The sequence below is a fragment of the Melanostigma gelatinosum genome, assembly GCF_949748355.1.
Source record: "Melanostigma gelatinosum genome assembly, chromosome: 16".
NCBI classification, from domain to species: domain Eukaryota; kingdom Metazoa; phylum Chordata; class Actinopteri; order Perciformes; family Zoarcidae; genus Melanostigma; species Melanostigma gelatinosum.
The window spans coordinates 14191048-14312943 of NC_136649.1; the positions used below are offsets into that span (position 1 = coordinate 14191048).

At 44.2% G+C, this 121896-nt stretch overlaps 5 protein-coding genes across 8 annotated transcripts; all 5 read left to right on the forward strand.

The window, feature by feature from the left end:
- Window positions 1-12: 12 nt before the first annotated feature.
- ythdf2 (YTH N6-methyladenosine RNA binding protein F2) lies at window positions 13-7415 on the forward strand. Its single transcript, XM_079286555.1, has 6 exons — window positions 13-183; window positions 410-434; window positions 1577-1656; window positions 2683-4359; window positions 5981-6046; window positions 6339-7415. The coding sequence occupies exons 1-6, from the start codon at window positions 157-159 to the stop codon at window positions 6360-6362; spliced, it is 1899 nt and encodes a 632-aa protein (XP_079142681.1). The 5' UTR covers window positions 13-156; the 3' UTR covers window positions 6363-7415.
- Window positions 7416-26302: 18887 nt separating this feature from the next.
- Window positions 26303-54324, forward strand: msrab (methionine sulfoxide reductase Ab; the record flags this gene model as incomplete). Its single annotated transcript, XM_079286556.1, has 6 exons — window positions 26303-26375; window positions 31740-31808; window positions 31974-32075; window positions 35222-35326; window positions 45409-45515; window positions 54151-54324. 6 exons carry the CDS (start codon window positions 26303-26305, stop codon window positions 54322-54324), a joined length of 630 nt encoding a protein of 209 aa, XP_079142682.1.
- Window positions 54325-76407: 22083 nt separating this feature from the next.
- On the forward strand, window positions 76408-78420 carry id3 (inhibitor of DNA binding 3). The gene is given in 4 exon segments (XM_079285972.1): window positions 76408-76683; window positions 76686-76808; window positions 77155-77225; window positions 77655-78420. Coding segments are annotated over 3 exon segments (351 nt in total). The 5' UTR covers window positions 76408-76509; the 3' UTR covers window positions 77209-77225; window positions 77655-78420.
- A 3904-nt stretch (window positions 78421-82324) lies between these two features.
- e2f2 (E2F transcription factor 2) lies at window positions 82325-94622 on the forward strand. 2 transcript variants are annotated; one of them, XM_079286540.1, is made up of 7 exons: window positions 82325-82773; window positions 89909-90008; window positions 90764-90983; window positions 91592-91753; window positions 91889-92003; window positions 92145-92343; window positions 92664-94622. In XM_079286540.1, exons 1-7 carry the CDS (start codon window positions 82498-82500, stop codon window positions 92936-92938), a joined length of 1347 nt encoding a protein of 448 aa, XP_079142666.1. In that variant the 5' UTR covers window positions 82325-82497; the 3' UTR covers window positions 92939-94622. The 2 variants fall into 2 exon arrangements, with proteins under 2 accessions (XP_079142666.1, XP_079142667.1); XM_079286541.1 differs by having other exon boundaries at window positions 92679-94622.
- A 4301-nt stretch (window positions 94623-98923) lies between these two features.
- asap3 (ArfGAP with SH3 domain, ankyrin repeat and PH domain 3) lies at window positions 98924-120145 on the forward strand. 3 transcript variants are annotated; one of them, XM_079286459.1, is made up of 26 exons: window positions 98924-99272; window positions 102181-102253; window positions 104498-104643; window positions 106295-106369; window positions 107258-107307; window positions 107801-107924; window positions 108990-109075; window positions 109411-109486; window positions 110512-110598; window positions 110770-110879; window positions 111542-111614; window positions 111730-111817; window positions 112132-112180; window positions 112933-113099; window positions 113244-113377; window positions 113537-113628; window positions 113745-113925; window positions 114862-114947; window positions 115050-115165; window positions 115251-115318; window positions 116044-116151; window positions 116343-116565; window positions 116770-117004; window positions 117239-117479; window positions 117616-117747; window positions 118036-120145. In XM_079286459.1, the coding sequence occupies exons 1-26, from the start codon at window positions 99147-99149 to the stop codon at window positions 118108-118110; spliced, it is 3021 nt and encodes a 1006-aa protein (XP_079142585.1). In that variant the 5' UTR covers window positions 98924-99146; the 3' UTR covers window positions 118111-120145. The 3 variants fall into 3 exon arrangements, with proteins under 3 accessions (XP_079142585.1, XP_079142587.1, XP_079142586.1); XM_079286461.1 differs by having other exon boundaries at window positions 117616-117743; XM_079286460.1 differs by having other exon boundaries at window positions 111545-111614.
- The last annotated feature ends 1751 nt before the right edge of the window (window positions 120146-121896 follow it).

The window sequence follows — 121896 nt, forward strand, 5'->3', positions numbered from 1 at the left end:
TGTCAAGCAAACTGCAGCCCGCCATTGTGTAGAAACCAGGCTCTATAGAGAGATAGGGGCGCTTGGGTGAAACTGTTCACTAGTTAGACGAATTCCGCACCCTGCCGCTTTTATTTAGGAGTAAATATAGCAATACAGGCTCCGGGGGGGAAAGACATGTCAGCCAGCAGCCTTCTTGAACAGGTAAAGATAGGTATTTTCTGAACATTTACGAGGGCCAAATTTCTCAGCATCGCGACGGCTAGCGAGGATAGCTTAGCTCCGAGGCAGCGGCTGTGGCTCAGTAGTGCAGTAGGCCTGACCACCTGCTAAAAGGAACTGACTGCTGAAAATATATATCTTCATCTATTTTTCCCCTTCCTCTCTTCTCATAAATCAAACCTTCATGAATCACCTGGACCCAATCCAGAGACCGAAAGGCCAAGCTAATAAAGGTAAGAACAAATATTGTCCCACATGATCGAGTCGGGGATTGAGTGAATGCGGATCTTTTTACGTGCGGTGAAAATCTTACGTTGCGCGGATGTGATGGCTTTCCGCCTAGCTACCTACAAACAGGCCTGTCTGTTTCAACTGTAAATATTTATTGCGTTAGATTTGCCGGTTAAATGTAACGCAGAACTACGTTGTGTTTCCTAACTCTTGTTGGCCCTAAACTAGCCGTTAACATCCCTGAAGTGAGATTGTAGCGTTCATACAGTTAGCATTAGCTATGCCTGGGCTAGCTAACATTAAATGGCAACATGATACACATCAGCATCCTTTTCCTGGTTGCACTTGCAACGCTTTTTATTGCACTGACAGGTGCGAGAGTGCACTCTTAACACGCAGACTCTCTTTACTTCGCTGTCTGCACACCGTTTTCGCAGCGTTAAGCTACAGGTGCCATCCTATCACGCTGGCTAATGTTAGCCAAGTCCGTCATGTTGAAAGGGACTCTTGGCGCTCGTTAACATGGAGACGCTGCGCACTCCATTCAGCTAACTACACAGATAGCGTGCTAACTGTTAGCTGAGTTGCTAAGTTAACCCAAAAATGACACGTCTTCCGACATGCTTTTTCCAGTGTCAAAATGGGCCTCGCGCGTCCCATTTATTAACCTGTTTGTGGTTTTAATTGTCCTTTTAGCATGTGCTAAAAAGCTCGCTAAGAGTCTCATGTCGCCCATCACCGTGACATCAACAGGAAACTTATGAAAACAAACCAGAGGACACTGGTCCACTTGCATTACAAATAGGTTAAATCGGCTCTGGTGTTTAGGTTTTTAATTTGTCCATTTTGGAGAGATATTTTGAGTGTTTTAAGTGATTTGTGCCCAAAAATGTAGCCTAATCAGTGACAAAGAGCATTCACTTCTTCTCTGGAGCTGATTTATATGACGTGCAACATTATTCTGTGTAATCGGAAGCCTATTACTACAGCATGTGATGTATTGGTGGCATTTCCTGTGTCACTCAATAATGGCAAGGAGTGGTTTGATTATGTAAAAAGTGGTGGTGATTCTGATATGAAAATACCAGATAAGACGTCTCACGACTCGTGTACTCTCTGTTTACATCTGTGTTGTTCTTTTCAGTGCAAAACGGAGCTGTGACCCAAAAGGATACTTTGAATGACGATGAGTTTGAGCCTTACCTGAATACTCAGGCCAGACAGGTAAGCTTTTGTTGACCAGTGTTTGCTAACAGGTGCTGCTTTTTCAGTTTAACCCCATTTTTTATGATCAAAAACGTGTGTACCCTCGAGTTACGAAGCGATTTGAAGAGGCATTCAGAGATTAAATCAGCAGGTTGTGACTTCAACCTGAACTTCCATGGTTGGCTTTTTATTGTACGAGTGTTACCGGTAATTTCAGTGTATCGAAGTAAAAAATGAAGCTTAAACCATGAAATAAGTTGCAAGAATCTCGGGTCAACGGTAATGATGGCCTTCTCCTGGGTCAATGTCTAAATGCCTTGATTGATTCCAATACTGGCCTCTTAGTTTGGGTCAGAACATCCCTAATATTGACTTGTTACATGCTACTGCTACATGCATTAATAAGATTATTAAACAGAAGCCTTGGAAGTTAAGAGAAGAGTTTTATCGGTGACTGGTTGGTAACAACTTCAACACATTTTTCTACCAGAAGATAAACACACACACACACACTGTTTATCAGTAGCCTTAAGGCATCTTTTTATGTGTGCGCGCACAGCTGTGCTTTTTTGCATTACCGACTCAGGATGAGCAGCAGGAACTGGCACTTTTTTGGATGATCAACTTTTGAGTGGCTTTGGAATTTATTTAGGTTGATGAATTTCCCCTGTGTAGTAACAGACGCTGTCTGGGGAGTGGGCTGTAGAGAAGAATGCGCCACCCTTTTGTTAAAGAGACTGACTTCTTTTCTTAATGCATAGTTCAGTGCTCTGCCTTTACACATCGAGCCTGAGGAGGGATACTAAGACAGCAATATTATTATTATTGTGTGATGAAGCCTTGGTTTGTAATAGTAAGAAAATGATAATTCAATACATTTCCTCATATTTTATTATGATCTGACTTTTTGGATCTATAAGAATGAGGTATAAACATATATTTTTTTTAAACGCTAATTTAAAAATGAATTAAGTTTGAGTATGTTGGTGCAACAAATTTCTTTTTGACCTGTCACTAAAACAAATTGTTTTTCCTTCTATGTAGAGCAATGCCTATACGGCCATGTCGGACTCGTACATGCCCAGCTACTACAGCCCCTCCATAGGATTTTCCTACTCCTTGAACGAGGCAGCATGGTCCACAGGTGGGGACCCTCCTATGCCTTACCTGGCCTCCTATGGACAGTTGAGCAATGGGGAGCCCCACTACATCCCGGACGCTATGTTTGGCCAGCCAGGCCCCCTGGGCAGCAATCCGTTCCTGGGCCAGCACGGTTTCAACTTCTTTCCCAGTGGCATCGACTTCTCTGCATGGGGCAATAATAGCTCTCAGGGACAGTCTGCGACACCGCAGAGCTCTGGCTACAGCAGCAGCTATGCCTACGCACCCAGCTCACTTGGGGGTGCCATGATCGATGGACAGTCCCCGTTTGCACCTGCTGCAAACGAGCCCCTGAACAAGGCACCTGGTATGAACAGCCTTGACCAGGGCATGGCGGGGCTTAAGATTGGTGGTGCCGCTCCTGGTGGTAATGGGGACATGGCTCCTAAGGTGGTTGGCTCTGGCTTACCTGGTGGGGGTCCTCTTGGCCCTGTATCATCTGTAGGACCTCCAAGCATGCCTCCTGTCTCGATTGCCCCTGCCAAGCCCGCCTCCTGGGCCGATATTGCCAGCAAGCCAGCCAAGCCTCAACCCAAGCTGAAAACCAAGGGTGGCATGGCCGGTGCCAATTTGCCTCCTCCGCCCATTAAACACAACATGGACATCGGCACTTGGGACAACAAGGGCAACATGCCTAAAGCTGCCACCCCTCAGCAGGTGCCCGCTATTCCCAGCAACGGGCAGCCGCCCAATCAGGCTTCCCCACAGCCCGGAGCTACTGCTGTAGGGAACCCACAAATGCCCCTCAGCAATGGACAGATGGTACCCCAGGTTTCCCAGATGGGGCAGCATCAGCTTCCACCTGGTGGACAACCAGGTATGGCTCAGATGCCCCAGCCTCCTCTCTCCCAGGGTCCTCCTAACCAACAACAGCAACCTTCTCAACCTACTCGTTGGGTCCCTCCACGGAACCGGGCTAATGGATTTGGGGATGGGAGTGGTACGGGCCAGTCACCTCCAACTTCGTCTGGTGTGGTTCCTGGAGTCCCCTCCGAGCCTCACCCGGTCTTAGAGAAGTTGCGCATGGTCAACAATTATAACCCCAAGGACTTTGACTGGAATCCCAAGCAGGGCAGGGTGTTTATCATCAAGAGCTACTCAGAGGATGACATCCACCGCTCCATCAAGTATAACATCTGGTGCAGCACGGAGCACGGCAACAAGAGGCTTGATGCGGCTTACCGTTCGTTGGGTGGCAAGGGGCCGCTCTTTCTTCTGTTCAGTGTCAACGGGAGTGGTCACTTCTGTGGCGTAGCAGAGATGCGCTCACCCGTGGACTACAACACGTCTGCTGGCGTGTGGTCACAGGACAAGTGGAAGGGTCGGTTTGATGTGCGCTGGATCTTTGTTAAGGACGTTCCCAACAGTCAGCTACGGCACATTCGACTGGAGAACAACGAAAACAAGCCGGTGACCAACTCTCGGGACACACAGGAGGTACCGCTGGACAAGGCCAGGCAGGTGCTTAAGATCATCGCTGGATATAAACACACCACGTCCATCTTCGATGACTTTTCTCACTACGAGAAGCGTCAGGAGGAGGAGGAGTGTGTGAAAAAGGTAACGACGATACTGTTGCATAATGTGAATGATAAAACTGATGAATGAAAAAGTGTGCTCTGCTTCACCTTGTGTTCAATTCGGTGCAGTATATGGTTTGTATGTGCGTGTGCATTTGTTTCTATCGCTCCGTGTGCATGTGCAACCTTTACTTTTGCAGTACAAAGGAATTCAGGAACAACTCAATGATTCACAGCTGGATTAAGATCTTTGTCAGAAGTCGGCGGTATTATACACATTAGGATATTTTGAGTTTTCGGTCTCTTCAGTTCTTCACTGTTTAATCGCTCTGCTTCAAAAAGGAATAAAACAGAAGAATGAACACCAGGAATCATTTTACCTGCTGAAGCTTGACGCAAATGTAATGAAATGCAAATATGCAGTAGATTACATGAGGACATATCTGCAAATGGAAATGAGTGTTTGTATTGTAGTTTGGTTGATTCGGTATCTGTTCCGAGCATCAACACACACTCGGTTGTGCACTCTCCTGATGATTCGTGAAATGTCTTTTCATGCCTTGTGTCTGAACACAGTCTGGTGTTGAGTGAAACCTGTTTGGCTTATTTTGTGTTGAACTGTTAATATTGACATGGGGAACAAAAAATTGACCAAATGTGTATTGCAGCTCATTTAATGACATAATACTTGTTTGCATTTCTTGGTTCCTGTTGAATACTCGGGCTTTGGTGTGATGCACATCTGTATTACACATTCTATCAGCCGTTTACCGGACAAAGGGACAAATTAAGGGCGACGTTTGCCAAGACATGTTTTACCTTCCTTAGTACAACAGTCTAATAACAGAATTTAAACCATTTTCAATTTGCTGTAGAAACGCCTGTTTATTCTGTAGATGTATGAACGTTAGGCGGGTTTAGTTGCATCTTTATATTTCCTCCTCTGTATCTTTGTATGCTTGAAATACATAATATGCGGCCTGTTAAGGCCGCACCACTGTGTTGCTTAAGGGTTGACGCTAAAAGGCATACATGAGATTTAGAATCAGAGTTTTTATAGTGTTTGAGTTCATTATGCAGATTCTGTTAAACACTTGGCTTGCTGCTTGCTTTCTCACAGTAGGCAAGAATGACATCTGTACATAATGTAGCAACTGAGTTATACAGCTGTTGAGTATTTCTGTTGTACATCTCTTTGTTCTTTTCAGGTATTCATTCCAGAAATGTGTCTGAAACTGAGGCTTATGTATGTAATGTAAAGACATCTTAATAAGCGAGGACCAGCAGTTCTCCCAAACCAGTGAATAATGTATTTTAGGAGTTTTATTATCGACACCCAAGTGACCGTGTTGTTGACGGCATAGTGGTGGACACAAGAGATGAGCTTTGGCAATATATGAAACTTGCAATAACTCTTCAGAGCACACATTGTTGTTTTAAGTCATACGTAACAAAGTTATATTTCAGATTTGGCATTTGTACCTAAATCAATGCCTGTGTGATGTCTGTAAGCGTAGTTGTAATCGATATTGTATTGAACTAGAGTTCCAGAGGATTCACAGACGTCAAGAGCTTTTATTTATTTTGTGACAAAGATGTAATGTATGTAAAGTGACTCGTCTGTTCCAGTTAAGCTCAGTTTCCACTCCTCTCTGTGACAGGTGGAGGTCCAAGGCAGCGAGCCATATCCCAGCAACCCAAGCAACAGGAGTCATTACAGGCTTCAGGTAACTTGTTCATCCGTCACTACATGCAGAAGCACTTTATGGATGCTGCTCCAAATATTCTCTGTGTTCATATCGAGTTTTTGGCGAGTTCATCAATGTTAAATCAAGCATCCATATCCTACATAACTATATCTGAACTGTTCTACGTAGTAGTTTCATTCATAATAAGTAAATGGAAGCGAGGAGGGGATGTGCGCATGTGGCTTCAAAGAATGAACCAGAAAAAAAGGGATGTGTGTCAACTGTAGTTTGAAAATGTTGTATTTGTGACTTTTCTTTCTTTGTGTTCTAGGAGCGCCAAGGACGAGTCAAGTAACAGCTGGTGCTTTGGTCAAAAGACTGCAATGGCCCCCCCTAAAGCCCTGTCCACCCCATTACATCATTACATCCAGATCTCTAAGAAATTCTAATAGGGGTGAAGAATTAACAGAGGACAAAAAAACTAAATGAAGACTTTCTTGATTTCTTTTGACTTTAAAGACTTACTTCGAACTTGTAGTAAAAAGAAAAGGAAACTATTATTCATAGGACTACAACTAAATGCATAGCATCCTTAGGTGAAATCTTTTTTTATTTTTTGCCCCACCCCATTCCACTACATATGCTTTTCCTTTGTATGCTGCTTTTTCCTTTTTTTAAATGAAAGGATCATCTCCTGTTTTTATGGTCCAAGAGCAAGTCTGTAATTCTCTAAAGCAACACACGCATCCAATAGAAATTGTAGTGTTTGCTTATAATAGTGTCCCAAAGTCAAGAATGGGCCGTTTGTCTCATTTTCTTTTTAACCCCCCCACCTCACACCCTCGTCTTCTGAGGATGCCCGCATCTTCTACCAGGACCCCCGCTGGAGTTTCCTCCTCAGTGGATTTTCATCGTCGACTGGTGTCTCCTGCGCTCACAACCTATTTTGTACACGCTTGCCCCGTCTTGTTTGAGAGGACTGCAGATTCAGAACGGCCCTGTATTTTGTTTTTCGCATGTGTTGGACGGAGTGTGTGTGTGGGGAAGGTCGGGTGTGGAGGATCTGGAGAGGGAGAGTAGGGGGAGTCAAGAGTTTGAAAGCAGATGAAATGTTAAGTTGAGCCTTGCTCAGTGTATAATTTGAGTCTATAAAAAAAAATTGGGCCCTCTGTTAACAGTCTTCAATGGACTTTGTTTAACCTCTTTTTCTTTCTCTTGGACAAGTTTATTCATCGTTGCTATGGCCTGCTTTCTTGTTTTGTCTCTCCTGCCTCCGTTTTCTAAAGACAGTGATGCGAGTGGCTTTGCCCCACTCTTTCTATTAATCAGTTCAAAAGTAATAAATGTGGTATATTCAGCAGAACTGGTGTGCATTCCCCTTGTTTGACTGTAAAGCAATTTTGTCATGCAGCGTGTCTGTGCATTATTTTCATCTGTTCTTTTCCCTGATGGGTATATGAATGAATGTTTTTGTTTTTTGTTTCTCTGCTAACCGTCCACTCCCCCATCCTGACTTTTGCCCTTTGCATTTCTTCCCTCTATTCTCCTAACCCACCTTGTCCTCCACACTTCCATTTCTGACTGCTCAGCCAACTTTACGTACTATGATATCACAATCAGCTTCCACCATTTTCAGAATGTCATTGTTGGCGAGTTAAAAAAAAAAAGAAGAAAAATACAAAAAAAATGCAAGGTCCTCTTTCAGAACTACTGGCTTTTATTTGTGGCATAATAAAGATGCTCCACAAAGTAGTGTGTGGGTGTTTCTGTAGTCGCATGGGTGGCCTGTTGTACCCGTCTACTTGTGATGTGCCCTTTTCCTTGCAGCAGGCCTTGAAGTAACACCTGTCTGGATGTCCCGAATGAGTAAAATCTCTCTTAACCGTGCTGCACTTCATTTGTTTTGTGGCAGTACACCACCTCTGTGAAATTTGACTTACTTTTGCAAGAGGGACTATAGTGTGTTTTACGGTAATATCCCGCTACGTGAAAATGTTTTACATGTCTTCCCGGTCATGTATACCTGCGTGTGTTGGCCGACTAATGACTTGGGAGAAATGATCTGCAATCCGCCATTTTCTGACGTCAGTGCGTTACGTTGTACTAACCGTAGCGGCCACAAGAGGGCGACGCAGCATCGGTTACTGCTGGTCGCTTCCCATCCAGACTGCAGCACGCGCTCCTCAGCCGGGGGTCGACATCGAGGCCTTCTGTACATGCGGCGAGTAGTACGGCTGTATGTTTTATCGTTTTGTTTTCAAACACCATAACCGCTACCTCTCAACAGTCGAAATAGTTTTAGTATCAACACTTTAAATTATGTGGTTTTACATTATTGGGTCTGTGTGGCCTTTAAGTGCTATCTATTAATTCACAGATTACATTTACTAAAATTAGGATTCACCTCATCCATGCAATCGTATCCCATAAATAAACGTGTAAACCAGCGAAATCATCCATCATTTTAGTTATTGACAAAAAATAAACTAGGTGACGGATTTACAATTTGCAAGGCTATCCTAGGCTGTACATTTATAAATGAATGCAAATCCATCCCGTGCTTTATTAATCGACAAGTCAAAGGTTTGGGGATTAAGCGCTATCCTAACGCATCTGTGAATCTCTATTATCAAAAAAGAATGACTTACATTCCCACGACATTGTTGGAAGGTTACACAGAGCATCGCACTCCGAACGTGTATTTGTTCTTTTTGTTGCTCTCTGCCTGGTGCAGCCCACTATACGGCACTGATGGAGTTGTGGGCCTGCAGTTAACCAGAGCCTGCACACCGATGACCGTAATATAATAATAGACTGTTTAAAAAAAAATGTTTACGGTATTCGGGTAGCCGCTCAACTTTAGCTGGTGATGGTATAGCGGGTAAGCATCACTCAGCTTTTCGAGGCTGAAGACGTGCAGGTCTCGGGAAGAGAAGGTGTGTGAGTGCGTGCGTGCGTTTCTTGCATTGTGCGGGTGTCGAGAGGGGGGTGGACGGCACGGTGCGTTGAGGCTGCGTGGCAAACACGCTGCCTCGAGGGGATCTCCTGTGTGACCCTTATCTGCGCGTCTCTGGGGACGCCCTTTAGCCCCTCCTGGGATGCAAATGAACGGCCATAAAAGAGAGGCAGATACAGCCACCGAGACGATGGAGGAGAAGAAAGGGAAGTGGGACCATGGGGAAAAGGTGGTGGAGGGGGGGGGGGGGGGGGGGTTCAAAGCGAGGAAGAGGAGGGAGCAGGTCAGCACTCATATCTCGGAGCGCACATCAAGCTAAAGAGGAGATGGAGAAACAAAATAAGTTGCCCTGTGGTGACAGGAGAAATTCCTCCCTGTTAGCATGACTGTGTATGCACGCGTGCGTGTCTGTGTGTGTAGTGAGGACTTGTTTCTTTATCGTGTGCAGTCAGGCTGTAATTCTGACATAAATATAAATTACATAAGCAACATAAAGTGCCTATATTCACTGGACATCCTATTTTATTCTTGACTAATTCAAGAGATATGTAAGTTGTTTAACATTTCAAACATTACACTCTGCGACCTTGCATTCCTGCAATTATATAAGGAAACAAAATGAAATATTTCTCTGTTGTATTTCGTCCTGTATAGGAAGTATTGTTCAGTCAGAGAGCTACACATATAGGTGCGTTGTGTCTGCGGGCTGATAGCACACTGCAAGGTCATGGTTCTGCTTTATTGTCCCCTCATTATCATAAGGCATCCATCTCTTTCTTCCATTAGTGACGCTTCACCATGTCGCCAACCCGACCTCTATTTACATGACTAAATTAGATTTCCTCTCTCTTTTCGCCCGTTTTGTTTTCGGAGAGACTGCCTCTAAAAGAAGAACACAGGGAAGATGAAAATAACGCAGAAGTATCGGACAACGGCTAGATTTTGAATAATAAAAAAATATGTCCCTTCAGAATATTTTACTTGTATTTTACATTTTACTACAAACAGCTATTACAAGTTCGCTGTATATTACAATGTTTTTTTTATGTTTTTTTTGTACTTTTTTGAATTTACTTTTCAACATGGACATAAACAGCCTCCCCAAATTGTAGGCAAACAATTCCACAGCTGTCACCAATTTATCAGCATTATTTTTGCAACAAAAAACGAGGCTATTGAGGAATCAGAATATGGCATGATGAGTGATTTTAGCACATAAGGGGGGGGGGGGGTCCTGCACTGTTGACATATTGAGTATTACCCCCTCATTTCTCCTAGTGGGCCAATTCTATTGAGCGTTTTGAAAATGCATAATGTGTAGACCGAAGGGGCCTGAAAAGAGTTGATGACCTCTGTCTCAACATATGTGGCACGCTTGCCCTCTGCGCACTCTCATTGTGTGAGACGACGGGCAATAAAGAAATGCCATCCGCCGGTATAACACAACATAAAGAAGCACACAGGCCTCATAGTGATGCAGCTATACATGCCTTTTGCGTTTATCTTAAAAATATATGCTATTTTTGAATAGCCTATCACCATAAACCCAAAATGCAGAATTAAAGCTCCAACGATAAGTTAAATACATCAAATGAAATCTGACCAAAAATCCACGATTTCTTTCTTTCTTTTTTGCATATTCCGCCTCCAACATCTGAAATGTAGGTCAACTCACATCTCTATCGCCTACAGCGATTTACAGCTTGAAGCATTTGATGCAGCGCTGTGATTATAGGAGCAGGAATGAAATCACATGAAGTGCTTTGGGCCTTTGTACTTTGAAAAGAGACACTAAACAGTACAAATAGTCCATGAAATGACTTCTTTATTTAGACTTTTTGCAGAATAAAAACACAAACAAAGGCACAATATTGAAACCGACAAACAAGAAACGAAATATATTTCATCATTTCAAATGAAGTGCAAAGCCGTATTTTCAGACTGTGGATGGTCATGGAAGTATTGTAAAATAAAGTAGCGTGCATGATAATGATAGAGGAGGTTACTGCCTTTTATGATAAAAAAGATAATTCTCCTACAACAGCCCATCATGCTATTATAGCGTTCTCACCCTGTTTTTCCATCTTCCTGTCAAACAGGGCAAGTGTACTCTCATGCGTAAAGAGACCTTTGAAGTGGCCCTCTGTCACCACATGGCAAATCCCCCCGGTGTGATCCCTCTGTCCATTTGGCCACAGGGCCGACACTGGTAGGCTGTTCTGTCATTATGGAAACCAGTATATTACTTTGATTGGTGCCCAGTGATTCTGCTGTATTTCTCTTTCTGCCTTTTTTTGTTTGTCTCTTCAGATTTCTCTGGCTTCGCATGAACCGATCTATTCGCGTGCCTTAGGTCACGGCTCTGTAACCTCTTTGCCTCCTTGCTTCTCCGTGACTGTTTAATGCCGCTGCTTGGTAATCTCGTAGCATTGTAGCGGACATCCATCTGTGTCGTGATCAGAGCCGCTCTGCTGTCCTGTAGCGGCCGTGTGCTGGTTCCTCAGGTGAGCGAAGACTGTGGCTTCTCTCTTGGCATTCACCGCGTGCCTTAATTGTATTGAAATGAAATCAAGGTCCACTGTGAACACAAAGAGCTCAAGCCCAAACTTCCCAAAAGGTTCTCAGTTCCTCATCATATCCTGTTCTCCCCTCTGTCACTTACCGCGCTTTCAGCAGCACCTTCCCTCCTTTGCATTCACCTTCTACATCAATTTTCGACGTGAACGCTATTTGCCGAACGCTGTCACTTTCTCAATCTTAAAAAGTACATCCTGACGTTGTACTTTGCCGGTCCATCCCTGTTTGACTTTCTTGTTCCTCTCGCCTCACCTGTGATCTCTCCTCCCTGTAGGGCTCAAAGGCGGCTATGCGGTCCTTTCGCACGTCAAAGTACATTGCATGCTAATCCCACACCAGCATGCTTTCTCCCTTAGCAATGAAAACAGGTTTTCCATACAGACAATACAGTAGAAAAAAAAAACCCACATATGATACAAACCAATGACATTGTGATTCCTCAGACTGAACAGCCCAGAGTGTGTAAATGCATGCATGCGCTTGTGGATGTGCAAGATTTCCAGCAACGAAATACAAAAAAAAAAATGTACATCTAGTGATCATCAAAGCAGCATTCGCAGCATTAAGGCATTTTCTGTATACACACAACATCATTTAAAAAAGCACCACAGAGAGAGAGAGAGAGAGAGAGAGAGTGCAACGCTACCTTTGTTGCACCATAAAGAGAGCAGCAGCCCAGCTACCTGATTGCTACCATTCCTGCAGACCATCTTCCCCTCAGAGCAAAACAAAGGATGACGATAGGTTCTCATGAGCACACACTGCGATGCGTCGCTATGCTTTATCCTCACCATTGCACTGCCTCCGCTGTTCCTGGTTCAGAGCTTGGTGCGGCTTAATAAGACCAAGCAGTTCTTCATTACAGTTGGTAAAGCTGTGTCGTTATCTCCCCCTTGCCCTCCCTCCCTCCCTCCTACTCTCCATCTCTTCTCTACTGTTCTCTCTCTCTCTCTCTCTCTCTCTCTATGTGCACTCTGCGCATGTAACTATGTGCGGACTGGAAAACAGGATCAAAATAACAACAGTCTTCATCCTCTGATTAATAACTATGCTATATAATAATTAAGCACAGAGTAAATATTGATTGATAGCCAAAAGCAAAAAAGGAGGAATTTAGCTTCTTTTCCACTACACAAGACTCTTACATCCAGACAAAAACTGCATGTTACATTCAAAATCCCTTTCTTTTTAAACTCTTGACCACTGTGCTCAATTCCTGCCTATATTTGCCTATAGAATTAAGACTATGTAGCACAGACAGAATCGGGTTTTCTCAGATCAAAGACATCCTTCCTCTCTAAAGACAAGGCAAAAAATAGCAGAGGAGCTGCAGAGTATTTCCTCCTTCGGGTCCTTGGTCCTGGTTTTGTTGTTATTGTTGCTGTAGTTGTAGCTGTGACTGCTGCACAGCTCCATCCTGTGAAGGTCCTTGGTGGATGGGAAGAGTAGGGGAGCAGGCACGCAGGGGTTGGTGGGATGGCGGACAAGGGGGCTGAAGGGATGGGAAGCAGGCAGGTGTCAACGCATGCAGTCAGGGGAAAGAGGAGAGAGGGTAGCGGGAAAAATAAAAACTCAGCTAAATTCTACCCAGTCACCACCATTCGAAAAATCCATTTGGATCTGCACAAGACAAAACCAAAAAGGAAGACAAAAAAAAGCCCAAGATGTAAAATATACATATATAAGCCATGAAGGTATATATGTATAAGGATCCAAGGGAGAAGGAGGAGAAGGACAGGAGATAAGGGATGGACGGACGAGGAGGAACAGGCAACTGGCTCACACACAGACACACTGCGCCGAGGCGAAAGCTCGGGCTTCAATTTATGCTTTCTGGTCGACACCACCCCCCACCTCGCACGCACATGCAGAGACACACACACACACACACACACACGGAGTGTCCCGCCCCTATCTGCCCCTGTCCCTGTCCTGTCCCACTGGATGCGTGGCCCAGCTGATCAGTGCAGAGGGATTAGCCAACGGGGCCAGCTGGCAGGGATTACACAGGCAAAGTGGGGGAGGTGAGTGTGGGGGGTGGTGGGAATGGGAGGGGGGGGGGGGGTAAGGGGTGAGGAGGGTAGGCCTAAAACTGGGGGGGATGGAAGGCCCTGTCTTGTCCTGCACACACACACACACACACACACACACAGATGTGCATGTAGACACACAAATTTGTTCGCATGTGTGACACATGCACATTTTATTCAGATGCACATATGTGTCATGCACCGGTTCCGCCATGTGAAATGCTTACAAATATGGCTTTGCAGTGAACGCACGAGCTGCAGTGGCGCAGACTGCAGGGGTAGCCGGGCAGTAATGCATGCGGCGCATCCTCTCGCTCGGCGAGCCGCGGCGACGCACAGTGTTGTTAAATGTATGTAAATGTGCAGGAGGCAGCAGCGGGGGGGCGGGAGGGGGGGGGGGGGTGGATGGAGGAGGGAGTCGAGATAGGGAGGGAGACCCACGGGAGAGCGGGGGCCAGGCTGACAATGCAAGGCTTTGACCCTTGACCCCTCTCCGCTCCATCATCCGCGGCCGTCAGCTGATCCCGGGAAATGGACAGCCGCAGAAACACCCCCCCCCTCCTCCTCCTCCTCTTCCCCTCTTATACACACTCAAACACACACATGCACACACACTCTCGTTCACAAACGGCGCCGAGTCCACTGGGGCCCAAATCACCTTTTTTTTATTTCTTCACCAATCCTTTTCTCTCTCTCTCGCTCCCTCTAGCCCTCCATTGCTCTTTCCCGTCTCATGCCTCACTTCACCACTACGCTCGTCCCTATATCCCCGCTCCTAACCTTTCTCATTATTTTGAAATGTGTCGACATCTCCAACTGTCATATCTATGCTGGAAGAGATCCATTCTGTGTGAGGGTATTTTTTTTTACGTGTTCATGCTTTGACTGTATTCAAGATTATTTTTCTGCTTTTATTGCCTGTCAGTCTTAGTTTTACCATTTCTTTGTAGAACTGTTTCAACCTACCGTATGCACAGTGCTTCCACATTCCATCTCCACTCCTCCATGTAGGAGTTTGGGCAATGACATTTGACAAATGAATATTTCAAATACATTTATGTGCTTGGAAATTAGTGCAGCAATGGTTTTATGAACATGAACACTCAAAGCATATTTTAGCAAACATACCAGCTGTTGAGGTGGTTACTATTTTTTTCAGTAATGTCAAATAGACTAGTATCGCTCTGTTCTTTTTGCGTGTTCTGTACAGACTGATTGTGATCATTTTGTTATGTTCAGTTTATCTGTAATAGTGCAGCGATGTTGGAAGTTTGAGTCGTGTGGTTCGGACGCTGCTGGTTTTCTGTCTTTACCAAAACCATGCAGGCTTAACAGCTGCATGTCTGCCCAGTAGCAATTTGACACACGTTTACTTCACACCCTTTGATCTCCATTTTAGTAAAAAAAAAAGTGTAAAATATCTATTTCAATATCATGCCGAATTACATACCTCGATGGGATAAAATGAAAGAATTTGATATATTATTTTTAGGGGAATATATATACGATCTCTCTCTCGTCTGTCACCGAATCTGCCAAAACTGCACAGGTAGAGCAGGATAATTCAGAGACACTTTCACTTAGTATTAGTTGCGTGAAGTGTTATTTTGTGAAAAGCTAAATGTCAAAAGTTTTTGCAGACTGTCAACAGCAGTTTGAGCTACAGTATATCAGACAGAGATGCGGCTTATTCCAAACACACACAAACACAAAATCATGCACACATACCAAGATGCCACAGATGCACACACACACACACACGCACGCACACACACACACACACACACACACACACACACACACACACACACACACACACACACACACACACACACACACACACACACACAGAGGCAGACGTAGAGTGATTTCTGTTAAATCAAAGAGACATTTTCTTCGGCCTCGCAGGCAAAAAACAGCGGCAGTGTTTTATAGTAAATATATAGAATCGGACATGGTTGATGTGTGACAAATATGACATTAGTTTACATCTGTTTACATGAAATGCACAATAACATTGCAGCAGCGCTCAGGGGTGGAACAATAAAGACAGCTTGGCCTTCCTTTTCTGAGGGATAGAGAGATGGATTTTAAGAGACAACGTGAGTGAAGGCAGTTTGAATGGAAAGACAGTTAATTCCCTTTTCCTTCATCTGTTTTTGAGGAATACACTTGTCCACTCTTTCAATTGCTTTTTTGTCTATTTCTTGGAGAAGACTGAACACTTATTATTTATGGGCATAAATTACATGGCATGAATTGTGTGCATTTTATCCTGTATATGTGTATATGTTCAGGTTTAGTTCGTCCTCGCACATGTCGGCATGAAAAGAGGAAGGAGAGTTGTTCCTGCGTTTTGATGTCCTGCTAGCCCGTTCTCCATTTTAAAAAGCGTGTACATGTGAGGATGAGAGGGGGCGAACGGGGATGCAACCCTCCTAGCAGACAGCTCGGGCGATCACAGAGAGGCGAGCAAAGATTCCTTTTCTTTTCATCGTACAGAGAAAAACAAGGGAAAGACGCAAGCAAGTTATACAAAGAGACAAGCCGGGAGAGACAGACAGGCAGAGAGACAGGACGAGACAAATAGACAGTGCTCGTCCCTAGTTCGGTAATCTGATGGAGAGATTAGCAAGCAGGCAGCATTTGGGTCGGATTATCGAGTCATTAGAAAAGACTGGTGCTCCAGAGCCTCTCTCATGTGTTAATGTGGCTTTACAGATCCTCAGTGCAGTCTGCGCAGGTTGTCTAGATTGTGTTGAAAGGACATACAGTGTAGTCTTTCAATATGTAAATAGGGCCACATAAACCTAATGCCCCATGCAGTGATTTGTTTTCGTGTAAACATCTATTATTTGGGTGGCTTATGAAATACACACATTTTTATGACCGGTGTATTTAAAAAAAATTATTATTATTTTTATTATTTTCAAATAAAACAAGGAAACTAATTCGTTTTTCCTTCTTTGTTTGAGGAACTTCCACATTACAATGCTGCAGAAGTGTTGATAGCAGAATTAATAAGTGTCACACACAGAGATGTCCCCGATATGTCAGTGAAACTAATCAGCATAAATCTACATTCTTATTTTTTGCATCAGTCAAATCTCAACTTTTCTGGGAGAGGTGCTTTTTTTGTTCTTAGAATTTGCCATTCGCAACATATCATCAGATTATTTTATATGTAAAATACTACTGAGCATTTCTATTGAAAGTTTTTTAGTTGTTTTTTTTTTTACCCCAAAAATAACATTACCAGAGTTCTCAGCAATGACACACACATTCTGGCCTTGCGGTAGGTGAACCTGAAGACAAATGGAGTCTCTGCATCAGCACTGTGTGTATAACGCTATAGCCAGATAAAATGTAACATTTAGCACCGTAGCTCAGTGGAGAATACAGAGATGCGTGGCATTCGCGCACGTGCATGTCATACAGCCGCGATGTTCAGTGATGGCGGGATTTAAACAGGATCAGGAGGAAGCCAGAGAGCTTACGAGTCTGTGCAGGGGAATACGTGTATTTACAGTATGGTGATGTGGATGTTGGGTATTTACTCTGTAAATATCAGTGGTGAAGCTCAACTGTGTGTGTGTGTGTGTGTGTGTGTGTGTGTGTGTGTGTGTGTGTGTGTGTGTGTGTGTGTGTGTGTGTGTGTGTGTGTGTGTGTGTGTGTGTGTGTGTGTGTGTGTGTGTCTAGTGGTGTCAGAGGTTGGGGCCAGCTCGGCAGTTCATTGACAGCTGATCAATGCTGCTATGCACAGTGACTGCAATATCAGTTTCAATTTCACTAAAAGCAATGGAGCTTCTGATGAGTGTGTGTCTCTGTGTATAGTTTGTAATATTTACAAAATGCCAAAAGAAAATATAGGTGTAGCTTATATGATCATGTGTCAGCAAAAAGACGTTGTTTTTTTAAAAATTCCTCACTGACCAAGCAGTTCTTGAATGAGCTTGTAACTTTACTTTCAGGTCGAATCTAAGCACCCACTCTCTCTCTCTCTCTCTCTCTCTCTCACACACACACACACACACACACACACACACACACTATCTGATCTGCGTTCCCAAAAACCTTCCCTTTGCTGCTGCCGCTGCATACACGTGCCCCGGTTCCCCACCCCCATCCCTTTTTCTCAAATAAATTGCGATGTGACCTACTTCCCATTTTGCACCATTTCTGTCATGTTCAGATATTATTGTTCAAACATGAGTGATTTGCTTTGGGGCAAACAGTATCAAAGAAAACACTGTGTATATAATATGGGGCATACTATACAGTAAACTGTAATGACTTAAATGTGCTTCAAAACATATTGAAACGTTCACATCAGAATTGACTATTTTTTTACCCCGAACATACGATTTGCTGTCGTAGCGTGGCAGCTTCTTTTAATATGTGGGCAACTCAGCTTTTGTTTTTTTTAATTGCCCTTGTATGATTTGTAATTAAAATACATGCTTCACGTATTTTCAGATGAACACATACAACAATACTTACGGCCCTCATAATAACAGGATATCTTTGTGATGGTCATAGACTGGGGAAATAAGGTAAATCAATGTTGCAGACTAGTTAAGCAGAAAGAGCAGTGGTGATTTTCAGAAACAAGCATGGCGAATTCATTGGACCACATTGCATTTATAACCAAGTTAGCTCTGCACTAGTTGGCATCCACTGTTCTGTTTGGACTTGAGGTGCATTTTTAAAAAGCTCCTCATGATGAAGGCGATGTTATGGCGCGGCACGCTGCATCCAAAATATCACATGTGGGCAGATTATACGCCGCTGTCAGTGGAGCGCTGCGGTGAATTTGTTTGATATTGCTGTTCATTTCTTTTTATTTTCATCATTTCATGTATGAAACAACTTTTTTGGGGGGTTCAAAAGATTTGATTTCAGAATTTAGCAGATACATTACATTTGCACATATTCATGCACAAAGTTCCATCCGATCAAAAAAGGCACACGGATCGTCCCAGTTCTCATATTTACTGTATGACATTCACATTGGAATAACAGTATGTGTGTATACTTACACTGATATGTGTGTGAGTGTGTGTCGGGCAGATCGAGGCTCCCTCCCGCCTTTTCACAACCATGCAGTGATGGCACCGGAGACCACACTGACCCTGATTTATTGGGATCAGAATCCACATGACAGCAATTAATTTACATCCATTAACGACATCGCTCGCTCTCTCTCTCTCTCTCGCTCTCTGTGGACATTTCGCACTCTTGCACAATCACGTTGAACATCCTTCGTTTCGCCCCTCACTCTCCGACTTTTTTCCTTTCTCAGCATGTTCTGTCGCTTTCCCGCCTTTAATCAGTCACCCTCGCTCTACCAGTCATCCCTGCATCTCGCTGTTCTTTTTGCTTCTGGGATTCCATATTCCTAATCCAGTTAGAATACCTTTGGCATCCCGTCCTACCTCTATGCATTATGGTCTGCTGCATGAACGATAATGTCATCAAGTTCATATTACCAGCATTTTTGTTTGTGTTCATGTGGTGTGTGTGTGTGTGTGTGTGTGTGTGTGTGTGTGTGTGTGTGTGTGTGTGTGTGTGTGTGTGTGTGTGTGTGTGTGTGTGTGTGTGTCTAGAAGGCATGAGGAACCTTCGGCTGGCTGGGATTTATACGAGTGAACCTTATAAATAATCATTATGTTACGGACTTTTTAATAAGCGAACAGACTATCTGTGTAATCGTAACAAATTAAATAATGCTCAACAAATTGGCTGACTATGATTGTGCGAGGAGTTTGACATTAACATCATAAGCTCAGCATCTTGTGATCATTTCAACGGATCCTCCATGCCGTTTTCTCATTAAAGCACGCAACTCATGCAGGTTCTTACGCTCAAGGGTCTCTCTCTCTCTCTCTCTCTCTCTCTCTCTCTCTCTCTCTCTCTCTCTCTCTCTCTCTCTCTCTCTCTCGCTCTCTCTCTCTCTCTCTCGCTCTCTCTCTCTCTCTCTCTCTCTCTGCCCCTTACGATAAGACACTTTATTGCTGGCCTACATCTCTTGTGCCTCTTTACCTCTCACTCTCTCCATTCTACCAGTTTCTGCGTTTTGCTGGCTTTTCAACTCAAGAAAGGAGACTTTCCTTGAGGGTGAATCTGCCATTTATTTCTGGAGACAAAAAAAAATGAAAAGGGGCTTCGGCACTCTGTCTTTTTCCCTCTTTGTCTTCATTCTCTATGCATCGTTGCTCTCCGCACCATTGTGGAGTCTCTTCATCCAACTCGTGCCTCCGTGCCTTTAGTCTGCCCTCAGGGTGAAACGAGCGGGAGAGCCGGCTACATGCACTCGGGGTGGTTGGGTGATTGGGACAGCGGAGTCGAGGTTGAGTTTGAAAAACTCGCATGAAAATGCACACATATACCATCACACCATTGCATGCACACCATTATGGCAAGTCCTCATACAGTATGAACACTTTGTAAGTATCGCCATGTGTTACAGCATGCTCACGTGCACACACATACGAGCAAGCGTTTCATTTTAGCATCGTGCCTGTGCCTGCCCAATTCCAAATGTATTCTAAAGAGAAAGACAATGCAGAAATCCTTTTCTCACATCTCTTCACCAACATAGCTTGGGGACAGGTTCTACCAGTATCTGTTTGAGGATTGGCTGAGGATGTGGTGCGGGAGTTGGCAGCAGGCAGAAAGACACTGCAAGGGGAGCGGGGGGTTCACAATAAAGGATTTTAAACCAAAGCCTCTTTGGTAAAGAGGAGGGAGGGAGGAACGAATGGGGCTGTGGGGGCGGTGGATAGATACAGGATGACACAAGGTCCAGATTAACCCTAATCTCAGGCCTGGTGGTTTAGGTGAGGCTGAGGGACTGAGGAAGCTGTCCCATGCCAGGTGGTCATGAGGAGGTTGAAACTGTGAGAGGGTGGGGGTCACTGGGAGGATGAGGACAGGACAGGGTGTCACTGGGCAAGACAGAGAGAGAGACAGAGGGAGAAAGAGATGCGAGACGAAAGGAGTATTTCGGTAACTCGGCTTTCAGCGTGCTTTATGCGGATAGAATTAAAACCCCAAATCCAAAGTGACCGACCAAAGAATCAGAAACAGGGACAATGTTCGGGAATCGGGGTGGGGGCATTGCACAGCTATAGCAGCACAGCCGGCACTGTGACGGTGGCTGCAGGGTGATTGGGTGGTTGGTGCATGGTGACAGTGGTGCATGGGATTAGAGGGACAGTCAGTAATCTGCTGTTTAGGCTGTATGTAGGGCAAGAGTGGCTTAGCCCAGCCGCTCTTAGCACGGCTGGAGCGGCAGAGCGAGAGGGAGAGGAAGTGGACTGGTGTTACATAGCTGCACTTCGCTCGCTCTAATCACCTCTTGTTTTCTTTGTGCTCGTCTGTATCGTTCCTCTCGCTCTACTTGTACCTGCATCGGGCAACCTGTGATATAAATGCAACAACTAATGTGCAAATGATGATTTTGAAGGACAAGAGAGAAGAGTCAGAGAGATTTTACATGGAAAACAATCACATTTAATCACATACGTAGGTAAACTATACCCAACAGTATATAAAGCTGTTAAAATACTCTTCCTCTGCCTGGTATTCATGTTTACAACGTCTTCAGAACTTCTGTAGAAAATGATTGGTATGAAAGCAAATAAATGCGTCTGATATTTGACTACATTAGACAAAACTGGGTAATACAAAAATTGTGTCATTTTCCCAACAACGTAACTGTATATTGAGCTGAAAAGCACGACTCAACCAAGTTTATTACATTTTATTGAAGGGACAAACATCAAACAGAGATCCAATATAGTACAGTCGGAAGAGTGCAGGCGAGGGTTCGTGAGAAAGAGTCCCAAACAATCCATGTCTGGCAGAGCTTCTATTAAACTTCAAATCTAGTCCTTAACAACCTCAGCGCGATAGTGTTTAACGCAGGAGCTCTCCAGATGTACAACATAAGCACCCCTTACACTGCAAACATTGTACAAGGAACAAAAATCACTGAACAAATGAAATCTAATTATTTGAACCACTGAAAGAGCAAATCCAATACTTACAGAAAACAATGTGCTGCTACACGGCTCTACAGAGAGACGATCAATTAGCAGACGATCTCTTCAGAAGTGGAAGTGCATCCCACCCGAGTATCTACTCGTCAAATGAGAGGAAGACACAGAAAGAAATGGCCACCGAAACAGGAGTGCCTACTGTTTGTGATCACTGCTGAACAGGAAATGGTTGAGAAACAGATGCACTTCTTTGGTTGAAAGAACACAATACATAATAAACTGTCATGGCTGAGAATATTTATATGAATAAATGCAATATTTTCTGTTTTGCTGCCACTATAAGCTTATGTGATTATAAGATAAGAAATAAATTGAGGCTTCTAGAGCTTAAAGGATTAATCGATTAACCTGATCGACAGAAAATAAATCTGCAACTATTTAAATAATCACTTGGTGTTGAAGAAAAAGGCGATTGAGAGAATATTTGATGATTTCTTTGGTCTTAGGGGGGACAATCAAGGTTATTGCTATTGATTTTGTACTTTGTGGAAAGAAAGTTAATTGAAATTAGAGAGAGAATGTTGTATTGCATGCCCCCTGGTATAACATACCCTGCACGTCATATACGTTCTCAGAACCACTACGCTTCTGTATTACAATTACAAAATCAGCCTACTATCACCTGAAGAATATATCAAGGATTAGAGGATTTATGTCTCAACAGGATTTGGAAAAACTTCTCCACGCATTTATCTTCAGCAGACTGGACTACTGTAACGGTGTGTTTACAGGTCTCTGTAAAAAGTCCGTCAGAAAGCTGCAGCTGATTCAGAACGCTGCAGCTCGAGTCCTCACTAAGACCAGGAGGGTGGACCACATCACTCCAGTTCTGATGTCTTTGCACTGGCTTCCTGTCCAACAAAGAATTGACTTTAAAATCCTGCTGTTGGTTTACAAAGCACTGAATGGTTTAGGGCCAAAATACATCTCTGATCTGCTGCTACCTTATGAACCATCCCGACCCCTCAGGTCGTCTGGGACCGGTCTACTTTCTGTTCCCAGAGTCAGAACTAAACATGGAGAAGCAGCGTTCAGTTTTTCTGCTCCACATATCTGGAACAAAGTCCCAGAAAGCTGCAGGTCTGCTGAGACCCTCAGCTCATTTAAATCAAGATTGAAGACCTTTCTGTTTGCTGCTGCCTTTAATTGAACCACGTTCAATTCATATATTAATCAATTTCCTGCATTTCTGCATTTTACTACTGTATTTTATTTCTTACACTGTTTCTTTAATTGTTTTTAAATCTCCTTTTCTTTTGCCTTGTGTTTTGATGCTTTTAATGGTTTTATGTGAAGCACTTTGAATTACCTTGTTGTTGAAATGTGCTACACAAATAAACTTGCCTTGCCTTGCCTTACAAATGTCACTGTGGTGTTGTTTAATATACAGTATGTATGTACTTTGAGAGCAACAACATGAGTGAAATTCGTCGTGTGCGTTCACACTTGGCCATTGAAGCTCATCCTGATGGCCTACACAGAATGTGCATTTCCTTCCCTTATGGAAAGCAACTGAGAGACACAACAACCATCTTGGAGCGGCACCGCCATGCAATCCCCTCTCAGCCTTCCATACCAAACAACCCCCCCCCCCATCTCCTCTCTCCATTTTTCAATGAGCCAAGTGATTTATGTCAAGTGAAGTCAAGCATGGGCCAGCATATGAATCAAAATTTGTCAAGTTGGCTTTTCCTACTCAGGTCTATGAATTGATACGGCTCAGTTTTGAATATGAATCCCCAGAGAGCGCCGCGTTGCTTTTAACTGACTGGAGCTTCAGCCGAGCAATCAAACCCTTTGTTTTTTTTCACACCATCCCACAATCCCACCTGCTTCGGCGAGACGATGGAGGGCCCTTTGAAAACAACGAGGCGGCATGATTTATTATTCTAATTAGGCGAAGTGAGACTTTAGCAAAGCCACAATTACACTAAATCGCCAAAACAGTTTTCTGGTTGGCTGGCTCCTGTTTTGTTCAGATGTTAATCAGAGGCAGCTATTGAGTCAAGGTGCAAACCGCATGTGAGTCACACTATTGCGCGGTAATATCTTCCACAAACAAACAAACGCCAGAGTCCTGTGTTGAATTGCAAACAATCATTTGGGCTTATTAAATGAAAGTGCATTTAACTGTCTAAAACCAACATGAACATACAGCTTTCCCTCAATCACACAGAGGGCTTAACGTGCCGCGATACCCGGTTAAAATCCACTGCGGTGGTTAATTCCGGGTCATTTCACAATCTCTTTGATACTCATTCACATCTGCACATCTCTTCGCTCTCACTCACTGACAATCAAACAGCTGCAAGCTGGCATACTCACTAAATCCTCTGGTACAGCACACAAACCACACACACACACACATATGCAATCACCCACCACACACACACACACACATACACCAGAGCCCATTAGAAAGCACGCAGACAATGGCGCCCACAAGCTCATATACTCACATGCCTACATGCGCACGAGCATCCAGAAGCAATCACTTATGCATGCGAGTGTACATTCACACACACACACACACACACACACACACACACACACACACACACACACACACACACACACTTCTACTCAAACTGCTACCGCACTCATGCAAAAAAAAAGTCTTTATTCAGCGCAGATATTCTTCTGAATTAAAAGTCCTTAATCACAGCACACCGCAGAGACATGGGGGAAATACTAAATGTATTGATTTGTTGAAGGAACTCGCATATGCATTCACAGATGCACGCACAGGGAGGAAATTATTACGCACACCGTGGTTCCCATCCATCCCTGTGTCTCTCATCACTTTTGTCCCCTCCTCCCCTTTCCCCTTCCTACATCCATCCCCAAAACACCCCAATCATCCTGCATCAACAGGCATGTGAACCCAGTGTTCGGTTCATCTCTCTCTCTCGCTCTCTGTGCCTGCAAGGCGTACACTATAAAACGCAGATCGGCAGAGATCTTTTCCAGACGTGGTTCGTGTGCGAGTAATTGCAGAATTGCGGCAGTGTATGGTTGATTGCGTGCAGCGTAATGTCTCAGGGAGACATCGATTATTGATTCAATGTATGTTTTAAATCTCCTTTACTTTTGCCTTTATGCTTTTAATGGTTTCATGTGAAGCACTTTGAATTACCTTGTTGTTGAAATGTGCTTTACAAATAAACTTGCCTTGCCTTTCTCTATTTTCATCTGTGTGCTGCCACTCTCCTAGCTTTCGGGTAATTACCTGGCATTTGCATTGCAAAGTCCCCTGTGCCGCCCTCAGCTCCTCTGCAGGTGATTGAGCGTCAGTTCCCCCAGCAGATAAGTGAGCGAGAAAGGGGAAGAGAGAGGAAGAGAGAGGGGGAAAGGGGGTATTGCAGCAGGGTGTGATTTTATTCTGGCTTGCAGGATATATAGGAACAATGCCCTGGATTCTTTGTTGCTGGTAAATTGGCTGGTTCAAAACATGCACAAGAAGTTCCCACACGGAAATAATTGCCCTCATGACTTTCACATCACTGGTCTGGTTCCATCTGTAACATAATGTGGAGCATCTCTTGCTGTTGATGACTGAGGCACATCATCAACATTCCGACTTGCTTGAAGACTTTGGACTTTTTTACACTTTTACAGCAAAGATGACATGAAGTGTTGTGATTTTTTTTTTGTTTTTACCTCAATGCGGTTGGTATGCCTTACTGTAATTGAACATATTGACTGACCAGGTAACTCAAAGGGAAACATATCATGTTATTAAAGTGATTATACGTTGTATGACTTTGGGATACGACCCAACCAACCTGAAAAGATAGTAAAGAGCAGAACATCTCTACAAACATAATAAATGTGCATTTTACGCTCTTTCATCATACAGGTGTAGCCACATATCATATCACAATAAATACTATCTTACGGTGCAGGTTTAAGTTACAAAAAAACAAATGCAGGCTACATTAAATGGTATATCGCCAAAATAATATTTTAAGATGTGCTTGAATAACTTATATGGTATAGTTTTAAACGGATAATACATCAAAGGGATGCTCTTAAAAAAACATGGTCAGTCGTGAGTGGCAGCTATCATATACAGACAGACTGAGCACTCTCTATTTCTTCACAATTTAACACATGCAGGGCTCTTAAGCCATTGTGTAGGCTGTTACCAGAGGACTCGTGCAGCGGTTACTCTTCAGGATTAACCCTACACACACATTCCTTGAAGTAAAATGAACCACAAAGCGAGACCCACCCATCCATCCATCCATCCATCCACACTCCAACCCCATCTACCAGGAGCACCTCCCACCGAACGAGAGCTCACAATTGGCGCGAGCTCATTTGCATGCGGAACGGCGTGGATATTTATTTCAATTTAATTTCGTTCCCGCACACAGTGCACTGTAGGCTTTTGTGCCAAAGTCATATTAACCCCTTGATTAGTTAATATGCAGCGCACGACGTTGCCCACGCACGATGAATATTCATATCAGTGGCGCTTTCGCCGCCGTCTCTCCACACCCCTCCCTCCCTCCCTCCCTCCCTCCCTCCCTCTCTCTCTCTCTACCCCGTCCCCCCGCCGTAAAACCGATGGCGGCATCCTGGAAGACATTTTCCCAGTTGTTCCCACAAACACAAACTGTTTGGTTCCTCGTCGTGTCTGTGTCGCTCGCGGCCGCTGACTCAATGGCAGATCAGACTCAGCTGCCGAGCAGAGACCGCGCTCTGAAAGGAAGGGAGGAGGAAATGGTCGTGGCAGGTAAATAACGCGCGGTGACAAGTTGTGTCCCAAGTGATGGAGTTGTCCCGAGCTGACAGCTGGTAAACTGTCCGCGTGTCATAAACGCAGCCGAGTGACCTCAGAAGACTTCACGTAAAAAAAGATAATGGCAGGGGGAATTGCCTCCTGTTTTATTCAGGAATATAATAATTGCATTAAGTGGTGTTAATATGTTCAGTTGTGATTATTCATTTAAGACGGAGGTATTTGAAAGAGGCTACTCATTACACTGAACATCGCACATAATGTCTGTGTGTGTGTGTGCGTGTGTGTGTGTATGTGTATGTGTAGGCCTATGTCAGTCATTCATATTGGGAATAACATTACGAAGTATGTTTTATTCAATTTTAATATTTGTATCTATGTTGAATGTGTGTGTAGCACAAAGGGGCTGTAACTCTCCGCCTGCACATATTTGGGTTTGCGGTCAATATGTTCTTTGTGCTGTACTGTCATTACCTGACGTTGGATTAAGTCGCGGATATACACTGTAGCTTTAGTGGCAGAGTGATAAACAAAGTTTACTTCCTTTATGAACAGCGATTTGTCCCATTAACTTATGGGTATGTGAACTTAATAGAGCTGCATACTTAACCTTTTCAAGTATGCCCGAAGCAGTTCTCAGCACTGTTAGAAATACACTGGTGCTCAATGTTTATATTAACAAAGATTGGATTGCCATTTCCTTGGTTTTCGGTGCATGTGGGCACGTGCACCTTTTTTTTGGAGTCCCATTTGAAATTTGCTCCGTACTTGCGATGTAGCACCGAGTCATTTCTGCTTTTCATCGTCCTAGTCAGGGTCAGCCGGGCCGTGGCGAAACCTGGCCCCTGTTTTCACCTACTCGGACTGAGGACGTCCCACAAAGTGCATTGTGGGAGCTGGGTGTGATTGCATAGGAGGAAGCAGTGCCGCAGCGTCCAGGGGCCCATCTGGGCATTATGCGCATGAAGGCTCCGCCCCGTCGTAAGTTCCTGCTCCGTCTGTCGAAGCAGCTCGGAGTCACCGCATGGCAGAAATCTGTTCCTCCCCTTACACCGTGGGGGGCAGCTTAGGTGGGCTTGTTCTCGCGTGTGTGTGTGTGTGTGTGTGTGTGTTGGAGTAAGCATGAGTAATTTAGGGATTGAAAGGACTGTCTCCACATATGCCCTGTGCGGTCCCAGCCTTGTGTGTGTGAGTGCACACATTTGTCCTCTCTCTACATGGAGATCACTCATTTTGAAAGTTGCCTCTACCCCTCCAGCCTCTTTAAAGAAGCTCCTTGTTCCTTGTTCAGACTTCCCGATGCCTTGCGCTCCCTCCCTCGCTGCACGCCGTATAATGTACTCTGTGACCTTGGCGAGAATGATCCAGTGGCAGATTGCTCCATGGTCAGGGCACAGTGGCTATTATTTTGAGTCAGTGCAGGATAGACTACCAATATTTCTTCCAAACAGGATGGGGGAGGTCAGTTGACCAAAATCAATCTCTGTAACGTGCTTCACTATAACTCTTCAAAGCAGGTTCATGGTGAAGATATATTTCTGGCATTATCTCTCTGTCGTTTTTCCCATCTCTGCTGTCTCGCGATGCCCTTGTTTTTTGGGCTTTTACAATAAGCTCAGAGGGGAAGAAAACTGTGTGGAAATTTGGAAAGCGTGCTACTTATGCATCCAATCAGTAGATAAATAGATAGAGATGTGCTCTGCTGGGACAGCGCTGTTGCTAAATGATAAGTACTGTTTCGTGCAAAAACATCCTGCGTTGTTACCCAACCTAAAATGTGGATTGTTTTGGGATTGTGCATGTTCACATGTCTGCATTGGTTTCCTTCAGCAGCTTCGTTTTCCTTACTGCAGTCAGTAAGGTAAATTGAAGACCCTGAATAGTGTATCCTGCATCTTGCCCATTGCATGCTGGGATTGACTCTGGCCCCCTGCGACACTGGAAAGTATAAGTGGTATAGAAAATGTTGCTCTGGTATCTCTGCAAACAGAGACTTAAAAGGTTGTTTTTAGTATGATTTCCCTTTTACTTTTTAAGCAGTTAAAAAGCGAGATTCATTTATTCATTCGCGCTGACCAGGTGGATGCCATCCTTGTCTTTCCTCGTCAGATCGATGTTTGAGTGCAGATATCCGTGCAGGCACCAACAGGATGTGCCTCCATCTTGCTTGCAGGGGATAATGGAGCCAGTGCTAGTCTTCTCCATAGCAACTGTTTCCGTTGCTAGGATACAGTATGTATGGAATGCATGGATGGCTTCAAAATTGTGCTCCTCAGAGACCGTTTTACCCCCCTGAACAGCTATCAGTGTATGTTAGCTCTTATTACAGTTGGGTTGTTTTTAGGCCACAGCTAAATCGTTTGTTTTACTCACCTTTTTACTGTTCTTAAAAAGCGACCACCTCTAACCAGCCTTGCCTCTTTCCTCCCCCCCCGCCCTCCTCCCCTCATTTGCCCCCACTCTGTCTCATACAGCAGAGGGTAGTTGGCACCAGTATAAAGCTTCAGCCTCCTCAGACAACTCGTGCCTGACTCTCTGCCAACCTGTGTGAAGCTAGAAAGAGGAATAGCGAGAGGGAGGGAAGAGGAAGAGAGAGAGAGAGGACAGGGAGAGAATGGATTTTTGGAAGGAAATAAACAGAGCAGCCTGGAAATCGACCTCTCCGTCACCAGTTTTGGCATCCAGCGATAGTACCTCTCCCGTGTCTCTGCATGAGGGGGCAGCAGCGCTTGGACTTCAGTTTTGCGGGTGAGAAACACAGAACCAGGGGTAGAGTCGAAGGGTAACAAAGACAAAGTACCAATCCGAAACAGTTCAAACTGGACGTGGTTATCCGCTAAGCAACCGATTGTTGTGCCCTTGACCGATGGTAACCATGATACAAGCAGAGCGGCCGGGTCCGATGTTTTGGTTCGGGTCCTGCCGCCTACAACCACCAAGCTAAAAGCATCAAAAGCTGACCAAAGTATTCCGCTTCAGCCCCGTGATACTGTATAGCCTGCACTGCGCTTTCCAGATATCCTCAAAAACAAAGGCGCACAAAAGAAATTACGCCCATATCTCATCCAAGTTGGGGGAAAAAAAATCCTTTTCATGAATCCTTCCCCCATATTCAGCCTGTTTTTCTTCTTCTGTGAACTCAGTCAGTCACCCTCCCTGCTTGTTTTTTTTGTCGTCCTCTGTTCTTGCTTTTGCTGGCGTAGTGAGGCAGCGTAGTGAGGGTATTCAGCCAGTTCTTTCTCTGTTAGGTGGGGTAATTCTGGCAGAATGGGGTGTGGGCGCTGGGCTGGCAGGGGGGAATGCTGGGCTAAGCAGAGTGAAAGGAGCCAGCCTGGCACCACCTGGACCTCTGCCAGCTGCTCCATGGGAGAAATACCCACAGCAGAGGTCGGCGTGCGGCTGATTGCGCGCTAGCGTGCGTGCAGGAGGGTGTGCGCGTGTTTGTAAGTGGAGAGTGAGGGATGATGGGAAGGTGTTGTGAGGGTGTGAAGCGAAGATGGAGAGCGGCTGAGATAGACGGGAGGGCGGGGGAGAGGGGGGGGGGGGTGGCAATCAGAGTTGGCTCCTCTGGTCAGTGCTGTGTCGGTGTGTTCTTGGCCGTCTTCATTTTCGTCTCTTTTTTTTTGTTTGTTTACTTGTTTGCTTGTTTGTTTTCTCTGTGTTCTCTCTTGGATGAAGTGCTTGGTCTTTTTATATAGCGCCCAAAGGCATGGTGGTCTGAGAGCCAAAAGAATCCTTCGCTGCCTCTCCGCTACCCTCATCTGTTGCTTCTCACTGGCTATTTACTCCTTTTATTGTCTTGGCAGGCTGATCTCTCGTCCTCCCACTCCTCCTCCTCTATCGCACACTTATCTCTCTCTCACACTCACATTTTCTCTCTCCGTCATTTGGCAACTTCAGTGCTTTTTGTCTCTGTGGCCAAAATATGCCGGACAAGAGGGTGAGAGTGAGCAGAGGATGAAGACTAAACAAATTCACAGAAGAAGGATGCAGATTTCTCCCCTGTCCACCTTAAAGTCACCCTTGTGGACTGAGAATATGTAGCCACTACACTCACTGACACAGATATACTTTGATTGCAGCCGACTGTGCCTGTGAACATGGCCTGGCAGCGTCAAACAACCTGCTGCTGAAAGACAGAACTGTCGCTCAACAGGAGGGCAGGAAGTGACTGCCTGAAGGCCTGACAGCCCGGGCCTCTGTGACATTTTAGAAGTCATTCATGCTTCTGCAGTCTGGTACTGCACAGGAAAACCAAAGAGTTTAGTCTAATATCCAAAAGTGTCCTTCAGGTGGCACACCAAGATAGGTGTTATCTGCTGAAGTGCTGTGCTGCTTCTTTTGCTTCCTGTATTTTTCAAAATGCTTGTTAATCTTTAAGGTCAAGGCGTTGCACTCTTTTCAATGCTTCTGTGCGATCATGGCTTCACAGTAATCAATAAACTGCAGGTATCTGGTCTTTGGCCTGTTTTAACAGTTGTAGATCATCCCGGGCCTCTCTAGGAAATGAACTATTCTGACAAATTAGAGGTTGTTGGTATTCAGGTCAATGTCACACATCGCATCTCTCATCGGCCAGAGAGCACTCGCACATCGAACTCGGCGCAAGCATCCATTGTAAGTATGTGCCTAAGCTCTCAGTGTACCCTGTGGCCTGTTTATCTGGAGACTAATATTAGTAGTTGCAGTACAAACCAGCCTTGCTTAGTGGAGATTTGCACGCTAAGTCAACTCAGTCTTCTTAAACCCTAATCCTCCTCACACATCTGTGGGCTACACACACACACACACGCTCACTTCCTTTTTAGCGCTTTAATTCCATGCACCACAGTTGGCAGTAGAGTGCCACCCCCCCCCCCCCCCCCCCTCTGCCATCTCTCAGCACTCCAGTTTGTTTTACTTATCGGGTATTTGTAACGTGGTGAAGATTAGGAGGGCAATGGGTCTACACGCGAGGCCATCCCCTGCTCGTGAGGTCAGGCAGGCACGTGGCCCTGAAGCGTCGTCATTGGTTTGCTGCTTTGTGGACACCAAGCCGAGCACTTAATACACTCACATTTGAAGGCATATAGTAGAGTAAGAGAGATATCAGGAAATCACTGTGTGATAGTGTTTAATTGTGGACATTGAGGAGAGGACAGCAGGGGTAGAATGGCGGTCAAAGCCGTGTAATCTCTTAACTGTCTTCCAGCACAGAAGCCTCTGCCTCTGATCCGCTGGCCTGGGTTAGCCTATAACGAAGTGCAGACCTATGAGGCCTCGCCGAGGCCGCCAGTGGGCCCCCGCACACACATGCTGTGATTTGTGCTGTCCAAATACGGTGTCGAGATTTGATTTGCACACGGTTTCACTTTACAGACAAACATGCAGCCAATGGGAATCCCACTGTGGAGCCTTTTCCAGAAGGCATGGAGACCATCATGCTTGGTAAGACTGCATAATCCCCAATTTGTGGAATCACAATGAACCCAATATGGAATCCTGTCACCAATTTGTAGTCATTGACACATTTTGATCAGATGTGTGGATGGTATGGTCGACAAGAAGCACCAATGCTGTTGCTGTGTGTTTGCATGCTGTCTCTATGTCCAGGTTTAGGCTGTTTCTGGGGAGCGGAGAGACTTTTCTACACCACACAGGTGGGCTTTGCTGGCGGCTTTACACCCAACCCCAATTACCACGAGGTCTGCTCAGGTGATCATGCGACTGTGCACATTTTCACATATGCACGCCCTTCAACACTTTGATATGTGTTACCTGACCGTGCTGCCTGTGGGAAGTGGGTTGGCAGGACATTTCCCTGTGAAATCAGTCAGGGTTCAAGAGACCAAAAATTGCAAAAGGAAAAAGATAGTCGCGTTTTAAGTACAGCGCTCTCATCCTCTCGCCGCCTTCCCCTTCATCTGCAGTCAACTACTCAGAATGCACTGCTCCAGATGGGCTGCACCCCCCCCCCCCCATCCCCAACCCCCCCCCCATGACCTACTTGTAAGGATTGTGCTCTGTACTATGCTGTACTGCGGCGTTTTTTTGCCAACAGAGGTTACTGTGTGTGAAGCACCATAAACGGGCTTCTTTTCCACGGCGAACACGATGTTGGAGAAACAAGCTTGAATTCGGTGAATTTGCCATCAAAAGCCTTTGAAAATATTTGGCTTTCTGTCTACGTCCAAATTAGTTTCTGTTCGTTTTCCATCATTGTGAGATTCAAATAGATTCATACAGGGCGATATATAATTCTGAGGAAGATGTCTAGCTCGCTCTTATTCTGCGTGACCGTCTTGTGTATCAGGAGTCGTGAACTGTTAGTTTGGGGCGCCTCCATTTCCGAGGGCGCATTATGACATGTAGGCATGGAGTCTAGCTGCAGGTGCAGCATGGGGGACATGGGGAGGAGGGGTGAGACGCTTTGGGCTTCCTATCTGTCTGTCTCTCTCAGTCTACCGTGGATGGAGATGGAGGCGGATGACAGAAAAAGAGAGAGACTGAGAGCTGCAGCAAGTGAGGAAACGGGTAAAATAAACTTTTCAGGGGAAAGAAAATGTGAGAAAGAAGCGGAAGAGAGAATGGCTGCCTGTCCATCGGCTGAGAGAGTGCAGGCGTCGCTCCAGTGGCCATGACGGAGGAGAACACTGCGACGGCATGAGCCCGAGGAGCTGTCAACACAGCCGGGGCAGGACAGACAGCCGGACGGAAAGAAGGGGCTGATGGAACTGTCAGCAGAGCCAGGGAAGGATGGAAGGACAGGCAGATGGATAGGTGGATGGTCTGACGGACACAAATGGGAGAGGTTGAGTTGCAGTCAACACAGACAGCTGAGAGACGGATTGAAGGAGATGTTATTACTAATCGGCATATTTTATCTCGACTAATTCACAGTTTTGTTTTTGCAATATAGAATCAAGAGTTGATTTTTTTTTTTTTACCTGTTGTGCTTGAGCTCGTCAGTGTGGCATATCCAACAATCATCATACCTCATGGACAAAATAGGTTGCTGAGGACTCTTCCATAAAAAAACAAAAACTATTGGTTAAGGTTAGGAAAACATGGTGGTCATGGTTACAAGAAACCAATGTTGCCTGTTGGTACGGGACTGCGGTGACGGGACTGCGGTGACGGGACTGCGGTTTGTCAATGTCACCTGCTTTGTTGACCCCACAGACAGACATAACAACACCATGCTACTTCTGTCTCTCCCACTTAGAGAGAACAGCAACTACTCTCACAACCACAAGAGCTTTGTAGGCAAAACTTAAACACAGGTCATTTTAAATGTTAAAACAAGCGGCAAGTGCTGTCCTTTTTTCTGGTAAATTACATTCTTTTGATGAAACCCGCTTCTACCGTATCCAACAACAGAGAATAATTAACCGAAAAAGGGCAACAGGATGTCATGGTGATTTGGGAGGCCATTCTGACCCAGAAGGCTGTTCACCCTGCTGAAGTGTCCTTCAGCAAAACATTGAAGCTTTAGTGGCATCACTTCTTCATGCCTTTCACCCCCTTCAGATGGGACAAGCGTGGAAAATCACAGTGCGTGTTATTTTCTTTTCCAGCAGGTCTTGACTGTCCTTCAGCTCGACTGCTATACAAACAAACTCAATGTTGGCTTTACCCACAGCAGAATGTACCTCGGTAGACAATTGGTCGACAGCTCACCTGGGCCTTTGGCTATATGTACGTGGCACATCACTTCCTCTTGCCTCTCCCTTGCTGCAGCTGAGGTCCACCCTACAGCCTCCTCTCTTTGTTTTTGCACATTCTACACCTCCACAGTCCATGTGCATCCATGTATTAACATCGCTGACTTCCACTCCCCTATTGTTCATATGTGTTCACCTTAGTTGTAATAAATTCCTTTTGGATCATTTGTGGATAACCTTCTCGCCACATTCTTTGAGCCAGTTTGTGACATAGGAAAAAAGGTGGACTTTTTTTTATATGTCGGCATTTTTCTTATTAAAAAAGATGAACGGCTCCAGCAAACACTGACTTATTCATTGTCAAATATACTCGTGACAGACTGCTAGCATCCACTAAAAAGTGTGCCGTCCTTGATTTTAGGTAACTGTTAAAAGAGGTGAAGTCTTCCATATTCATTTGGCATGAGATGATCCTTTGTTCATTTAGTGACAGAAAGTGGGTCTCAGGCCAGATGCATGAATTTGGCAGCCTTTCTCCTGTTGTCTGCAATGAACCTGATGCATCTATCTGTGTGGGCATGTCTTTGTGTGTGTGTGTGTGTTATACTCTATGTGTGTGTGTACGTGTCTGTAATGTGTGAGAGAGGGGAATGGCTATTGATACAATCCTAACGCTTCTGTATTTACATTCAGCAAAGGTGTATATATTGTCGTTGAGGTGTGTGAGTATACCTTTTCTGCTGTGTGTGTGTGTGTGTGTGTGTGTGTGTGTGTGTGTGCCCGCCCATACGCCTGCATGTGAGACCTAAAGCCTTCCCCAGTTAGAGAATGCCTGCAGGCAGCTTGTTGAAGCTTTGGGGTCCTGGCAGCTGCACACAGGAGCGAGTGTCTGTGTGCTTTTGGCTACTTTCACCATAAGCCTGAACCTATACTGTGCCTTCTCTCTCTCTTTCTCTTTCTCTCTCTCTCTCTCTTTCTCTCTATCTGCACCTCTCTTTATCTTTCTTATCTATTACTATCCCATTGTGCCATAAGTGCGGATTCAACCTACCCGGGCACATGCAATTTTTTTCCGGTTTGACAAGACATGCGGACAGTTTGGTGACAGTCAATTGTCATGTTCAACATTTTGAGGAGGAAGCGATGAGTGTACATTTCATTCAACTTGATTTTTAATGACGAAGGTTTTGTGTTTAGGTCTGACGGGTCACGCCGAGGTGGTGAGGGTGGTCTTCTCCCCTGAAGACGTTGGCCTCGAGGAGCTGCTCAAGCGCTTTTGGGAAAGCCATGATCCTACACAAGGTAGCAACATGCACGTGCACACAAACCCAAAAACTTCGCCCTCAAGTAAGACCCATCCCGAGGGTCGCAGGGTGTATTAGAGCAGAAGGATGATGCCCAGACGTGTGCCTGCGTGTGATGGGGGAGGTCTCATGGGTGTAAGTCAATGCCAGACGGTGTTAATGTGTCTGAGATCCAGCCATCCATGGAGAGGCACACCAGTGTGGGGCATGTTCAAGCCCTAACTGCAAAAAAAAACCCTGTCTGTGTGCATGGCATGTACTTTATCCAATGTAAACCAGCCGACTGATTATGATACGAAATTTGTTCCTTTCTAGTTTGAATATTGTGAATATTTGTCTCATGTGCATGCGTTTCTTGGGCAGCTTTAATCCCTCGACAGAAATCCTTAAGATGTCAATGAAAACTGGTGAATCTTTGCAAATAGTCATTTGAACCCTGGAGTCCTCACCTCTCGCCTCTTTAATGACACACGTCTCTCCCCCCCTCCCCACCCCCCCCCCCCCCCCAACCTCTCCTTCCAGCGGCGACAAGAACCCCATCCCCCATCACTTCATCTCTTCGAATGTCTTGCTCTCACTGGAGGAGGTGATGTAAGAACATTAATGCACCAGGAGGGCACAGGGATGGTGTGTGTGTGTGTGAGAGAGAGAGAGAGAAAGGACAGGCAAAGAGGTACTCATTCACTCATATTGAATGTAGGGAGGGGCATGACAAGTTGGGAAGAGATGGATGAAGGATTCATAATCCCGACCTTCAGCCTTAAAACGAGCTCATACAGGCACACACACACACACACACGCACACTCAGTGACGCTGCCCACATCGGTTCTGTCAGTTGTTTTGCATCCGTCATGGTTGTTTTCTCAGACACCGGCCATGTTTGTGCATCTACCACATAAAGCTGCATGCTTTCATATGTTCTCCGCATTCCACTTCACCTGATCAACCAGACAAAAAAGAGGCAGCAGCGGAAGGAAGTAACTGTTGGGGTTCAACCATGAACCACATCATCCCGATCAGAGGAGAGTCTCCTTTTCGCTGTCGCCAAAGGCGGAGACACGTCTTACTACTAAGGTACAGCAGGTCGAGGCAACACGCCACGGGGCAAAGGCAGCGAGTGAGGCCAGAAGAGGAGTCGTGCATTTCCCCTGACTCACTCCCTTGTCTCATGTTTTATTAATAGCATGCAGCTTACTGACTATGAACAATTTATTCATTTTGTGTTACAGTTAAGACCAGGCGACATAATAACCACAAGTATCGTGGTATACGAGTATACTTTTTCTTTTTCTAGGAGTGATACTCCTCGTGCGTGACTTAAATGTGAATCCCCTCCGTGTCCATCTTTTTCCGATTCTGGGTTCACGTGTCGCAGAAATTCCTCTGATTTGACAAATGTGGCGTGGAGTGGTGGAGAGGGGCCCGCTGGCTGTGCCTTCACGCATGCTTAAGCTCCAATTTATTCTGTCCACCTTCGAGTCTGGCTTAAAAGAGAATGGAGAAATTAAGGAAGTTCGCCCTTTTTGCTTTCAACTGCACAGATTCACGAGAGATCATCATATAAGGAGACGAGCCCAGGAACATTACGAATTCTGTTTTTTCCTAACACGATCAACACAGCCCATCCTGGTTCATATATACACTCTATGTTGGAGTGCTTGCGGAATTATCATGTTCAGTTGCATGCAATACTTCCTTTTAATGCGTGGGTGTGTAGCTGAAAGTGTGTATGCACATACGTGTGTGTGTATGTGTTTTGAGATCTGTGCCTCTCTGCTTTGCCTCAGTTCAAAAGGTTTTAGTCCCAACAACGTGATGTCGGGCTGCGTAAACTCCACCAATCCCAGCCTGGATAGCAACATTAGCAGCCAATCAGAAACTCCCAGCAGCCTTTGCTGTGTGCCCTCTTTCCATATTCAGCAACACTAGTCTCAATCTGCTGGCTTCCCTGGGAAGTTGCATAAAGACCCCGCCCCCCCCCCCCCCCCCCATTAAACACACTCCCACATTATAGGTTTCTTATGTCTGCAACTCTTTAGCAACATACCTTCACACGTGTGTGCACGGAAACACTCGAGCACAAATGAACTCCACAAACAGTCAAAGTCATACCTTTGTGTCAGAGAGCAACAGAGGCTCGAGGGACTCGAACACTTGATTTGATGTATTTAGAATGATCACTGGTGAGACGCAAACACATCTTGCTGTTCTTTCACACACCGCAGATCAATTGCGCGCACATTTCCATGCTCGAGCCATACTGTTCACTTCACATTGTGCACAAGTGCTCATTATGCCTACTCACAGACAGCTTTTCTCCATTTGTGCGTACATGCGGATAGGCAAACACACACACACACACACACACACCCTGTGAATGCATTGAAGAGAGTGCACATAGCTTCACATGTCATGTCAGTTGGTTTATTGGATACTTCCTTGTTACGGAACATGGGCCCTGTTTCGCTCCCTGTATCCCCCGTCCCGTTGTATCCCAGCGGAGGAAAGAAGCCATCTTATTTGGCCAGTACTTTACCCTGTCAACTCATCCCTCTTTGTTACTCTACTGCTACTCTCATAGTTGCATTACCATCCTTTTTTCCTCCTGAACCTATTCAAACATAAGGTCACTTCCGCTACTCTTCTCTTTTTCTGGGATTTCTTATGCCTCTTTTCTCTTCTGCCTTTCAGTTCTTTCCCCCATCCATTTTGCACATTTTTTCCCAGTTTCCCGCTCTCATCCTCTCTCATAACCCCCCCCAACCCCCCCAACCGCCCCTGTCTTTGCAGCGAGCAGAGTGAAGGGGCGCGTGAGCAAACGGCCTGGAGCCCGGCAGCACATCCGCAGAGCAGCGCAGTGAGTCGACCGCTCCCTGAGGCCATCCGCTCATCACACAAACACACTCGCATCCACTCACTCCACTTTTATCTCTTAGTCACTCTCCCCCCCCCCCCCCCACACTTTCCCCGTTCTCCCATCTCTTCCTCCGTTCCCCTCCCCGCCGCCCTTCTTCTTAACAGCCGAGGCTTTTCCCCTCTTCTTTGTTTCCTCCTCATCTCTTTTCCTCTCCTTTCCTTCCTCTTACCTCATTCCTTCCATCCTCTCTATTTTTTGAAGCCATGCAGTGTTGATGGAGTGGACTGCTGATGCTGCGATAGACTGAAAAACACCAACGCACAGCTAAGATGGCCGAGGCGTCTGTCCTCATTTGATGACGTCTTCACGTACATGCACACTCACCCGTGTAGACAGTGGAGTCACATGGTAACAAAGAGATATATTACATTTTGTTTTAAATAAACAAGTGCAGTTTAAAAACAAATCTATGATGGTGGCCATTTACAGCTACTTGCTTTTCCTTTTTTTTACTTTGGGAGCTGCATTGTCCAATCGCTGTATAGGATATATACTTTATATGTCTTAAGCTATAAAAATAGCTTATCACAAAGAGTACAATATGGCTTATCACGCAAACACACAGGCGTGGATAGGGTCAAACATAGACATAGATCAAGCTGTCTTCCATCTGCCAAGTCACGCTGGTGGCAGTTACTTTCTGACAATTAAAATGAGCATGAATATTCCCTTATATAATATCTTCACCCCAGCTGGCTGCGACACACGCCAATTCCCTCTTGGGGTACCCCCGTGTCCCCCTGTGTCACCACATCCCTCAATTTAGGGTTGCCCCAAAGCCAAAACCCTGCAGGAGGTGACCGTGACCCCTGACCTGTGGCCTTTGCCACCCCCACACTTCTCACCCAACCCCTAACCCTCTGCACTGGTTGGCTGAAAATGGCGTGCTCATTACCAGGTGTCAGTTATTACACCCTCACGCACGCTGACAGTCCTAATTTATGGAGATTGCGGCACGTGTGTGCACACTGTGGGGGTTGAGTTATGCGTGTCCATTTGAGTAGGCTGAAGACATACGTATTGGTTGTTCCTATTGTCTTGTTTCATAAGTCTGTTTGGTTTTGATAAACAAAATCTCTCCGCATTTGTTGTGCACTTGTTCACCTTTCATGGAAATAGAAATACTCCCACAGATAAGAGCGTAATTGAAATAATATGGGAGAAATAAAACTAAAAAGGAGGGGCGGGGATAGTGATAAGGAAGAAAGAGCAAAATGCAAAGATGGTTACAACTTGAAAAACATCAGATCCCAACCTGATCTGTAATTGTTGATTAGAGACGTAGACCTCAGCGTCAGTGTTCGGCATGATAATGACTACCACCAAATAACACAGACCGATGCACACGGAGCCTACATATTTGCGTTAACTTAAGTGTTTTGAGAATTGAGCAAAATCATATGAATTGTAATCTAAATATAATTCTTTGCTCTGAAATAAGATGTGCAGCATTTGCGAAATCAGTACCGTCTTACAAATATATTGCATGCAGGGAAGTGAAAATACATTTAAAATGTATTTGCAGCAATGCTCATTGGATAATATTTCAGTTTATTTCAATTTGAATATTTTTTAAATTTTATTTGATGAAGTGACAGAAAATTATGAGTATAGAGTACTTTTTTTTTTTTTGTGATATCACAGATTTAAATGAGGGGAATGTAACTTATTCTCTCATCTCTGGACTGATTTGAGTACAACAGTAGAACAAGTTCTACTTGTTCGATTTAGACGTAGCTAAAAATAAACAGCGCGGAGGGCCAGAGTCACAGTGCTCTGACAACATGCCCAGAACCACGAAGTGATCACGTTAGAGAGCACCGCTCCAGTCGAGAGAGGGAAAAAACAGAGGAAGAGATATAACAGATTTTTAAAAGGCATGACGAAAGTTACTCCAGTAATCTACATGATGTGCACATTAGAGCCATATATACACGCATAAACACGGTACCATTGCCAAGGCAAACACAGTTCCACTATTGGTTTCCCTCTGAATGTGTAGTGCCCCCATCTGACAGCCAGCAGAGCTTCACTTTATGTTTTGCTCTATATGTTTGCATGTGTCACATATTCAGTCCCCTTAGTGTGTCTGTGTGTGAATATATAGATATATATATATATATATTCTGTGTGTGTGTGTGTATTTGCACGTGCAGGCGAGTGTATATGTGTGTCCGCTGGGGATGCTCTCACCATCCCAACTCCGTACTGCCTCTGTCTCCAGCACGTCAGGAGCGGCTTACATAAGAACAGGGCAAAAATAGCAGCTGAGAGGGGAGAGGAGGAGGAGGAGGAGGAGGAGAGGAGGAAGAGAGGGCTCTGCTGGCAACGGGGCCGCGGGATACAGCACAGCTCTGAGTACTATCTCTCACACACACACACATACACAGGGAAGACTGCAGTTGTTCTCTTTTTATTTGCTGTGTACTTGCTGATTAGACTATCGGCGTGGAAACCCCCCCCCCCCCCCCCCCCCCCCCGAATAATCCTTGATGATGTTTCAGCTTGGGCACGGGGGGGCAGTGTCAGGATTCTCTCTCTAGACCTGAAGGGGCTGAACAAGTATAACATTGTGTGACAGTGTGGGGAGATACAGGTAGGGGGTAGCCATGAAGAAGGAAAAGAAGGAGAAGAAACATCAGATTGTTCATTAGTGCTCACTCTGCTGCAGTCTAATTAGCACGCACTGCCAAGTGCAATAATTCCGAAATGAACTTCAAATGTTTCTACTCCTTGCTCAGAAGGATGCAAAAAGTCACCAATTACGCAGAAACATTTCTTCATTGCGGACACTGACAACAGCTTGACTGATGAAATGTTTATTCTTTCGTCTCTCAAATTAAAAGGTTGTTCATTTTTTTTGCCTCCTTTGCAATCTTTTCTTGTTTTACATCTATTTGAGTCATCCTGAAATACAGAGGGAGTGAGAAAGCTGAAAGACTAGGGAAAGGAGGGACGGTACATAAGGAGGTGGAGAGGTGAGGCTAATCTCAGCTCGTACAATGGTTGAAGGATGAAGGATCGTTGTGTAAAAAGACACCAGGAGAATAAGCCGGGGTCAGGCCACCAGTTCTGTAGTTACACGCATTGTTACAGTAATGTCTACCGCTGTCATCTTCCCCTCCCGCCGTAACACTTCTTCACCAGCATCCCTTCAATCTGATTATCGTACCTTCTTACCAGCCCTCGACCACACGCATGCACACAAGATACATGAACTTGGGTTGAACCTGGTTTAAGAGAGAAGGGAATGGAAGGTGGAGGGAAACGAGTGAGGGGGGAATAAGGAAAGAGTCAAAGACAAAAGGTGAACGAGCACAATTTGCAGAAGGAAGGAGTGAAGGTGAAGTGGAGGAATCGCAGGCTTTTATCCTCAACAGCCAGCAGGGACAAGCGCTGCCATTTTCTTCTCTTTTTTTTTTTTTGCATGCAAGGGTAAACACTGGAAGAGATTTTACAGAGTTGCCAGAAATCTCAGTGGATTTAAACACAGCAAGCACAAAAAGTGTATGCATGTACGTTTGTGTGCACAGGTTTGTACTGAATGTCTGTTGGAAAGACCAGCTACTCCCTCTTAAACTTAAACCCACAACCCTCCCATTTTGTCAGATTTTGCCTTTTGTATTAAAGGGACTACTTTTAAATGTTCATATTTATGGGGGGGTATGTAGTATAATTGATAGTTTTGGCTTCGTGGGCGTAGGTCAGTGACCCTGAGAAGTGGTGTGTGTGTGTGTGTGTGTGTGTGCACGTGTGTGACCCAAAACCCTCCCCTTCTGTCAACCCCCCCCCCTTACCCTCTGCTTTCAGATGCAAGGCTCTCATGCATAATGCAGGAAGAACAGGGAGGCTCTCATTAATAATTACTGCCGTCTTTGATGGATGGAGAAAATAACGGAGGGGGCTGTTAAAAATGGAGAGAGCAAGAGAGAGACGTTGAAGGCAGGCGGGGGGGATTTCTTTGGGTGGTATTTGTTGCCGTTGTAGGTCTTTGAGGACTCTCTGCTTACGGGGATGAATTTGGACTTAGTACAGTCAAAACCGAGGCTGATATTTTGGACAGTGTTAATATTTTTGATTGGGGAGTAACTCCTCGTCCGATGGAGGAGGGATCTCTGAAGATGTGATGCATGGTAATTGTCTTTGTGTGGGAAGCAGCTACTACCACTCAAGGGTGTTTGACTCTTAACTTTTCTTTGATGTTCCATATCATTAACCGTTTCATTGTGATTAAAAGCCTTTTATCGTCTTCACTGTCTATATATCTACCTTTCCTGCCAGGTAAAAAGAAACAATTCTATTCTGTTCTGCTGTAAAATAGCGTCAATCAAATTACAGCAGTCAATTGTTTGTATCACACACATTTTTCCTCCGAAGATGAATGCACGTTTTATCCATACATCGTCTTGCACAGGTATACACAAGCATAGTTAGTGTGTCTGTGTGTGTTTTGAGATGGTCAAAACCTCGGGGTCAGCATAGAAGGTCATTGGGAGCAGCAAAGCTACGAGACCCCTGCCAGACAGCCAATCAGAGTAAAGGCTCTGGTGGAAAGCCAATGGCAGAGTGGCACGGTGGCCTTTGATGGAGGGGCCACCATTAGCTTCGTCACTGAACAACAGCGCTGGGGGCAAGATGGCCGACATCCAACACTGCAGAGATGGAGAGAAAGAGGGTGAGGGTAGAGATGGATGCAGAGGGAGACTAATGAGAGAGTGGGTTGATTTGTGAATGACACAATAAAGATAACATTGATGGAAATAATTGACTTTGGAAAATGTATGTTTACGAAATCGTAGACTATCGGGGGTGTTTTTAGCCACACAAGCGTCATGGCACTATGGATGACGTTGTTGGTCAGTCCACCACTTTGGTTCAGACTGTAATATCTCAAGAGCCATTGGATGGATCCTCGTGAAATTTCAGATGAGTTCATGATGAGTTGTAATCATTTTGGCAGTGCCAACTCCTCATCGAGCGGGCTCACCCAATCCATTTTGTTCAATACTTTCGTTAATGACCAAATACCTGCAAAACTATTGACGTTCCAACCAGCTTCCACTCTTTGATTACTTTTGATCAGTGCTAAATAGAAAAATGATTGTGTCATGGTGACTGGTGAAATTTGGTGTCTGGCCTCTTGCGAGAAAAAGGTGTTCGGTTGTAAACCGTTTAAAATCTGCAAAGAGGAAAATGTTCTCTTTTGGGTTTTTTTCTCTGAAGGGGAAAATTCATTGATGATTTTTTTTCGTGTTCAAACCTTTCCCACCATGCCGTCACGAATATTCACATCCCGTGCATTCCACCGGTCACACGATCATCGTTGTCATTTTTTGTTTTTGCTAAAATAGACCCATACTCAACTCACACAACCCACACTTGTTATTCCAAGTATTTTATACTTTGTAGAAAAGTTGTGGTTGCATGTCCTATGGGTGGCACCAAGGAAGCATATTGTAACGAGTGTTTACGATGACCTCCATTGCACTGGTTTTCATCATGTATGAGTGAACAGAGACTATATGTGTTTATCATGTGTGATACATGGCCTTCAATGCAAGTCCTAATGGTAATAATGGTCACCTTATAATACCAGGGCTCGTGGATGTCTCAAGCAAAGTGCGCTCATATGCTGGTAAACATAATCATAACAGGCCTAAGTGATGCCATCTCTTATAATATATGCTCAGGTTTTATAGTGTACCTTTCACAAAGACTTCATATATTTACTGACACGTATAATGTTCATAGCATAATGTAAGCGCATGGAAATGAATGGTTCTCTATTTACCTTGTCCACAAAGTATGTTTACCCCTCTTTTATCGGCTACTCGCCATCACAACTATACTTCCCCAGATGTTGCCTTCATGTTTGTTGTCTTTATAATCTGTATTTCTGTTTGTCAAATGGGGCACGATGCTGTGAGACCAAAATATGAAATATTTTAAATGTAAAATACGTTGTATTTTTGATAGAGAATATGTGAAAGAGAATAAGCTCTACACAGCACAAAGACTAATATGCACACATATCGTTTAACAGGGTAATCTCCACAAACACACTGTTTTATCACTTTCAGTGGAGCAAATTCTCTGAGGCGTTCGGTGTGTGTCGGAGAGCGGGCGACGTCCGCTTGTCTACACTGATTTGAATGAAGACCAGATGAATACTTACAGCCGTTATATTTGAACAGACTGTCACAGATAGATTGTGACACTCAAAGATGTAAGGTAACATTTAATCTAAAGAGAACAAAGTATGCTGTGTCAGGGAGATGCAAGCATCTTGTGGCCCCACAATATCAATAGAAAACAACATAGAGAGATATTAACAGGTGTCACTCACATTATGTGGTTCATGTAAAACATGTTAATGCTTATATGGGCAACAGACCTTGTCTCATGAGGAAATCCTTTGGGGTTGAGCACTAGAGATGTGGCGTGGGTGAACTGTGGCATGGCAGGGGCCACATCCGATTGGTTCATAGTGTTGTTTTTGTTCATCATCATGTCATCATGTCTCTGAGCTTCTTATAGTTAGGCTTGACATAATTCCCTTTCCTGTTAGAGCATTTCATCACACAAACACCCTAACCGCACATGGCAATTTAGGGAGTCCCTGTTTCACCCCACAGCTCTGTGAAGCATTTTAGCATCTTTCAGCCCAATGTTTTGGTTTTATTTTACAGGTGTCAACATATTGTGGTTCACGCTCACCGGTATTCAGAACCCTTTTCCAGTTGCAGCAGACAGCTGTTTTCAACTAGTTGCTAACTTCTGAGCCTTTGATATAAACCACTGATCTTTAGCAATCACTGACCAATAAGCAAAGTTTGAGAGGGGTCTGTTGTTCAAATGAACTAAGCCACTGTCGCTGCCTGCAGGCTGAAAGACAAAGCTGTAAAAAACGAAGAACACACACGCATGACACTCTCCCCAGCCCATAACAGGAGGCCAAAGATTGGACAAGGATTTAGAAAAGAATGATGCTCTTCAGTAAAGAGAAGAAACAGGCTGAGTGGGAGAGAGAGAGGGTAAGAGACAGACAGGAGTCCATGGATGCCAAAAAACGCTCAGGATTGTAGGCTCTGATTGTGGTTGTGGTACTTATGCTTATTTGTGGGGTGTCTGATTGTCCCTTTATGTTTGTGTGTTTACGCAGGAATGAGGCAGCAGCATGACCGTGGTACTCCGTATCGTTCAGCCATTTACACATCCAACCCCACTCAACAGGAGCTTGCATTGAAGAGCAAAGTAGCCTTCCAGCAGGTATAAGACCCACATATACACATCAGAAGGTTTACTCAAGCATGGTGTTGCATATAACCAAACCAAGTGGAGAGTAACTTTTAGCATCTGTTAAAAGAGTGTTAATATAATAATGAATAATGCAACATTTTTCGTAATATTCTCTTCAGTGTTGAGGAACCAGTTGGCAAACTCAGGTTCTGAAAAGTGAAGCCGATGCGCTTGTGCCTTTAAAGTGCATTCTTTCTGATAGCCATCAGGGAGCAACTCCTGGAGTCTGATTGTACAGAAGTCTATGAGAAGAAATGACCCTACTTCTCACTTTATTACCTCAGTAAGCATTGCAAGTAGCTAGTTACAAGGCTTGTTCAATACAGTGTGATGTTCATTTAGCAAATCATGATCCCTTTTAGAGTAAAATAGACTGTGAAGTAGGATATCCTTTAGGGCGTGGCTACTTTGTGATTGACAGGCCGCTGCCTCAACGTTGTCCAGTCTGTCCTTGTTTATACTACTTTAACCCTTTCACAGCATGTTTTCAGTTCATGGAAGTTAATTGTAACCGTTTTGTTGCTCGAAAATGTTTTGCGGCAATCAGTTGTACTCCTCTCCACACTCTCGTGTCACTTTTGGTTGCTAAACCCCCCCCCCCCCCCCCCCCCAAAAAACATGTTTGTGACGGCCAAAAACCAAAATGACGACAGACAATATGCCGAACTCAAAGGCTTCACAACTGCAGTCCAAAGTTTCCTTTGCCGTTAAGCAGGGCTAAGCTGTAGTTTGAAGTTTATTTGAATAAGGATAAAAGAGCAGTCTCTGGAGTGGTGACCTCTTAGAGTTTGATGCTGTTTAGTGAAGCAAAGCCACCTCTGTTAAGTTGATCTCCATCTCCATCCAATCGGTGACAGCCTCTTTCTTAAACTGCATGAGACAAAGAGGGTCGATAGGTCGTCCAAACTCATTTCCAAAGCTCGTCCTTTCAGCAGCACACGCGTCTCCCTTTTGTTCGTCCGTCCATCTGTCCGTCCGTCCGTCCATTAGTCCGTCTATCCGTTGATCCCTGCATCTCTTTCGTTTGTTCATCTCTCCCCTCTCTGAATGGAATCCATGGACGAGCTGGCGGGGGGGGGGGGCAATTTATGATCGTCATGGTTACTTAGGGATCCCGGGGTCAGCAGTCACGGGCCACGGGGCTGTTCGTGTTACCATGGCGACAACCTCCCAACCTTGGCCTTGGGCCGGGGTCAGAGTTGAAAGACGAGAGGCAGCTGAGACCAGGAAGGTGGTGAATGCAGGAAAGAAAAGGAAAAAGAGGGAGGCAATCAGATCAGAGAGACTGACAGGTTGAATATATCAGGTGTGTGAATTAAAGACAGACTTGTTAAATGTCAGACAGAATGTACAGTATCTATTTCAGTTCTTAAGTTGATCCTTGACCTTGGAAACAGCAGTTGACAAAATAGTCTCCGCTCGAGTCCATTTCGTACCCGTTCTGGAGCTTTCGGTCATATCAAATGATCTCACTGAATTTAATTAGCTCAAATTTCCAATTTTTTTTAAGCACAATTACAAAGTTCTCGTCCATTTTGTGTTAAAAGGTGAGTTTCGAAGTCATTGAATCACCTTGGAAATAAAATAATCTCCCCTCTAAAGATATTCAATTTGATAGTTAGTCATTAACATTATAATATGATATGTAATATTTGTTAATTATTGAATGCTACAATTATCATTTCATTAGCTTAGAATATTTTACTGAAATACAGTGTGCAATCCATATCTATCGATGTACATATACATGCGTTGAAAACATTTGAATCACAATACTGTCCTCTAATATTTATGGTTTCACTGACAATTGATGTCATGTATTCATTTAGTAGCCGAATCCTTTCTGAAAATAACAATGTAGGTCGTCCCTATAGCTGAACTCTGAATACGGAATAAACTGCCACGGGTTCAATGGCTTCATGTTGCCAAAAACGTCTTATCATTAGCATTATTTTCTTCTCACCTCCATGCCAGAGAAAGAATGACAACCTTAACCCAGTTTCCAGCAGACACTCAAAACACACACCCATTTACGAACATCCAAAGCCGAAACAGCACTCAGACTTCCCCCTCGTTCTCCCGTTCTCTCTCCCCACCAACGCTGCTGACGCCACCGATCTGTCAACCACTTCAGCGGCACCCCAGTTTCCTCTGAGGGCCACTGGGACACATATCTACTCAAAGCAGCTGACGCGCTCTGATCCAAAATGGCAGCTTCCTGCCCTGAAATGGTTGCCTTGCCGCATTGATGCTGAGTCTCAAGAACGCCCTGGCTTGAAAATGGCATCTCCACAGAGGAAGGTCTTGCTGTGTGTCCATCTGTGCGCGTGAGGTTGTGTGTGTGTGTTTTCATCCTCGGAGGCCAGTGCTCTCTTATCGGGAGAAGTGAGTGCATGTTCGGTAGAGTGACAAGAGAGCGTGGGTGGAGGCGATCCAAGACGATCGCAGATAAGACAGGCATCACAAAATCCAGATTCCACCCCACTGCCAGCCCATGACTCACACACACACTCACATGTACGTACAGACACACACGGAGACATACATTTGGTACATACCAGCAGAGCCCAATGAATAATTAACCCATCTGAAGAGTCTCTTCTGCAGGGCTTTCAGTTTCTTAACTTCAGCATTGGGGGTGGGGGTGTGGGAGAGTCAGGCAGAAAAGCTTGTTTAAGCGCGAGAGCCGAGAGGGGGAGGAGAGAGAGGGGAAAGGGAGGGGGGGGGGAGGAGAAAGGGGTTCTCTTTAATGAAATTTGAAATTTGCAGAACATCAAAGGCTTCTGTAGCCAAGCCGCTGTGGCAGCAGAGCAGAGAGGAGGAGTGCATCTCTTTCTCTCCCTCTGTCTCCCCCGTCTCTCTCTTCCTCTTTTCCCCCTTCTCTCTTTCTCTCCATCCTTCCTTCTCTGCTAAAATGTGTCTCCCCAGAGCTGGATGAGGAACGGTGGCGGGGGGGGGGGGGGAGTGGAGGGTGCGAGAGAAGGGATGTGAAGAGTTGATTAGGAGGAGAGTGCAGGGCGGTGGTGGGGGTCGGTTGGAGATGAGTTAGGGTTTGGAGAGAAAAATGGAGGAACAGGGGTTCTATCTCTCTCTCTATAGCGAGATATATATATATATTTATTTTTTTAAATATATATATACATATATGTGGGTGTGTGAGAGAGAGATGAGTGTGTGTGCATGTATGAACAATAGTTTTTATCCAGCTTGAATGTCGCGTGTGTGTGAGTGCACATGCATGTGTGCAGGGCCTTGGAGGGGTGAGTGTGCCCTCTGATAAGGCATCCTAACTTAATGAGCTTGAAAGGGGGAAGCAGGGGGGTGCACAGGGGTGATGCCTGGAAAAAAAAAAGATGGGGGCGGGGTCGTTTGGGGCTACAAATCTTGAGGAGAAGCCCAGAGGTTGTTAAAACGGGGCACAGCATCAGCAGGTTTTGTAATCGGGCTTCAAGTCACACAAGCGCACGTCCTTTCATTTTGAAAAGTCTTCAAACGTCAGATTTAACCGTTAATAGAAGGTTGTAAAATGTATATTGTTCACAAATGACTTTTTAATTGCCACAAAGTAAATGGCCATCCTTGAGTGAGATGCTGGTATTGCGATATGGAGTAAAGTGCAGCTGAAATGTTTAAAGGCGATCGCTTTTCACGAGAATGCAGTCTGCATTTTATTTTTTTTTACAGTCTTCAGATGTCGTACGACTTGTTGTCTGCCCTTGAAATAAAACAAAACAAAAAAAATAACGATGTAGGAGCACGCACCGCCTCGCTCAGAGACCGAAGTGCGCGCGTACTCTCACCCTCTCAAAATGGAGGAGCGTTGGCTTCCTCGCTCACAAAATGTAGGAGCGCTCACTAAAGATTAGAGCCCAGCTAAAATGGATGCCTGACCCGCGCTGAGAAAGATGAACAGAGCAGGGCGGGAAAAAATAAATCAACTCACAGAGGGAATACACATCCACACACTGCTGTACGTGGATGTTTTACATATATGGCATTTCACAGAACATCGCAGGAACATGAAGCACAATGTACTTCTCTGCGCTATCTTCCCTTTTTCATCGCCTCACTACGGTCCGTTTTCATTCCGTCAGCCTCTGGATAATCGATCTTGCCCTCCTCTACTTCCCTCATCTCTTCCTGCGTGTCTCTGCGCCATCTCTGTGTCTCGTCCTCTCCTCGTCTGTCCCGCTCCTTCGTCTTCTCTCCATCACTGTCTCTCCATCACTGTCGCTCCGTCTCTCTCTGTGTGAGGTCATCGAGGGCAAGCCTGGTGACTCGTCTGATAAGTATCATGTCAGTCTACTTCACGTGTGTTCAGGCAGAGCCGCAGTCTTATCTGTTATACCGGCATTGTTCCGCGGAGCAACTTTGCTTTTGGCAGTACTCAAAGGCTATTTCAATTTTTAAGATGTTGAAGGGCTTCATGTGCTCCGGCGTTCAGGTGTGCAGCCGCAGTGAAGGTTACATTGTTTCTAGGTCTGTGCAACTGAGAGTTTGTAGTAATTTACACACATTTGTTGTCTTTGTATTCTGAAAATGAAGTACATTTAAGTTCTGAGTGCTTTATTTAAGTACAACTTTGAGCTACTTGATCTTAATGCATTTAATTTAATTTCTACTTTACACTCTAATACATTTCACAGTGAATATTTTGCATAATTTTACTTTCTTTGGCAGAGGTAGTCGGATCAATATTTTACATACAATACATGTGATCAGTTAATGCAATATTGTGCAGTATTCTAGATTAGAACGGTATATAATGCGGCTAAAATTAGCTTAATTTAGACAAACTACAATGTGAAATGCTGTTTACACACTAATACATCAGCAATGATATTTCCCAATAATTCTGCAACATAAGACCTTTTATAGGCATCATTCAATTCCCTCATGGGTCATTTTGTTCTTCTAGTCTCGTAAAATTACAAATGTAGGATTTTAATGCACGTGATGTGATATTTTTATATCGAGGCATCGCAATTTTGCTTGCAACAAACAATCTCAATCCAAAAAAATAAATGAATAAAAAGATAGAAGATGAGGCGGTAACCACACACACACACACACACACCAGTAACAGGAATGGACGACGGGATGATGACATCAATCACTGAATTGAGGTCATATTCCTCTTCAAATGTCTTCACCATGAGTCATCGGGTGTCACAAACTCGATGTCAATGTGCGCCTCTTCCCCACCACTCTGCAGCCGTAGGTTTTCCGAGGGGAAAAAAACAGAGAGACAAGACAGTGGGGTAGGACGAGAGGAGAGAGAGTACGTTTTCTTCCTCCTCCTCCTCCTCTTGCTCCTCCACCTCCACCCTCTCTCGGGGTGTCACGTCCTATTTGTGTCCCGAGGCCGTCTCTCTGGCGATGGTGATGGCGAGAGGGGTCTCTCTCGCTTGGCTGGAGAGCAGGGAGGACTTTGTAGCGTGAAGCCGTGGTCTGTGCTCAGATGGGGGGGGGGGGGGGGGAAGAGAGAGAGAGAGAGAGCGAGAGGCACCCGTCCAGCCATGCCTTTGACAGGGGAGTCTTTCCGACAGCCGTGAAGAAAGGAACACACACACACAACACACACACACACACAAACACGTTTTTGTCACATTGCATTGACTTACATTCATTCCCTGTCGACAAGCAGTTCATGACTGATCCCAACCGTAACCAAAAACTAAGTCTTGTGGGGGTCCCACTTTTTGTCACTAAATGGGAGGCGACTCCCCAAAATGTGACTCCGTGACGTGATTTGTGTCCCCACAGTTACACAAATATTCACACACACACACACACCCTGAACTATACCTTACGTGTTCTGTATTCATGACCCTTCATTTCAATCCTCACACACACTCACTCATACATACAAACACAGAGGAAGACGTTTCTCTCCCTCTATGTAGCCGTCATTTAAACGTCGTCATCACCACCATCACAATGCCCAACTTGAGGACATCCCGTTTGCTCTTCCTCTCTAGAATTTTCCTTCCTCCATCTTTGGAATTTTTTACAGTCCACATCCTTACCTCCATTCCTCTGCTGCTGCTGCAGTGAGAGAGCGAGAGAGAGCGAGAGAGAGCGAAGCCACATAAGGTTATACACAGTGGTGTGACGCCATGCATTCTGATTTATAGATCTAAAATGGCCGGCGTGTTGTGACTGCTGTAGAGGGGCTGGATGGAGAGCGAGGGAGCCGTGCGGGGATGTCAGGGCGGGCGGGGGTGTACGTTTGCTCGGTATAGCAGACCTTTTCTTGGACGTTGTGTTCTCCTCACATGAAGCGTCCTCTGCCCTGGAGGGTTTGCTACTACAGTGGTTCTGTGCTGATGACTGATTAATTAGGCCACGATGTACAAAGATTCCACGCTTGTGTCGGCTGGTTCACTACAATGCTGTTGGATGTGGGCAGGACAAATGGGTTCAGACTGCACACAGTGTGCATTTGAAAGGGGTAACTATGTCTTGTGAGGGTGGTGTTCTGGCTGTGGTTTGGTTCGTGGCCGTTGGGTCCTTCCTGCAGGGAGATTAGAGCCCTCACATTGTAGCGGGCAGCCACTGAGGACTTTGAGGTCAGCCGCTGCCTCAGCCTCTCTGTGGGGCGCGGAGCTTTGATTTAGGGACTCCACTGCATCACCTCCAACACAAACACACACAGCTTGTACCACACTGCCTCCATGTGGACAGAATGATACTCTGCCTTGCAGCCCTTCGCTGACATTATTACCTCTTATTAATGAGTGTTGATGCTTTTTCAAACATATCTTCCTCTTGCTCAGTTACACTTTCAGTAAAATATGTGTAGCCACTCATGTAGATATAAGTGCAAATATATGTGCATAAAAGGGTCGTAGATTCATTGTAAATTAGTTGCCTACAATTTTGATGATGGATTAATCAAAGTAATTTATCAAGCAAAGAAATTAGCTTTCAGCATCTCAAATATGACGAACCTATGATGAGCAGTTCTCTCTATTTTCACAAGTCACAAGGCGTCACTGAATAGTTTAACAAGTAACATGGTGTGAATAATATACTCTGGTATTTCCTATATATGGCTAAATGTTCACCAAATGTGTCTGTCTTCCATCTGGTGCTGGGCAGGTAGCATACCGTGGGTTTATCAGAGCTTATTCACTGAAATGAGCTGCCTGCTGCTGCTGGAACCGGGGTTAATGAGAGCAGTGAGAGAGTAGACCGAAGCGGTGACATTGAGATTCCATAAAACCAAAACTATGAGCTACAACCTGCTCAGACGAATTGCAGAGTTGGGTTATAATTCTGTGGCTTCGTCATTACACGCAACACATTTTACATGACACACCAGTTGTAATATAATATATTAAATATTGATTAATGTAGCTTTAAAAGTGACAACTCCATATTGGAACATGAGCTTTTTTCACAAGTCCTACATTGCCATGCCCGAGGATTAAAATAAAAACTGTCTTTCACTGTATTTTACAAGAATGTGACTTATTTTGAACATGAAGAACATTGCCCTTCAGCAATGCAAATGCAGACGATGCTGCAGTCTTTCGAGTAGCTTTGATAAGACGTTCTGATACTTTTTTGCTGCCTTTGAAAACGTTGAATCGCCTCCGTCATCACCTCCAGGAATTCAAGCTAACCTCCATACATTTTGAGGTTTTATCACCCCAAGAAGAATGAAGAATCCACAAGTGTTCAGCAGCATCCATGACAGTATCACGCAGAGAGACGGGTGCGTATGCAGAAAGCTGATAAGAACGGGTTGAGCCAAGGTTGGCTACATTTCATGGTGCTTGCTGAACCCTGTCAATTGACGCCCGCATAAAGCACAGTTCTGAGGTGTAGTGCTACATGCAAGTTACTTCAGTTACCTCAGACTTGTTGTTTTGTCAGCTCTCAGGAGCACTGATCTAGAGGCGTGCTTGTATTATTAGATAGAGAAAACCACTCAGCTCAGCAGGTATTCGATACATCTGTCAGAGGTATTAGTCTGTGTCTGTGTGTAGAAGTGTGCTTTTTTTGTGTGTGTTTGAAGCCTTTTCTCAAAGAATTTTAGAAAAGTGTAAGTATGAAAGTGTCTTAAAGAGCTGTCAAAGAGAGCGGATACTCTTTGATACTTTGTCCCACAGAGGCAAGCTGCACTGCTGAAAGACAAATATGTTCCTTTCTTCTGTCACTCAATCACCCTGCTTTCTAGCTGTGGAGCGAAAAAAGTCTTTACTGTATTAGTGAGTTGAAAGTTCACATCCAATACACTACAGAATAAAACAACCGTTTAAAGAGGCGTGTACCTTTTTTTTTTTAGGAAGTTTTAGAAAACGGAGAAAGTAGTACTGAATGTATGTCATGACTGTTTTAGCGATTTCAACCTTTAACAGCATTGCAGGACGCCAGCAGTTCTGTATCTCCAAGTTCAAGTGAACACACCTTAAATCTCATAGAGCATCAGTAGAATGCTTTTGTTGCATCCACTTCCATGTAGTATATTGTGTTCTTTCACCATGGAAAAACTTTTGTCTTCCAAAGTTGATTCAAAATCTAACCTCATTTCACTGTGTATGAAATGCATAGAACAATGTGTTTAAAAATGATGTGTTTTGTATTTTGTCCCTAGGAGCTGGATAAGAAAGGCTACGGTAGCATCACCACAGAGATCCGGGAGCGGCAGCTGTTTTACTACGCTGAGGACGATCACCAGCAGTATCTGAAGAAGGTCCCTCATGGCTATTGTAAGCTCAAAGGAACCGGAGTCTCTTGTCCCATTGGAGCCAGGAAGGATGAACTGTGATCACTGATACACTGGTTAATTATATTACTCAGGGTATGTATTAGTATTTTCTGGCGCAATAACATATGAGTCAGATTGCAAATAGATTACAAAGCTTCAGCAAACTTTTAGAATCGAAGCTTCAATATGTGCATTTGTCTGTGAGCTATGGAGAATGAATATAGTGTCAGAATTAGCTTTGTTGGCCAAGTATGTGTGTGCATATAAAAGGGATTTTACTCCGGCCGTTGCTCTGTGTGTACATATGAAATAGAAAATAAACAGTGTATACAAATAGACATCCAGCTAAAAACAAGGACAACCCCCTGGACAAAGATTAAACATAACTACTATGTACAGATGTACATATATTCAAAAAATACACATCTATAAAAACAATATTTGCAAACCGTAAGACAATAATCTGGACTATAAAACAACTTTCTCTGTTATAGAAGCTGTGAAACACAAAGGCAATACAAAGTGCTTTACATGAGACATGAAATGCCTTAAAGCCATTTGTAAAAGACAGGAAGGAAAATGAAATAAATTGAATGAAAAGGGAATTGAAGTTGAGGTTGTAGTGCAGCTGGAGCTGCGGTGTCTTGTTGGACTGCAGCAAAAGTCAGATGCCACAAGGTGGCAATGTTTCTCAAAGAACATAGAGCATCAGTAGAATGTTTTTGTTGCATCCACTTCCATGTCGTATATTGTGTTCTTTCACCATGTAAAAACTTTTGTCTTCCAAAGTTGGTTGACTGGCAGAAAATCAACCAACCCGAATGGTTTTACTATTCAGCAACCTTTTCACATCTGTTTAAAACCAGAACAATATGCCAGAGCCCAGACTTACTGTCAGAGTGACACTACTTCTTATTACTTATTATAATCAGTAGCTGAGTGAAAGTGAAACGCAATAATGCAGTCTTATTATTTAGATTTTACAGTGATTAGCCCATGTAAAATAATTTATACTGCCTTTTATTTTGTTAATGTCTGACTTTGGAAATAATAAATTCAATCTCAACCTTTTCTTGATGTACCGTGCATGTGCTTGTGTGTTCCGACATGCATGTTTCTGCCCAATGCAGCTTTATATATATCTTAAAGATAAGCCACTGTTTCAATTATTTCTCGCCCCTTTTCTGACTGATTTGAGAATGGACCATGCCACTGAGGGACAAATGGGTATGACTCAGTGTGACACACAGTTGCATCCATTGGAGACTCCACTCATTCTAGATCGCAGAATGAGACACTTGAGGCACTCAAGTATTCAATATGATACACACTTTGCTTAAACCCTCACTCCACTCCCCACAACCCATAATTATGCATAGAAGTCCTGTCATACATTATATAATTACACATCAGAGAGAACTGAGGAATTACCGAAGTGTGTGCTGTACTTTTTTTTTTAATTACCAAACGCCTGAACGTCTATTTAAAAATGAAAATCACACTCATCATTGGACTCCAAAATACGGAGATGATATCTAGAAAAAGCTTTTTGGTCGACCGCAGCCGTGTGATTCACCCAGCTCTTGTTTTTCCCCCTCCCTCTCTGCTATCTTTCTCTGTCTGTGTGTATGTGTCACATCCTGACACCTGTGTGTAGGTGTGGACCAGGGCACAGGTGCAGGTGCAACGTCTCAAGGCCTATTTTAGTATTGGGACGGATATTTTTTTGCATGTGTCTGCATGCAGCAGCCTCGTGTGTGTGTGTGTCAGAGCATGTGAAGCTGTGGCTTACTTGATCGAACCGCTCTGCGTGGTATGTGGCTGGGCCAGCGAGCTGTTTTCCAGCGACCGCCTATATTTTTGCATGCTGTTGTGTTTTGGCGAGTGTGTGACAGGAGATAACCTTTTAATAAAGTGATCTTCATTTCCTCTCCTTTGAAAAGAGGATGGTACGAAAGCTTGACTCGCACGGTGAAATCTGTTTATGTCTTGACTTCAACAAGAGACGCCAGCCTCAGTGAACCACAGCACGATTCTGTTTGCTTTTGACACATTGCAGAGAATTATAAGGTTATGAGTCTATGATATAGTTGCTGTGGAAATTGTACAACGTTTAATGCAGACCCATTAGAATTACATTTAGCAGCAGCTGCTAAGTAGATGGGCTAGTAGGTTTTCTGTGTATTCCTTTGTAATAGATTAAAATGGGGCATGGAAATGCATGGTACTCTCATATACGCATCCATACACAATCACAGTGAGGCAGGGCAGGACAGGAACCAGGCTGTGTGTGCCCTTCAGACAGAGCCTATTGTCTGCAGATGGGCCTTTAATGGCCCCACAGCTGGCCACAAAGAGCATACCGCTCCAGCTCGATGCTATGCCTCTCGCTGGCCTATACTCAGTCACCCTGAAGAGAGGAGGCAGCTCACAGGCACACCAACACCACTGTGTGTATGCATTTGATACCTCATATACCCTTACAAGCGCGCCTTTTCCTTCTTGTCAAATTCTCGCCTAACTACGTGAGAATAGGTTTGAGAGAACAACCCTTGGAACTGTGGAATACTCTGCTGAAATGGAGAAAGAGGTCTTGGTTGTTTATCAGAAGAACTGTGCACTCTTACACACACACACACACACACACACACACACACATAAACACACATCCCAACCACTACCTCTAACTCCGTCCTGTACCGCCGCCTAATGCAAAAGGCACCGCCCACGCAAAAAGACACCTTGCAGAGACGTGCACCCACACAAATTTCTTGCACTCTGATACGCTCTCTATTGTGTCCTCTTTTCACAGCCTTTCATTTGTCTTCCCCTTGACGTCTTTAATAGATCTCGCCGTACGTATATAAAGTAGCGGGTATGTAAACATCATTGGAAATAGCATTGTTAAATCCTCTATAGCTGCTATGTCGCTAAATAACTTGTTTCTTTTGACACCAACGCGGCATTATTTGGTGAGTTATATAAATAGAACAATAGCAGAGAGTGGTGTATTCTGGTGCTGCCCTACCAGCTGGAGAATTGTTGTGACTTCTTGTCCTGTTCCTCACATAATTACTTTTCTCGATTGCAGAGGTAGCAGGCACGCAATTGGATATGTGTGTGGGTGTGTGCATCTTCTGTTGCACGTGTGATAGCAGCAGGCAAAACGGAGCTTGCTTTTCTATACGGCCTTTACATTTCTCTCATGATGATATGAAAGTTGTGTGCAGGGTTTTTGCGGATGCCAGATGTGTTTGCATCCCCTCCCTTGCTCTCCCTTTCCCCTCCCTCTGGTTCCTGCATGGGCGCAGGGTCTCAATCGGAGCATCGGGGCTCCAGAAACCGGAGCACAGCAGTCCCTCTGTGCTGCCCAGAGAAGTGCAGCCTTGTCTGGGTCGATGCATCTGCAGCCTGGGGGCGAGCCGGGGGAAGAGGGCGAACCCTGGTGCCCCTGCATGCTGGTTTCGCTCGAGGTGTTCTCCGTTGGCGCAGTCTGACCCCTGAACTCTGGGGGAGAAAGCTTATTCCAAATACAGTCGAGCTTCACATAACCAGAGTGTCATCAGTTTGACAGGTTGATGACACGTAAAAAACCTTTAGACCAACTGTTTCCAATGCCCACATCAATAAAAACTAAAAAGGCAAGCTCAAACAAACACAGGCGTGCGTTCTTTCCCACAGAGAAAATGTCACAAGCCTGTTTCCTCCTCTCCGCTGGGAATAGCAATGGCTTAAGGGTGGGGGTGGAGGGCAGCATGTGCTGCAGGGCCCAGTTGGCTTGCTAACTGGCCCACTGGCTTTCTGGCTGATGGCCCACACTGTGACACTCTGCACCTGGGAGCCTGTGTGTTGTCAGCCATGCTAGCTAGCTCGAGCTACCACCACATGACACACAGGAAACACAGAAATAACTGCTTAGTGTCTTCAGCGCAGTAACCACTTAACTGGGGGTGTGCTGCTGACAGAACGGGGCTGAGGAGAGGACTTAAAGGAAAGTAGAAGATGGAGGAATACTGGTGGGAATGGGACACGGGGATAGCACACTGGTGTGGAATAGAAAGCAAGAAAAGAAAACTGGAAAGGGAAACAACAAGATGTGAAGGCACTTGCACCTGTGCAGTCTCCTGTTCGAGGAAGGCTCCACTGGCCTTGATTCAGACACCATATTCAACTAGATGGTGCATTTTCATATTCACTGGCAGATGCAGCATATCCTGTTTGTCATCTCGTTTTTTTTAATCAAGCCCCTACCAAGATGATTGCGCAACATGAAAGATTGACAATCTACAGCTGAGGCTCTGATGTAACAGTTACATTTCCAAAACATGACTTTCATATGTCAGTTTTCTGGCTTTATCTGCTGTCCATCTGCGCCTTGAGTCATCCGAGCCTCACTTCGCACAGGTGTGAGGGTTTTTAACGCGATCAACAAGATTAGAGCTCAACGCAGGGAAGTGTTGTGCAACATTTGGACTTTCAGGTGGTGATGTGCTGGTGTGTCACTTTTCTGAAGAAAGAGGACAGAAACAGGACAGATTGAATTGTGTTGTGTTCAGTTCTTTTGGCACGGGTTTGAACGCGATGGTGGCGTTGTCTGTTTCTGTCTGGATATAGGTTTCGGTCTGTGTTAGCGATGTGAAGGAAGTGAGTAAATAGAGGGGGAGAACAGAGATGAGATGCTGGCTGCACCAGGAGGAAGCTGTGTCTGATGCTTCTCCATGCAGCTGCTCCCAAACACCCACACTTCCTGTTGGAGTGTGTGTTTACTTATTGTGTAGAGATTTAGTGCCTTTTTATTCACTGATCTACTCATTTTAATGAATGTATATTTAAGTTTGGGCCACGATGCAAGTGGTCTCTCTCTCTCTCTCGCTCTATGAAGCAATTTCTGAAGAAAAATAAAACGTATTTTAAACCGTGCATCTACGATCAAACAGAAAACTGGCTGAGATCAAAACGAGTTCTAGAAAGGTAGAACTTCAAGTATCCTACAGAAAACGCATTCTTAAATAGCTGATGTCGCTTACTCCTGCCTGTTTTAGGCCCTCTGTGTCTTTTCAAAGAAACACTGACCTCAAAAAACATCCGCTGGTGGAAACACTGGCCTGACAGTCAGTGAATGGAAATGTTTGCGGTGACATCGTGGCTACATTGAAGTGTGTGACTGTGTGTGTGTGTGTGTGTGTGTGTGTGCGTGTGTGTGTGCATTTTTGTGTGCGTATGTTGCGGCCTATCTTGAGTTTCCATTACAATGAAACGCAAAGGCCTTTTTCTTCTGGTGCACCTTTTGTATCTGGTCAGGTTGACCTCTGACATGAGCTCCTCCACAGATAGCGCCACCACATCTTCAGCTTGACTTCCATTCGTATCACGTACAAGCTTTCAGTTTCAAAACCTCTATTTCAAATGCCAGAGAGTAAATACTTTACATTTAAAAAAATGAGCAGGAGCATAATGGATTTATATCGACAACATGAATGAATGAATGAATGAATGAATGAATGAAATTTATTTATGGAGCGCTTTTCACAGACATCACAAAGTGCTTAACAGAGCAGAAGTTTAAAAGCATAAAAAAACACAATGTGACCCTATGGTCAATAAATTACATACACAGAGAAAAATAAATAAATAAAAAATAATAAAAAATAAAATAAAAATTCAAAACATATTTTAAGAGCAGGTCTAGGACATGGGCTTTTACGCAAACGCCAGCCTAAAAAGGTGGGTTTTGAGCTGTTTCTTAAAAGTATCCACAGTATCTGCGAGGCGTAGAGTTGCAGGCAGAGCATTCCAGCGCCTCGGGGCCACTGCCTCAAAGGCTCGGTCACCACGGCTCTTAAATCGTGTTAAAACATGACTGTTCTTCAGCGAATGCATTTAGAATAAAAAGTTGTGGATTGATAATGATATTACATTTTGCTCATGTAGTGTAATAATATTTACAAATAACAAATTAAAGCCTGTTTAAAATGGATTTGTTTTATCAGTGATGCAGTTTCTGCTAACAGGCCAACGGCAAACTGACATAAAGTCAACAAATTTAATTGAACTAAACTAAACACACATTTGCCATTAGGATTACATCATCAGCTCAGCTATGTTGACCATAGCCAGCATGTCAACTGATCAAATGTTGCCCAACTTTTGAGATGTCAAATTGGATCGGGATGCTGTGATGTCTATTGTTCTTCATATGTCAGTGCTGCTGGTGCTGAGTACTAAGGAGGATACAGTACATCTGCCTCAGGCTCCATAATGATGGGGGGAACAGCACATGTTCAGCCCAAAACTGCGTGATAGACTGTTCAAAGTGGATTGCTGTTATTGAGGGGAATTAGAGTTTCTGGCAGATATACAGAACAGGATTTGCTCCAAAATGTTTTGGGTGATTTTTGACTCAAATCACACATTTTGTTAGCAATTCTTGGGTCTGAAAGTAACCCTGTTGAATGTAAAATACATTTCAAGTTACATTTTAAGTAAACAAGAAGTTAATCGGCAGATTAATAAATATAATAATAATTAGTTCTAGTTAAATAGTTGACATATTTTTTTATTTTGTCACAAGTCTATTCAAATTTGATTGCTGTTGGTATATAGAATGAATTACTTCTGAACTTCCCCAATATTCAAATGTGGGAATAAAAGTAAATTTTGAGAGATGCTTAAGAGATATTTTTTGTTTCTGTTTGAAAGGAAACATTGGCGACCAGGGCCTCATGACTGACTCACCAAATGAAACTCATATATTGCCACAACACTTGATGACAAATACCTCTTCTTCCTCATCAGCCTCCTCCTCTTCTCCTCTACTTTTACTTATCTGCCTTTGTCTTGCTCACCTGCTTCTCCGTCTGTCACACTCTTCTGCCCCCTCTTCTCTTGGGGCCGTGTGAGATGAGTACAAGGCAGGGGAGAGTGTGAGCTGTGGTGAGCCACAGACCAAAATAACCGGTACTTTTTTCTTTTCTTTTTTGTAAGAACACATGTGCCACCCACACATGAACTCACACATGTGTGCAAAGTCACTCATACACACTTGCACAGACAGAGTTCCCTTTTACTTAAGGATCCCTGGAGAGAGGTGTCGTTGGATATATTTCGACTGTACCAGGAGAGATTGAGTTTGTTGATATCCAGTGCTGGAAATGGACCTCCATGGAGAGTGAAGTAGGCCATGTGTAGATGCTGTTTATGGGCTGAGAAAATGAGTTTTGTCAACTGCCTGGAGTTAAAACTAGAACATAATGTTCAGACGTAAAGTAACTGTTTCATTCTATCAGTTTCTACTTTTTTTTATCTCCAATCAGCTGCAAGATACTACTCTTTCTCTCTGTTGCCTTCTCTGGTGCCTCCCTGTCAAGCTGGCATAGTGGCATCATTCTAAAACTGGTATTAGGCATTTCCTGCTGCGTCCGTTGGCGTGTGTGTGTGAGTGTGTGTGTGTGTGTGTGTGTCGCTCTATATGTATGTGTGTCTCAGTGTGCGTGTGTTGGGGCGGAACGCACCTGGTCCGCGCAGCTGTGGGGATCCTAGCAGGGGGGAGAGAGAGAGAGCGAAAGATAGAGGAAGGAGAGAAAGAGCAAGGGATGGGAGGAGACGAAAAGGGGGCCCTGTGTGCTGTACTGGGGACCCGACGAGTTCAAATAGAAAGGATGTGGGGAGAAATAGAGGGACAGGATTTCTAGGCACAGTAGTTTAGCATCCACGGGCTTACACCGTATCCACAAAGTCGCAGGAACTGCCCTTTAAAAAGCTATTATTCTGTTAAAGACAGATTTGTGAGGTAAAGTTCCTGCATCAGTCACATGTGACGGAAATCAGTGTGCTCTGTTTCCTTTCTCTGGTAAAGGTTTGACAATAATCTTAAACATTCCTGTCAGTCTAATAAATCAACCCTGTGTATATAATATTCTTATACAAGACCGTGTCAAATGTTGATATTCATCTCTTACGAGGAAGGAAATGAAGTGCACGGAAAATGGTAAGCTTTAAGGAGAACCAAAGTCATTCTATTGTGGTTTGATTGCAACTGATTTACATATTTCTGACTATTTTGGTTTGTCTGGCCTGTCTCCTCCCACCAATCCTGAGTATCAAATACCTAACTGGAAATTGTGTTCGTCCATACGAGTATGCAGTTCCTCTGTCCTTCTGCAGAGGGGGCAAGGAATCTGGGGGAAATAAAGAATGGAAGAGATAAAAATACTTTTTACAGTGCCGATTTAAGTGCGAGTAAATAGGCCAAGAGGATTCAACGTAGGAACCCAGTCTATCAGGAGACGGACAAATATGTCTGTCAGGCATTTTTCATTCAAAGGGCACAGAGCTCCTTCAGTATGTAGGGACAGCACAGATGTGCTCATACAAACAGAGTCTATTTCACAGCTGGACGACCAGCAGTAAGCACCGGGAAAGGTCAGATGACCAGGTCAAAAGTCAAGCCACAGAGAGCTGCAACAGAGGAAAAGGGGGAGCGCAGGGGCATCAAGCACGCCATGCACACACATTTATTAAAGTCATCATCTGCACTGTTGCAACTCCTGAGCCTTTGCCCCAGATGGGCAAAGGAGGCTGAGAATGCCTGTCTGTCTGCATTTAGAGGCAATTCTGTCTGAAGTAAAAAGCTGGACACACGTACTGACATTTGCCATAGAATATAGTGTATGATTTCAAAAAGCTGAGTTTTATTTTACTGATCGTGTTTTGGGATGAAACGGTTCTCTGACCTATGGCGGCTAATGTTAGAACATTTTACGATATAGCTGTATGACTGACACTACCAAATCAGTTTTATTTGACTCGTGCTACTCTGAAACTCTTTTAGCGTTTACCCTTCTCCTGCAATTGTGACTTTGCAGCCACCGTGACTGCTGTTCAGCAACAGCTCCACAGTCTCATTTTAACTTCAAGTGTGTAAGTTATGAAGAGCTGTGTGAACTTCTAACTGTGGCCCTATTCTGTGTTTCCTAACTCTCACAGGAAATCCAGAATAGCTTCTTCTTAATAATATCCAGGAGATGTCGGGTCACAGCGGGTGAAATGAAAGTCTTAATTTCCTAGAAGTGACCGGACTAATGCATTACGCATTGGTGTGCTGGTAAGTGCTCTAATTTACAGCAAAGTGGATCAAGCATCCATTTCAAAATGCCCATTTGCTTCCTAGTGGGACCTTTGAATACGCTAGAATGTGTGTGGATTGTATTTGTGTTCTTGTGGGCCGTCTACTTTGAGAGTGACAAGTATGAAATTGAGTTACAGAGGAGTTGTGGTCTCTTATATGAGGAAAACATGCCAAGACATCAAGGGGAAAAGTTGCCTGAGAGATCTGTGTGTATTTGAATGTGGGTTTCCTATAGCCTCTCTGTGTATTCCTATGTGACAAGGACTTGGTAACACTTGCCAGCTCCTTTTTATATATTTGTATGTGGGTGCGTGTACTGTACTTGTGTAAGCCGGGGTTTGTTTAATGGCAAACTGGATCCATTTCTAAACCTCCTGTTCTCTCACAAACAACAGCCAGGCAATCACGCTTTGGCCTAATTAAATAGAATCAACACGTGTCAGTTGGTTTGTTTATGGCAGCAAACTGAAAGCTGGACTCCTTTCCCGTAACGTAAAGCAATAACACTTGAAACCACTAAACTCACACTTTCCTCCACTTATCTAAAGGCTACCTTGTTGTTCAGTTTGTTATTTTTACTTCAAATTACCTGTAACACACACACACACACACACACACACTAGATCTTATCAGCACATTAAGATATGCTAAGTAACGTGCCTGGTCAACGATGCGCGCTAGCAACCCCTGAGTTCAATTAGCCCCGGCATGCAGCCTAATTTCACAGTGTGACCCCTGCTGCTGCACAGACACAGATTACAACTCTCTTAAATGTCTATCTGTGTCCGCCGGTGATCAATGCTTGCTTTGAAGGGAAGAACCAGCGAGGCCGTCGAGGGAGGAGACCGGGTGAGTGAACGCAGGACACAAACGAATGACAGTGAGTGGGGGTGAGGAGGGGGAGAGATGCAGTGTGGCACAAGAGGTGAGGAAGGTGACATTGTATCCACAGTGATGGATGGATGTTCACATACAGAGAGATAGTGACTTTAGAGGCTAGACGACCCCTGACCTAACCCATGAGGCCTTATGAGAAGACAACAATTTCTACATTTGTTTTGAAATGGAGAGAGAGAGAGAGAGAGAGAGAGAGAGAGAGAGAGAGAGAGAGAGAGAGAGAGAGAGAGAGAGAGAGAGAGAGAGAGAGAGAGGCCATGAGGCAGAGATGTGTAGACAACAACAACTAAAGAAAGACATTCTTATTGTGTGAATTTATATTGCTGTGTCCAGTATATATATTGTCTGACTGACAGTTTTGACAAGCATATAGTGGTGAAGTGTGTTGTATTTGTAGACTTTACCAAACTTTAATTTACACAATCATGTGATGTGATTGTAGTAATGTTTTTCTACAAATAAACAAATACTATATGGAGGACATATCTTTTAATAGAAAATGATAATTGGCATTCTGTAGTGAGGTCGCTGTGGGACAACCATCAATTTTAGATTATGCATTTAATATGAACACAAATAAAGACGTAGTTTTGCTAGTTGATTGATATTTAAACATATGTATCCTCAAAAAACAGAGGTGGACTTAAATTCTTGTTTTTAGACAAAAGCAAGCGTGTGAGCGTGTGAAAGCACAGAAGCCTAAGAGATCCAGCAAAACACAACAAATATCAGCTTTATAATATAAGCTTGAGTCGAGGAGAGAAGAAGGGTTTATGGGGGAGCCCTCTGCCCTCTCTGTCTCCAGCCAGTCTACTTCAACATCTGGAGCTCACATCAGCCCCCCTCAGAGACTGGCACTGCTATACTGAGAAGAATGGTATCGAGGAAAAGCTAATACATGAGACTAGAAAAGTAAAAAAAAATAAGATAAACAAATAAGTTGAGGAGAGGAAAAAAGAGGACAATAATCATTGCAAAATAGAGCTGAACAGTAACTGTGTTTGTGTTCATGCATCTGTGTTTGTGGTAGGCGGTGTGTGATGTGCTGATGATTTTCCAGTGATCATCTTTAATGCAGAGCAGAGAGAGCATGAACACTGGTTAGCTTCTGTGGCGAAACACTGTGTGGCAGGAAACAGAACAACTTGTGATCTCTGCAAAAAACACTAATGGAAAATCTCACTCGGATAGTAAATGTGGGCGTGTGTATGCGTACAGACACAAGAGTGTGTTAATGTGCGTGCAATCAAATAACTCCGGTATGTGCGAGGTTTTCTTAAAGATGAGCAAATGCAACGCACACCTGCGTTTTGCAGCAATTAACTCGAGAACCACAGACTTTCCTTTCGAGATAACAAGTGAGACTTCCCTTAGAAATGTGCAAACAAAACAGACAAGACAACCCCCCCTAACCTTTGCATGGCATTTCGTAACAGATTGTACAAACCAGAAAGCTATATTTGGTTTAACTGCTGATTTTATATAAGATTTTTTTTAATTTTTTTTTATCATCATTGCTGATGAATCCTCATTCACAGCTCACTTGTTCTCAGTTTTGTTGTGGCAGTAATTAATTCAACCCCGAGTCATTTTGTGCTCTCAAATATTTGCACATTTGGTGGCAAATTGGTGTTTGACTACTTCTCCCCCATTCGTCTGGTCTTCATTGCAGGTAAAATAATTCTCTGCTCTTATATGGAGATTCAGTCTTACCCTGGTTTCTTGTCATTGGGTGCACGAGGTATTACCCCTATGTTGTCTGAACAGAGCCACACTAATCCAGATATTCTCGTTGGTCGGGACTCTAGACCAGAGATGATTAGCTCAGTAATCAGTGACTGATTTAAGTCTCGTGTTTTTGAACTCTAAGATGCCATGGTGGCCCGTAAAGATGATCTCTGAGTAACATTTTTCTTGACAATTGAGAGCAAATGTTTTACGGTCACTTCCTGCCTTTGTGAAAACGATGTCTCAACTGGCTCTACTCACACTGATAGTCAAGAGAAGATTTAACTGGGTCAACAGTTAGGAAATCAGGTTGAAACCAAACAATGCAAGAGGTGATAGTGTGATAGTGTGTGTGTGTGTGAGTGCGTATGTGTGTGTAGGGGTGGGGGTCACAGGGATGTTCTTGACTGTGTCATCTCCAGCAGCTGTTTCCCTCAAACCCTGCCTCGCCCCCTCCTCCCCCTCCCACCCCATCGCCTCACAATGAAACCAATACAAAGGAACAGGAAGTGCCTCCCGTTAACTGGGGCCCAATCAAAGCCATCATTATTCCCGTGTCAGAATTTTTACAGGAAATAGCTTCTCAGAAAATATGCCAGCTGTGCAGGGAGTGTGGTATTATTGTCCTATAGGTCTTGTCTGTTTTTTTTGTTTTTTTCACTTATCAGTCGCTGTTAACAAAAGGACACATAGACCCGTCTCGACCACGTGCGCGGCACACTGTCACTGCTGTGCGTTCATAAGGCAAGCCAGGCAATGTGTTCTCTGGGGCTGGGTGGTTATTGTGCGGCCTGTGAAAAGGGCTCCCCTGCTGTGCCTGCACCGGCTTATTTGGTTCCCATCCTGAACCGAGCAATTGTCTTTTTAAACCCGTGCGAGGGGAGCTGAGGCCAGAGCGCACACAGATGCAGGAGTACATACATGATCGCACACACACACACACACACAGCTTTGCCTACTGAAGCCGCATCTGTAAGAACGCCGCTCAGATTACAGCGTAAACGGTGGGTTCAGGTGAAGCCTAACGTTTGCCAGATGCTGCGATAAAGTCACCAGGAGGTTTGCCTGACATTGGAGTGTTGTTGTTGGTCGGGGAGGGTGGAATCATCTGCCTCCCTAACAAGAGGGGGGCACACATCTGGCTCAAAACAGAAAAGTCATTTATGAGCATTGCCTAAAACGTGCTTTTGCTTATCTGTGATATTTAAACAGTTTAACTTGAATCTTGAGATCCATCAGTTTTGCAGCTGAGAAGTAAGGTAGCGTCTCTGTTTATCTGATCTTCCGTTTGTCCTCTGTAATCTCTCTGTCTCTCCGAGGCCTGACAGACGACTGGAGGACAATAATTAACTCACAGTCACTCTACGCGTTGACACAGGTGAGCACGACTCGGGTTGTTAAACAGTCATTATAGGGCTGCTGTGATGTGAATGAACACACACACACACACACATTTGATTGACCACTAACAATGTCATAGCTTGTCTGTCACGTTAGGCTGAAGCCTATTCAGTTACAAAATGCCACTGTTGACTGTATTTATACTGATTAGATAAAGGGGGTGTCCCATTTGACCGAATCCTCAACACTCTTATCCTCTGCTGACACTCAGCATAAAATCCACAAGTGGAAATATCTTTTCACTTGTGCCCTTTGTGAATACAATGCAGAGACGCAGTGATTTCTATCAGTTTCACACTAATCCTCACCTCTCATAAGCTGGGCTTTGTCAGGACATATCTCTTGTTTTGGCCAAAGGAGCTGCTCTGCGTCCTTCACTGTGAAGCTTATCGGCGGTGTTTGAAGCGCTCGTCTTTATCTGCGCTCACTGTGCTGAGGTCATCAGCCTGGCCCAGTGGTCTCTATCTCTCTGCCTTGCAGAAACATTTGAGGTACGTTTTGAGAGATTTTTAGAGACGTTTTTAAAGTTTAATTACAGTTCTCTTGACTTTCATTTGACAGACAGTGTACGTACAGAAACGGTAAGCAAAGAGAGAGGGTGATGACATATGGCGAAGTTTCCTGCCTCACACTAGGAACGTTGCAGGTGTCTAAGCGGGTTTTTAGACCAAAAAAAGCACTGCGATTTAAAAAAATATATGAAAAAGAAGTGAGAAAGTAAAATATGATCCAGGACAGCTAGATTGAGTAATACATCTACGAGTTTAACAGCGTATCAGAAGCCAACACAATGCCCAGTGTTTAGGTTAAAAACACAAACAGAAATGTGCACTTTGGTCTTTGATTGACGAAAGCAATGCTTTGATGGATGTTGTTGCACAGTGTTGAAACAACAGTGTTGAACCAGGTTCACCGTGTGAACTTTGAATTAGGCACATTCATTTCTGTAACGCAGTGCTAATGTCAGTTGGACCAACTCAACTACCAGGACGCCCTCTCTATGATTACTGCATCCAACCCAATGCAACAGAGGATAGAGTTTTGTTCATGGGTTTTTTTTTTTTATCATTTGGGTGAACCAACCTTTTAACATATCTTTTCAGTCTTTACTCTTTTTTTCTGTCCTGCCATACAGATAACAGTAAACCTAAGTGCTTTCAGTTTGTCAGAACTGGCCTCTACAGACCATATTCCTCTTTTGGCCATTCTGGGGAATTAGAGGAAGAAACATTTTTAGAAATCTTGAGTGGCTTTGACCCTTCACTTTGGCCAGACTCTTAACTTAGTGGTGGGAGGATATTTTCAGCAAATTACAGAGTAGCCAGAGAATGTTAGCAGGAAGTGTCCATAAAACAATACACACAGACCAGACACGGATAAACAGATATCGACATTTCCTGGTAGTGTTACTGTCTTTAGGAGTGACTCATGATTATGTTACTTCAGCCTTTATTCTCAACAACAATACATACATTTTCAAGCATTTTCTTTTCTTTTGCATAGAGCTCCTCATAAGCAGCAACAACAGCGATGACTGAGGTGCAATGGGTCACATAGAAGGTTGATGGTCTCTTAAACTCTGGGTCGTGAACTAAAAGGGTTCACGGACACAACAAGAGGAGCAATACGTTTTAAAAACTCCCACAGCGAAAGACAACCGCACGAGATCATTACAACATCAGTAACGTGATGTGTTTTTTAATGGTTTCGCGCACAAAACCCGATTTAGAGTCGCTCCATTACGCCCAGCTGTATATGGCAAAGCACAGCTCACAAGCTAGCATGGTGTCCATTTTCCCTGAGGCCTTATGACCATCACATGTTGCCGTGAACCGTCACACCGCCATGATTAAAAAGCCACTTCAGAGGATGAGGGTTTGTGCTCGTGTGTGGGAGGTGGGGGCGAACAGAAAACTTACAATATGAGAATATAAATCACTCTAAATGGAGGAGGCATATACGCAGACAAGTGTATGACAGCCAGACAGAGTGAGCGACAGTCCAGTAGCAAGGCCCAGGGAGTGTGTTGTTTTTGATTGGTTACGGAGCTCAGTAGTCTGTGTAAGAGCTTTTAATCAGGTCACTGAGAGCACAGACCTCTCTGCTCCCACTCTGCCCCCTCCGTCTGGAGGGCTCCTACAGGGGTGACCAAGAGGGGCACCACTGACCCAGATTAGGAAAGGGGGTGTGTGTGTGTGTGTGTGTGTGTGTGTGTGTGTGTGTGTGTGTGTGTGTGTGTGTGTGTGTGTGTGTGTGTTGGTGGGAGCGGTGGGAATCTGCTGTGTATCATGTCTTAGTCCCCACTGTTTCAATTCATTAGCAGCACAAGGAGGAGACAAGAGAGATGAGGAGGAGTGGCAAGTGTGTGTGTGTGTGTGCGCACTCGTGTTCATGCATGCTTACATATAATTGTACATGTGTGTGTGTGTGTGTGTGTGTGTATGTGTGTGTATAGAGGGTGGGGACAGACAAAAGACGAAGTGTTAAAAGAATACAAAGCCAGTGACAGAAGGAGAAAGTCACTGCTGCAGCGCATCTTAGATGTCAGGGACCCACTTGACCTAGAAACACATGACACACACGCAGACACACACACAGGTGCAGAGATACCCACCAGGGACCTAATGGCCTCTGTCTGTGTGTCTCTGCGAAGCCTGACCAGCTGAACCCCTGCAGCAGTAGTCAGCCTCCTCCACGTCTTCCTTTCTCTCAATCCCTCTCTGACTGTGGTCAAAATTGCACACTAATATACTGCATACTAACGTACTCAATCAGTATGTACTACATACTACCTACTAAATTTACAATTACCAGCAGCCAGAGTGTTTACTTTCAAGTATACTCAAGCAATATGTCTTCTCTGCGTCACATGACTGTATTGATCAAAACGTTACTGGTCCGACTTCAAGGCAAATTAAAGTGATGAACATTGAGTTAAATGTGTTTTCTAGAGTACATTACATGTGTGAGCTCCCGCGTTTTTCTTCCGAACTGCCTTAACGTCACTCGCCATCATTTCTAATTATTTTATCCAACTGCTAATGATTTAAAGCATCCGCCTCGCAGTCCCCCGTTGAACGACCTGAAGAGCCGCAGTGCATTTTATGGTGGTTGTGTATGTCCAGTAAGCTCACGTCTCGTACTCACAACTTCTTCTTTCATCTAGTATACATCCGGGCATTTCTTTCTATCTCCACGTACCATGCAGTTGGAATGCACTACATACTGAATTTTCCGTCATACTTAGTGTGAATAGTGTACACGACTTTGAACAAAGACTCTCTCTGTCTCTTTCTCCTTTCTGTCACTCGCCCTCAAGTTTATCCTGCAGTCATTTTTCCACACGAATGTTCCTCAACTCGCTCAGCTTGATCTCTTCATGGGGCTTCCTGATCACCCATACAAATCTCCTGTTTGTGTCTCTCCATCTTGCTCCCGCGGCCCACGTCGTCTCCTCACCAAGACACGTGCGTGGACTTGCGTTGTGTGGGGTCTGCGGACGAATTGAATAGCTGTAGTGGGCCTCGATGACCGCGATGAGCACAGGCTGGCCAGCTGAACCTGTCACTGCAACTCAATACACAGTTGCTGGCTAATTGGTCAAAAATGTTGGGACTGCTTTTGTCTCGTTTCAGTCGTCTCCTTCCACTGGAACTTGCAGCTTTCTCCTCCATCTAGCTCCAACTGATCAAGCTGCAGTCTGAGTACTTACCGTACATTTTCTCCCGGCATTATTTTCAAGAGCAGTTTAGCATCCAAAATTTACTTCATTTGGAGGCATGACAGTGTAAGAAGGGATTTGGATCCCACTCTCAAACACTTTTGGTGTCTTTATGTACAAGTCATGCTCTGTGTGGGGTCTCACAAAAGAAAAAGACCCAAACAGTCCATAATTACAAGGTCAAACTTCTAGTTCCAGTGAGTTTAGAGTGTATTCACCACAAATGTCCCACTCGCGAAACAACAGTAAGGACAGCAATTACTCAAGAGTATTTAATTATCATGGTTATCATCTGGTAGTCATCTGCAAATTGTGGCATGGTCTTGATTTGGGTTAAGGCTTAAAGATGTAGCTTCGATCTGAATGCTCAAGACTGGATGTGGACCAGACTCTCTCTTCCCTGGCAAGGTGGAGATGACTAGCACACCGCATACACTCATTTTGGTGTTTACTTGCTGGTTCGAAAACAGAGGAATGGTTTTTAGAAGGAGAAAATCGGGGCTTGCAGCGCTTCCATTAATGGTCATCCAGTGGAGGACTACAGCAGCAAGTTCACTGTCAGCTCTAGAGTGGCTGTAAATAATCACTCTGACTGCTTTGACAGTCTGTTGGGCGGGCTGAAGACGGCAGCAATGTCTCTCCTGAATAAGTAAACGTATTAATCGAAAGGGATCATTTACAATTCTGATTGTGAACCTGTTCCAAGTTGTTTGAGAGGAATGATGTAAGCTTTTATGACTAATCAGTTCACCATCACCTACACCAACTGGCCCCAACCATGATCAGCGAGTCTGGCCTTTACTATGCTTACACAAAGCCAGATGTTTATCTTCATTGGATGTCTGCCGGAATAAACGGACTGTTCCAGTCAGGGACGATGAAGACGACAAAACAATGGTATGACCAACAGCTGGCAGCCTCTCGGCCCACCACACTGAACATTACAGTCAACTTGTTTTGGCACTATTTAGTGGCCATGGGCTTTATGGCCTTCTGTGGCTTGTGTCCCACCTGCAATTCAGTTGTGTGTGGAATAAATGGAGGTCATATTACTGTAAGAAATTCACCGCCAAGGACGTAAACAGGGCCACCTGACAATATGATAATGACAACAGCAAAATTCTCGCAATGGACAGCGCCAGTAGTGTAAAACTATTGCCTTATGTCACTGACTTCTGTTGTATTGTGGTTTAAGGTGAGTTGTACCTCCAAGCACCACATTACCACATTTCCATTACCGCCATCATCACAGCAGGCTGTGTTTAATGGAACATCTTCTTTTCCACAAATTGATTTTGTTTACTCTGCCATACATTTTAAGTGATTACTAATTTGTGGCAAAACAAGGATACAGATGTCTCGGTCACCCTTTCTGTTCACATCTAAATTGAATTTAGATACAGTTGGAACGGACATTTGCTCACACCTGAGATTCTTACTCCTTGGTTCCAGAAATCCTACAATTCCCATGATGCAACTAGAGCGTCTCTGTTATAATGTTCCTTGTCTGGCAAAAATACATAGCCACACCTTTCAAACCCGACAGATTATAATGCAGACTTTCTGCCAAAAATGTCTTGTCCCAAAGCAATGTTTTTAAGTATTATGTTGAGATTTTGTCCGCACCAGATTTGGTCTGTCAGACCAAATGTGAACCCATATGTTTCAAATGGTTTCAATCACACCTGGTTTTTAAATCTGGCTCAACCAAGATACCTTATATCTTAGTGTTAACCAAACAGCCACAGTGTCATCGACATAAAGAGGCCGCTCGATCCTGTTGTATAGAGTTTGCAGTGCTTCTTAACAGCCACAATGGGCCCATGTTGGCTGAGTGAATGAATCAATGAATGAAGTGCGTGGGCGAGTTTCTTTTGTAGTACATTGGGCATCCTCTCATCTAAAAACTAGGCAATATCATTACGCACAAGCTTGAACAAGAGACTCAAAGATAAATACCAAGTGACCAGTACAAATCAACAATGTGCATTAAATGTCATGTCGCCGCCCGGGTCACTAGTGACAAAATTTCTGGATCTGTAGGCTGTTCAAAGCCGACGGAGAAGACTGTAGCGTCTTTGATGAAGGACAGAGTGAAAACAGGGAGCAGAGGAGGAGGAGGAGGCGGAATCCTGCACGACACACACCAGGGATACAAAGAATTAAGTTTCAATGTGTTTCTTGCCACTTAATTATCCCCGCCAAGATGGGCCTGCACTTGTGGATGAAAAAGATACCCTTCTGTATACAACACTGCCTCGCCACATGGCAGTATGGTGGTTTCCCTCCCTCCTTCCGTCTCATCTCACAAGATGACCCTCATTACTCCACACTCTGTTCTGTTGTTACTAGAAGTAGAAAGAGACCACTTTGTTTATGTTGAAGGAAGGTGCTTTGAGAGGTAAAGGTGAGCTCTAGACCCTGTGGAAACACATTCAGTCATAGAGTTGAAACAGATGTGGAGGCTTAGAATTATACATATATATTTTTTTTTACCTTAGTATTTGGCTGTCAATAAAATACACCGGATTGAAAATTTAATTGAGAGAGAGAAGTCGAGAAGAGGAGAGAGAAGGGGCGCTGCTAATTATGCATGGCGATTGTTGATGGCTTGATTGTCTGCGTCCAGCTGCACGGAGGAGCGGGGAGAGGGAGAGGGAGGGCGGGGAGAGAGGCAGACTCACTGACGCCAGGCTCGGAATTCTCCCATCCATTGAAAGAGAGACCCGATTGTGTCCGGGGCCTTTCCGACAAGCACCTGATCCTTGCCCAGACACACTACTGCGTGTGTGTGTGTGTGTGTGTGTGTGTGTGTGTGTGTGTGTGTGTGTGTGTGTGTGTGTGTGCGCGTGTGTGTGTGTGTGTGTGTGTGTGTGAGAGAGACAGAGAGCGAGAGTGAGAGACAGGGTGTGGGTGTGTGTTTGTGTGGGTGTTTCACACCGATTTTACGCACTGAAAACTCTGGAATCTGCAGACAAGCTCTGTCATGGGAGAAAAATACTCTGTTGGCATTTTTTGATATCCTAGAAATAGCTCATATTCCCAGAAATAACTAGGGAATCAGGGGCGGTGCTTTCTTTGGATCATCAAAATCAAATGGGATAATGTTTGCATCGACTCAACATGGAGGTCTTTAATCCCAAAACTGATTTGCCATCAAGCCCAGTTTGCTAAATCAGCAAATATATACGAACAATTATTTTCCCACCAGACCTGGGAAATTTACTGCAATATTTGACTTCCCCTTGACATCTTTAAAAAAGATATTTCAGGTCAAAGTCTTGTTTGGATACTCTGCACCGCTTACACAATATATCTTTAGAATAGCACTGGACTGAAGTCCTGTCTCACGGTTCAATATTGTGGATTGCTCTAAAGTGAGTGACTCATCATACAGGGTCAACAGTTGTGGGAGGGGGGGGGGGGGGGTGATTGCCAGGAGAAAGACAGTGACTTGAATATCTTTTAAACCTCTGCATAATGGGGAGGATATCTCCAGCCATGCCCAAAATGAAGATAACTGCATAGTGTAATTGCGCATCGTCTTAAAATAGTATGTTATATTTAATCAACTCTTTGTTGCATGTGAGGTTACATAATATACAATTTGACATAATTATAACAGCCTGCCATTGAACCTAAAATTGATAGTTGCTCAGTTCAGAGTTGGTCAGACGGTTGTAAAATGTCTGGTGAACACAGGCCAACATCCTGGCACCGACGGACCGTTGAGCAACCACTTTATCTAACTACAGGCAAAATGACATTACTTCACAGCGTAGAGTCAGACATGGGTTTGTCCTGTCTTTAATTATGATCTCATGTCGACTGCTTTCCTGATACTTTTCATCACGAGATTCGTCTCCAGGCCATGTTGGAGAATTCATCATTGCACAATTATGGGGAATTAAAAAAGGTTTTCCTCAAACTTTCTCTGAGTACAACTGCATATGGGAGGAGGGAAGCGTGAGGGCGTGGATCTGTGTCCGTGGAGTGACAGACTCGGTCATCCAATCGGATCTCTGAGCGCCTGTGCTTCTCTCCCCTCTGGTGCTGGACGGGGGAGGGAGGGCCGTCTGCCAAAGAGGGGAGTGTGCGTTGGGGTGAATGGATGACGTCGGGAGGCTGGCGCCAGCATGTCTGGGACTGGCGCGTTAGATCAACACAGCTGGGCTGGGATAGGACACACAGCTGGCTCAGGCCTGCATTCCTCTACAAAACAGGATTGTGAGAAAAGGGGAAAATAAGACCCAAATAGGAGCAGAACGGGACGTGCTTTGATGTAAACTAAAACGGAGCAACATTTGGAGTTGTTAAAATATAATTTTCATAAATCTGTTTCTCCTCAAAAGAGGGTTTGATTTCAGCAGTTTCAGTGACTGCACGGATTAAGCACACCTTAATATTGTGTGTGGGTTAAATTATTGTTGATCATTGAGGCATATGGGCTATAAGAGGACTATAAACTATCAAAACATAAATAATCAGTCAATAAATCCACATTCAATGACCGATCATCAGAATAACCTGTTCTTAGCAATTTACTAATGTAGAAAAGAACCTGGCCTTCCACTGACCTTTTACCTACATTATATAAATATCCTATTTTCAACATTTCTATTTGTGGATGAACTTAGTGAGTCCTAAAACAAGCACATGCATTGCTTAAACACCTATTGTACAGGAGGCTATCATAATAACTGTCTATACAGTTTTGATTAAGTGTTTTCAGTGTCTTGACAGACATGCAGCCAAACTTCATGAAGGATTTATAGTAATCAATAAAAATATGATACATGATTATCCAATATGGAACATGATAACAAGTATCTGTATTTGAGAAGACGTGTATTCCTCTGGAAGTATAGCTTTTAATAAAAGTGAAAGTGAGATAGAAACTGTGGTAAAATCTAGAATTAAAACGCCCATCTGTCCTTGCAGTTGCTTCTATAGTTCAGTTGGCTTGTTGTAAACTAAAAGTATTCTTCAAAACGTGTAACGTGCCCCACTTTGAGAACTTCTTTCTGTCTATTTCAAACAAATAGCACCACCTGGAAGAGGCGACTAATTGATTGACAATCCCCTTTAGGCATCCCAGCCCGAATTTCCTCATTCTTTCCAGCCCTTCCACAAGGTGATACCAGCCAATGAGAATTGGCTTGCTGCTTTCAAGGGCCAATCAGAGCACGATGCGAGAAAGGGGCGGTCAGCACGCGCCTAGTGTATAAAGACCTAAGCGTACGTCGCTGTCAGAGCACTGTAACGTTTCAGAACAGCGATAAAAGAAGACCCCAATAGGAGGAAAACCTTCAAAAACTCACACTTAATCGTCAAGCCGAGTCTTGTTGTTGTTGTTGTCTCTGTATTCATCATGAAAGCCATCAGTCCCGTCCGCTCGGTGAGGAGCTGCTACAAGGCCGTGTGCTGCATTTCGGAGCAGAGTCTCGCCATCAACCGGAATAAACACTCGTGTCTGGAGGAGCCGGTGGGCGCCCTGTGCGACATGAACGACTGCTACTCCAAGCTGAAGGAGCTGGTGCCGAGCATCCGCAGAACAAGTCGGTCAGCCAGGTGGAGATCCTGCAACACGTCATCGACTACATCTTCGACCTGCAGATCGCGCTGGAGGCGGAGGACACAGCCACGCCGGAGATGGTTTTGTCGATAAAGGTGAGGCGGAGATGCGGGCTGCAGCGTGGACCGACGCTAAATAGCAAGTCTTGTGTAGCTCTCTGCACTAAACGGATCTCTGCATTGCTTCTGCAGAAGATAGCCTTTTTCCATTTAAGTCGATCTGGATTTTGTGAAGTGTATTCCACTCGCAACACGATGTGCATCCCCGCTTGCATGCGTGGCGTTGATATTGTATTTTAGTCTATTGTTCTGGTGTTCTCCGATATGTGATGTTGTGGCAGACATGTTGCACCCCCGCAACATCCAGTTCTTCTTGTGTCTGTGCAATAAGATGAAGAGTATTGTCGGCGTCTAACACTGCTTCATTTTGCTCTCCATTCAGACTGCGGACCTTGCACGCAAATTCTCCAAAGAAGAAGGGCGGTTGTGCCATTAAGAGGAAGGCAGATCATGGTTCATGGTATGTATTTATTATTTGATAATCAGTAATGTCGTATCTATAAATTGATATAATCACAAGATGTGTGTGTGTGTGTGTGTGTGTGTGTAGAAACGGCATATCTTCGGGACACTCGCTGAGAATTCCTACAGTGTGTTGTTTTGACTTAGAAAATAACTTAAAAATAAAACTTTTAACATCAGCGAGAATAGTGTCGCCTTTGTTGAGACGAAGGTCTCGTTGCCCTCCACATTAGGGTTGCCAATTAGACAGGCCAGTGAATGTGTAGCGGATTCATTGCTATCTGCCTGGGGTTAATGAAAGTTCCATGCTAGGCGCCAGTCTGTCTGCTCTCCACTGCAGGGGGGGGGGGGGGGGGGGGGGGGGGGAGAGGGTGAGAGGGAGAGATCTGACTTCACTTTTCTTCCTTTCTCTCCATGCAGGTGCAGGGAAACACATGTCTCCACTTCACTCCGGGCAAGAGGACAAGAGGGGCAGAAAGGGTGGGATAGGTATTTGGGGGGGGGGGGAGAAGAAAAAGAAGGAGGGTTTAAAGAAGAAAAGACAGACAAAGTGGACTGTTTCCTAGATGAGTGGGGATCAACAGTGGTGCATGAGCAAGAAAACAGAGACTCATTCTTTGGCCCCTGGACAGACAAATCAACACACCAAAGCAGAAGCCAGGATTGGAAATTGAAAGCAACCGGCTTTGTACACCCTCCTCCAAACAACCTGGGATCCCCTATAGGTAGAAGTAGAAACATTGGTACATTGTTTTATTTTCCTTTTTTTGTGTGTTGCATTCCAAACCTACTTTGTGGGTTAAACTCCACACCCAACCAGAACCCTCTCTACACCAAGTCTCACATCATCTCACATGATTGTCCCTGTATAATCCCCCCCCCCCCCCCCCCCCCTCCCCATCTAATCTGATTTCTAATGATCTGGAGAACTGTTGCAACTTTTTACGAATGTGTACATATCTGCTGTGGGTAAGTAAGGTGTGAGTCAATTTGGATGTTGGTGTTTTTTCTGAATGGGAGTTTGGGTTTTATTAGGTATAATCAGAACTCTATACTAGAGTTAATTGTAAATGTTTGTAGGGATTGTGTTATTTCTACAGACAATGCGCTGTGAGTTTCATAAACTCTTAATTATAAAGTTTGCTTTGTATGTATGTTCTTATGTAATGAAATAAAATAAAAAAAAAGATGAAACAAATTGGCCTTCGTGGTATCTATTCATGAAATAACGACGGAGTGTTCTTCAGAAAATGACGGCGATGCTGACGTGACTTTTGTTTTTGGATGTCAAGGAAATGCTGATACAACAGGATGTATTCAGATGACTCTTGAGGTTGAGTGGTTGGAAATCAAACAAAGGGAGTTTCCTTGAAGTGCCGTCTAATTTTCCAAAGAATGAGTTCTCACCATGTTTACAGCAGTAGATCTTCCTTCATGGTGTCAGAAGAAAGGATGTTACGTGATCAGAAACCAACCATTCCATCATTAATGAATCGTGAAGGCACTGGACATTCACGACACCAGATCAACATGTGCAGCAATGTGTTGCCTTGGAAGCTGAAGAGCATCACCTGTAAAGTAGCATTTATTCAACTCTACCGATAAGAATACTTTTGCAAGACCTTTTTATATGCCGATGATGTGACAGCTTCATTTGTGTAGTAACAATTAGGTGGACAGAAATATTACAACTGTCTAAATTCATGTTACTGAACTTAGCTGGTCTCAAAAGCTTACCAAACTACTCCACCTTGCGGATTCATCTAGAGTGTTAGGCATTAAATGTTGACATATTACCAGTGCCTCATCTGGACCATTGGCAGCAATAAAGAATCTTATTTACTGTCTTACCAAAAGAGACTAGCAGCAAAACAATCAGACTCCACAGTATGTTGAGTTGCATCAATGTACCTACCGGTAGTTCTAACCTTCATACTGTGAATAATAAGGTTGCACCTCCATCTAGTGGTAAACATGTGTTATTGGCTCAAAATGTTCAAGCTGGTGTAGCACTTAAAAAAACACTGTACATTCTGGAGACTTTTAGGAAATGAACTACAAATCAATTTGCAATAAATGCTACTTTTGTGAAATAGTTTTTAAAATGCATTCATTTATTATTAAGACAGTTAAGGAAGTGATGAACTTGTTGGTAAATTTAATCTTACAACTTGACTTACTTACCTGTACTATATATGCTCTTACAACCATAACATGTTTATAATACGATCCATACTATCACCTATAGTGTATTTCTACTACACTATGTATACTCCTGCACAATATATTTTGGCTACTTGCTGCACATGTTCATACTGTATAGCATATTCATTTCACACTGCTCAAACTACATATTTAGTGTATTCATATCTACCCCTTACTGTTTATTGTTATTTAATTTCAGGTGTGTAGTTAGATCAGGTGTCATACTCGTTTGCATTATAAGGCATTAACGTTATTCGTACCTCAAGTATGCAAATCAGGGATCCAATATACCATGAACACCTTGATTTATATAACCATTGCAAAGATTGGACGAATAATTGGCACAGAGTAGAATCAGCACTTTTTACAAAGGAGGTATTATGTGAGACTGCATTAGACAGTTTTCATCTGCTTCATATATTTTTTTGTCAGAATATATAGATATATTGACCATGTATGTGTTTTTAATTGAAAGCAGAAAAAAGATAAACCAGAAACAATCCTCAGGGTTTCAGCACTGAAGACCAGATCCCAGTTCACGCCACAAGATGGGGATGTTAGATTAGAACGCAACAACTCGTGTCCTCCTGCATGACATCCCAGGAATTTAAGCACTCTGAACACAAGATAAGCGTTTTGCTTTGGATGTCAAAATGAACTTCTGCAGGTCAAGGGTTGCTTTGACATAGAAATGCAACCCTTTGACCTTTGTACAAACCCAGATTGGTTCGATATGAGATTTAAAAAACGAAGCAACTTGATTGCAATCCATGTTTTAGCATTGGTCAGACAAAAGCCCATCGTTGTTGTTATTTTTGTTGATGTGATAGCACTCTGTTTGTCTGGCCCCATACTTACAATGACTTTAAACACACATGACACATTTGCTCCATTTAAACTAAACATTGAACTTGATGGAGTTTAGAAAACAGTATTCCATGGCAAGTAATATGATAGAAATAAAAATGATATCATGGCTTTGCTGATTTACGAATACAATATTGTGTCTCCAAGTGTTATCAGTCAGTTCATTTTAGCCCAATGCATCGTTGGACAGTCACATTGGCCCAAGCTCTCTTATTAAGAAGACAGTGAAAAGTTCCCTTTTCATTTTGTTAATATTTTTACAATTCAGGCCACATTAGATTACAAAACGATCACAAAATCGGAACAACTATGACTGTAGACAATGCAGCATCTCGAATGCATTGTAATATATCTTGTAGTTCGATATGAAAGAGGAAGGAAAGGAGGATGGAGGTGATTTAAGTTGCACTGTGTGGATTTACAATTACAATTCTGTCAGTATTAACAGTCTCTCTTATCTGTTTAATGTTGCAATATTATGTGATATGTCTTACCCAAAAGATAATTAAGAATAATCTCATCCAGTGTAATATGTAAGCAACTGTGTCAGCTTTTACCCTCACCCAGGATCCTTTATATATGTATAGTATATAAAGTAATTTGGTGCTATATTGACTGAATAAAACATAACTAACTTCACTTGCTTTCAGAACATTATTAGATTTGAATGACTTGAAATTCTGCTGAAATGTAGTTCAAAACGCAGCATGACAATAGGGCTCACTTTGGATGGGAGTCTGCTTTGCCTTGGCCAATGGGGGTCATGTCGTATGGCTTGGGTCTGGTAGCTGTGGGTGGGGGAGGGGTTGTTTTCTTTCAATATCTCCTCTGAGCCAATAAGCAAGAGTGGTACTGAATGAATCCAATTATCATCTACAAACCATCCCCAGCAGCACCTTGCACCAGGCCACTACTTTCATCAAGTGGATATATGGGTTTACATGCGCAATGAACGGGCTCCTTTCTTATTATAGAAATAACCCATGAAAATCATTTTCATACATTGGAACATATTATTTATTATCTAACATTTCCCTTTAATTTCAATTGCAGTGTCTCCAAAGTTGGATTAAGACAGTTATTTGAAAAATGTATGCGCTGTATCTGATTTCTCCACTTCTTCAGTGAGGCTAGACCTCATACATATTTTTTTTATCTATATCACATTACATTTTAAAATATCACAGTCCAATTTAAAAAAAAGGAAATTCCAAATATTTTGTCCATAATACTCCTATAGTTTTTCATATTAGAAATTTAATTGAAGCTAAATATGATGCAAGATATGAGTAAATTATGGGTCAATGCGTATCATGGCCTGTGATAACCACAAAACCTTCTGTAACAACAAAGTAACAACCCTCTTCTTATACATCATATTGTCTGATTATATAGACTGGACTCATTCAATTCAAAATAATAAGTGGTCATTGTCTCCAACTCCAGCCTGGTGGATAAAAGAACCGTATGTCCCGAAATGACGCTACTGTCCCTTTAAGAATACCAACCCCATCCGCGTACAACTGTTTTATGCAAATCTGACAAGCCGAACGTGCCGTGAGCCAATCAGAGGCGAGCTCTAACCGCGGGAGATCTAAATTTCGCGGGACGAAGTTTGGCGCTAAAAAAGCTGTTCTTCCTCAGCTCCTGTCCTGTTGTATGGAGAGCGCAACTGTGAGGTGGACGGACAAGAGTCACAGACCGGGTCGGATTCCGCATCAGAGGGAGTCACTATAGATTGTAAATCTCACGGAGGAACCTGATCTCAATGAGACGCGGAAGCCTTCTGGTACCGGACTTTAAAATACTGGATGTTTAAATGTATTATTTAACCAGCAGCTTTTTGTAACCTGTAGGGCAAAGCTGCCTCTGCACTTTGTTACTGGACAAAGGATAACAACACCGAGCAGTCTGCTGTCATTTACTGACGAATATTGTTCGAAAATACGGCTGAATTGTCGGTTTATCCCATGCATTTTGCATTTAATAGATGGATTTCTGCTGTATGAGTTGCTATTGACTTGTTTTTTGTTTACGTGAGTTAAGTAATATTCGCAGGGTAGAGACATATGTTCATACAAAGCCTATAGCAGCAACTTGCTAGAACAGGGGAACGATTTAGCAGAGCATTGATCGGTGTGCTTCGCTACAAAGCTTGACCAATCCGGTTGCATTTAGTTTACTCAGGAAAATGATGCGGATGCCGAAAGGTGTCTCTCCGGCTTCGGCGCGGCCAGTAGCGGGACTGTCTTGTCCTCAGCAGAAGATCAAGGTTTTGTGTACCGGAGGAGTGAAGACCGAGTTCTTCAGCACCGGACTGTCCAGCCCGCCGATGAGCACGGTACCGGCAGGCTATTTCACCCAGATCTGCAACACTGCCGTGGCCGAACAAAGAGCTAACAGCCTGTATTCAACCCCCCACGGACCAGAGGCTAAACCCATCAGATCATCCTCCGGGCGACTGCCGGTAAATCATCTAACACACACACACACACACACACACTGCACAACAAGCTTGCATCACAAATACACACTTTTATAACAGCTAAATACAAAGTGCGTCCAGTGTAGTGAGTTATGTGGGCGGACTGATTATGGATTTCCAGTGGTATGCGTGTGTAGCAGCGTTTGGGGCACGTTCAAATATGTTTTGACGTGATAAAGCCACAGAGGAGCCACTGTGACTGCTGCTGGATGCTTATGAATGGCGTGGGTCCCTTTTGCCTGCCATGCTAAGTGTGACATCTTTCCCCCCCGCAGGCCAGCTGTAGCTGGAGGAGACCAGAGGCTGTGTGTGTTTAGTTAGTTGATAGTGTTAGGGGCCCCTTGCTTGTGAGAAGAAAGGATGAGTGGCCTCCACAGGGGGAGATAGCAGCTTTTACACTGGTGGCAGACAATAATGTCAACACAGCATTTTACTGTTGACCACTGTGAACTCAAAATCAGCTCTGCTTTGACGAGGAGTGTCCCTAAATCATGAGAAACACTTGTCGTTGGACAGCTTTTTTTTTTTGTGTGTGTGTGTGTGTGTGTGTGTGATTACACCCATATGACAGCTGCTCCAAGTGCATCTGTCATCGAGCCAATGCAGGGCCTGTGTAACCTGTTCACGTCACTGTAGGAAGAAGGTGGAGGTCAGAGGTCATAACCGGACAACCGGTGGGTTTTCCGGCTCATGCGTGCGTCTTCTCAGGTGAAAAGAGATCTTAGAATCACTCTAGACTGAAACAAAAATGGGTTGATTGAAAAGCTTTGTGATCGGAGAGGATTGGATGGCACTCGGCAGCGTGCTAGTGCTTCACAGCTGCTGGTGCTCGTTATAGTCGGTCTCTTCTCTCTCTAGCCAGCCGGCCTTGCCGTCTTTTAGAGTTAGTGAGAGTAGCGCTAAAGGGGTTAGAGTGTGCACAGGCCCGGGGTCTTCAAATCTCATGTAAACCTTTTGCCCGTGGAGCCTGTATCCACTAATAGGCCCTTCAAGAGGATTAGGTGGACATAAGTAAAGTGGGGAATAGGCCACCACCTGGCTTATCATACGCAAAGGTGAACTTGATTATAGCTTTGTCAAATTCCTTGTATTTGTAACATACTTTCTCGGGGGGGATTTGTACATGTCACATGTTCGAATTCTCCATTTTGTTTGCTGACTTGGGTATGTCCCCCCCCCCCCCCCCCCCCCGTTTAATCCAGCATTAAGACCCGTTCATGTGACAGATAGTTTGCCTCCATCGTGCCCGCCCTGACATAGAGTGTGTTGGATGTGGGTCGATAGGGTTCACGTGATGCGAGGCAATCATCAGAAGATGGTGACATGCTGCTGATAGTAGAGCCGGACTTCTGAGTGTGTGTGTGTTCTCACTGATAATGGTATCGTCCATTCTGCCGCAAATACACGACTACACAGTACAGCGTTTGTGGTGATGGAATTATTTATATGCAAGCAAGTGCTCGTAGTTATTACAGATTACCACAGCTGACCACAGTTAAGGTGGAGAGAAGAGTGATGCACTTTTGAAACCGCAGAGCCGGTTTCAAGAGTCCCATGATTATGAAACTTCCTCCACACATTTCAGTAAGTTTAATAGACCTTCAGTTCTATCGGGGGGGGGGGGGGAGCACCACGACGTCTTAACAAATGATGCTGAGAGTAGGTGATGGCCTTGTGTCTTGTTATACTAAATAAACATAACTAAAGTTGGTCCCCTTGCTTTTTGTTCTGGGTTTTTCTGAGAGCGTAATATTCTCAGATCTGAATTTCTAAATGACTGACAGCTGCATCTGCAGTGTTTTTAGGGTCATGGACGAAATGCTAGGATATTTTGTCTCCTCTTAATTCCTTAAATACAGAGATTTGAGATTCAGAACGGTATCCAAATTGAGTTGAGCTCGTGTTTTCAGCCACAGAGCATCACTGCAGCAGCTGGCAAGCACTCAAAACAAATGATCTGGTTTCATACAACCGGTTCACAAATGTTTTTTTCCCTAATTAGTCCCTCTACATTAGCAGCACGTGACAAAACAACAGATGCAAGGATGCCATCCTTACGAGGCTGTTTAAAGGGACTTCAGTTCATCACTCAACTTGAAGATCGTACCTATAGAGTCCTCTTTATGTGCCTGCTGACACAGCGGCCTCATTTCATGTTCAGTCATGGGTCTTGTGTTTACAGGAAGTGCTGCTTCTTCATGTGTAGCCCACTTCCTTCAACTTACACAGCATCACAGTGCCAACGGTCTTTTTAGCTTGGCTCAGCATGAGAACCAGCAACTCATCTGTGCCACAGTGGTGCTGCGTAATCCCACACTTGAAAGCTTTCTCGTGGGGTATATGCTGTTGAAACCCCTGAGAAAGAGTTCATGTTTGACTGCACGAAGGTAACGGCAGCTGAAGAGATCTCCTCTTTACTTGTTAATCATGCCGACTGCAGTAAAAGGCAGTGAATGAGTGATTGTCATGTGCCTTTTAACCAGGGTGTGTAGACTATTGATGATGTTGTGTCACTCTGGTTTCCTTTCGGATTGATGGTGATGTAAATGTGTTACAGGCCTCTCACCAAAGTCCACCGACGAACCTTTCTCTCTGTTACAGCTGCTTTCGATCCAATCTCGTCCTCAAAGCAAACCGATGAATGCATTTGTCTGTTTCAGATGCAAAAAGCCACATTAACTACAAACCAAACGGCAGTCTGGGAACAAGATGCATCAGCATAATGTCCACCAGAAACAAAGTCCCACTTATTCCCTGCTTACGTCACATGTGGTGTTCCCAGATTTTTCACGGGAATGTGAGCAACCTGCCAAAACTGCATCAGCACTGATATCGGCTCTATGAATTACTCTTTCTGTCTTTTTCTGGGGAAACAGACATCTTTCATATAACTCCCAGTGTCGTCTTGAATCACCTTGTGCTTCCAGAGATTCTTCTCGGAGCCCCTCTGGTAAGCCCCCCCCCCCCCCCCCCCCATTCAGACCGTTGACACTCGGGTGTGACATTGGCCACAACTCACCCGAAATCTCTCTCTGCTTCTCTATTCCCTCTCATTCACCTTGTTTCAACCTGATAGCCTCAGGCCAGCGGTGGCCCTGGAGCAAGTTGTCCTCAATGGGGGGGTGGTTTGCATTTCAAAAGCAGCCTGCTCCCCCCTCGCCTCTCTCCACCACCGACCCAAACGGGCAGATCCAACCTTCTCTTTTACCTCTTGAGAGCCACGTTGACAGTCTCGTCGGCCGTGCAGGCATTGCTTTTCTTTTGACTCCCCAAGGGTGTGGACGTGAGGGGTTTGTGTACACAGATATGAGCAGGCATACTGTAACTTGTCCTTGGCTTGGGTGGAATTTGAATCCCATGCAGCCTGACAGACCAGGTGTGTTGGTTTTGAAGAGAGGCCTCCGATTGCAGAAGTCCTTCACGTGAGGTGAACTGCCACTTTGGAGATTTCACCAGAGCAGCTGCAGGAATCGGCCTGATGTATAGAGCCAACAGAAGAAGCCACGTGCGGTGCTTTGGGCGTAACTGGGCAGGCGAGTCTTGGAGATAAAGAGCTCACAGGAGTGTTTTTGACACAGGCTTATCCCGTTTCCTCTCACAGCCATTGACTGAACAACAGTGGCTTGCTGCACAACAACTACAACTGATTTAGAATTGAGTAACATGTGCTATATAACTATAATAATTTCGATGTCCAGAGGTTTTGTCTCCAGCATCGTGCTTGTGTGCTTGGCCTCTAAAGCCACAAGCAGCCGGTCTTTCTACGACACGAAACGGTGTTTGCGTAATGTGGTTGACTCACCAGAGAAATCCCTCATGCAAAAAAAGGGAGCACCCAAGCCCATACAGCTGCAGGGTGAAACCGTTGGTTCCCCTCTTACAACATGTCACCATGCCTGTGGCTGCCACTCTCAAATGATAGACCTACAAGCCTGAAAAATGTAGACACGGTGCAGCTTGATGCGTACATTTAGGTCATGGCAAGGCAAGGCAAGTTTATTTGTGTAGCACATTTCAACAACAAGGTAATTCAAAGTGCTTCACATGAAACCATTAAAAGCATCAAAACATAAGGCAAAAGAAAAGGAGATTTAAAAACAATTAAGAACATTCATTAAAACATTCAAAAACAGTGCAAGAAATAAAATGCAGTAGTAAAATGCAGAAATGCAGGAAATTGATGAATATATTAATTGAATGTGATTCAATTAAAGGCAGCAGCAAACAGAAAAGTCTTCAATCTTGATTTAAAGGAGCTGAGGGTCTCAGCAGACCTGCAGCTTTCTGGGACTTTGTTCCAGATATGTGGAGCAGAAAAACTGAAGTTGGAAGTTAACCGTGTTCTAATGTCAAGGCTGCTCTTTTTATTCGTTGCTTACACTGGGACTGACAATCAAGTCAAACCAGACAGATCTTCTCTCTGTTCAACGACAGCGGACACTGACTCCTGCTAATAACCAGTATCTGATTCCTCTCTACAGTCAGGACTCTGAGCCAACAAACACACAGCTTTTTAATCCCAGAAATAAATGCTGGCAGTCACCATTTTGTTCAGGGTGGCCCTGACCCGTGTATTTCTCTGTCCTACTGAAGTTACTGTATACGCTGTGAGGATTAAAAGCCGCCCCGCCGGCAGCACACACACACACACTCGCTGTGCGGCTCCAGATGTCTCCAGTCAACAGGTGGACATGTCATGGGAGCACACTGGGACAATAGCACCCTTCATTATCCCCACGCTCAGACAGGCGCATCCACACATGGTTAAGTCAATTCAGCACTTTTTTTCCCCGTCGCTGAAAAAAGTCCCTTGCCTAAACCTATTAGCTAAAGCACTGCACTAGGGCTGGGCGATATGGCCTAAAAAAAAAATCTCCGATTTTTTTACAAAAAATCCGATTCACGATTTAAAATCGATTTTTTTCCCCCAAAATTTTTTGCAGATGACAGAAGCTGTTGAAAACAATTTTTTCTTTTATTTTGTGATGATTTTCCCAAGTAGGTTGATAAAAATAAAGTGCAAACAAAACCTGAACATTGTAGAAAGGTGCCTGTAGTATACAAAAAGTATTTGGTCACTCTTTTGTTTGCCTGAATCATTTAAATATAAAATTAAATTAAACATAACATTAAATGGCATTAAATAGTAGCCTTCCATTGTAAACAACTGTGCAAATGTAACTTTTTACAGTAAGCTTTCCTAACTGAATACACTGATACAAACACAGCATGAAATAAAATGTATGTGACCCTTTAACATTCACATTTTCAAAAGTGCAACATCTGATCTAACATCAACATAACATATTTTGCACAGTAAATAAGTGCATGTAAACAAAATCAAGTGCATTCACAACATAACCAACAGTATTAAACAGTAGTGCATGTTTTTTCTAAATATTTTTTGCCAGGAAGACAAGCCTGTCTACTACCTCTGGCTTCAGGCATGCACGGTGGCATGTAACAATGCCCCCCCCCACACACTGAAAAGCCTCTCAGAGGGGGCACTTGTAGCTGGCACAGAGAGGTATTTCTTTGCTAAAGTACTTAGCCTTGGAAAGTTAAGTTGGTGACGCTTCCACCAGTCAAGTGGATCGGTGTCTGGGTCAACCTGCTGGACCACAGGTCAGTTGTTGCGGAGTAGAATGACATCCCCTCCAGCTCCGCAGAGATCCTTTGGCGTGTACTATTGTACAGCCGAGGCAAGGCAACGTCAGAAAAATGTTTACGGCTTGGTAGCACGTACCTGGGGTCCAAAGCTTTGAGACGGTGAATAAACCCCGGCTTTTCCACGGTGTATATGGGCACCATATCTTTTGCGATATACATCGCGACTGCATCCGTGATGGCTTTCCACCGGGCACTCTTCTTCTCATGCGGAGTACAGTTGGTGAATGTCTCCAAAATGCTGGGTTGTTTTTGTGAGGTGGCGGCGGCAGCAGTGAAGCTGCTGGCCGCCATTGTTTTAGTTTGTAAACAATGCGCGCGCACTCTACTACGGGAAAAAGGGGTGGGGGCGATTTTCTCGATTTTCAATAAAACACATCGCCTTAAAGCACACATTCGAATTAATCGATTAAATCGATTTATCGCCCAGCCCTACACTGCACGGACAAAAAGGGATTACTGTTGCCAAGTATTTGTGAGGAGACTTGGAAGGAAGGCGAGTTTGTGAGGCAACACAGAGCTGAAAGGATAAGAGAGCACACAATTATAGACGACCGAGGTGAGGTCCTAACCAGATGCCAATTACCCAGCAGCCTCGGTAGCGCTTTGCTAAAATCCCACTCCTTGTTAGATCAGTCACCGCAGTGTTTTGTGTGGGATTGACCGCGAACTCTCTCGTCCACCGCGTTCGAGTCGAGGAGGAATTCTGCGTGCTAGGGTGTCGCCACCTTGTGCAACTTGTCGTTTTTCAGACAGTTGGTCATTTCTCAATCCTGTGAGGGGATTGGGTTCATGTGACTTTCACTTTTGTTACGTTGGGCCTATGTGGGTCACATGAAGATAGTATATTGTAGGTTATATTGTGGTCCAAAGGTTGCAGTGCAGTGACAGTCGTGTGCGTGTGTGTGTGTGTGTGTAGAGCCTGTGTGTTAAGCTGTGGAGGAAAGGGAACATTGGGAGGTTTGAGAGGGGGGGGGGGAGGAGAGGTCATTGAGTGATTCCAGGGATTTCATTGCATTTTGCTGGCAGTGGGTTGAGAGGCAATCACCCCGTTTCCCTATCCCACAACACACACACGCACTCACACGCATGCATACATACATAAGATCAGCCCCTCTTGAAGTGCTTGGGAAAGTGTTACAGGGGTGCTTTGTTCCTGCACTTGAGGGCTGTTGGCACATTTACGACACTTTTCAACAACCCCCTATTTAGCACTTGTGCCAGCATTGATGTCATTGTTTCATGGATTGGCTGGACGTGCCCCACACACACTTCATTATCATTATTTAACTTCTAAGTAGAATGGAAGTTTGTTTCCAGCAGACCATAATGTAGGAATGGGAATATATCCACCCTCGATATATTGTTATGGTGACAGAATGATGAGAAACACCCTCTTTGCTCTTGTATTTGTATTTGTACGAATGAACATGAACTCTGTCCTCTCCAGGCCAAGAGGAAGCTGGATCTAGAGGACCCTCTTTACCTGCCAGAGTTCCGCACACCAAAAGGCAAATGCAGCATCGCAGCCAGGATACCAAGTCCAAGGAGTGAGTACACCAACTACAGATGAGAGGATAGATGGGTGTGAGAGAGGTGGTGTAGCATCGTGGGTTTTGTGCGTAGATATTTGAGCCCTGTAGTAGAATATGGTCAACAGTAGAGTCTAATTTAAATACAAAGAAAAGCTGTATAAAAGGACTAAGTACAAAGAGGGAAGTCTCAGGAAGTTGTCTAATTACGGTTTCTTACAATAGTCCAAAGGAGGGAGGTAGGGTGGGGGTTCTATGGGGGTCACAGAGGGCAGGGAGTAGGCCGGTTTAAAACGGAGCCCCACGTCTTCAGACCAGTCCAGCAGAAAAGCGGCACAGAAGCCTCGGGACTAAAGTCAAATGATTAAACCAACAACAGATTGAAATGTGTCTTGTTTGACACACGGATGGTCAACATGTGGAGGACAAGGCCCGATCAGAAGCAGACGGTAGCATCAATGAATGAGTCTGGTCTGTTTCAAACACCATGTGCAATACTTTTGAAGACATGTGCTTCTGTGAGGTGGTGACTGGTGTGAAGGTTGTTCACAATCAACGAACAGCATCATAAACACGACTATGAGTCTCACATTCACACAGGAATTAAGGTAATTGACACACTCGTATGATGACGAGTTTGCACCTTTAGTAAGTTTATCTTCTTACATCTTCATTTGTCTGTTGGATATCTACATATCTCTGTCAATCGTTGCTGCTCTTACTCCTTACTGGTCCTCTCCTCATGTGCCTTTGTCTGGATCTTTTGCCCTCAGCTCCAAAGTCTCCGGGTGAGCGGACGCGGTACGACACGTCCCTGGGCCTGCTGACCAAGAAGTTTGTGGGTCTGATCGCGGAGTCTCCCGATGGAGTTCTTGACCTGAACTGGGCCACCGAGGTTCTGGAGGTCCAGAAGAGGCGCATCTATGACATCACCAACGTGCTGGAGGGAGTCCAGCTCATCCGGAAGAAGTCCAAGAACAACATCCAGTGGCTGTAAGTACCACTGCCAAAGAAGAACATAACAGTTTTACCAACATTTGATGCTTGGTGGGAGTTCCGGACTCCAAGAACTACAGGCCGCCACAAACATGGGTTTGTGGTCGTAAGACCACATGACACATAGGCCACATTTCAGTCCGATGAACACGACTCTCAACACAATCAGATGCAGTTTATTTGCTTCTGTCAAACAGCTCAGACAAGGCTTTGATATTTTACAAGCCAACTGCCAAACATGTTCACTCTCTGTGAGTTGCAGTGTAAGCAGGCCAGTCTCATGTTTAGCAGTGGTCAGAGATTCCCCCTGATGAAGTCTGAACCGGGCTTTACAACGAGGGACCAGCAGAACAGAGACATCTATCGTGTAATGCAAAACATGATAGATTGTGTTGATTGAAACGCTGTTGTGTGCGAGTACAACTCTGTGGATTTATTCCTGCTTACACTGAGCTTATCTGCCCTCTAGTGGCTGGTACGTCTACTGATATTGTCCATTACGCTGCGTGTCTTTGTTTTTGAGTTGATACGACAGCTACAGGTTTTTACTGCAATCTGATCCTCACACATTTTGATGATGTGTCTGTTTATGTGTGTTTTTGTAGGGTTGGAGACGTGTTTGAAGGTGGTGCAGGTGGAGGAGAGAAGGCTTGCGCTCTGAGGAAAGAACTTGGAGACCTGGAGAGAGTCGAAATATCTCTGGATGAGCTGATCCACTCCAGCACCGCACAGCTCAAACAACTCACCGAATATGAAGATAATAAGAGATATCCTTTACATCAAGCTGTGTGTGTGTGTGTGTAAGATGAACATCACTCACTGGTTGTCGCCTGGGTCTGGTTACACATGCAAACAGCCACTTCATCTCTGCAGCCGTTATGCCCCTTGACCGCACGCTGTACGTTGGGCTATGTGACATATCAGGACATTCGCTCCATCGGCACTCTCCGAGACCAGACGGTCATCGCCGTCAAGGCCCCCGCGGACACCAAACTAGAAGTGCCAGACACGGCAGGGGTGAGAACACAAGATTTCCAAACCAACAGATTCAATTGTTGTTAAAAACTCTCCGAAAAACAAGTGGAATACATGCAACGAAACTATGAGTGTTGTTCTGTATATTTATACAATGTACTTTTTCTATCCTTCTCCTTACAGCAGGGATCATTACAGATCTATTTAAAAAGTAAGAATGGGCCCATTGAAGTCTACCTGTGTCCAGAGGAGGGTCTTGAAGATGCCAGCCCAGTTAAAAGCGCAGCCACCCCTAAAAAGGAGTTCCCTCAACCTCTCGGCCCTCCAGCTACCACCCCAATGCCGCCACCAAGCTACGGCATCAAACAGGAGCCTGCTGAATGTAAGCGGGGTTTTCTGTTGGCTCGTGGTACAATACAGTAGGATTCTGACTTTACACTCTCACTGGGAGCTAATGGGTTGATGAGTCACTTTATTCCGACAGTGAGTCGTGTGTGTGTGTGTGTGTGTGTGTGTGTGTGTGTGTGTGTGTCCCTGATTGCAAGAATACTTAGAATCAAGAAGACAATGTTTCTGAATCTTTTTTTTATTTTTTATTTTTTTTCTTCTGTCCAATAAAAATTCATAGTTAACTTTTAAACATTCAGGAGATAAGTCAGACTAAAAATATGAACTTATGCTCTGTCCTTTTCTTGATCACAGTCGACATATCTCCAGCAGCTCCAGCCACCTCCTCGGAGGCAGCCTCCACCTCCACTCTGCTGGACGTCGAGGGTCTGCTGGGTTTACCCCCCGGCCTGCTCCAGCTCACGGAGGACCAGCTGCCTTGCGTCTCTTTCGCCCCGGACCCCAACACCCCCTTTGTCAGTTTCTCTCCCCCTCTGGACCACGACGACTACCTCTGGAGCCTGGAGGATAGCGAGGGAGTGTCCGATTTCTTCGACACCTGTGATCTTGGAGAGCTGTTGAAGAGCTGAAGGTGTAAAATGAAAGGGAGGCAGGAGGAAATTTGGGGAGATTAATTAAGGGGGTAAATATATAATTCAATGCCTTCTCGAGGTAGGAAATATTACACTATAAAGCCATAACTCTTTGTTTTTACCATGCCTGTTTTAATGTTAATGATTCCAAAGGAGGAGTCACCCCCTTTGTTTGTTTTAACAAAGTAAAAATGATTTGTACATGAACACGAGGGGACTGAGAGGTTGGCTGAGAGTGTAATCTCCAACCATTAGGAAATGCTGTTTAAAATGGCGGCACTGTTTTTTTTGGATCATTCACATTTTCCGATTGCGCTACAAACACAGAAGTTATCGTGCACATCACATCCCCGGCAACATAATCTGGTGCGTTCGGTTTTGTGGCCGGTGTTTACAGTGTAACGACTCAGGAATTGTTTTTCTTCCTTTCCCCCCCCCCCCCCCCCCAAAGTCTAAATATGTTTGTGCCACTCTTTAACCCGTAGGGGGCAGCCTCGTACCATGTCAGCTTTAACTGCCATGCAGCTTTACAGGATTCAATCACTGGAATTAGCGTACGCTAAAGCCATCAAGAACTCGACACAGGGTGTGTTTTCAAGAGCGTACCGTCTTCAGCACTGACCAAATTAAAGCTGTGAATAATACTGGTCCACCAGCATCGGCCGCTTCAGTAGGGTATCGTGTGAAACACGAGTTCATCGGAATCTGAACTCGTGTTTTTAGCTCATGTGGCTTCTGTCTGATCAGGCTTTGCTCTTTCCTGTCTTAAGCTTTATGTCGGGCCTCGTACCTCTTTGGTGCTGCATTGTGTGCCAAAATGTTGAAAGGCAGCTTCTGACACCCAAAAGTGGACCCAGATCCATAATAAGAGAGTCGCACTCACTCTTGTTGGTTTGGCAGCTTTATTCTAAATCCAGGTGCTCCTCTATTGATAAGAGTTTGCTGATTTTGATAGAATTTGTTTTGATTCAGTGGTGTGAAGCTACTACTGTATTTCTGAAGGAAATAACCAAAATAAATGAAATGCAGCATCGGTGTTGCAGATGTGGTGGAAGCGGGGGTGAATTGATGTAATTAAAGTTTACTTAGAGGAGAGATTTTCTTCTTCTCTTGTTCAATAAGGAATGAAGTCTGCTGATCTAGCAGCAACAGAATCAAGAAGGTATTTGTATCTTAACTGTTCAAATTTCAAGCCCGTGAATGCTTTCCCACATGCGGTGGTGCAGCCCGTTTACATGTCAAAGACATGGAACCGAGGGCAGAGTAGTCAGAGTTATCTGTTCATAGTTATTTTTTCTTTCTTGTTTTTCGAAGCGTTCTAGACATTTGGAAATTTGAATTTCATGCTGATGTATTTTTGGCTTTCCCTCTACACTGCGGAGATAAGCTAACTGTCCTGTCCTAACAAAACTTGAAAATGTGTGCTCGTGTGCGTGTGTGTGTGTATATTTGACAGCTTGGGAAATGGGTGTCATGGTGTGTTTGTGTGTGAGGTTTTACGATGTCGATTAGAGGATGTGAATTCAGAATTTGTAGTTTTTTTTTGGTATTTGTATATAATTGGTTTTGTATTTATACCTATTTCCCCTGAATTTGTTGAAGGTTGAACTGTTCTTGAATGACACGCGGCACTTAATATTTTGTAATATTGTGTGGTCTGTTTGAAATGATTAAATAAATGCTGAAGCCATGGTTTGCAATTGGAATTGTGCTCCACTTTGATTTTTGTCATGTCAGGAACCTCGCAAACTACAGTTGAAATACAGAAGTCAACGTTCATCTTCATCCCTCATTGCGGTCCATTTATTTTTCTCCAAGCCTCTACAATGTATTCCTTGATTTGGCCCGACTTGCTGGAGAATTCGTCACTATCACAAGCGATTCGTCTTCAAAATGTATCGTAGGAACCCGAAATATGGAGGATTTACTGACTCAAAGCAGCGAGGATATGGAACTAATAGGTGACAGTCCCAGAGGAAAGAGAATCTGTTGACATGAAGAGTGACAATGAGACCTGAGCAATAAACGCATTCAGACAAAAACCCTCCCATCATTCTTTGTTTGTTGGTATCTTTGGAAACAAGCTCACAAAAGGGGGCGGGCACACAGGAGGTCAAAGTTCAGTGGGTCATTGGGCTAGTATGTAAGTGCCAATGCGTTCTGGGGGTAAAGACATTCCACATTTCTACCAATAAATCCGAAGAACAAATCGAATCTATAGATTTGCAAGTTTTTCTCAAATATTAAACACAATATTATGAGGAGGACACAATCCTCGCTGGCTGCTCCGTGGTAATGACTTTATACAGAAACCCTAAAGTTGACGGCCCATAGAACTACAGCGAAATATTGCACGACAACAGGAAACACGAGCTTCCAACACAGCGCAAGTGAGAAGCAAATAAAAAGAGTTCAGCTTGTACAAGCTTTTTTTTTTTCACCCTCACAAAGAAAGTCTCCTGCACCAGTTTTCTGCAACACTTCTGAACCAACATCAGGTGTCTATTAGCGCCACGGGTCGATTGACAGATGTTGCGCACAACAGCCTCATGTTTAACAAGAGGTGATAAACTGAAATGTTCAACACAGCGTACACATACACAGCCTTCGACCGTGTGGTTTGCATGCTGTCTAAACAGCAGACTACCGCACTTCTGTCACATTGCACCTTGAGACCAACTGCTTTGTCAACTAGGCGCTGAAGTAACTATTAGTAGCTGACCGCTTAAATTGGCAGAAACTAAACACCCTCTTTGTGTGCTGGCAAGTGACAGCTCGTCAAAGAGCAGCAACAACCTGAGGCCAGAACGCTGCACGCCACTGTTTCAGAGCCACAGCTGCTCAAGGGACACATAATGGTTGTATTATTTTCATGAAGGGAGCAATCCAGTGACTATGGTTGGTGTGTTTAAGGCCACACGCCTGGAACTGACTAAAAATGTGGCTGATTGTGTTGCCTCAAACGTTTTTCAGCAGTTTATTAATGTAGTTATTGATTTAACAGATATCAAGGGATATAAGTTCCTGGTTTTCAGTAGTTTGGAGTAATAGTTCAATGAAAAGGGAATTTAGTTGTTCTCAGTCTTCCTCGTTAGTTCGTCTTGAATGAGACGCTGACGTGATTTTAACATGCCATTGCATTTAAAATCATGAATCACAAACAAGTTTGACTACCTGTTACCAGTCTGGAAAGGTGTTTGTTGCCAAACCACCTGTGATGCATTGTGGAGAGGTTGTCAGTCTGAGGGTGTGGTCTCTGGGCAGGTACAGTATGTTGCCAGCCGCCATGCCACAGAGGACAAGCATGACTGTGCTGAGACTGATAATGCTCAGTCAATTGTGTCAGGGATGACGTATTTGTCGAAGCAGAAGCTGTCACAAAGTGTCACAGCTGTTTTTCCACAGTCGTTCTTCATAGTGCAGTTGTGCAGGCTCTTGACGCTGCTTGTTAACAGAAGAGCCCTGTCCTGTTCAAGACACTTCATCTGCTTATTCCAGTGGGAAACTGTAAAAAAAATGAATCAATCTCTCTCTCCAATCCTCCCATTTTCAGTCATCCGGGTCGACCAGAAGAGGGGGTATTTTATGGTAAGCCTGGGCCTCCTGGCTTGACAGGGGTAGTAAATTGATAACAGGACTAGTGGAGCTGAGTCAACAGTGGAGAGGGAGATTTTTCGGGGGTGGGGGGAGTCTAGAGGACTTTAGGCTCCATCTCCACAGGGCTGCTGGGAAGCAGCAAGGAAATCCTGGCAGCTGTAATCTTTACTGGAAGATGTCGCTACGACCTCTGTGCTGCAGCATGTGTGCGTCAGAAAAAGAGAGAGAAGCTGTATTTGGTTTACCTCGCTTCCTCACAGCCAAAGTGAGAAATGGTGTGAAGGAAAAAAAGCACTTGTTGTTGGTGATGTAAGTAAAGAGGGAAATCACCATTGGCAGTGGCAGGAGAGAGTGTGTTGATATGGGAAATGACAATGAATAGGTATGTGGTGTTAAGGAAGGAAAAGGTGGAGACGAGGAGGAAAAGTCAATCAAGTTAGCGTCCTCAGACAATGAAGTTTCTATCTATCTCCTTTCCTCTGTCATTCTGCCTCCCTGTGCTGTGCATCCCCCCCCCCCCCCCCCGCTCACTCCCTCCACCCCGTGTTTTTTCTCTCCCCCCCCCCTCCCTCTCCTTGGACCTTGTGTTCTTCTTATGTTAGAGCATTGCCTGAGCAGACCGGTTTGCTCAGTTTTACAATAGGACCCAGGCTTGGAAGGCTGGCAGACGCACAAAGGCTCTGCTTCTTTACAAGGGGCCGCAAAGGAACTGAAGGAGGGTATTGTTGGGAAACAGCGAGCCTCTGCATGACATCAGCCCAGGCATCCATGCTGAAAATGTGTGCATGCAAAATGAGCATTCAAAAGAAAAACACATGTTGGAAATGTATTACAATACACAATGACGTGTACAACATGTGAACTTCATCTGTAGCACTTTTTCCTCTTTCCCTCACTGATGTTCTCTCACATGCATACAGAAACAATGAGTGAATGAGGGTAAACTGGTAAACTGGGTCAGCAAACCTATTTGTGTGGCTCTGCATTGTTTGGAGTTTGTCGTGTGCCCTCACTTCCTTCCAAGAAAGGACATTTTTTCTTACTGCTCAATTGGTCAATGAGAGCGTTTCCCCAAGCGTTCCCTCTGGAGACTTCAGTTCACATTTTGCCTTAATTTGCATGAAGAAACATAACCGGTATTTGTTTTCTTATCAAGTGATTTTCACTTTGTGCCTCCAGAGAAACACGTCTGATAAGCACTCCTCTTTGAGCAGTTCTACACGAATGGCTGTGTGTGTGTGTGTGTGCAAGTAAAATACAGTTATCAAACGCTGTGCATGTGCATTTTTGTGAGTTTTTTTGCTAAGCAAACAGACTTGTGAATATAAACACGGCACCACTGTGAGTGCACACAGTTAAGACATGCAACTATTCTCCTTCACTCACTGTGTGACAGTAAGAAGTTACAGAGAACTGAAAAAAACCTCACCACAAAGTGAGTTATTTGCCTAAAGTGAGTCAAGTTGCATATAGAGCTGGGACAAATTATCCCTTTATAAAGCTAATGTACAGGCAAATATGTGGTTTTGTGGTCGAACCAAAGGCAGCCTCTGTATTTGATGCGGTTTCCTAAAATCACCCATCTGCACGTCATAGTGTATTGTATCACTGCTCACCCAGAGGCAATGTTCAGTGATACGCCTCTTTTCTTTGAGTTGACAGGCGTGACAATGCCAGGCATGCAGGAGTTATGTTCTATACACAACTCTTGTGCTTTTTTTTTTCTCCACCTCTCTGATGCACTCTTTCCATTTCGTTCACTCTGTCAGATGATTTCAGAAGGTCAGAGGGGAGGGTCTTCATAAATCCTCCCTCAATGAAAAATTCCTTTTCATGAGATGAAAAGAAAGAGAAAGAAGCTTTGGAGCCTAAAGCCAAAGGAATGGCCAAGAGGGAGTTACACCTCCAAACTCTTGATTAAAGGGCAGTTGCACAGAGCTGCAAAAGCCGTAGTTATGATGAACGTGAGCTGAAGTACTGCATGTGTTTCAGTGCAAAAAGCCCCCCCCACATAAAATATCTTTTCATCTGTCACATTTTTTTGGGCAAAACATCAGAGCTTTGAGTTGTTTGTTTCAGCCTCACTGCAATGCATCACCTCATCCAATGAAATTCCTCCTCTTCAGTTTAGTCTGTGAATGAGGTATTATGCATGTCCATGGCGACCACCACACTGCAGACTCTCTGGAGTTTGCAAATAAATGAGAAGTAGGAATGAAAGAGACGAGGGAGAGGACACACGCGCACACGCACTCTCTTTTCTCTCTGCAGAGTGCCAGAAAGCACAAACATTCCCACGTGATGATAGGGTTTGCTCCCTCCCTCGCGGGGCGGACAATAGCGCGCTGGCGCACCTCCACGCGCACACATTCGTAGAGTGGAGCCTAAACTCGGTCAGGACACAGGTCCGACTTTAGACAACTTTCTACCTTACAGGCACTTTTAGGGATCCGCTCTCTGTGGGGGATACAGTCGCTTTTCGTCGCCTTCTTGCACACAATGGAGGAATACACCATTCATTTTTCTTCAAATGGGAATTACTTGCGCGCGTGAAACTTTGGCTCACTTTTCTCCCCAGTGATTGTCAGACGTCCGTTTCGCTCGAAACATGCCGGAACGAATAAGCATTTCGGACTTTCTGGTCCTGACAAACGAGGATTTGTCTTCGCCGGGGACTTCAAGTTTTCTGTCCAAAATGAGCGACTGTCGGAACACAGTTTCAACCGTGGACGAGGTGAGAGAGGAGGAGGGGGAGGCGGTGCAGCGACACACATACACCTTTTGTCTGTTGTTTACCTGTCCGTGTAGCCTAGCGTAGCATAGCCTTGCTTTGCACTCACCTGTGGACTAAGCTAACTTAGCTTACTGTTGTGAAAGTGAACGCTTTGCCGTTAGGTGTTTTACAGCACTGTGTAAACTGGACCATTATGTCGTTAAACAGTTTCTGTGAAGTTGTTTCGAAATGAGCACAGAGATAAAGATGAAGACTTTGCCAAATCCCATTCGAAAAGCTGTAACAGCTACCTAACGCTAACGGGATACATCAACAGTGGGTCAGGTGCAATGTGTTTTTATGAGCATAAACTCATGTTATTGATGCATATCAGTGGTGTGCTGATTTTGGGGTCACCAGGTGCTCTCGGAGACCCCTGTTAAGCCATGGCACTAAGATTCTGGTTCTGAACTGGACAACTGGACAGGTCACACGTTTGTAACAGTTTAAGAAGAAGAAAGAACTAAATAGAAGAATACAACTGGAGACCCAACACTAGCTTCTTTTGGCCCTGCTTGTCAACTTCTCTGTGTGTCCCGTGTGTCTTCAGAAAAGTCTGGATATTGGCACTCATGGTTATTCAGTGCAGGCTGTCCTGGTTCAGTAAGGGTTACATGAGGTAATGAAGCACACAGAGAGTTTACTTGGCCTCAGACTGTAAGATGGGACTCAAAGAGAACACACACCCACAGCAGACATGCCAGAAATGAGTGTGGTCCTTTTGACAGAGTAAGGTAGTGTTTTTGTGAGTGTAAGCGTGCTTGAAAGTGTATCTTTTGAGGCCAGTCTCTGCATTTTGTCTGTTTGTACTGGTAATTTGGCTCCAGGCCGATTTGAGGTCTGTGTGTGTGTGTGTGTTTGCGCACGTTTGTTTGTTTGAAATCTATTCTCACAAAACTCCCTGTCGAAGGAGGAAATAGTCGGGCTGCTGTGAATTCTACCAAAAAACGGAAAAAAAAAATCTAAGTGTGCACACAAGTTGGTCCTTCCCCGCCTTCTTCCTTGTAATATTAAACAGTGTGGTTCAATGTTCTGCTGTAACTGTGACTCTCTGTTTCAGCTAGAGCTCACATCAGTTACAATCACCATGGGTTTGCTGTTACAAATGGAAAACTGAGGATCCGTTTTCTAAAATGACATGTGGCTGAAGATGTCTATAGTGCAGATGTTCTGATATTTCACTGATATTAGATGATGGAATCCAGTTGATAAATGATTCAGTAACGCACACACACTCTGTACGAGATGAAAGATCTTCATTGAGGTCTTCATCCTGGCTAGAAAATGACAGCTGTGCAAAGATGTCCAGGGTTTATAAAGAGTTTTACTCAGCTGCGTAATACTCTTATTCATGACCATGGCCTACTGGCAAGTACATAGCCGGAATAGGTGCTCTGGGGAGGGGCATGTTGGAATCCTACACATGTGCACACAGACAGACAGACAGACAGACGGACGGATGCACAGATGTAAATGCAACTGTCCCTTTAAAGATAGATCTATGGTTGTTATGTTTAGTCTTCTCAGCAGAGACGGGGCTTGATTAATGGCTCGGGTTAAAGTGTGTGCATGTGTGCGGTTACGGCGTCGGGCAGGGAGGGAGACAGAGACACCATTTAGCCCGACACACACTCGGCTGCTTGTTACTGATTATTCCTGATTAGAGGCAACGATAGAGGGAGAAAGACTGGGATAAGGAATGGTTTCATTTGCTTTAACTTAAGCTATAATTGGCTGAGTGTAATTTCCATCCATGCTTTTCTTAAGTACATATCTCAAGTTTTCTCTCATGTTTAACGTGTTTGTTGTAGGTTGTCCTGTGGCGAAGTATGTCACCGTGCTAGTTAACCTGCTAAATAAGGATCAGATATCAGTTGGTCATGCACTGCTGACAGCAGTCGCCACACACCCTGAGAGCAGGTGAATACACAACCTCGTGAAATAGGCACGAAAAGATCTGTAAAAGACATTGTAGTTCCTCAACATCACTACACTTATGGGTGGAGCTCATTACCCTCTCCAGATGGATGGGGATGTGTGTGTCCCTTTGTCTGTCTCCACTGAGCGGTGGGTTGTCTGCCCGTTGGTGCGTTTGTGTGCCTGGATTTATTCCACCAATTTCCACAAACGCAACCTGTTCTATTAACCTGCACCAGCTTGTTTCCACTGTTTATCCCCCGGTCTGCCAACCAACTCACCAAGTAGAGGAAACTGCAGCAGCATCAGCGAGCGACTCCCATCCCCAGTCTCCACTAAATCACTTTCCCATTCATTGTCTGCAGGGTTGCATTACACAGACACCACCTTTTAATTAGAGAACCAACACTTAGGGAGTGGACTTGAGCGGGAACGACTCGCGCATGCAAACAGCATCTTAACAAGGCAGTGTCTCTGTTAAGTCTAGATTACTGGCTCATTAAAGCTATTTCTAGTGGCATGTAGGTGGAGTGCAGCGTGTCTAGCTCAGTAAAACAAGTGGCCTGTGTAAGGAGAATAAACAGGGTGTCGTTTCAAACCGTGTTGAAACCAGCTGACTGCGTTTCGTCTACATTGTGCGTCTCAATGAGAGAAAGTATCGCTTCAACCTGAAAAGTGAAATATGTGCGCTGACATCATTCAGGGTTGCAAATGACGAGACACGATTGTCTTGCTGGCAAGTGCTGACTCACCTGTTCGCCTTTAGTCAGGCCGTGAGAAAATTTGCATAACTAATACAAACACACACGCCCATCAGTATGTATCTTCCTTAAACTTGCAGTTAATCCGATTAGCCAAAAGCAGACACAGTTCTTCAATTGGATTAAACCTTCGTTCTCCATTTTTATTTAGTTTAATGTTCACGTCTATCTTTGTCTCCTTGTCATTTCAGTCTCTGGAGATGGACCACACAACTCTACAAAAGATGAAGAAAATGATCAAATCTATACACACTTCTGGACTCTGTAAGTATCAATGGCTCACATAATATAGTGTGATTCACAAAATAACATGACTAGTTCAACTCAAGGCTCAATTACGAGCTTTTTCCAGAACTTTCAACTGTTGGCGTTTGCTCAGTTGGCAAGTAGCACTTTGAGGTCTTCTGATCCATGGTGGCTTAAAGTTATGCATGAAAGTTAATTCTTGACCTTGGAAATGGTTCTTTGACAAAACAGTTTCAACTGGAGGGCCACGAACTAGCTTTCACAAAGCTTCCATCAGCACACGGACCAGGCGATACAGAAGGAAGCTCCACAAAAACCTCGAGTTTGTCAAACACCTATTTACCAGGTCAAGAATCAACTTCCATCTTGTAAGTTGTAGTGTGTAAATACATTACTACGATACAATATTTGACGAGTTACAAAATCCATGAAGTTGGATGTCTGTCGCTATAAATGAAGCTTGTCGAATCTAGCTTTTAAGTAAAGGTCAGCCATTATTATGGCAGCACGAGCTGTTCGTTGTACAAGACTTGAGAGGACGTCGTGAACCTCATGTGGGCCGAGGTGTTTATGAGTGAGGCTCCTTGTTATGGGCCCAGAGTGTGTGGAATGTTGGCTGATTGTGTTTATATCCACACAGAGTGTCGGGTTTTGTGGTGTGTGTGCGTCTGTGTTAAAGCCAATGGTACGTGTGTTTTCAGCAACAACGTGGTGCTACACAGCCACCCAACAGATGCACCGGGTCACTGAGTGAATGTTTTGTTTGTGCGCATATGTGTCACTGCAGTACGTCACCATAGCTTGCCGTGGATCCATCGGAAGTGAACATGCACAAGATGTGAGTGTTCACCTCAAAAATGCGCGGGAGAAACAGAGGAGCTGCTCAAGTTGTTGTTCTGAGCTCACTTACGAGTCTGCTTCTCATTTTAGGGCTGCAACTCATAGATTTTCGTAAAAATGAGTCAGAGAGCCAGCGGCCCAGAATTAAGCAACCGTATATGATCCATTGTAGCTGCAGAGAAGTGTTCGGCGGGTGTCCATACGCATTTACTCCACTTCTTTATTTCTTCCTCTGTGTCTAGTAATACGACCCCCCCCCCCCCCCCCCTTCTGTCATCATGTTGTTGAACCCCCTAATCAGTCCTGATGTTTATCGACCGTCTGACTCACCACGCATACGGACACAGTTGTACGCCCGCTCCTCCCCCACGCTAGTCTGATGGATCGTTACTCTGTCACACATGCTAAACACACACACACACACACACACACACACATGGTGAGACGTTCTCTTCTTTCGATCTCTATTCCCATAAACCCGCTAAGTACCACTTCTCTGCCAAGATGCTGTGGCCTGCAAGTGTGTGTGTGTTCTGGCAGAGGGGTCAGGGAGTTGAGTTGCTCCGCTGGTATCTTTTCTGAAGGCCGGCTGTAAGATCATCCCCCTCAGCTCCTCTGTGACTCAGTGGTGTGTTTGTTTGATAGGTGCATCTATGTTGTTTGTTGTCTTTTATGCAGCCGTGGAGTCTCAGTTCTTCTGCTTCCCCTTCATTTTGTCTCTTCCATCCTGCAGTGTGTCTGTATACTTTCCTTAAATTCACAATTTGTTTGTGTCGTACTAAATGTTTCACTTTTGTTTTAACTAGTTGACACAACGGAGTCAGTCTGTCTCCCAGACATTTGTCTTGAGGTGGAAACTGAAGCAGAACAGATGACCCTGAGACTTCCTGCTTATTTCTGCTTTTGTCTGCTACTGCAGATGTCTGGGTCATATGTGTCTTTACCACTTCCTTAAATTGTTATCCATAACGATAATTCAATTACATTTTTGCCTTAATGTTGGGGGTTTTCCAAAGTCATCTGAGATGATTTCCACAGGGCTTGAATTGTACCGTGTGTTTATTTGATGTCCTCATCTGAGCCTCACTTTGGAATCGCTGTGGGGTAAAACTTAATGTAGTGAGATGTAAACCAATGTGGTGGCAGCCGGAGCGCAGTCTTTTCCATCAGCCCCTTTTCCACATAAATTACACGGACTGAGAGCCCTCTAAGGTCAGTGACCTATAAGCCCCAGAGAGGCATGGGTCCCTATATGTTTCCCTGTCTGATGGGTAGAAACCAGTACTAATTTATCCCACATGCTTGTTAAAATACTGTCACTGCAAGTCAATCTGCCTTCTTAAGGTTTTCCCGACATGTAACTCAACTCTGAGTCACCTTTAGCCGTCGACGTCTGAGTCACTTTATGTGCTTGTTTTTCAGCCCACGTGGACAACAAGGAGCAGTATGTCGAGGTGCTGGAGAACCTGGGGAATAGCCACCTGACCCAGGACAACAACGAGGTCTCCACAGGGTTCCTCAACCTGGCTGTGTTTACCAGAGAGGTCACAGCCCTCTTCAAAAATCTGGTGAGGAAAGAGGAGACGAGTGTGGAGGAAAGAAGGGGAAGGGAAAGGAGAGGCTTCCTCAAATTAACTTTACTAGAGAGTTCAAACCACGCGTCCAAAATCTAGGAGGACTGAGGGAGCAGGGATGGAAATAAAGAAAAGAATTTAGCAGCATGTGAAAGTACCTCAGATCTCTCCTTGTGCACCGCAACGGTAAAGAGGTTTTCAACAGCTGCGTGATCGCGCCTCTTTGACTCCAGAAACTGGGGCCATCCGGAACCCTCCCACTGATGGCTTCTATGGCGATGATAATTCATCCCAGACCTCCACGTGTGCGTCAACACACACCGGCTCACACACACTCCCTCCAATGTGTCAATCAAGGCCTCACAGCGGAGACTGGGTCTTACACGCTGGTTGTGCAAAATCAACCTGAGCGTAATGACATGCATGTGTGATTGCATGTTTGTCCCGAGGCCTGTCGCGATGATTACGTTTTTTCGGCTTATCGTACAATATGTTGACACAAACTTGGTCTTTTTTTATGAAAAAGACTTATTGTACAATACATGGACATGACCGCGATCCTTTTTACATTTTCTACTCATGGCACTATATGTGGACACGACCGCGATCCGTTTGTTTACATAAGAATGTCACCAAGATGTTAGCCACGTGATGCCAGAATAAACTGCAGGGTTTTCTCTGCCATTATAAGACATTGGCCGTTATTGTTAATCAAGCCTGAGAGTCCATCTTCCAATTTCAATGTCTGAATATTTTTAAGAATTGAAAGTTCATTGCTCTTTTACTTGCATATGTATCATTATATCAGTGGCATACAATGGTCTTAAAGTGACAATAATATCGTTTATCGCAATTATTTCTGAAACAATATGTGATCCAACAAAAGTAGTTCTTGTGACAGGCCGCCTTGTCCCACCGTTCATACAGCCATGCTTGGATTTATTTGTGTCATCTGTGAAATTGTTGACCTGTGTTCACCTGTGTCAGAACTACATGTAGTATCTATTAGTTAGCCCAACTTCTGGATGCCAACCAAAACAATGTTACCAGCCTCCAGGCCTCTGTGTCAACATATGAAGGTCAGCTCTGCAGTGCGGTCGCGGAAGCGGTTGGACATTATTTATGTTAATAGCAGGGTACAGCTAATCCTCCTGGATCCTAACATGGTTAACAGGATACTGCTGGGCTGGATGAATGCATGTAGCCGTGCTGCATGCAGTGAAGATGTGATGTATTTCTATGGGGGGGGCTTTGTGGTAATTATGAATTACTGTAGAGAGCAACCTGTCGGGGTTATGCTGGTTGTTTTGTGACTCATTCTCCCCAGGGCCACAATAGACTCAGGTCAGATCACAAACGGCAATAAATGTCACTGCGTCATGCTCCCACTTGGATCGAAAATCTTAATGGTGTACTGTAGATTATCGACCAGTGTTTTTTTTTTTTTTCATGAATCACTAGCTCAAAATGACTCACCATGTTTTTGAATTATCCACACTTATTCCCAGAAATGGGGGTCCATAGGGAGATAGGAGTGTGTAATACTGCGTGTGTATGTATATGTGTGTTTGCTCATACTGTAAGAGATAAGGACCTCCTGTAACATGATGTGGAATATTTTAACTTCTTTGTTTCTCTGTTTCAGGTGCAGAACCTCAACAACATCATGGCATTTCCTTTGGAAAATGTGCTGAAGTCAGAACTCCGGGACAGCCGACTAGTGAGTCTAGATGTTATTACAAATGTATTAAATAGTAATAAACTGCTGGCTGACCTGTTATACACATACTTGTGTTAGAACAGAGAGAGAACAAGTGCTATGGAAGCAGTCTATTTTCCTTTCACTCAGCTACAGACCAATACTTTAAACAAATATTATCATTTATCTGTAAAGTAGACATTAGAGGTAGATTCCAGAATTCTGGCAAAATAACCATATCTGGTGTTTAATTGAAATGACATTAAATCAAAGCATAAGCTCCACAATGAATAAAAGGAACAACTTTCAAGACAGCACCCATGTTGATGTTATTGTAATATGGGGCTTTTCTGCAGCTCAGGAATACAGTCTGCGTTTGTTGATGTTGACTTTACTGTCATCACAATGTAAAATCAGTTTTAGGGTGGATTTCCTCATGAAGCAGGTAATCCTGTCTGTCTCTGCCATAGACGCAGCTGAGCCTGATATTGGATAAGATGCGGCTGTTTATGCAGATTAATGAGTAAGACTAAGCTACGTCCCGATACTGAACCGATCTGTCTTGCTCAGTATTTGTCCCTTTTTATTTGCCTCGCCGACAGACTAGTGAGTAATAACGAGCTAATGCTTTAGTAAGCTCCTGTTACTGCCCTGTCTTTGAAACAGCTGATTCGACGGCTGAACATTGCTTCACTATAACTGCCAAAGGAGACAAAGTGCTACTGGAATCTTGTTCAGCCAGATAGCAGACGAGTTAGCGTTATGTGAGTAATCATGTGTCTGTGCATGACCTGTCTGGCTCTACGCAGATAATAACCAGTTCACCTGACTGTATGTGGACTGCTAACCATTTCATCTCAACGCTTTTCTCTTCTCTTCTCCTCTTCTCTTCTCTTCTCTTCTCTGCAGGAGCATAAGAAACACATGGAGAAGAGCTGGAAGGAGTACGACATCAAAATGTAATTAATCATACACTTCATTTGTTACCTCGCATTCATACGGCGACACATTGTGTGATTATAGTCCACTTCTTCATCTTTAAGCCTGATTGCTTCTTGAGAGAAAAGGACTTGAAGCCTCAGACAGATGTTTTTTGCCTGAGGAGAATCACATGGCACGTGTTTTACTGGGTCATCGATGATATAACAGCAGAGGTTAATAGGATAATAGTTCATTCCCCATGGCCTCGCCTTATTTGAGTTCATTCTGACAGCGGGCAGGTGGTGTAAAGTGTTTTATAATGTGAGGAGAGTTGCCCTCTCCCTTTTTTCCCTTCATTCAACTTCCTCTACCGTCTGTCTATGAGGAAGGTGAATGATTTAAGAGGGAAAAAATGCTCAAAAAGTGAATCATTACACAAAGAGTTGATCGGACAGGTAAAAGAATTGTTAGGTACGTGGTGCACATCAATAATGCTCCCCCCCCCCCCCTCTTCCTTCCCTCCCCCATCAGAGGGAAGCTAGAGAAGGAGAGGAAGGAGAAGACCAGGCAGCTGGGTCTGATCAAGACGGAGGGATCAGACGGCGGGGAGGACATGGAGAGGGAGAGAAGGACCTTTCAGCTGCAAATGTGTGAGGTGAGGGATTAGTGCCAGTCCAAATACCAGACCCAGACACCTTCCCCCTACCTGAAGTGATGGTTTAGTTCACATGGGTGGTCTGCTCTGTGGATTCCATATTCCCTCCATGGTCCACTGCATGGCCAGGGTCGATCCACCTTTTTCTCCGGTAATTCCTATGATGGAAAAAACATGTTTTAGAAAGACGTACGTGAGTTGTTTGCGTCTTGCAGAGTTCCAGTCGAGCGTGGTTGTACACAGTAGAAAGTGCAGTTCAAAGGCAGACGCTTCATGAACCACCCTTGTCTAATGCTCTGCCAGTGCTGTTACATACAGTCTCAGCTTAGTGTGTCAGTGCACATGTGGCTGGAAAAAGCCCTGAGAAGAAAAGAAAAAAAGTCTAATCCTGACTGAGGCCAGCTGTTGAGACAAAGAGGAGAAGCAGGGAAAATGGAATTTCCACTTGTTGTTCACTGCTCGAACCCTCCGTCTCTCTGTCGGTTTGTCCTCCTCTCTTTCACACTGCAGACATAAAAAACACTCTCAAGCACACACAGACAAAGTAGAGGAACACTTCACTGAGCCTGTCTCTGCTTCAGCTACAAAGAGACAGATTCAGACTTTGGTTTCATGGAGCAGAGAGTGTAGTCATTCCTTCCACACAGGATGGAAATCCTTCACAATAAAGCCTGCTCTATGTGTCCGTGTAGAAGAAGTGTCCTCGCAAAGTAAGGAGCTACAAAAGTAAGGTAAAAGTAAAGTAAGGAGCGTTTTAAAAACACGCTCAAAACAAGTATACAATATTTAAGATGTGTGTTTGACCAGTTAAATGCTTTTAATGCTTTTACATGTGAAGCTGCAGCGGTAGGAGATGTTCTGTTTGCATGAGCAGCAACTTAATACAGCAGCGCCCGAGAATGTCGCCACAGAGACCCAGTTTGTAACACCGCAAATGTATAAATATTGCACTCATCCGTGGTCTATAGGCTCAAGCTTCAATGTTTCCATGGAACCATCTGGCCTTTCCAACGGAGAGCTGCCACTTCTGGATCGTTTCTTGAAAGTCTCTGTTTATGCTTTCAGTATCTTTTGAAGATCCAGGAGCTGAAAGTGCGTCAGGGCCCTGATCTTCTCCAGAGCCTCATCAAATATTTCCAGGCCCAGCTCAGGTCAGTCTCAACCGGTGTCACCTTTACTATTTTTTTTTTTGTTTACCTTGTTGCCATTTTGTTCTACAATGTGATAGTGAAATAAGAACCAGCATATTTTCCTGGCCTAAGAAACACATGGATTTGGTTTCAGTGAGGTTCATTCATTTTTCTTTTACATGCTATTACCGTATTACTGTTGTTAACCATTAAGCTATTTTAATCATACCAAGGGTTTTATGTGGGAACAGAGTTGCCTACACAGCTTTGGCATGTGATGTTTTGGCCGGTGTGCACTCGGATGTTTGGACTGAAGTACCATCATAACTCGGCATTTGTTCTTTCTCTGTTCTCAGTTTCTTTCAGGATGGGCTGAAAGCTGCAGAGAATCTCGCTCCCTTTATCGAGAAGCTTGCTGCTTCTGTTCACACGGTAAATACTGTCTACCTGCATCACACCAACCAGTGTGTCAGTCATCTAGTATTGTTATTATCCAGCTTTGTTATGATTTCAGAAGGATATTCGTCACGATTAAGAGGTCAAAGGTTAGGGTCTGTGGTAACTGCTGTTGCCCTGGCTGTCTAAAACTGATGATTCACAATTTACAGAACACATGCACATACTGTACATATTAATGTTATCATACCCCCCGAGCCTCCCTCACACTTGTGGCGTTTTCTTCATTTGTCAGCCGTTTCTCAGTCACAGTAGGTACTGCTTCTTAAACACAGTTTAAGAAGCAGTAAAGCTTTCACTGTAAATCACAATGTGTTTTAGTGCCTCCTATAGCTCTGCTTCTCTGTTACTCTCTCACCACAGCCAAAGCCTCCGTCTCTCCCCCCTCCTATGAACCCACAGGCAGAGACACTTATTGCAGCCTATTCCCAGAAATGCTTCCCCCTATTTCCAAAAGTTGAAACAGAAAGCATCCCTTATTTTCATTCCTTCCCTGATGCGCACCTATTTCTCCAACCACTCCGACGGGTTTCCAGTGTCTTTTCTGGATAGAGCCCTGGAAACAGACTAAACTGTGACACGAAGGACGTTAGAGGTTTTTCTGGTTCTGCATAAGCGGAACAGAGACCCGCTCAGGCATGCCAGACCTCAGCATTAAGAAGGGAATCCAGACCCGGAACTATGTTATGGCTCCCTGGAAAAATGCTGAACTATTTCAGTTAAACTTGGACTTATGTATGTACCATGAAAGACTGGTCACTCTGCTGCTGCTTTCATACAAAATGCACAACCTCCTAGGACGACACACCCCAGTACTGAGCTCTGTTCTGCATTATTTAGTCCATTACACAAAGCTCTGATGTCATTCCACACCCAATTCTTGGAACAAATGAAGAAAAAAAAAAAAACACTGGATGTGATAAAACACAAAAACATGTTCTTCCAATTATTTTCTTTGTTTTTGCAACTGAATAACCTACTTTTGCGGTGCGTGTTTTTAGGTGCGCCTGGACCAGGACGAGGAGGTAAAACAACTCACTCAGTTGAGGGATTCTCTCAGATTACTTCTGCAAGTGGAGGGGAAAGAGGTATGCTTTTTTTTATGTCTCTTTGCTATACGCATTATATATAAAGTACCTTACATTTGCAGATTCAATATCTTCAGTTGTACTGTTTCAACATAGATTACGGATTACTCTGTATTGCCACACTTGTTTTAGATTTTGAAGTAAAGTCCTGAATCTCTGTTTGTATCCTAGGAGTATCTGAACAGGAAGAACTCTGGCAATGGCTACAGCATCCACCAACCACAGGGCAACAAGAAGTATGGGACAGAGAAATCTGGCTTCCTGCTCAAGAAGAGTGATGGGTGAGTAAAAGCATTGGTTACAGCGTCCCAATGTCACGGCACAGCCAGTTATAATACAAGTAGTGTATTAGAATTGAAAACACATGGAATACAAGATGTGAACAAGATCAAAAAACTTTGTTCGAGAGAGAGAGAGATTCAGAGATTCAGAGATTCAGACTTTGGCTACCCCACCTGGTCCTCATTATTGTGAGATGACGATCCGTGCAGGGGCCCCTCCTGTGTAACTTATTGGCAGACTCGCCAACTGAACGGATCCATGCATGCACGCACACACACACGCACACACACACAGAGAGAGCTCGATTACAGTAAGATAAGGAGAGGGGATGTGGTTCAGACCGGTGAATGGGAGACGAGTGAGAGCAATCCTTCCTCAGGCCACTGACAAAACAGAACACGTTCTCAGCCATTTTAAGTGAATTAATCAGGATAATGAAAACAACAGTGAAGTGCTGTAAACAGGAGTTAGCTTGGCCAGCACAGTGTGTAGATCACCAGTATGCAATTCACGGGTACATGTTAAGTTAACACTTTTATCTATCAATGTGTTGCACAGAAATCCTTCAGGTTGATGATGTTACGTCAGTAGTTTGTGTTTAAAATCAGTACATTTTTTTTCTCTGATTTGTTTTTTTCTCTCCCTTTGGCATGTCATCCAGCAGGATCAGGAAGGTTTGGCAGAAGAGAAAGTGTGGAGTGAAATTTGGCTGCCTGACAATTTCTCACAGTACGGTGAGGACAACTGGGCTGAACTGCCACAAAGCATTCCGCTTCAGATCAAAGTGTAATCGGAAATCTGTCCAATTCTCCAGTTCGCGCTCACATTAGCGTCTGTGTCTATCTTCAGATCAATCGACCGCCAGCCAAGCTGAACCTACTGACCTGTCAGGTGCGCCCGAACCCAGAGGACAGGAGGACCTTTGACCTGGTCACTCGTAGGTTCATTCCTAACTTTGGACCCGGAACACTTCACCCTCCACATATCATCATTAAAGACTCTTTAAGAGTCACATGCTGTGTGGACGCTTGCCTATCTGGTGCCCACATTAATAGAAACTGGGGCCAGACACATTTTATATGGGATGGATGCCAGAGATGTTTTATGATCAATGCACTGTTGTGACGTGGCAAAGGGGTGATTGTGTGCTTGTTTTAGGCCATTTCTATTTCTACCTCTTCTGTTGATTATTTCTTTTTTTCTTCTAAAGATGACTGACAACATCTAACCACTGTTTCTCTTCCTCCCTAGATAATAGGACGTACCGTTTCCAGGCAGAAGACGAGCAGGAATGTATGATGTAAGTGTTGAAACGACTGTAACCTGCTGATGTTATTCACTTTCTTACCTCTTGTATTTTGTCTTTGTCTAAACAAGTTGTTACACGTCATGCACCTTTTTTATTTGAGCTCATGTCTTCATAGGAAAGACGCACTTGAAGAGAAGGCCGAGAAGTGTACTAAAGATCATAATACAGAAAGATAAAGATTGTATTTATTCTGATGATGTATGCAGGGCTGACAATACCCCAAAAAGGGAGAGAAACTAAATGAAGCAGAAAGAAAGCGCTGTCCTCTAGGAGCCCACTGGCCCAGCTGGTTTTGGGTGGGACTTCTCTTTACAGCGAGCAAGGGCACTTTGTTGTTTTGTGATGTGGGGATTGAGGGGAGTGCATGGGGGGGGGTGGGGGTGGTTCTGTCCCTTACCCTTCCCTTGTGTGTGGGCCTGCCGGCAGATTCTTTGATGTGATGAGTGAGTTGAGGGACGGAGGGAGATGGAAATGGTTTGAAGGGAATTGAAGAACCTTCATAAAGAACGTGTGATTCAGTTTGAGTCCGGGTGGTAGAGAACTCATGAGAGCGAGAGTGATGATGACTAATCACCAGACAGTGCAAAAGCAAAAACACATGGTGGACTACTTTTGATCTTCTTGGGGAAAAGACTGAAATGATCAATGCTTTGGTTTTCCCTCCAAGTGAGCAGTTACAAAACAACATTTTGTATCTTTTATTAACGTCTTGTTTTCTGTACGTCTGTGCCCCTGTACTTAAGTTGGGTGTCAGTGCTGCAGAACAGTAAGGAGGAGGCCCTGAACACAGCGTTGGTAGGCGACCAGCTCCACCTCCAGGACAGCGGGCTGCAGGAACTCTCCCGAAGCATCATCGCCGAGCTCCGACACATGCCCGGCAACGAGGCCTGCACCGACTGTGGAGCACCAGGTCAGCCGGTCTATGTTGTTGAAGATCATTGTAGAAGCAACTCACTCACCAGTTTAATGCAATATTCATAAACAACATGTATCAATTCAAGCTGTGTTATTGGGTTTCACAGCCTCTTGACTTCTTTGTGTATGTGTGTCTCAGATCCAACATGGCTGTCGACCAATTTGGGCATCCTGACCTGTATAGAGTGCTCTGGCATCCACAGAGAGCTGGGTGTCCACTACTCCAGGATCCAGTCACTCACCCTGGACCTCCTGAGCACCTCTGAGCTTCTGGTACTAAATACACCCACGGAAACTAACAATTCACACGAAAACAAACACAATCCATTTTTGTATTGTCAGGATTTACTAATTAGACTTTATGATAACGTCTGCTTTTCATTGAAATGCTTTAATATCACATCTTTGTGGCTGCATTGTGTGTCCCTTCAGTTGGCTGTCAGTATTGGCAACACCAGATTCAATGACATCATGGAGGCGGGCCTTCCAGATGACTCTGTCAAACCATTGCCACAAAGTGACATGTGAGTCCCCGATTTCTGTTGAACTAACAATCTGATTGTTCAAAAGGAAGAAAAGACAATTCAGTGATCTATATCTATTGTATTTTTTCATTAAACTGTGTTAATTTAACAACCAGGAACGCCAGAAAGGAGTACATTGTGGCGAAGTACGCCGAGCGTCGGTACGTCCTGCGCAGAGAAGAAGCAGACCCCGGCCGGCTGTACGACGCTGTGAGGAGTCACAACCTCACTTCTCTTCTACAGCTCTACGCTGAGGGCGCGGACATTTCCAAACCGCTCACACTCAGCGATGGACAGGTGAGGATAATTTACAGCTACAAGTGGATTTCCACTCCAGCGTTTCTCCCCGACATGGGTCCCGTTAGGGTGGGAATGTGTGTAGTAAATATCTACAATCTCCTGACGCATTTAAACTCCCACAGATGTCATGCATTTAGGATGAATGGCCGCTGCATCCTGACCAGGCCGCCCACCGGGCTTGTTTACATCTCCACATACATTGGTGCAATGTTTCTAACATGTTCATGTCACTTTAGGACTTTGAAGGAAATGGCTTAAAATAGAATCAAGTGTTACAAAAGGCCACAACATTCAGACTGTAGGAGGTGTGTGGATGTTTAGAGTATGTGAAATATGTGTTAATTGTCCTCTTGTGTGGGTGGGTAAATCACAGGCCCTCCCATCTCTTCTGGCCTCGAATTCAATCTTCCCCCTTTTTTTTCTCTCTCCTCATCCACTTGTCTCGTTTTCCCCCGCCGCTGCTCGTCTTCTTGTCTTTAATCACGTTCCACCCTGCCTGTCATACACTTCCTGACTCCGCATAAGCAGTATGTAACACTGCTGACTCCACCGTGTGCGTATAAGTGTTTGTTTGTTTTGGTTGGCCCTCGTTTATTATTTCAGCTTTAAGGTCAGAGTTCACGTCTCTTGAGGAAAAAGTGAGACGAGCTCATTGAATTCACGCCGGCACTTCTCTTCCTCTCCTGCCCCTCCTTCTGCACTTCACATAAACAGATAACGCTTAAAGCTCTCGGCATGGTGTCACTTTTTAACACGCAAACACAAATGAGTTGTTTGTGTCGGGGTCAGCCATTGGCTCCTCTGGTAATCTAGTTGCATATCTTTAGACTCGATTATCAGAAACAAAATGCAGCCACTTGGTGTACTGACTTAGGAGCCTTTCCTGAGGGTCAACAGTTTTGCCTCATTGGTGCTTTCCTCTTCCTGTTTCAGGGGATCAAAGAGACTGCTCTTCATCTCGCCGTGCGTCTGGAGGAAAGAAGCTCTCTGGCACTTGTGGATTTCCTCTGCCAGAATAGGTCAGACACCGACAAGTAGTCATGAATGATTAAGCGCTTTATCAGAAGTGTACATTTGTGACATTTACCACCATCTGCCTGTACTGTCTGTTCCCTCTACAGCAACTGTCTGGAGAAGAGAACAGCAGAAGGAAACACAGCTCTTCACTACAGCGTCCTGCATCACAAGCCAGAGTCTCTGAAGTTACTGCTCAAAGCAAAGGCAGCCCTACAAACAGGTAACTCTTTTTTGACTCTGTTTTTCTTTCACCTAGTGTAATCAATCAATACTTCAACCGTTTTCTTCTTTCAAATGTCCTATAGTGAACTCTGCAGGAGAAACAGCTCTTGATATTGCACGGAGGCTGCAGCATGCACAGTGTGTCGAGCTGGTGAGACCCCCCACTCTCTCTCGCTCTCTCTCTAATTTGGCTTTAAGCTTTAATTCATAAATTGTAAGACACACACACACACACACACACACACAGTAAGGAGGTAAATTCAACTGAGGAATCAAGTTGCAACATTGAGATTTCTACCCGAAACCCAACGCCAGAAACAAAACAAGACAACTTCCACAGCTGGAAATACTACCTTGAAATAACTCCCCGTGCAGCAGAGCTATGCGCAGGACTCACTCCCAGGACAAGGAATCTAATCCCCATCAGGTCCCAGTGTGTGTCACTTATAAACACTTTTTTATTTTCTTACCGGGAATTCTGCCCCGCTGAATCAGACCTGCATTGTGTAATATCCTGTTTGATTACGCACGACCTTCTTTTACAAGCTTGTTGTGCAGAGATTATAAAAGGTTACACAAATTCAACCTGTTTACTTGTTGGCTGAATTCATTAGATTTTTCATTAAGATGGTCTGTTTTTAATATGAAAGCTGCAGTGAGGTGTGGCCTCAGGACTTTTATTTCATTTAACCCGCTTTGCTCATTTCATTGTTGTTGAAACATCTGCTGCACCCAATGTCACACTGACATGACTGATCATTGCCAGTCAGGAGCTAGGTTTCTGTTAACAGGTCTTCCCAAATTGCTGTTCGTCACTGCCCATTTTCTCTTTTTTCATAATTGGTTTGAAGGTTTGTGCTTCTGTGTGTGTTTTAGTTGGAGCTGGCCCAGAGTGGGAAGTTTAACTCTCAGATCCATGTGGAGTTCATGTGGGAGACACAGTCTCAGGAGTTTTATGACAGCGAGGATGAGCTGGATGAGAGGGTAAGCAACACACACACCCCCACACACTCTCATTACTGGCTTTGACTCTCTGCCAAAAAAGCATTTTATTGCCTTTTTTTCCCCTCTGCAATCTACTCTACTTATGAGAAAAAGGCAATTAAAATAAATTAAACAAAGAAAGTTGAGGAGAAACTAGAAATGACCTTGTGCTCCTTTCCACTTTCTTCCAGGTGAGCCCGTTACCCAAAAACTGCTCTCCTCTATCCTCAAATGGAGGCGGTGGAACTTCCTTTGCCCGCTGGAGTATGGGTAATGGTGCCAGTGGTAATGCTGGAAGCAGGCCTTGTCAGACATATGAGAACCTAGAGTTTCTATATGGAAATCCTCCAGCCAACAGCGCCCCCTCGGGAACATCAATGCCTCCACCACTGCCAGCTAAATCCATCCAGAGAGGTGAGCTACTGCAGCGTAGTCTTCGGCTTATTTGCATGATAAAAATGCCCCAATTCAATTTTTTGCCAGTTCAACACATTAAGTTTTAGGTCATTTGTTTTTGAGTGAATGAACAACTTAATTAAATGGATGTTTTTATAAATGCGTACGATCTACGCTGTTGCGCTTGTTTTAAATTCTTTGCACCGCTTTCCCCCTCCACAGGTTGCTCGGACCCCCAGATATCGGTTACGACAAAGGAAGCCCCACCACGACGGTGCTCTAACCCAGCCTCCCACTCCTCAAGTCCCCAGACACAGGCGAGACATCAGACCCCTTCATCCAACACAGAAGGCCAAGGAGCGAGACCACCTAGGTCTCCCAAAGGACAGGGAGCTCTGCCTGGTGCTCAAGGCAGTGTCACGCCGACATCCTCTCAGAGTCACATCGGGCCCGTCAGGTGAGACGGCGCCGCTAGGATGTGATAACACATTGCTGTCCGCACAATAGTATCAGGTGTAAAGAAGGCAAATGACAAAAACTGAAATATCACTATTTACTGTCCTTATCTTTACTACTACACAGATGTATATGAGTTTCTGGCTGTCCTCTGTTTTGACGTGTTAAAAAGCAACTCGATATGATAAAGGCCTCGTTGGATCACAGACATTTCATGACTTCTCCACCCTTCCAGTTCAGAGAAGACCACGTCATATCGTCGGGCCAGCAGTGGAGCAGGCAGCCAAGGGAAATGTGGCGCGTTGTCTCCAAGTTGTGTGGGCAGCCAGGAGGAGCTGTACTGCAGCTTAGTGGGGAACAGTCCCGGCCTCCCCCCAGCTCCTGCTCCAGCTCCTGCTCCTGCTCCTGCTCCTGCTCCAGCACCACCACCCTCACCTGTAGTGTCTTGTGTCCCACGACCCCGCAAGAACGCTATGGTAAACATCACGAAGAAGCCTCTTTCTGTTGCATAAGTCCTTCACGTCCCCCCCCCCCCCCTGTGGAGTATCAGAAAACTGTGAGATTTCACAGTCAATATAAATCACTGATAAATATATGCCATGTCTCCTTCAGGTTTCTGGCAGCAGGCCACATCACAAGTGTGTCAGGGCTTTAGTGGACTGCAGAGCAGTCAGTTCAGAGCAGCTGGCCTTTTTCAAAGATGAGATCATTGTGGTCACGGCCACTAATGACCCCCACTGGTGGGTAAGTGCAACTACAACTTCTTCTACGGTGCCTTGTAGATTTAACGGGAAGGGAAATATATTTCTTAGGCTATTAATAGAATATTACGTCCAAAACTGCACTACAACTACAGGATACTGACCAGTAAGTGGGATTTACATGTGTGAGTAGTTCAATATTGAATGCTTAGTATTGCATATTGTTGATAAGTATTGTGTAGCTTTGTATAGTTTGCTTTGATCATTGTCTTTGTCTTTTCAGCTCTCAGCTTTTTTTTTTTAAGTGCTCTGTTTATCTCTATCCTAACAGGCTGGTCACATAGAGGGGGACCCATCCAGGAGTGGGACATTTCCTGTCAACTATGTACTCAAACTAACAGACTGAAGGGACAGGAAATATGAAACTACCGTATGGCAGCATACCAGAGAAACCGAACCAGCACGGGATACTGGAAACGTATCATCATCACACAGAGGACTCGTCTATCGGAGAGAGGACAGTGGTTTCTCCTGGATCCATCTCAAACTAGAGGGGTTGAGCATCCTGAGGACATTTCCGCATGAGGATATACTAGCCACAGGATACCCCAGGGTGAATGACACTGCCTTAGGAATTTATAACGTTTAACATATAGTCATTCTGGAAACCAGCAAGGGAACTGAAGGCTTTCAGAGCCCCATATAACCTCTCATTCCAAGGACAATCCCCCCCTTGTTGGCCTATGCTTGGTTTTTAACTGCAGTTGTCTAAAATCATGAATCACTATTAATAGGCGAGAAGGCATTTGTGGTTGGTGTAGAAACTGCTCTATTACGTCCATTTTAACTATTAATTCTACGTTATTTTGCAGATGTTTAAGTTGTCGATACCGATCCACGATTTGTAACTTGGGTCAAAACTTACCTGCCGGGCAAAACCCCTTTTTAAGGCACTTTAAACTCATCGAGAAGAAATCTTCTGAAGAGTTGGCAGCGTGGGTAATGTAAATAGTGCGAGAGCTGCCTGTTAAATCATAGTATAGTGAGACTTTGAGTTGAGGTTTGAACCTGCCCAGTGTCTGTTGCAGCCTGCCTTGGGACTCTTGGGACTCTAAAAGTGGCTTTGTGCCTGCCAGTCTGTCTCCAACCTAACGGCAGGCGCCTGGGCAGAGATATGAAACTTTAGCTCAGCCATCTTGACTCTGGGCACAGCTCACTGCCTGGGAGGAGAGCGGGGAGGGGGGGGATCCAGTTTCTCCTGGCTCCAGGCATCTAGTCTCAGGAGAACCTGGAATAACGGCTGTGTGTTTCAGAAAAAAAAACACAAGACTCTCTGCAGAAATGGCACTTAAAAGAGAGCTCGTTAGCAACAGCACCCCACTGCAGTAATTTACACACACACACACTGTGGACACACGTGCATCACATAAGGTATACATGACACAAGCACACTTGCACTTACATTACACGCAGAACAGCTTCCATGATTTAGGAACCTTTTAAGGAAGAATGGAGAGCTGGGGTAGAGGTTAAACTGCTCCACCTTTTTACATTAGTGACAAATGTAACGCATTTCACAGCTATTACACATCATTTGTTGTACAAACTTGTATATAGATGTCCACTGATGTATCGTGTATATCAGCTGTTTTCTCAGCTGTTATGCATTATAAAGGATTTTATTATTCGTGTTTTTTATTACAGTCTTACTCCATGTTGGTAATTTGATGTCCTCTGATCTAATGTCATGTGTGTTCTGTTCTGTTTCATTAGTCGTCTAAATGGCTCTGAGAAAAAAGAAGGGAGTAGACACCGCCTCAGTATTCATAGAGGATTCTGTTCAAACACTGACGGTGATCAGTAGAAGCAGACAGGAAGCAGGTGTTCACTTCCTTTGAATCATTTGAGTGTAAAGGTACAGTGCGTAGCATTTTAAGCGATCTAGTGGCAGAAATGGTTTTCTTTAGTTTCCCACCTGAAAATTATATTTTGTGTTTTTGTTACTTTAGAATGAGCCCAGCCATTAAATATCTATATCTACATACGGAGCAGGTCCTCTTTACGGACCCAGCTGCCTTGTTTCTACAGCAGCCCAGAATGGACAAACCAAACACCGGCTCTAGAACGGGCCGTTTGCGTGCTCGGCACACTGGAGAAATTGCAGCTGGTTGCGATCTCCAACCTCAGCGCGAGATGCCACCAGATGCTACACACTTTAAACAAACAAGTGTGTTTCCCTGTCACTGTCTGCCTCCATTACCGTGTTATAGTGTTGATGTATTAAGCAAACAAATCAGGAGACGGCCATGTTTTCAGATAAATGCAAAGCAGTGAAACTCCGTAGGAACTCTTGTCAATTGTAAACAACAGTGAATTCATTCATATTAGGCAGTCTATTTGTAAATACACATAACACATGTTTAATAAAGTGCCATACAGTCTTATCGTGTGAATTGGGTGGTGTTTTTCTGTATCTGTTATGAGTAAAATGGACTAATGTATTGTATCTGTCTTAAAGCCGGAGCACAGCTACAGACAAAGGGTAGTACTTAGTAACTAAGTCCTTAATCCTCAGCACAAGGACGCATCGCTTAAATTAATAGCGAGTGAGCGTGTAAAACCTACTTCCTAGTAAAAGTGTATAAATGTCTATAAAAGTCATTGTGACGGGTCTTTAGTGGCCGTGATAATGTTATGCACACTTAGCTGGATTGTGCAATATGTTATGGTGACTGTTATTCCACATATACTAGTCTTTGATACCCGGAGTCCAATAATTAAATATCCATAAACTGTTATAGATTTGGTTACAAATGGATTATAAATGGACTTGCATTTATAAAGCACCTTTCTCGTCTTCTGACAATTCAAAACAGCACATGTCAACATTTACCCCATATACACATTCACACTCTAGCAGTTTGGTACCGTGTACCTCTTCCGTCAATCAGGATCTAATCTTGTGCTTATTCACACACACAATGCTTATTCACACACCAATGGTGCCATAAGACGACTTACAAACTATTTGATTTAAAAAAAAAAAAAAAATTCATTCTTATTTTGATGCTATTGTCCATTGATATTCTCTCCCAAAAAACTATTATGTCCAAGTTCTGGCCTATGGTCAAAGAGTATAGTCACAGTACCTTTGTGTAATTAATTGCATTTTCTCTTCTTGCTACCATTGCTGGCCTCCTCACAGCTGATCCCCCCCCCCCCCCTATACCCCCTATGCCTTCCTAAATCTAAATCTCTCCCCCTACATCTTTCTTGGCAGTCTTCTCTCGAGTTGTCTGTCCTTCCGGCCTCATTTGTTCTCCATCCGGATGTTACTTGTGTTCTGATCCTCCGAACCAGAGTCAGGATGACGAAATTCCAACCTGTCACTTACATAACCGGTCACTTCAATAACAGACAGGATAATGATGCTCCGGCTTATTCTGCTCTGCCAACCGAGTAGCGCGCACACACACACACACACACACACACACACACACACACACACACACACACACACACACACACACACACACACACACACACACACACACACACACACACACAATTCTCCATTAGGCCTGCCTGTGTGCACTAATACATACAAGTACTAAAATGTGACTTCTAAAACATACTGTAGTATAAATGCATTCATTAACTAATGCCCTCATCCATTTAATGTATATTCATGCACACATACACTACTCAAATATAATTTAACGTAATGTATACATGCTGTGGAATAACAATAATTTTGCCATTGATTTGCATTTTTTCTACAAGCAGGTTATATTTAGGACGTCATCGCCACTATATGGTATTATTTATTTGACATTCTTTAACATTTTATGGCACATTGTACTATGACTTTAGTTACATTTTTACAACATAGTATTCTATGACTTTTTCAACATATACTGTGACTTTTTTTACACATACTATACTATGACTTTTTTATGAATAATTGTTCATAAAAAGTATTAAAAAGTCATGGTATATTGTACCATAAAAAATGTTGTAATGCAACGACTGTTGCTATGTTGATGTAAGGTGACGCTTTGATTGTATCTGGTGAGAGACCAAAGGTTATTTTCTGGTCTCAGCTTTATAATGCAGTTCTCTTTTATTATATTCTGGAATATCATCACCGTCATCATATCAGATGAAAAGAGAACAGCATACAACACTAAGA

Bases quoted from the DNA above. Each gene is read 5' to 3' on its own strand.
- ythdf2 (XM_079286555.1), top strand. From the start codon at position 157: ATGTCAGCCAGCAGCCTTCTTGAACAG. The intron at 435-1,576 runs GTAAGAACAAAT...TGTTCTTTTCAG, and splicing joins GAAAGGCCAAGCTAATAAAG to TGCAAAACGGAGCTGTGACC. The intron at 6,047-6,338 runs GTAACTTGTTCA...TTTGTGTTCTAG, and splicing joins GGAGTCATTACAGGCTTCAG to GAGCGCCAAGGACGAGTCAA.
- e2f2 (XM_079286540.1), top strand. From the start codon at position 82,498: ATGATGCGGATGCCGAAAGGTGTCTCTCCGGCTTCGGCGCGGCCAGTA. The intron at 91,754-91,888 runs ATATCCTTTACA...CGCACGCTGTAC, and splicing joins GAATATGAAGATAATAAGAG to GTTGGGCTATGTGACATATC. The intron at 92,344-92,663 runs GTAAGCGGGGTT...TCTTGATCACAG, and splicing joins CAAACAGGAGCCTGCTGAAT to TCGACATATCTCCAGCAGCT.
- asap3 (XM_079286459.1), top strand. From the start codon at position 99,147: ATGCCGGAACGAATAAGCATTTCGGACTTTCTGGTCCTGACAAACGAG. The intron at 99,273-102,180 runs GTGAGAGAGGAG...TTGTCATTTCAG, and splicing joins CAGTTTCAACCGTGGACGAG to TCTCTGGAGATGGACCACAC. The intron at 109,076-109,410 runs GTCAGTCTCAAC...CTCTGTTCTCAG, and splicing joins TATTTCCAGGCCCAGCTCAG to TTTCTTTCAGGATGGGCTGA.